Source organism: Phyllostomus hastatus, unplaced genomic scaffold, assembly GCF_019186645.2.
Source record: "Phyllostomus hastatus isolate PE091 unplaced genomic scaffold, TTU_PhHast_1.1 phas_contig_5, whole genome shotgun sequence".
NCBI classification, from domain to species: domain Eukaryota; kingdom Metazoa; phylum Chordata; class Mammalia; order Chiroptera; family Phyllostomidae; genus Phyllostomus; species Phyllostomus hastatus.
The window spans coordinates 2,068,017-2,189,912 of record NW_025333897.1 but is presented as its reverse complement, the minus strand read 5'-3'; the positions used below and the strand labels follow the sequence as shown (position 1 = coordinate 2,189,912).

Below are 121,896 nucleotides of genomic sequence, written 5' to 3'. Positions count from 1 at the left end.
GAAGTGCATTTTGTCAAAATTATCTATTATGGCTTCTGATTTTGTGTCCTATTTAAGCAATCATTGCTTATCAGGTCACAAAGATTTTCTCTTGCATTTCTTTTTTTACTAGCTGTTTTTACAGTTTTACCATTTATGTTTAGGTCTTGATCCATTTTGAGTTAATTTTTGTGTATGGTGTGAGGTAAGGGTTGAGCTTCATTTCTTACCCCCATTGACTGTCTTCCCCCATTGAATTACCTTGACAATTTTTTTTCAAAAATAAATTGACCATATATGTGTGCGTTTATTTCTGAACTCTTTTTTTCATTGACCTGTGTGCCTCTCCTCATGCCAGCGCCACATTGTTGGTTACTGGGGCTTTATTGTAAGTCTTGAAATCAGGTAGTTTAAATACTTTGTTCTTTTCAAAATTGTTTTGACTCTAGGTTTTTTTTTGTTTTAAAGATTTTATTTACTTATTTTCAGAGGGAGGAGGAGGAGGGAGAAAGAATTAAACATCCATGTGAGGAACATTGATCAGTTTCCTCTCATTCGCATCCTAGCTGGGGACTGGACTCGCAACCCAGGCACCTGCCCCGGCCAGGGAGCAAACCAGTGACCCTTCACTTTGGGGGGTGATGCCGAACCAGCTGAACTACACTGGTCAGGGCTACTTTAGGTCTCTGTAATTTTCAAGTTAGTTGTAATGTATATTTCTACAAACTTTTTATGAATGTTTCTATGGAGAAAACAAAGTATTTTCTGTGTCTTCTCTAGTCAGTTTAGAAAATGTCTGACTTCCCCGGAATTTGTTCTCCTCACATCTAAGCTGCCTGACTTGTTGGCCTGCATCGTTCCTAATATTCCCTTGTAATGTTTTACATTTTCTGTTGGCGTCATGAGTAGTGTTCATTCTTGATTTTGGGTGGTGACAGTTGTTGTGAGGAGCGGACGAGTTGCCACAATAAGGCCCTAAGGTCAGTGGTGGGTGGGGCGGGTACCTGGGTTCATTAGGCGGGAAGACCAGGGGCCAGCGCACGATGAACCCAGCAAGGAAGGAAGGAAGGAAGGGGCCGAGAGGGAGGTGCACAGAGCCGCAGACACTCATTAGACGCCCTCAGTTTATTAGGGGCTTAGAAGGGTGTCCTTTGGGGTTCTTGTCTGTGTGTTCCCAGGGGTTGTGGTCCCAGGACTAGGTCAGATCTGGACATAGGACAAGGTGACATCACCCTGGATCTCCAGAGTGTCCACTCTCTGGAAAGCCGAAAGCCGATGGGAGTAGTCAAAGAGGTGCTGGCCATTGGCGTAAACCTTGAAGCGATCCAGGCCACAGCGGATGGACAGCTGCAGGGAGAGCGGGCGTGAGGTCACAGCCAGGACAGAGGTTTTGCACGGAAAGGGGTAAGAGACCCAGCCAGACTCACATCAAAGAACTGGCCGAAACCAAAGGGGTTGTAGGAGATCTTCTTCTCCTCAGAACCCCATGAGCCGTTCAGATAGCTGTTCCGCACCACAGTGCCCTCGGTCAGACGGGGGTTAATGTGGAGAGCCAGGTCCCCTGAGGACCCCACCTTGAAGTTGACCACAAAGCTGGGGACAGAGAGGGAGATGAGGGTCAGAAGGGGCCCACACCTGGTTCCCCTAGGGAAGGGGGCGCTGGGCACTGGACTCCTGGGCCTGAGGGGGGAGATGAGCCACGAATTCCCACCTCAGTCTAGGTTCTGTACCTTGTGCTCGTGGGGGGCACATAGCCCTTTACTATGATGGTTTTTCGGGCCGTAAGCCCCCCTTGTATTCTTCCCGTAAATGGCACAGGCTGTGGAGAGAGATCATGGGGTCCCATCATCTCCCAGGTCCCCAGAAGCCAGATGCAAAGACACATTTTCAAAGAGGGGCCCATACTCATCCTGGAAAATGTCCCCAACCCCTGTCCCCTGCCCCACCCAGACCACCAACTCCTCCCTCCTCCCGCACCCCGTCCCAAACACGCTCTGCCACTCTATGTCCTGCCCCATCAGCGCTCCCCATGGACCAGGGCCCCCCAACACCCCCAGCAGTTCTGCTTCCCCACAAATGGCCCACCACAGAGCCCTAAACTACAGGGCTCCTTACCGGGTTAAACACTGGGGGTCCCTCCATGGTCTGTAAAGTGAAGAAGAAAATATATTACTCTATATTATTCGACAAATATCTATGACACATCTATGCCAAGCAGGTGTATCTCTGGGTGTTGAATTTTTACTCCTGGGGATCCAACCTCTGACCCTCCCAGTTCTCCCCACTTCCACCAGATGGCCACACAGCCCTCCCACTTACAGGCAGTTGATTCTGCGAGGGTTGGTAGCTCTGTCCAGGACCCTACACAGACGTGAAAAAGCAGGAATGGTGAGAAGGGCTGGGGTCCTTCAGCCACCCTACGACCCCCTCAGCCACAAACCTCCACCTCAAGGGTACTTACTGGATAAGCCGGAATAGTCATGGGTGTCTATGGGCACAGAGGGAGAAGGAGGTGATGAGAGGGACTCCAGACTGAGGCCTAGGATGCTGCCCTGGGGCAGGCTCCCCGCCCCACCAAGGGAACTCTGGGGTCACAGAGCGGCACTCAGACGGCTCATTAATGGAGGGGGACTCGTTGTGTTTAGGGATCTCCAGTGCATGGTGAATCTCACTCCACCCCTTAGGACAAGCCTGGTAAATTCCATTCTTGTACCTCTCCTATCCTGGCTTCCTGCTGTTCTCACCTGCCCCCACCCCAGCACTACCCCTGCACCCTGAAGCAATCCAGAAGCTGCACAATGAAGTGTCCACTCCTCCCAGGCCCACACAAAGCCCATGCTCTTCTCGGCCCCAACCACCATTTGCCCCTCTTTGCGCATGCCTAGTGTGGGGGCCAGGCGTAGTCCTCAGAACCAGCCAGGTTCTTGTCTCTCCCTTGTCTGTCTCTGGCTCCCTCAGTCTGTGTGTGCCTCCGTCTCCCTGTCTCTGTCTGTCTCTGTTGCCCTCTCTCGTCCACACCTCCTCTCAGGTGGTTCCTTCTGCCCGAAATACCCTTCCCTTCCCTAGTTAACTTTTATTTACTCTTTCTGCTTCCTCTTCTTTCCAATGTCCTCCTTTCTGCCTTGGCTTCCATTTTAAGCCAGCTACTCTGATGGCCCTTTTCTGAAGGCCTTATTGTTGATTTTTCAAAAACGCATTGATGAAACACGATGGCAAAATGGAGCTCACAGGCGGGTGACCCCCTTACAGATAAAGATATTCCCGACGTTTCCTCATGAGGGAGCAGAGGCGAGGTCGGAGCACAGGCCCTGCGGCTCAGCCACTTATGGGTCCGTGACCTGGGGCAGGTTCCCTAAGCTTCCCCGGCTCAGCTCCATGGCTGTGGAACGTAGCTGAGGGTCACAGGGTGATGTGCCGGGGGCGGGGGGGGGGGGGGGACACTTCCAGGTTGTGAGGGTGGAGCTTTCCCTGAAGGGCACGTCAGGAGTCTGAGTGTAGGCTTCTTTAAGTACACTCTTCCTCCTCCTCCTCCTCCTCCTCCTCCTCCTTCAGAAAGGCCTTCCTGAAGACTCCCCAAAGCTCTGGTGTGTCCCCCATGCTGGCCCTGACCACTGTGCCCAATGCCATCTGGTGACATACTAGACTGTCTTGGTCCTCTGGGTCCACAGCATCACCCAGCAAAGGAAACAAAGGAACGTGGGAGTGAATGAATTGAAGAAGAAAACAAGTGAGAGAGGGAGACACTACACACGTGGTTTGGTCTTGGCTGGCCTCCGATGAAGTTGATTGACTGAAGCTCCAGGTCCCCATCCACTTGCAGGTGGGTGACCATCTGTGGAGGGAGCCGGTGCCCGAACTCATAAAATGGATTTCCGTTTACCACCACCTGCAGGATGGGGTAAGGCCGAAGTCAGCAGCCATGAACTGGGGGAGGGAGACACAGGAAGCAGGGAACAGGGGTCTTGTTAACTTGGGATCAAAAGTCCTGGGGGTGAGCTGAGATAGCTTCAGTGTCAAGAACCTTGAGTCCACAGGTCAGAGGTCAAGCTGGGGTCAAAAGTCAGCTGACAGACTGGTGGATGGGAGAGAACATAGAATGTAGTCTGGGGATGGAGATCAGGAGAGAATTGAGTCTGAGTCCCACTTTGAGCGCCAAACGAGCTGGGGTGGTGGTCGATCTCTGACCTGTCTAACCTGTGTGACCTCAGGTAAATCACTTCACCTCTCTGGGACTTTGTTTCCTCCCCTGTAAATCGGGCTCACTCTGACCCAGCAAAGCCTGTTGGGGGCACTGTGCAAACCCTGTGGAGAGCCTTGCCTTGTACTCATATCTCAGTGCACAGTTCTAGTTGCAGTGCTGAGCAGTGGCCACGGGGCGAGAGCCAGCTCTGCCGGGCTGAGTGCTTCCTACTTGTTAAGCACTTCCCGCTGTGATAGCAACACGCGATTCCCTCAGCAGCTCTGTGAGGCAGGGCAAGGGATTATCCCTGTTGTTCAAGAAAGCGGAGGCCCGGGGGAGAGACTGGTCAGCTCAAGGTCACACACTGGGGAGGGGCAAAGCTCAGCCTGAGATCCCTGTCTGTCCAACCTCAGAGCATGGAGCTAATCCCCAGCGAGGAGGTTAGAAATCTGGTGCCTGTATGAGGGCAAACAAAGCCCAGGTGGGTGGCCCAGCCCAGCAGCCCCCCTCCTAGGGACGCCTTGCACGAGTCCCGTGGGACACGTGTGCATGGGGTCTGCTCAGTGTCCTTGATGGGGAGTCGGACTCGGGGATGGGTCACACTCAGAGTGGGTGTGCCAGGAGCCCTGCACAACTGTTGGAAGGTACGGACCAGGTGTGACAGCAACCCAGGGGCTTAACACACACACACACACGATACATAAGAACAGGGCAGAAGGCAACAGCACAGCACCTAGCCCACACACTTAAAAGAAACAAAGGCACAGAAAAAGGTCAGGGCTGAGGGGAGTCAGGGGAAAGGCCACCCCTGGGGTCAAGGGGACCGCGGGCACACAGGGTTTTCTGGGGCACACTCCCTGTGAAAACCAAGCATGCACAGCGAACACTTTTCTGTGTGTGGGTCGCACTTTAGTGAGACATGAAACACGTGCACCGTAGCAACAGGTCACAACGTGTGGGTCTCATTTGGACCCCAACTCAAACAAACTGCAGGAAACAGCAAACACGGCGTTTCTGAGGTGGCTGGAACACCGGCTCGACATGTGGTGACACTAAGGACACACTGTCAGTTTTCAGGTGTCCTTAGTTTTCATGACTGTGTTTATAAACACAGTTTTCATGACTGTGTTTATAAAAGCTGAAATAGCCCTGGCTGGTGTGGCTCAGTGGATTGAACACCAGCTTGTAAACCAAAGGGTCGCAGTTTGATTACCACTCAGGGCACATGCCTGGGTTGCAGGCCAGGTCTCCAGTAGGGGGCACGTGAGAGGCAACCACACATTGATGTTTCTGTCCCTTTCTTTCTCACTCCCTTCCCCTCTCTCTAAAAATTAAATAAATAATCAAACAAACACATAAATAAAATCTCTAAAAAAGGCTGAAATATTTATGGGTGAAATTGTATGATATCTGGGGTTTGCTGTGACATCCCTCAGGTGGGGAAGTGTGAGGTGAGGATGGAAGCAGGGTCGACCACGACTGGAGCTGGCCAAGGAGACGACACCTTCCCTGTGTGTGTGTGCTCAGAGTTCTCCGTGAGAAACAGCAAAGACACACATTTTGCAAGAACACAAAGAAACAGATGATATACATTAAACAGGTTAGAAGCCTCTGTGTGGTAGAGGCATGGGGATGAGAAAAAGATAAAAGAGAAATTTTTTTACAAGGTAGGGAAGGGAGGAAAAGGAAAAAGTGAGCTAGGAAGGAAAGAGGGAGGGGGGAGAGAGAAAAGAAGAAGAGAGGAGGAAGGAAAGAAGGGGGGGCGAGGGAGAAGGGAGGAGAGAGGGGAGGAGGGAGGGGGAAGAGAGAGGGCGGAGCAGGAGGAGGCCCTGGCCCGCAGCTCCTACCTTGTAGTGCTCTGCCAGGACCATGATCACCAGCTCGAAGGCGGCGCCCTTGTGGAAGGGCATGCTTCTTTTCTTCTCCTCGCTGCCCCACTTGCCGCCCTGCTGCGAGTTGAAGACCACCTTGTCCCAGCCATCAAAGCGCGGATTGAAGTGAAAGGCAATGTCGGACCCTGGGTTCTGTCCCACCACGAAGTTCACGGCAAACCTGGTGGGACATGGAGAGATGTTCCCCGGGCCCTGCCTGCCAGCCCAGCAGACCCTCCTCTGGGAAGCCCTGTCGGTCCCACCTTGTTCCATGGTTCCTGGTGGGGCGACCTTGCCACTGTTGATTCAGAACAGGAGGGGGCGGTTGCGCCCCTGAGTTTCGGGAGGCAGATTCGCTCACTCCCTTTCCTTCCTGGACTTCTCCCCAGCCCCCCTAATAGGGCTGCCACTGGGACTCCTGAGTTCACCCTCGGCCACCGTGGGCCAGGCACTGTCCTAGGAAGCCTACATCTATCAATTCAGACTTCTTGCTGCATGCCTGGACCTGTAAGTCATTCCCCACACGGAGCCAGAGGGAGCCCGTGAACATCCAGATTAGAGCACCTCCCCTCACACCAGCACCCCCAAAGTTACTCCATCCAGGCAGGCACACACCTGTCTCAGGGCCTTTGCACTGGCTACTCTTTCTGCCTAGAACGCCCTTCCCTCAGATACACCCCAGGCTCCCTCCCTCACCTGCGTCAGGTCTTCGCTGAATGTCCCCTTCCCAGGGAGGCCGTTCCCGGCCACTCTATGTAAAGGGACAATGCCACACCCTTCTCTCTCACATCCACCCATCTGCCTTCCCTCCTTAGTTGACTCCGTAGCACTTATCACCATCCGACATATTATACATTTAACTTATTTATTTTTTATCTGTCTCTTCTACTAGGATGGTAGCTCCATGAGGACAGGGTCCTTTGTCTGTGCTGTTGACCGCTCGGCCGCAGTGCCCAGGCACAAAGCAGACCCCCTCCATGATCAGAGAAACAATGGACATAGAAGCAGCAGTCCCGTGGCTTCAGTTCAGTTATTATCGCCATTTTAAGGACTTCAGCGCTTCCTTTCCAGTCCTATGTCGTTTACACACTGAGTCCCAGTCTCTGGGTGGGGAACCAAAGTGCACAGAGGGGCAGTGGCTTTCCCAGTCACACAGCCGCTGACGGAACAGCCCTGTGTTGGCTTGGCCCGTGGTTTTGTTCATGCTGCCACACCCATCGGTTCCAACCCAGCAGCCCAGTTCTGGGGCCGCCTCTTGTGGTGAGCTCCCTGACCTCCCCCCAGCCCCCAGGGCTCTCCTCCTGATCTGATCACCAAGCCCTGGACTCCCCAGGCCAGAGCGGGTCCTTGGCCCTCAGCTGTGGTGGCACAGAGCTCCTCCCCAGCCAGGGTGAGGGGAGGGAAGAAAGCCAGAAGCCCCTACTTATAGCCCCTCTCCCAGCCTAGCCTGGCCTGGGGGAGGGGGTTACCTTTTCATGCGCTCACTAGCCACTCCTTGGATGTAAACAGACATTCCCACACTGAGTCCTCCAGGGATGGGCTTGTTGTAGGGCAGAGTCTGTAGAAGGGGCCGGTGAGGGGTGTCATAGGCTTTCCACCTATTGCACCCTTTCCCCCTCAATGAGAAGAACCCCCCCCACCCCCACTGCTCCCTTAAGCAAGAAAGGAAACTGAGGAGTGAGGAGTCAGCATGGAGATGAGGAGGGCCAAGAGTTCGGTGTGGACACAAACAGCCTGAGTGACAGGGTGGGAGTGAATCACGCGCCATGGCAAGTATTGGGTCCATCAGACCCAGGGGTTGGGTGGGCACCTCTGAAGATTGGGGTGAGAGGAAATTGGATTGGAGAGGCCAGGCTGGAGCTAAGCCAGGGCCTGGGTCAATGCCTGGGCTAGTATCTCACCGGGTTGTAGGTGGGCTGGTAGCCAGGTGCAGGAACAAAGGCCATCTTGAAAGGCTGGGCTGGTGGCTCGTCCTGTGAGAAGCGCAGCAGGAGAGGGAAATGGTGACAGGTGGCAGGTGGCAGCTGGCTCTTATACCTCAGGACGAGGGAGGGGCGGGCAGGGCAGGGCTCAAAGGGTCCCTCTTCTGAGCGCCCCAGGCTCACATCTTCTCCTTGAGCACCCCCGGCCTTCCCTCTCTCGCCAGCCTCAGTGGTAACCAGTCAGAACCCAGATCATCTGGGCCAGGCCTGGGGGGACTCAGGTCAGGGACCCCTCCTCTAGACCCTTCTGCAAAGAGGAAGTGCTAGTGAACTTGGGCCCTGACAGCGCCTTATCAGAGCCCATAAAACCCTCCCTGGACCTTTGTTATCAGAGGGAGGGTGAGGTCCAGCGGGTGGGGCAGGGCAGGGCTGCAGGAGTGGCCCAGGACAGGTGCGCAATGGAAGCCAGGGAAAGCAGGGAGGGACTGGGTGCTCAGGACATTCCAGGAACTTTGAAGGGACCTAAATGGATTATGTGCCTACTACATGCCTTTCCCATGACTTTCTATTGAATACATGGTGGATTAGATCACTGATTTCTGCAGCCAGAGGTTATGGGTTTAATCCTGCCTCTGGCCCTGGCTGGTGTGCCTCACTGGACTGAGGACCAGATGTCCAGTTGGGGGTGTGGGAGAGGCAATCGATCGATGTATCTCTCACACACTGATGTTTCTCTCCCTTTCTTTCTCCCTCCTTTCCTTTGTCTCTAAAAGTAAATAAATAAATTTAAAAATGAATAAACAAGTAAATCCTGCCTCTGCTACTTCCTGGCTCTGTGATCTTAGATCAGTGCCTAAACCTCAATTTGCCCATTTGCCCTTCTGTAAAATGGGGATATTAATAGTATCAACTTCATAGGTCCTTGAAAGAAATCACTAAGTTAATAAATGCTCAGACAGGATGTGGCATATGGACGGCACTAAATTAATGCTTGGTCTCTTGGTTATTCTGAACATAAATCCAGGAGGGTGGGATTGTATGTATGTGGATGAGAAAACCCGAAGCCTGAAGAAATAAAGCAGTCCGTCTAAGACTGGGTAGCAGTGGAACCCTAGCCAGACTCCAGCACCAGATCCCCCTGTGCAGTGAGGGCCAGGCAGGGTGAACGTCGCCCTCAAGCCTCGGGCAGGCAGGGGGACCAGCTGTAGCCTCTGCTCGCTCCATCTGTGCCAGATTTTCTTTCTTTCTTTTACCTATATTTTATTGATCATGCTATTACAGTCCCATTTTTTCCTCCTTTACCCTCCCTCCACCCTGCACCCCCAACCCTCCAGCATTCCCCCCACTTAGTTCATGTCCATGGGTTGTACATATAAGTTTTTTGAGTTCTCTGTTTTCTATGCTGTTCTTAACCTCTTCCCGTCTATTTTATGCCTACCAATTATCCTTCCTATTCCCTGTACCTTTCCCCCTATTCCTCCCTTCACTTTCCCCACTGAAAACCCTCCATGTGATCTCCATTTCTCTGATTTTGTTCCTGTTCTGGTTGTTTGCTTAGGTTTTTTTTTTTTTTTAGGGTCAGTTGTTGATGGTTGTGTTTTGTTGTCATTTTATTGTTTTGATCTTCTTCAATTTCTTAGATAAGTCCCTTTAACATGTCATATAATAAGGGTTTAGTGATGATGAACTCCTTTAACCTGACCTTATCTGGGAAGCACTTTATCTGCCCTCCCATTCTAAATGATAGCTTTGTTGGAGAGAGTAATCTTGGGTGTAGGTCCTTGCTTTTCATGACTTGGAATACTTGTTTCCAGCCCCTTCTTGCCTGTAAGGTTTCTTTTGAGAAATCAGCTGAGAGTCTTATGGGAACTCCTTTGTAGGTAACTGTCTCCTTTCCTCTTGCTGCTTTTAAGATTCTCTCTTTATCTTTAATCTTGGGTAATTTAATGATGATGTGCCTTGGTGTGTTCCTCTTTGGGTCCAACTTCTTTGGGACTCTGGGCTTCCTGGACTTCCTGGAGGTCTATTTCCTTGGCCAGAATGGGGAAGTTCTCCTTTATTTGTTCAAATAAGTTTTCCATTTCTTGCTCTTGTTCTTCTCCTTCTGGCACCCCTGATCTGGACATTGGAATGTTTAAAGTTATCCCAGAGGTTTGTAAGTCTCTCTTCAATTTTTTTGAATTCTTGTTTCTTCATTCTGTTCCAGTTGGATGTTTATTTCTTCCTTTGTTCCAAACCATTGCTTTGAGTCTTGGTTTCTTTCCCTTCACTGTTGGTTCCCTGAATATTTTGCTTTATTTCACTTTGGGTATCCTTCATTTGTTCTTTCATTTTGTAACCAAGCTCAATTAGTTCTGTGAGCATATTGATTACCACAGCTTTAAATTCTCCATCAGATAGGTTGGCTATCTCCTCATCGCTTAGCTCTCTTTTTGGAGTTTTTGCTCTGTTCTTTCATTTGGGCCATTTTCTTTGTCTTGGTGCACCTGTTAGGTTGTAAGGGGGCAGGGCCTTAGGTATTCACCAGGGCAGGGGGACCCTCTTTGCTGCGTTGTGGTGCTGTCTGTGGGGGAGGGGCCAGAGAGGGAACAATGCAGCTCGACTGCTCGGCTCTAGCCCCACTTTCCAATGAACTGTGAGACTGGGAGTTTCTCCCACTGAGGCAACCCCTGCTGTAGTCCACGCTCAGCTGAGTCTCAGTTTCCTATTCAGCCAGCAGTCTGCCACCTTGCTCGGTTCTCTCCATCCACCCATCTGCCCCATCTCCCTCCTACCAGTCTGGTTGGTTTGGTCGACTGTTTCTTTAATTCTGTGGTTGTCAGAGTTCCATGCAGTTTGCTTTTCTGGCACTTATGGTTGTTTATAGATTTTAGATCAGTTGTTATCCTCCTTTGGATTGTGCAAGGAAGTGAAGGGTTTCTACCTGTGCCTCCATCTTGTTGGAACTCTGTGCCAGATTTTCTATTGGTCCTGCCCACTGCCAACCCTGAATGGTCACCACTTACATGGGTCCCATTCCCATTGGTTAAAGTTCTCTCCCCAACCCTCAGCACAACTGTGGTCCATGGACCCCCAGGCGCATCTTAGCCTCTTGGCGCCTCTCCCATCTCCAATAAGGACACCAGGTTCTTGACTTTGCTTTATTGTTCATGGGGGGAAGATACAGCCTTGGGCATGAAGAAATCAGGCTCATAAGGTTATGAACTGAGTGAGAAGGCAGCAAGATGAGCATCTTCCCTAGCCTTCCTTCTCTGTGGATGTGGAAACACAGGCAGGAGGGGGAGCAAGGCTGGTCCCCAGCCAGGGCCTGAGATGCAGGGTCTCTCAGAGCTTGGAGAAAGTGACGCTCTTCAGGTCCTTCTTCTCCACTGCGGCCTGGACAGACTTAACAATGTCCTGGGTTTGCAGCATGCTCATGTTCCAGGACGTCTAGATAAAGAGAGCAGCATGTAATGGAAAAGACAGCAAAACTGGAGTCGGACCAGTGAAAAAAGTGACATAGCAGCACACCAATCAGAGGACAAGGCCTGTAGCAGCCACTGAGCCCTGAGTGGTTGCTCTGAGATCAGAGAAGGGCTGTGATTGGTCAGATGGAGAGTCTTACCATGTAGTTGAGGCCCTCGGCCACCGAATGGTCACGGGAGTAGAGCAGGTTGATTTTTGTGCTCTGAACTGCCACAGGACTCTTGCTGGAAATCTCGGCTGCCAGGGCAAAGGCCGCCTCAAACATGACCTCCTTGTCCGGGAATACTCGGCTGTGGATGAAGGGCATCAGGAATCAGGGGTCTGAGACGGGCTTTTGCTGCTCCCTCCCATATTAGCAGTGGCCAATCATAGTAGAAAGCAGAAGCTCCCCCCACCCTCCTCTCCCGTGAAATGGACCAGTCAGGTCAGGGCAAGAGACTCCAGAATAAAGAACTAACCACTCAGAGAGAGGAAGCCACGTGGAAACCGTAAGTGAGGTTCCACGGAGACTCAGAGAACCCCACCCAGACCTGGCTGCCCCTGAGCTCTTCACCAGAACCGGCGAGGTCCTACCTGACCAGCCCACTGCCCAGGGCCTCGTCAGCCATCATCTTGCGGGCGGTGAAGGCCAGCTCATTGACCAGGCTGCAGGGGGGCAGGGCATTATCAGAAATAGCAGTCATTCCCGGTCCAGGAGATGCCTTTCGGTCCCCTCCCCGGGTTTTCCCACATACCTCTGGTTCCCGATGACTCTGGGCAGACGCTGCAGCGTTCCCACGTCAGCTGCCAAACCCACATCCACCTCCTGTAGGAGCAGTCCCATCAGGGCTCAGTCTCTGCCCCATACAGGCCCCCGTGCCACCTCGATGCCAGTGAAACTGCACTAACTAGAGGCCCCTCTCCACCCCTCCCTCAGACACGACTGCCCCACTACTCCATCTCGTTTCCACCCACACGGTTCCTTCAGGCCGGAACACAGCCCACCTACCAACCCCCCTGCCAGCTCAGTTCTTCCTGGTCAGCCACATCTACCTCCAGAGGAGAGTCCTTCTTAACCCTGTCACCTCACCCCTTACAGCACCCCTGGGCTCCATGCTGCCTCCTACCCTCTCAGGCACTGACCCCATAATGTAGCGCCCCAGCCTCGCCCACACCTTCCCTCACTCCTGACCGCGCCTGGGCAGCATGACCCACGCTTGGCTTCCTCCACAGCCAAGCGTTGTTTTTCTTCCCAAGCCTCACTTTTTAAGGGTCAATTCTTCCATGAAGCCCTCTGGGCTCACTCCAGACCTCCCCCCGCACCCCACTTCCTTACCTGGGCCATCCCTGCTCTGCCCCCACTGTGCCACTCATTGCCCAGCTCTAAGCAGGACTTGAGGAAACAGAAGCTTGGGAGGATGGCTCACCTTCACCTGGAAGAAGGCATCCTGGGCACAGTACCGGATGTCACATGCGGTGATGAGGTCCACACCTGGGGGGTAGAGGCTGGGGACACTAAACAACCTCAAGGACCCAGGTCGTGAGGTTTCCACCTTGGGACAAAATCTAACCAGCAACAGATCTGAGGCTGGAGGCCACGGGATGAGGCGAGCAACAGCAGTCAATGGGCACCCACCCAGAATGAGCTCCGGGATGAGGCAGACTCACCTCCGCCAATGCAGCCCCCGTGGATGGCGGCAATCACGGGCTTAGGGCACTAGGAGAGAACAGTTGGGGCGGGGTCAGGGCTGGTTCAGGAGAGGTGGGCAGGCGGGATGCCTCATGAGCCTCCAGAGTCACCTTCTCGATGACGCTGAAGGTCTCTTGGTATGTGGCGATGAGCTTACGGAGGTACCAGCTTGTGCGGGCCACATCGTCTCCCTGAGGCTGAAGGTCTGCAGCCATGTCCATGAGGTCGATACCTGGTGGGGAGATGTGAGGAGGCTCAGGAGCCCCCAGATGCGACCCACCATCCCATCTAGAGGCGAGAACCTGGGCTCAGCCTATTTGAACCCTCAAACCACCAGAGTGGAGAAAGCAACTCACATAGTGCTTAGCAAGGGATTGTGAAGTAAATAAAAGTTAACATTTATTGAGTCACTACTCACTTTGTCCTCAGGACAATCCTATGAGGTGGGTCCTATGACTATTTTCACTTTAGGGGGTAAACTGAGGCACAGGAAAGTTAAGTCACTTGCCTGCGTTCACAATGGCTTGTGAGCAGTGGGGCTGTGATTCCAAAGCCAGAACCAGGGGCCATTCTTTTCACCATCATGCTAGACAGTCAGGTTGTGCCTTGAGCAACTGAGTCAATGGCACCCGTGTTTCCTGAGATGCGAAAACGTGCGATGGCACAATTCTGGGGGCTTCCGCTGAGAGACAAGCCTGGAGCTGACCTTTCCCCCACTTGTTATTCTCTATGACCCCTCGTCTGGCTCCCATCATGCGTGGCCCCTAGTCTCTGTGCGCCGCCCCCCCCCGGGCTCCCACAGCCTGCTCCCCCATACACAGCCAGAGGGAACTCGCAGGCACTGCAGGGCCCTCTCTTCTTCCCTCCCATCCCACTTACTCAGAATAAAATGCAAGGTCTTTGCCAAAACACCTGAACCAGCTCTGCACAAACGTCATTTCCAACCCATTCCTTCAGGCACACAGGCCTCCAACGGTTGGTCCGACAACACAACACATTCCCTTCCCAGGGCCTCTGGCCTCCTGCTCCCGCTGCCTAGGACAGTCCTTCCTCCTGCGATGGCCCCGAGACTGACTCCATCACTCTATCCAGGCCACAGCGCAGAGGTCACCTCTGCAGGGAGGCTTGATCCGGGCACCTGGCTGAACAGCATCATCTTCGATCCCCTCCCTATCTGCCTCCTACATTGCCCCCCTGCTGTCGCATAATAATAGGCTTATTGCGTTCAGTGTCTTTCTCCCGCCTAGGGTCAGAGCTTGAGCTCCAGGAGCAGAGGAATTTTTGTCTTTTTGCCCACCACTGTCTCCCCAGTAGCTAAACAGGGCCTAGTATACAGTAGGCACTCAGTAAGTGAGCAATACAGACAACTCCTGCCCTCATGGAGCTGCCTTTCTATGCAAGAGACAAACATATATAGACGTATTTTGTCAGGTGGCGAGAAATGCTGAAAGAAGGAAAATGGAACGGAATGGAGCGTGTGTGTGCAGTGAGGATGGTATGTGTGCAGTGAGGGGTGTGTGCGTGCGAGGGGTGTGTGTGTGCACCGAAGGGTGTGTTTGTGCAGTGAGGGCTGCTGCAGTGGTAAACTGGGCAGTCAGGGACCCTCTCACCGAAAAAGTGGCACCCAAGTAAAGATGTGGAGGAGGACTCGGGGAGCTGCAGGGACATCTGGGTGAGAGGATTCCAAATGGCAGGAACAGCCAGTGCAGAGGCCCAGTGGTGGGAATGCCCCTGGTCTGTGTGAGGGCCATTGAGGAGGCCAGGGTAGCTGGGGTGGAATGAGCAAGGGGGAAGTGGGCAGAGTCAAGGTCAGAGAGGTGACAGGGCCAGCTGTGTGGGGCCTCACGGGCCAAGGAGGGGGGACGATGGTTTTTACTCTGAGACAGACAAGGGCCAATTTGAGTAGAATCATCCACTTTCTTCTTCCTGGGCTCAGTCATGCTCATCCTGTTGCCGGTCCTCTAACGACTCAGTTAACAAATGTGAAAAATCATCTCCACGTACATGCACCCCCCGACTCGCAGGCTTCACTGCCTGCACGGTTTGTTGAAATAGGTGGGACGGAGGGGCGCTGGCTCAGGGTAGAGCTGCATTTGCACAAGTTAAGTGTGTTTAAGACGGAACTCCTGTGCAACCTTGGCCAGGTCACTTCATCCTCTGGGCCTTCGGTTTCTTCTCTGTAAAACAAGGGCACCCTGGCTGGCATGGCTCAGTGGACTGCGTGCCAGCCTGTGAACCAAAAGGTCGCTGGAACAATTCCCAGTCAGGGCACATGCCTGGGTTGAGAGCCAGGTCCCTATTTTGGGGCATGTGAGAGACAATGGATTGATCTACCTTTCTCACATCGATGTTTCTCTCCTTCTCTTCTCTGAAATTTTTATTTATTTTTTTTATTTTAAAAAAGATTTTATTTATTTATTTTTAGAGAGGGGAGGGAGGGAGGGGGGAGGGAGAGAGAGATATCAATGTGCGGTTGCTGGGGGTCATGACCTGCAACCCAGGCAGGTTTGCAGCCCGCGCTCAATCCACTGAGCTACGCCAGCCAGGGCTTGAAATTTTTAAAAACAAACCAACCAAGGGTAAAGTCCTGAGAACTGACGGCCTGTAAGACTTCAAGGAGACAGAGTCCAGGAACTTCAGCAGTGTCTGGCACGGACAGCATCACGAGCCACTATTACTACAGACTCCATTTCAGCGGAGGTCGGAACCGCCTGGGTCAGCCTGAGGGCTTCTGCTGCCGCCCACTCCTTGTCTGGAGGCCCCAGTGACCCATAGGAGCCAAGCTTACTCCCAGAGGGAGACGAGCCTGGCACCTTGTGATCCCTCCTCCTACCGGTTTTCCTGGTTTACCAGCCCTACCTGGACCTGCAGACACTGGCTTTCACAATGCCTTGAAGTAAAGGGTCCCCAGCAGGGTATGAGGTATCCCCCTCCACAGTAAGAACTACTCACTGCAGAGAACTCCATCTCATTCCCTCGTGGACCTTGAAATGTTTCAGGTATTATTCGTAATCATAATGAAGTTACTCACAATCACCAACAGCTACACCACACAGGTGTTACATGCACTGACGTTTTATGCGTATATCCTCACTGAACCCTCACAGCAACCTGAGGCAGGTGCTAATGTCAACTCTCCATTCTCTTCAGATGAGGAAACCGCAACAGACAGGTGAAGGGATGTGGGCAGGAAGCACCAGTGGCAGGTGGCTGGCTGCGGGGCACGGAGCCCTTGCTTTGAATTGCGCATTAGAGACCCAATAGTCACTCAGTGGTTATCAGCAAGGATTCTGCAGCCAAGCAGTCCGAGGTAAAAAATCCCAGCTCTGCCACTTACCACCTGTAAGAACTGGCCATTTTCTCCTCTCTCTGGGTGCACATATAAAACATGGGGATGAGAACTGAGCCTGTCTCTCAGGGCTGATGAGAATTAATGTGTGCAGTGCTCACGTACCTCACAAATGCTAAGTTGAGTGTGGATTAGTTCTTTTCATTTATCTTTTTAAAAAGATTTTATTTATCTTTACATGGGAAGAGAGGGAGAAAGAGAGGGAGAGAAATATCAGTGTGTGGTTATCTCTTACACTCCCTATTGGGAACCTGGCCCACAACCCAGGCATGTGCCCTGACTGGGAATCGAACCGGCAACCCTTTGGTTCGCAGCCTGCGCTGAATCCACTGAGCCACACCAGCCAGGGCTATTTCTTTTCTTTTTAAATTAGTAGTTCCATTCTATTATAAAAAGTACTAATGAGCCCTGACCTGTGTGGCTCAGTTGGTTGGGCATCGACCTGCCAAGCAAAAGGTTGTGGTTTGATTCCCAGTCACAAAACATGCCTGGGTTGCGGGTTCAGTTCTGGTCGTGGCCCTCAGAGTCTTGCTGCTGAAAACTGGATGAGCACTGAATAAAAAGGAAAAAAAACTCACGGTCATAGACAACACTCTGGTGATTGTGGCGGGAAGGTATAAGGGGACTAAATGGTAATAAAAAAATACAATAAAAATTTAAAAAGAAAAGAAAATTAAGCAAACTTTACACACCTGTTTCAACCAGAAAATATTAGTATCTGGTACATTTAAACATTCAATAAGCAGTTGTTGTTTCATTAAAAAAAATAGCACAGGAAGAGGGAGACAGCCACAATAGCTGGGAGCTGAAAGACGCAGGCGCAGGGCCCGGAGCAGCAGCAGATGAGCCCACACTCCCTGCTCCTCAGGCGCGAGCTCCGTGAGGGCGAGAGGTCAGAATGAGGAGCCGGCTCCTGCTTCCAGGTCCCTGGCACCAGGAGGCAGGCTGGCATGGGAGTGTCCTTGACAGAGGACACAGAAAAAAAAAAAATAGATTGTTTACTGTTTGTCTTCCCCCACTGAGTTAGGAACTCCATGATGGCCCAGGGCTCTCTCAGTCCCCAGAGTCCCCAGCCCTGGGCTGGGGCCTGTGCAGAGATCTGTTGAGTGGCACTGAGGGCGTATTTGGACAAACTGCTGCTCCGGGTATTTTGTTTGGAAAACGTATCACTGTAGGGTACAGCTGTTTATTGAATGAACAGAAAAGAAAGATATGCTTGTGGTAACCACAAAGTTTTAAAGGTCTTTCAAGTTGTATAAAATGGACCAGCAGAAACCTTTTAAGTGTTCTCAGGATGCAAAGCTGAAGCTGAAACGTGACATCAAACCAGTTGCAAAAAGTGCACAGCAGCCGCCTCTCCTGACGTCAAACCTGGTACAAGGTATATAGGAAAGTGGGCTTCCAGCCAAGGTAGAGGTGGAGGTAGATACGCTTTGCTTCCTCTCACAACCAAAAGAAGGACAACAACCAATTTAAAAACAACAAAAAAAAAACAACAAAAAACAGCTAGAACTGCCAGAAAATTGAACTGTGTGGAAGTCCGACAGCCAAGGAGTTAAAGAAGAAAACATTCATCCAGACCAGTAGGATGGGTAGAAACAGGCAGCCAGGGCAAGGAGGATGCACGGCAATGTTGCAGCTGGCAGACCAGGCAGATGAGGCAGCAGCTGGCAGACCAGGTGGTCCCACATTTATGTGCAGACAAACTGGGAGGAACAACTGGGGAGTGAGACAGACCATGCAATCCAGGGTTCCAGCATGGAAAAATAAAACCTCAAAACCTCTAGTAAAAACCTGTGGGGGTTGCAGTAGTGGGAGAAACTCCCAGCCTCACAGAAGAGTCCATTGGAGGGACCCACAGGGTCCTAGAATATACCCAAACCCATCCACCCAGAATCAGCACCAGAAGGGAGAAATTCCGTTGTGGGTAGCAGGGTAAGTGAATGAATGTGGGGCAAGATCCTAGCAAGCAGCATTGTTCCCTCTTGGACCCCTTCCCCACATACAGCACCACAACTCAGAGACATGGGTTGCCCTGCCCTGGTGAATACTTAAGGCTCCACCCCTTAAATGTAACAGGGGAGCCGAGACAAAGAAATATGGCCTAAATGAAAGGACAGATCAAGATTCCAGGAAAAGAACTAAGTGACAGGAGACAGGCTACCTGACTATGGCCACAAAATAAAGGAAGAAGTGAAGGCTATAATAAAGAAAAATACACAGGGAATCAACAGTGAAGGGAAGGAAACCAGGACTCAAATCAATGGTTTGGAGCAGAAGGAAGAAATAAACATTCAACCAGAAAAGAATGATGAAACAAGAGTTCAAAAAAAAAAAATGAGGAAAGGCTTAGGAACCTCTGGGACAACTTTAAATGTTCCAACATCTGAATCACAGGGGTGCCAGAAGGAGAAGAGGAAGAACAATAAATTGAGAACTTATTTGAAAAAATAATGGAGAACTTCCCCAATCTGGCCAAGGAAATAGATATGCAAGTCCTGGAAACTCAGAGAGTCCTAAACAAGTTGGACCCAAGGAGGAACATACCAAGGCACATCATAATTAAATTACCCAAGAGCAAAGATAAGGAGAGTATCTTAAAAGCAGCAAGAGAAAAGGAGACAGTTACCTACAAAGGAGTTCCCATAAGACTGTCAGCTGATTTCTCAAAAGAAACCTTACAGGAAATAAGAGACTGGAAAGAAGTATTCCAAGTCATGAAAAGCAAGGACCTACATCCAAGATTACTCTATCCAGCAAAGCTATCATTTAGAATGGAAAGCACGGCAGCCCTGCCTGCTGTAGCTCAGTGGATTGAGCACAGGCCTGTGAACCAAAGAGTCACTGGTTTGATTCCCAGTCAGGGCACATGCCTGAGTTGCGGGCCAGCTCCCCAGTGTGGGGCATGTGAGAGGCAACCACACACTGATGTTTCTCTCCATCTCTCCTTCCTTTCCCCTCTCTCTAAAAATAAAAAAGTAAAATTTCTTACAAAAGGAATGGAAGGGCAGATAAAATGCTTCCCGGATAAGGTCAAGTTAAAGGAGTTCATCATCACCAAGCCCTTATTATATGAAATGTTACAGGGACTTATCTAAGAAAAAGAAGATCAAAACTATGAATAGTAAAATGACAAAAAACTAGTAACTATAAACAACTGAATCTAAAATACAAAAACAAACTAAGCAAACAACTAGAATAGGAACAGAATCACAGAAATGGAGATCCCATGGAGGGTTATCAGAGGGGAGGGGGATAGGGGAGAATGGGGAAAAGGTACAGGGAATAAGGAGCATAAATGGTAGGTACAAAATAGTACCATAGTAGAGGAAATGGAGAAGCCAAAGAACTTACATGTACGACCCACGGACCTGAACTAAAGGCAGGAATGCTGTTGGGAGTGGGGTGCAGCGCAGCGGGGAATAAAGGGGAGAAAAAAGAATGGGGCAACTGTAATAACATAAGCCATAACATATATTTAAAAAAAAAAGAAAAAAGCTTCAGGGCACAGTGGCTTGGGCTTGTCACATTTCATCGAACAATCTGATCATGTGTGAATTTCACAAAAGATTCATATTGTTCTGCTAGTTTGCTTTGAGGATTTGCTCATACTCCTCCCAAAATTTATCTTCAGTCTTTTAAGAAACGACCACACTATTCCAACTTGTGAAGTGTAAAGGGAGGCTGGTTCTTCCTCATCTGGGACGGACCTGGACGACTAGGTGCTGCAAGTGCTGACCTTGAGGTACAAGCTTCATTCTGATTAAGAACAACTTCCGAATGTCCCCACCTCTGATAATGACTACATTCTTGTTTTATGTTCTGAAAAATATGCTTCATTGTTGGAAGGCGCCACTTGCTGCTGGGCGGATGGGCTGTTGCAAAGTCTGTGGTGGGGTCTGCATCTGAAGCAGTGGCAGCTCAGCATCTGGGGGTCTCAGGTCCAGTGTGGGGCCAGAAATAGGGTGCAACATCACTGCTTTGGGGAACCTGGGCTTAGCAGTGCCTCCTTGAACTCCTTGGCTGCTCCACATCGCCCTGAACGCCGTGCCACTGATGGGCCAGGGATCAGGAGTGGATGTGGTGGAAACTGCAGCCCACCCTCAGGCTCCTCAGCAGAGCACCCAAGCCAAGTAGGCTGGCTCCAATCCAGCAATCTGTTTGTGACGCTTTGCTTAGGGCGTGGACCCTCTCACAGAAGACAACTATGTGCTCTGGTTGGGTAAGATACAAACTACGGGAGAGCACAGGGAACATTCTGGAGAGAGCTATCACTTAAACGAAGGTTCTGGTACCAAGTGAATTTACCTGTTTTTAAAGCTTTAGCCTGAGGCCAACCTGAAGTTGTGCTTGGAGAAGCAGACAACAGAGTCAGGGGGGACCCTAGTTGCTGAAAAGTAAGGGAGTAAAACCCAGGAAGGAGATGGCCAGAGAGGGGAGCCCCAAATTCTGTGTATAAATTCTGCCTAGATTGCTCACTGACCTATGAACCATGAATACGGCCCAAAAGATTGAAAAACTGATTCCAACTAAGCTGATAAAATAGGAATCTCAACACTCTGTTGAGTTATATAGCAGGATCCAGAGTTTCCACATGTTCCAATAACCCGATATCCAGGGTACAATGCGAACTTACTCAAAATGTAAATAAAAGAATATGAGACCCATTTTTTCAAAAGAAAAGATAATAAACAGACCGACCTAAAGGCAACCCATATGCTGGAATTAGGAGACAAGGATCTTAAAGCAGCCTTATAACTATGCTCAATGGCGCAGAGAAAAATAGGCTCGTGATAAATAAAAAGACATGAAAATTCAGCAGAGAAATGAAAAATACAACAAAAGAAGCAAATGGAAATTTGAGAACTCTAAACTACAATATCAGAAATTTAAAAAAATCCCTGGTCAGGCTTAACAGCAGAACAGAGACAACAAAGGAGCCAGTGATCTGCCCAATGGAAGCGACCCCGTCTGAGGAGCAGGCCCATGGGGCAATCAAAGACCGAACAGACATGCAACTGGAAATCAGTCCCTGTTGGCTGGATAATTGCATGAAAGTATATTATTACTGTCACACTTTTACTGCCAAAAAAAAAAAAAAAAAAAAAGACTCTCACAGGTTAAGGGCTTTAAGTTCAGATTTCAGAGTTCATGATCCTATCATGTTCTGTTGGACTATTTTCGGAATTTGAAGGTTTTAAATTTTTTTAGGCCTGGCTGGTGTGGCTCAGTGGATTGAGTGCTGGCCTGTGAACCCAAAGGTCGCTGACTCAATTCCCAATTAGGGCACCTGCCTGGGTTGCAGGCCAAGTCCCCATCTGGGGGTGTACATGTGGCAACCAATCTGTGTACACACTGATGTTTCTCTCCTCTCTCTCCCTTCCTCCCCTTCTCTCTAAAAAGAAATAAAATCTCTAATTTTTTTAATGATAAGTGGGGAGGTTAGAAGCTGCTGAAAACCCCAATTAAGAAGCATTCCTCATATTGAAACTTTTATATTTTTCTTCTAACCTGACCCCCATGGAAGTTTGGAGACTCTGGGTATTATTATCATGGCAATATGGTTGTTTGCATAAATTCATTAGGAATCAGTGCTTGTTATAACAGGACACAATTGGAAAGTGGTGTATTACCAAGACTTTGATTGGAATGTCATGTCTCAGAGAGACATGTATAGACTCTGGATGTCAACAGAAAACCTTAAGGAATTAAGATAGACTTTGGAAGCCAACATAAACCCCTTGGAAAAACATCCTGATACCTTACTTACAAGGTTCATTGCAGTCTTTCCAGGTAAGGAGTGAAGGTTGCTTTCCTGGGAGACAACAAAGAAAGAACCTCAAGACATTTGGAGGAACCTCAAGAACCTGAGGAATTCACCCAAACCAATAGGTACTGCAGGCAAATGCTGACGGCAACCATGTGGCTTAGCTTCTTAGCTCTAAGAGGCAAATTATAGTTCAATCTAGAGATTTGTTATGAAGTTCCAGCAAAGCAGACTTAAAAGAATCTGTGATCAATTACCATTCTTGTAATATTCATGCAAATAACAGGCCAAATTTATTGAAACTAGACTTACAATAAATTAGCTATCTTTGATAAAATGAGGGTGACTTTATTTATTTCTTAAAAAAGATTTCATCCATTTATTTTTAGAGAGGATAAGGGAGGGAGAAAGAGAGACAGAGAAATATGGATGTGCCGAAAAACATCGATCAGCTGCCTCTCGCATGCCCCCATCTGGGAACCTGGCCCACAACCCAGGCATGTCCCCTGACCAGGAACTGAACCAGCAACCCTTCGGTTTGTGGGATGATGTCCAACCCACTAGCCACACTAGTCAGGGCTAATAAGGGTGATTTTAGAGAAAAAAGTTGTTCCAATAAGAACTATAATACCCAACTATGGTTATTAGATTCTAGTTCTGTTCATTGTCTTTAAAAATCTTATTTTTCATGTGTGGACTGGACCCTGATATTTTTTTCTTAAAAAAAAAAAATTATTTGTTGATTTGAGAGAGAGAGAGAAACACAGATTTGTTGTTCCACTTAATTTATACATTCATTGGTTGATTCTTATATGTGTTCTGAGCAGGGATCAAACCCACAACCTTGGTATATCAGAACAATGCTCTAACCAACTGAGCTACCTGGCCAGAACCCTGAATTTTTCTAATGAAACTGTTTGGGTGCAGCCCTCTGTACCAGTGTTTTATTTTTCTCCCATCCTCTGCCTTGGAATTACTGAGAACAAAAACTTTTTTTCTGAGCCTATAATTGCAGACCTGAGCCAGACAACACAATGTAAATTTCGGATAAGTCATCACAACAGTTTATGCTTAAATGGCTTTGGTGACTGATGCTGTTTTAGCCACACAGAGAGCTTGCTTGAGCTGGTGTCAGGGCATTCATCAGGGATGTCTGGACTGTAGGCCAGGGAAATTGGTCAGACTATCACGGCCTGCCTTCATTCCAGCAAGAATGAAGCTCTGAACCTTTCATCTAGAGGTCTTCCCTACTGGCAGTCTTAAAGACTCAGAGACTGGATACAGGTATCCTGGCCTACTGTTTCTTCTACCATCTCTGTGGTTCCCGCTTATCAAATGAATACCTAGAATGCCCCCTTTAAAGCTCAGGGACCAGGAGAAAGAGGTGGGCTTGTGAGATGACAAGAGCCAGATAAGAGGGGCATAATAGCCAGGCAAATTCGACTCCATCTTATGAGCTAACCCTCCCTCGATTGAACTGAAACCTAGATGCCCTCTATTCCTCAAGATTGAGGAGTGATCAAAAGAAAAGGGGAAACTGTAACCGCATAGAAACTTCATTTATGTAATATGAGCTTTCCTCCTTTCTTTCCTTTTGATTCAAAATGGCATCACCCAGCACCCCACTCACCTCCCTGCCTCCTCCCTTGCAGGACAACTCCTTTAAGTATACTCAGGACAATGAGGTTCTCATCAGCATCAAAACAAAGTGTCCAGTCTATTGACCACAAAGACAGTTTTGGTCAAACTAGTGATAACACCTAGGCCTCAGTAGCATTTTGGCTCCAGGCCCAGAAAAACAGCCAAACGCCACTATGGCTGACATCAGGACCAGATGCACTGATCAACTACCCACTACCCTAGCATGGACTAATCAGTAGAGACCACAACATGACCATGACTTTAACTCCTCAAGTCATCATGATTAATGATTTTTCCTCTCTGTGACCCATTGCCTGGAAGCCTTCCAGGAGCCAGGTCTTTGAGCATTAGCTAACTTGTTTCCAGACATGAGCTACTTGCTACTTCCTAACACCTTTACTTTCTTAGATGCATTAAAAAAGAAAGAAAAGAAAGGAAAAACATTGCTCTATTCCCAGGGTAGGGAAGACTGGTGGGGGTGGGGTGGAGAGCACCTCATACCTGAAGTGAACATTTTTCCTGCACCAGAGATCACCACAGCCCGACAGTCAGCGTCTTGTGCTATCTTGTTGAAGCACTCCACCATCTCTCTGTGCAGGAGCAAAGAGTGAATAAGGGCTGTGTCTGGGGTGGAAATCCCCTACCCTCATGTCCAACCATCTCTCACACCCCACCCCTGACCAATCCCTCAGTCTCTGCCTCCTCCTGCAGGCAGGCCTTGGGGATCTCCCTGCCAGACCTCCAGAAGGCTTTGTTCATGGCATTCCTCTTCTCCGGCCGGTTTAGCTGTACATGCAGAATGTGTCTCTGGGCAGCTGTCACCCTAAGGGACTCATAGTTGTGGTGTGGGGCTTCACTGGGGGCTGCTCTGGAGGCCTCATCTTGTGCAGAGGAGCCCATGGGGCGAAGGCTTAGGTTGAGACCCAGGTGGGTGGGGGCTGTCAATCCTAGGGAGATGAAGGAAGGGCTTTTGATGACTCCAGATTGGAGATGCAGCACCTTCAAGAGCAAAGGGCACACATCTCCATGACACTAGATTGGGGAACACAGGACCCTAAGAAACCTCAGTTTAGGTAGATACAAAGTTGAAGATTAGGGGTGTATTATCAACGACCTCAGTCTGAGGACCACTTCAAACCCTTAATCCTGGGACTGACCCCGTATTAGGGACAGTGAGCCATTAGTGACCCAACAGTAACACACAGGCCTATAAAACTGGGAGCCATTAGCCGGGAACACATGGCTCTCTAAGTTTAAAGGACACAAACCCTGCATGGCCTGGGACAGTCCTCCCCGTCCTATAATCTCTATGACAGCACGACAGTGTTAATGGGCCCTTAGAGTTCAAGCGGTGACTCACGCCACGTCAGAAGGTCGCGAAGTCTGCTGGAAGCCGCCACCACCGCCGCCATTGCTACTGAGTTGCTGAAGTAACTCGACAAAAGGAAGCCAAAGAGGCGGGCACAAAAGCAGCCATGTTGGGTGAGGGCACCAATGCCGCAGCCAGACGTCGGTGACGCCTCTCCTCCCGCCATCTTTACTAAGGGCAACCGGAAATAGCCTTGATTAGTTGGCTAACAGGACCCTTTGGCCCAGTAGGAACCTGGCCTTAAAAAATAATTCACCGGGTGATGGGCATTCCTGCACAGAGTTCATTACAGTGCTGTTGTATAATGCTAAAATTGGAAACAGCTTAAATGTCCAAGGACATAATGGCTGAATAACTGCGGTCCTAATAATTTACTAGTGCCATGTTAACTAAAAGGAAAAAGTTATCTAGACAGTTGACCCATATCAAGGAACAGAAACATAGTTGGGCCAACATTGACTGACTGATAACTTGTTAATCTCCCACACCACCACGAGGTCCTACTTTCTTTGTACACAGAAACTTGGGGCTGGAGATGAGGAGTGAAGAGAGGATTTATGTGGATCTGAAGTCCATGTTCTTAAATTTCTTTTAAAGTCTTCTATCAAAAAAAGCCAGTTAACCCACCAGCATATGTGCCGTAAAACTGCTTAAGTATGCTCATTAGGAAGATGTTCACCGGGAAGTGAACGGATGTCTCTTGGCAAACAGGATTACAGGGAATACCCTGCCTTAATGAAACGTCCTAGGCAGGGTCTACTGGAAAACAGAACCAGTGACTGTCCATCAACAGAGAATTGTTTAGTTATCTATGCAATGGAAAACTCTTGAAACTGCTATGCAAATACCAAGATATGAAAGAGAAAGATAGAACATTTAGTATCATCAGCATAAAAGTAGGCATACAATGGAGTATGTACGTAGATCTATAGGAGACTCAAAAGTGCTAACAAATAGCAGTGCTGGAAAACAAAAAATGGGGAAATTTACTTTTTACCCCCATGATTAGCTTAAAAATAAATCACAGATTTTGAAGTTTGTGGCTGTAATGTAGACTAGTTTCTCCTTGTCTGGAGGTTCTATCTGAAAATCCCTTGTTGAAGCATATTCATCCGATGCCAGGTCTTCAGTAATGTTAATCTGAGTTTCAAAACTTCAGTGTATATTCTCCAAGTGGGTTTTCAGGAGCACATGCATGAACAAGGTGCTGTACTTTTTCTTAAAATTTCATTTTTAGAGAGAGGAGGGAGGGAGGGACACATTGAAGTATGAAACATCTATTGGTTGCCTCTTGAATGCTCCCAACTGACTATCTGGCCTGCAGGCCAGGCATGTGCCCTGAGCAGGAATTGAAAAATCAAACCAGCGACCTTTTGGTTCACAGGCCAATGCTCAATCCACTGAACCACACCAGCCAAGGCAGTACTATCCTTTTGACTTGCTCCTTTCCACAGGTTACCTCTTCCATGAGCCAAGGTCCTTAAAACAGATTCCTTCCAGGTTGTCATCTGTCACCCCACACAAGTTCCCACCTACCACAATTGGGGAGTACCTATCACACTGTAATTGTACATAGATCTTTTGACCCCGCAATCCCACTACTAGGAATGTACCTTGAAAACAATACCAGGGATGTTGGCCAAGGTATTTGTATAAAGATATACAGCAGCACAGTATATTGTTGGCAGTAGCAAAAAGGTGGAAATACCCTCTGGGACCAGGTAAATTCTGACACACCCACACAAGATAAATTTCAGGGGTAAAGATAAGGAAGTTGATCAGTATGTGGTCATAATACAGAACTGTGCAAATGTAACTCCAAACCATGCTCCTCCCACCCCGTTCCCTGGGTTTTGCACACACATCTTTTTCTGCAGTTCAACCGCAGGGGCCATTGCCCAATGTGACAAGGGAAAAACCATACCAAAAACTGATAAAGGGAATGGAAAGAAGACTCACTTTTCTTTCAGAAGTTTTATGTTCCAACCTTATAAAAAAGGTAGGTGGGGTAGTAAGTAGACAGGATTAATTTCCCTTGAAGTTTTTCCTCCTGCCAAACCATGTACTTTTATTAAGTGAGTCTCCCAACCAGATTGAACTTGCTTAGGCAGAATCCATGAAAAGTGCACCACCAAATCCCTGGAGTTTCCCTCAAGACTCCTTAGCTGCTAGCATTTTGGCTGATCCACAGCCCTGGCTAACCCTGCTTTTCTCAGGGCTGGGCCTGCAGCTGTGCCTTGGCCTGCCCGCCCTTCAGAAGAGCAAGTGGGCGGGAAGCAGACACACCCTGGAATCCCAAAGTACTGTTAATTTTCCAAACTATTTTATTGAAATGTGCCAAGAGTACATGGGCAGCACAAATATGAACAGGAAAAAATAATCACTTGTACAGTAATTTTTAAAAAGTGAAGGTTAATCTTGGGAGATATCAATTCCCTTCCCCTCCCCTTCCATCCTTCCAGCGTTTCCATTATGGTTAAGCCTCTAACCTAGCATTACAAAAAAAGAAACAAAGAAAAAAAGAAAATACAGGAACTTTTGCCAAAAAAACAAAAACAAAAACAGCAAAAAGGAAAGAAATGTTTTCCTGCTCAGATGGGACTCTTCCACGGCAACTAATTACGAGGCATGTTGAGCGGTGGAGAAACACAATTTCAAGGTGTACGGGTATGGACCATCTGCAAAGGAGAAGAAAGAGGCCTGGCTGAGCCCATCTTTGGAGGCTCCCCCACATAGTTCCCCTCGTTCACTGCCCAATGTGACTTAAAAACAAGCCAAATACACAAGACCTTTCTCCTTCCCTTCCCCCATTCCCATGGAGAATCCCATTGCTAGCTCTGTAGCTGGCCCAGGGCTAATATGGCTCCTGCCCTGGGTATTAGCTCAGCTCAGCCAACTTCTGCGACTGACACGGTAGAGCGTTACTGGCAGCTTCTGACACAGAGAATACCAACTCCCTAGAGGACAAGCCCAAGCAACTCCCAGTACACGGCCAGCTGGCCCTCCCCCATGGGGACTATCAGGCTGCTCTCCTGGTAATCAGGTCCCACTTGTCTACGTCAAGGACAATGTGGAAATCTCTGGGGCTGTATCTTGATAGCAGGAAGGACAGCTCTGGCTTGAAGGCAGCCAACCCATTAGGCCACGAGGGGGATGACTATAGGATACACAGATACTCACTTGGGTTTTTCATCTGGTAGTGGTTCAGGAAGCCCAAAGTCTCCAGGGCATCACTCTTAGACTCCCACTCCAGCAGCCCAGAGGAGCTGCGTTCACCTGACCGGAAAGCAAAGGTTTCAGGCTGACCCCAGCAGAAACCAGAGAGCTACCCATCTATAACTGAAAAATGAAGGGGAAACAGAGAAGTTTACTCACTTTTGCCTGAGAATACTTTCACAGAAGATGGTCGCTTCACTCCCAGCTCATCGCAGATCTGCAGGAAAAAAACAGATGCAGAAACACAAGAGTGCCACATGGCAGTATTCAAGCAGACTATACAGTGCATGACTGAGTGCTTAAATTTTTCTGGAGAAAGTTTTTAAGCTTCTATCACACACTAAAGTATCTCCATGACCCCCCAAACTTTCCATCTTCAGCTGCTATTTGAGTGTTGACACTAGGTAAATGTTTGATGAACTAAGTACCAGGACCAAAGTTCAACTGTGACAGTCATACTTCCTGCCCTAGCTTCTTCTGACCTCGCCCTTAACAGGCCCCTCCCTTCAGATGTTATCTAGACACCAGGAGCCTGACAAAGGGGATGTTTTGAGATTGCACTCTGACCATCACCTAATAACACCCAGACAGGGAAAATCTTTCCCAGGTAAAGTATCGACATCTTAGCTTACAAAAAATGTTAAGAGCCTGGCAAACTCCACTGGTACTAGAAGTGTGGTACTGTCCCCAGCACCGCACCCAGGGCCTGGCAGAGATCAATACGTATTTGTTCCAAGGCTAAAATGAAAGGCCCACTCAGATAGCTGTCGTGAGGGACCAATTCCACGGCACCCACCTCAAAGAAGTTCTCCTCTGTCACCTCTAGAGGGGCATTGAAGAAGTGCAATACATTGCTAGGATGCTGGATGCGGTTCTTGGCTGCCTGTTCCGGAGTGGAGAACCGATTGTTCCTTGATTCACTGAAGTCTTTGTAACTGGACGACCCGTCTTCTAGCCCATATGATTGACCAGGCATGATGGCTGGCTGCTTAGAGACACTAAGGGGAATGGAAACCTTTGTCAGGCCTAGTGGCCCCCAAATCCTCCACTGAGGTCTCACATTTCTGCCTGAGAGAAAGTGCTGTAGGCTTTAAGGGCCACTGCACCACAGCTGAGGTGAGGCCCACACCCACCACACCCCGCTACTGCCTTCATCATCATCTCTGCCTCACTGTGTTCCAAGGCTGGGTCCTGTTGTCCAGAGTGGGCCCCGTTTTCCTTCCCATTTCTCCCCAGTCCCTCACTAACACATCCTACCCCAAGGAATTTGGACACCTACCAGACTTTCAGTTTTTGCCCGAACATGAAGTTATTGTTGAGGTGGGTAATGGCCCGATCCACAGCATATCCATCAGCCATCTCCACCATGGCAGCCCCTGGCTTGCTTTTCATGAATTTCACCTTGGGGAGAGCAACCACAGTCATCACCACTGCCCAGCTTAACGGACCCATCTCCTGCCACTTCTAAGTTAGTTAGAACAATTAACTCCTTGTGTATCTTACTTGTGAATGGGCAATCAAGACAAACAGAGAAGTACGCTTGGCCCATGTCAAGTGCACAGCCCAAGGTAGACCGCAGGAGAACGTGAACCATAAGTGAGTCACTTAGCCAAGCACAAGAAAAAACAATAGGCACAGGAGGGGGGGGGGGAGAAAGAAGAAAAAAGCAAGCAGTCCCCAGTCGGTGTGGCTCAGTGGATTGAGTGCTGGCCTGTGAACCAAAGGGCCATCAGCCCGATTCACAGTCAGGACACATGCCTGGGTTGCAGGCCAGGTCCCCAGTAGGAGGCATGTGAGAGGCCACCACACATCAATGGTTCTCTCCCTGTTCTCCCCACTTTCTAAAAAACAACAAAAAAAGCTACATTCTCATGTTGTGTTAACAGACACATTTTTCTAGATACTGGGTTGTGATGTAAATATTTTATTTGGGTTATAGTAAAAACCACTGGACCCCCACCAGCCCCCGCCGCTGCCACACACACAAAAACAGTAGTGTCTGTTCTAGAAACCAGGCCATCTAGCTCGGAGCCCTGCTTCCACTAAAAGGTCCATGAACCTGGGCAAGTTTATCATATTCGGTGCCTTCATTTCCCCCACTCATTTTATTAAGGACTCTTGTGTGAAAATTAAGCCAAGTTACAACATGTAAAGCACTTTTTAGAGTGCCTAGTATAGGAAGAGCACTTAACACGCGTCAGCTACTATTTAAAAAAAAATTCTCGCCAGAGAGTATGTTCACTGATTTTAGAAAGGAAGAGAGGGAAGCAGAGAGAGACATCAACAATGAATGAAACACTGATTGACCACTTCCACATGCATCGTGACTGAATCTGCAACCTTTCAGTGTAAGGCATGATGCTCCCACTAAGCCAGCTGGCCAGAGCTGGCTTAGCTGCTACCATTATTAATGGGACAAGAAAAACTACAAACTCAAAAAGCTTCAGATGGGTTCAACAGAAGAAACCATGTGATTTGAGTGGACAGTCACCTTTACCACAAGGCAAGGCAAAAGGCCCAATGGTGCCAGAACATCTGGGGAAAACCCACAAATAATGATCTTTGTAACATATCAATTTTACAAATCTTAACATTTATCTAAGTATTTTTTTATGTGCTAGTCCTGGTTTTATAACTGAAAATTCAAAAATAAATTAACAGCCATATATGGTGAAGACTAAACAAACCCTGCCTGCAGCAGGTCACCTGATTAAGTGAGTTACTCTCTCTGGGTCTCCTTGTTGGCTACTTCCCCCTCTTTGCTGACTGGCAAGCCATGAGGTTCAAGGCTTCCCTGGGGCCTGCCAGGTTTATAAGTAAAGCAGTGGACCTACCAGAAACTCACCTTTTCCACATTGCCGTACAAGCAGAACACATTGAAGACTCTGTCACAGTTCATCTTAGATTGATCCAAGCCATAGACCATGAGCACAGGGCTGTCGGCGTGGGGGCCATACTCGGGTGGTGGGGGAGGGGGTGGGGGGTGCCCATATTGGGGGCCGTAGCGACTTGGGCCCCGGCGGTGACCCCCCACAGGTGGGCCCATCCTTCTCCCTTCGTAGTGAGGTGGGGGGGGCCCGTAGCCCTCATCATGGTAATGGCTGTGGTACCCACCATGGGGCCCTCCTGGGGGGTGGGAAGGAAAGAGAGGGAGGGCGGGTAAGAATTTGCGTGGCGGGCGGCGGGCAGGGGCACATGAGCCACGGGAGTCCACGGAGGGGAACCCTCTGCCCTCACCATATTCTGCGGGGTGATCTCCCAGGAGAGGGGGCTGCCTCTGGCGTTTGTTAGGGTTGCTGCCAGGGTCACCTATGGACAGAGAAAGCAGTTAGAGCCTAGCTTAGTAAGAGAGGTGGTTCTTTCCCTCCTGACTAAGAGGCTAAGCTCCAAGTCCCTTGGCTCCTGCAAGCCTGGTTGCAAACCCTATCTCATGAGGACTGCTGGGGTCTTCCTACTGTGGCCTGGCCCAAAGTGGGCATAAAGCCCAAGGCTGGAACCCACTTTACCTCCTCTGCCAGTACCAACTGGGCTGCTTCCCTTTCTCTATGGAGGATAAAGCAAGATTCTGGGCACTCTTGTCACCTTCCTTGGCCCTGGTGGGAAGTCCAGCTCTTGGGCCCTCTGGGGAACTTGAAGCTGCTATGGAAGGTCATAGGTTCTACGAGCTAAGAACAGTTTTCTGAAAGAACTCCCAGTGAAGGGAGAAGAGATTAAGGACAGGAAAATAATCCAGGAAGAGCAGAAAGACATCAACTGGCTCCCAAAGACCCCAGGTTCTATCTAGGAGCTCTAGATCCTACTTCCTAGGTCCCTTCTTTCTCAGTCCCAGTCCCAGTCCCCCTCCCACCCAGACACGTCCAACTCAAACAGGGACTAGAGAAAAGGACAAGCAGGGCAAAGTCAGAAATCAGTTCATGTGAGCAATCATGTACAAGGCATCAACATTCTCAGACCCCGACAATGGCGCAGATCCACCCCGACCCCAGCTGCAGTTCATAACTGCTACCATTAATTTAGCGCTCGAGTGGCAAACACTGTGCTAAGGCGCTTTACAGACATCACGGCTTCTAAAATTCCTCACAACAACCCTATGAGGTAGGTTCTATTTTAGCCCCATTTTACAGATCAGGAAACTGAGCAGTTAACTTTTAACTGAGCAATTAAGAGACATTTTAGCCCAAGGTCACAAAACAAGTTAAGTTAGTGGCTGAGCCGGGATTTGAACCCAGGTCTGGCTGGCTCCAAAACCCAGGGCTCAAGACCACTGCCCTTTCCTGCCACCCGGCCTGTGTTTCGTTTTCAACAATCAGTCATTACAAAGATGGAAAAGGGCTACTTACAGCAGAAGTACAGAGTACAATGTCCATTTGTCACAAAAAACAAATCTGTATTTTCTCTTACCATTGGACGCTTCAACAGTGAGTTAGCACAGTTCTGAAAGATGGCGTCCCATCAAACATACACTGCGACCCTGCATCACATGGTTTTACAGTCATAAATACAAGTTACAGTACACATCCGCTACAATTTTTTTTAAGAATTGTTTTTAACAGTCAATGTTTTGATTAAATCAAAAATGGCTCACAGATGTTCTGTCCTCAGAAGATATCAGAAAAGTGGAAAATAAAGGTGTATGAAGTGGGTAGTGTCCCTCCATGTTGTCATCTCCTCACATTGTGTGCTGCAGTGCGGTGCTTCTGGCTGTGTAGCGCTCCATGTTATGAAGTGTGCCAGTGGCCCCACTATGCCCGAGCTTTTGGCCTTGGGAGAGCGCCCGGTTACCCACCAGCAGGTAACTATGTACCTCTGAGCTGTTTGTCTGGTTTAGGTCTGTTTTGGTTTTTTGGTTGTGGCTTATTTGGTTTCTTATCTCCAGTTGGTGCAGATTATGTTGGCAGCTGTTGACTGCAGAAAAAATGAAAATATCAAAGCAAACAAAAAAGGCCCTCCCCAAACCAAAGGACTTAAAAAACAAAACAAAACCCATATGGCGAGGAATGGAGAGGATCCTATTGTCTTGGAGGCCCATGGAATCTACTTCAGTCTGTGAAACGGTTTCCGCAAAGAGCGCCGCTGGCTGGCTGAGAGTTCTCTGTGTTTCCTACTTCTGTGTACATTCTCGGGTTCAAGTTTGCTTGGATTTTGACCTTGTTTTTAATGTTTAATAAAAAAGCAGTGTCTGCTGCCATGTTGCGTCTCTTTCTTTGTCTCTGTCTGCCTCTGTGCTTGTAGCTGTTCCTTGGAGCGCGGTGTGGTGTTCTTGATGTAATGAGCTCAAGTCTGCAGCTGTTTCTGGGGACGTGGTGGAGGCTGCATGTTCTGTTCTCTCCAGGAAGAGCTAGTGGTTTCTACCCTGTGTGTTGGTGAGCAATGTGCAGAGGCAGAGCCGCTGAAGTATGGTTCCCGAGGGGGGTGGCGAAGCACCGCCCTCACTCCAGGTTACCTCATCAGCTCTCGTTTTTGACCCCCAGCCTCGGGGCAGCCAAAACTGAGAGGCATCAAAACCAATGCACAGCCAGCCCCTGCCACTAGCCCCTGCTGGTCTGCACATCTTCTATTTATGTTCCTTGGAGAAGAAATGGTTGGTTGCCATGTTTCTGTTAGCAGTCATGTAATGCCATTGCCCGCTCTGGTACATTCACTTGGTCACCAATTTGCCTCTGACCTCTGGAGGGAGAAGCCGGGCCCACAGCACCCACTGTGAGGGTCCTTGGGAAGCATCTAGCCCACCCCACCCCACTGCTGCCCAGCTTCAAGGACGGAGACAGGACTGGCTAGAAATGGGGTCATCTGGCCTCTCAGATCCCAGAGCCTGTGAGATGCCAGCAACCAGCCTCCTCCCTCAGCCCGTGGCCTAGTCCAGTGTATCAGACCAAGACAGACACAGAGCTGGACGGTCTTGCCGAGGCGGTACTGCTGCTTTTCAAAGGCAATCCTCCACCTCTCCCTCCCATCCAAGGCAAACCATTCTTGTCAGATTCTAGGAAGAAGGTTGTCCGTTTGGGCCCCCTGCAGGAAGTTGAGTCCCCTCTACAAGTGAGATAAGGCATATCAACCCTGTTCCAATCCAGGGTTTCACTGCTTAACAAGATCAACTTGCTGAGACTCTGATGCAAGGGCCTGGGAGCCCTTCATCACCTCCCCAAGCTGCACCCCCCTCCGTCGAACCCCCACCCCAAGCAAACCCTTTCAATAGTGGAGAGCATTCCCAGCCCAGTGAGAATGGAGTGGGCTGAAATAGGATCACAAAAGGGAAGCAAAATTCATTTGGGAGCTGCTACTGGTTTATAAGCCATTGTCACACCCAGTGCTCAATGAAGCCCTACTCCCCACCCCAATCCAAACCCCTACCTTGATTCTGTAACCTCAGCTGCAACAAGGGCCCCAAACAGCAGCTGGAACCCAAGGGCTCTCACTCACCCTCTCCCACTAAAGTGTCTTCTCCTAAGAACTGATCCAAGGCCCTCCCATGTCCACAGGGAGCCCAATGGCATTACATAACCTTGAGCCCAGGTCTATGAAGTGCACTAGTCAAGTGAAGACAAGGCGGGTGTGTTTAGAACAAAGTGGCCTGGCCATTAGGATTACCTTGTCCACTGAGGTTGGGGTTTGTGTAGTCCCAAGTATCCTGATCATTCTTGAATACATTCAAACGTGTAGGCTATAGGGACAAGAAAAAGTTTAAGATCAGCCAGGCCCCAGCTCAGCTGGCAACTGCTAAAGGGGCAGTCAATTCCCAGACCTACCTTCGCATATTCAATCTTCAGAGTGCAACAGCCGGAGTAGATATCAGCCCCATTGAGTGAGGCCTTGGCCCGCTGGGCACTTTGCACAGAGTCAAACTTAAGTAAAGTTAAGGAAAGCCCCATCACAGAACCTCTTTGGAGAGGTCTTGAAGGTGTCCCAGAAATGGAGGAAAACAAGATAGCACCCAAAGACTGTGTTACAAGCGTCTTGGGGTCTATTCACTGCCATAGCCACCAGCCACTCACATGGACATGGGCTGGAGTACTACCTGGGTGAACAACCACTAGCCAGAGTTCCTTTATGATCTGCGGTCCCACCCCACCAGCCAAAAGGTGGCAGCAGCCTCCTTGCCACCACTCCAGCAGGCCAAGCCACCTCTCTCCTGTGCCTTTACTAAGCCTGACAATCTCTACAAAATGTCAACTAGATTATGATCCTGTTCTGAAAGTCCATCAGTGGCTTCCCACTGCACACTGACCCAAGCTTCACTACTGTTATGGATGCCCTATTATCTTCTTCAAACGTCCATAGCTTTCCCCCTCCCCATGACTGCTATTCTTCAACCATCAGGTCATTTGCTTTCTCCAACACTAAGCTCCTGCCCACCTGAGGATCTTTGCAGAAACTGGTTCTTCCACCTTGAATACCAGTTCCTACCTCCTCGTGGAAATTAAATACCACCTCATCAGAGACCTTCCCAGATCCTCTTGTATCTCACAGCACACTTTACATTCTGCACTTTTATATTACACATCTATTTGTTTGTTGACGGCCCCTCCCATCAGATGTGGGCTTTATAAAGGCATCTGGCACATGGCAGGCATTCAATAGATACATGCTAATTAAAAGGATGGCACCCTGCCCAGTTGTGAGCAACCATCCCCAGGAACACCTGTTTCCTAGCAAAAGGATATTCCACCATGGCCTGGACTCCATTCTTCCGGAAAATGACAATTCTCTGGACAGGGCCACAAGGGTTACAGATAGTGTAAAGAACATCCTGTAAAGGCAAAGACAAGCAAAATGAAGGGGCACTGGCAGGTCAGTGTAGCCTGGTGGAAGGGACAGAGAAAGGGAAGAAAGGAGATCTCACAGAGAAGCCTGAAGGGATGTCTGCTGGCACGCACCGTGGTAATGGAATAGATGGGGTTCAGGATGGTAAATAGAAGCACACTGTTGACACTCCGGGAGTCATCCGAGTCTCCAGGGCGTGAGATCTTCTGGCTGGTAGAATAATTAACAAAAGCTGGGTGACCAGCAATGTAGATTTGGTTGTCGGCTGCATAGTTCACAGCGTTGCAAGCCCCCAACACATCTTCAAACTCCACCAACGCTTGTCTCTTTTTAGGCATCACCACCACATAGCTGGCAAAGAAAACACAGGTTTTAACTCTCTCAGGAGCATGGAGACAAGAACGGAAAAATGACAAGATCAGTGGGAGAACAGCCTTCAATTTCCTATGAAGTGACTCCTCCCTGGCCTTGGAACTCCTGTGTACTCATGTCATGGTTTTCTGATCTGAACTCCCCTTGTCATAAATGGCAAGACAGGCAAAAGAGGTGTAGCTCTGGCATTACCTCCTCTGGAAACTTTCTTCCTGACCCCTTTCCACATGACTCAGTCAAATGCCTTCCACAGACTCCTGAGCGTCCCCTATCACAGTGCTGATCACTCTGTGTAGGCAACTGTCTGGGAGAAGTCCAGGACAGGTTTTTTTAAATTTAAGATTTTATTTATTTTCAGAGAGGGGAAAGAAGGGAGGGAGGGAGAGGGAGAGAGAAATCAACGTGTGATTGCCTCTCACCACCGCCCCCCCACCCCTTCAACTGGGGACCTGGCCCATAAACCAGGCATGTGCCCCAACTGGGAAACAAACGTGCAACCCTTTGTTTCGCAGGCCTGTGCTCAATCCACAGCAGCCAGGGCCAGGACAGTTTTACTCACTGCCCTTTTCCCAGTACCTAGCATGCACCACATTCTCAGTAAATAATTGCTTAATATGAGAATGTTGCTTAGAAGGTACAAAGTAGATAAAGAAAGCAAAAGGCCACAGAAATTGCTGGAACTTGACAACGGTCAACCCCAAGAGCAGAGGAACCCCAGAACTTAATCAAAGGATCCTGAACCAAACTGGCCAAGCACCTGCCAACCAGAAGAAACTGGTGACACATGGGACACCAAAAAGTTGACTTCTCTGCACACCCAACCTATGGCTTCTGAGTAGAGTACCTGATGGGTCCAAACTCCTGCAAGGCCTCCACAAGGTCAGCTTCCACCACACCATCAATCAGGCCCCTGATATGGACAACTGGGGAGGCAGGGGTTTTGTGTGGGTCATCGTAGTTCTCCTGAGAAAGGAAGCAAAAACAAGATTTCTTACTGTACAAGATGGTGGCCCACTGACCCCCGTGTTATTGAGGACCCAGTCAGGTAACACAGTTGAGTGTCATCCAGGAAAGACACTCAAGTCAGACCAGGGATAGCAACTTAAGCCAACCACCTCAAAGGGATTCTAAGCCAGCAGGTGGCTCCTTGTGTAATGTCTCTTGCTGTAGCTTCTGAGAAAGGAAAAACAGAGGACTACGCAGATTGCTTATCTTACATTCCTCTCAGAACCTGCCTCTTCCCAGTGGTCAAAGAAATGCAGGAAAGGAGTGGCTTGGAAGTGGGCAGCCCTGTCAAGAAGGACCCACACAATTCTCTCTTGCAGTCTGAATCGGGCAATCTGTCTGCATCCATCCCAACTTCTTCACCCAATCACCATTAGAGCAAGCTAGGACCATCACCCAGCCAACCGTTACTGTTCCCCATCACTCATCCCCAGATCCAGACAGGATGAAAGAGCAGTCAGGTCAGTCTTGAATACTTTTAGTTTTTAATCACTTTCCCACCAAAATCTGTGTTGGGAAACACTACCTAAGCCAAACTACAGAAGAGGAGGGAGTTCTTTAAGAAAGAAGAGAAAATCCGACCCATGCCACTAAAACAAGACAGCTTCTTTCTCAGGGGAAGTATCCTCCCACTCCGAAGCCTTTGGGAATCAGGGCACAAGTTAAATTTCCCCACCTCTTGTGAACTCTGGGCCTAGACTGCTCTCTGAAAACCACCAAAGCACATAATTGTGCTTTATTTCAGAAATAAATTACACAAACAGGAGGCACACACATGCCAGATGGGTACCAGGTTCAGCGCTTTGGAGTTCTACAGCTGAGTTCTAATCCCATCCCTGCCCCTCACTAGCTATAGGACCTAAATTAATTTACCTCATATCCGAAGCCAGAAATCGTAGTACTATCCCCTATCCCATAAAAAACTGTTGAAAATGCAATTCAGGTATTTTTAAAATGTTCCTAAACCGTAGTATACATCGCAGCTAACCCCTGGAAAACCTTGCAAATGGCTGCGCGGGAGAGAACTTTCTCAACTTGGAGGAGGGAATGGGCTCCAAGCCATAAGGAACAACCGGTGGTCTTTGCAGAAGAAACTAACGAGGCTGAATGCCTTCCAAAATGACCACTCACAGGGAACAGTTTGGTTCCTCAAATCCCCTGCATCGTTAAGCCCCGGGTATTACAAGCAAAACTGTGATAACTCCAAAGCTTGGCTCAACTCCCAAACGCCTAGAAGACCTTTTACAAGCCTTTCTTCCGGTTTTCAATGCCCACAAAACAGGGGACCCAATCTTTTTTATCCTGAAATACATCGATTTCCGTCTCGATAAACCATGGCGCTATAAAAATTTAAAAGCGTTCCAACAGAATTCCTCTCTAACGCGGAAAGGCCACCGCCCACCCGTTCCCGCTCACGCGGTGCGCCCCCAACCGCCCACGAGGCCGAGGCGGGAAAAGTGCGCCTGCGCATGGGGCCAAAGGAAAAAAACGAGAAAAATCGTCCCAGTCGCAAGCGCGCCCCGCCCCCACCAGCCCGCGGCGCCTGCGCACTGCACCACCCGCAGCGCGAGCTCTCCGCTCTGAATAGCTCCCACACGCAAGCGCCTGTCCTCGAGCAAACCCCGCCGTTTGCCCAACGCCTGCCCCTCCCCCACCCCCTCAACGGCGCGAGTGCAGGGGCGCCTGCGCAGAGACCCCCGCCTCAAAGAAATATCCTCAGGGTGGGAAATTTTTCCTCACTTCTAAGCCACACCGGGACCTAGAGCCCAGGCCTCACCCCGCCGCCGCCGCCCGCCGCCCCGGCTCCTCCACCACCGCCGCCACCGCCTCCGTGCTGGTCGCCGGCGTTGTCAGTCTTGAGCCGCTTCGGGGCTCGGCCGCCCTCACTGCCGCCGCCGTAGTAGCGGCCACCGCCGCCTCCGCCGCCCGCCGCCGCCATCTTCACCATCGCTCCAGACCGCCTCCGCTGCTCCTCCGGCTGCTGCCTCTGCTCCAGCCGCCGACGCCGCTTCTCCGCCCGGGGCAGCAGCCTCCGCGACATGGCGGAGCAGAACCCGCCTCCCCCCGCCTCTCATTGGGGGAGGGACACGCCCGTCACCCGCCGTCCCCACCCGATAGGGGGAGCCACTGGTCCCGCCGCGGGGGGAGGAAGGCTCTGCATGACTTGAGCCTCTATTGGATAAAGCCCATTCCGTTTGCGAGGAGTGCCCGCCCTCGTTTGTTTGGGACACTCGTTATAGGCGAGCGCTTTCTGCCAGTCATTTTACCGACCCTGCGGCCTTAAAATAAACTCCAATTTGATAGGTCGAAGCTCTAGAACCCGGCCCTCCACGCTTCTGAAGAGCACCGCCTCCTTCCCACTTTCATTGGCTTTTTGGCTAATCCATTAAACCAAAAGCCCTTAGTCTTCCAATTACAAAGATTACCTTCCCGCGCCACTCGGCAAGAAGGCAAGGAAGCCCCTCCCTCTTGCCTCTTTCCATTGGTTACATCAGATGCCTGTCATCAGCATCTCCCACACGAGGCTGCAGGACCACTGGTGGTCTCCGATTGGGTGAAAAAGGGTGTCCAACCAGCAGGCGCTCTTTGGCTCAGTCTCGGAAATGATCGGAGACGAGAACACATGCGCGAGTATGTTTTCGGGCGCCACCGGAGGCAGGGCAACACTGAAGCAGCGAAGGCCTTTAGTATTTGAGAGTATTCACTGAATAGCGTGTGCCGCTCCAGAAGACTAGACCAGAGAGAGGGACAACTGCCAGTGCAGCTCTGTCCCCATCTGCATAGCCAATTCCTCTCCATCTTAAGCCTTCACAGTGCCAGAGGATCTTTTTAAACCGAATTTGTCCTGTTACATAGCAGGAAAACCTTTCGAACCCTGTCCAGCTCGCTGGCGTCATTTCACCACTCCACCTCTAAATTCAGCCACAGTAACTCCTTTAACTTTGCACAAGAGGGAGTCATATGCCGCGCACCTCTCTATCTTTGCCAGAGCTAAGAAATGATTCCTTCTGTCCGTGCGGTCCCAGTTAACTCTGAAAAGACTTCCTCGTCCCTACCAGCCCCGACACCCGGGTCTCCCTCCACGATAGCCCTTGATCACTGCGGCCATTGGTTTTCACGGAACAGCCATGACCTCTCTTAGGTCCTCCCAGTCCGGTGACTGTCTCTTCCCTTAGCGTGGAAGTCGTTTATGGGCTAGGGAGCGGTGGTCCTTGCCTCGGGGCTGGTCCCTGTACCAGGCACACAGTACAGTACACGACACAGTACTAGCGCTTTGCCAAAGGGAGTCGTTACGGTAGTCTAAGCGGGACTTCCTTTCTCCATAGAAAGCGCTTCCTCAGAGTCTAGGATCCAACGACGCCCACCACCGGGAACATGGGGGCAGGGCGGGCGTCTGACCCGGGATCCAGTCCTAAAGGTTCTAAGATGTTAGGAGGTTGCCTGCTGGGGGAAGTGGGGCACTGCACTTAGAAAACGATGTTAGATTTGTGGGAAATGCGAGGGATGTCCCCCAAATACGCTCCGAATCTTTCCATCCAGGTGAAAAGGATTCCCGAAATGGAGGTCCTTGTGGAAACTAAGTTTGAAATGGGGTCAGTGACACTAACAGCAAGGCCTGGTGCGCCCGCCGATTTGAGGAGATAATACATTTGGGAGTGAGCTGATGGGGACCTAAACCAGCTACCAGTGACTCTGGGAAGATCCAAAAAGGCCCGCAGAACCGAGATGAGGGGTACGCAGCGTGATTCGGGCGTCGGGATCGAGGCGGGGCTGGTCTCACACAAGGGCGGGGTCGCGAGGTACCTACGTCAGAGGAATGCGGTCGGGGGGGGAGGGGCCCCTCCCCTCCCCGCCCCCGAGCCCGGCCCGGATGCCCCTCGCGCCGGCGCGGGAGAACGGGACGCGTCGGAACCGTCCTCTGCGCGGTACTTCCCGGCCGCTGGCCTGGCCGTGCAATTCCACGGCGGGCAAACGGGCGGCTGCGGTATTTGTATCCCCGTGCTTCTGGCCTCCACCCTTCCCACCTTGCGCTCCGGCAACGACAACTGAAGGCGGGTGGCACCTCCCACCCGTCCCCCCGCACCCCTCCCCAGCCCCTCGCCCCTAACCCCTACCAGCTCGGCGGCGAGCCTGGCCGGCCGTTCGGAATCGAAAAGAGAGCAGACACTGGGAAGTTTTGGAGAGGGAGGGACGGGCCTTAAAGGGACCACGACCTTTTTTCAACCTGGAAAAAAATGGCGGGGGCGTCAGGAGGGGGCCAGACCGAGAGTTGCTCCGCGGTTGAGTGGAGGAAATAACGTACAAAAACAATGGGAATACCGTAGGGCCTCTGCGTTCTGGCTCCGCGTCCCTTTTCTCGAAGCACCCCCAACCCCTTAAGCCCCCTGCCCCTTTCCCTCAGGAAAGGCTGCGCAGCTGTCTGGAAATCATGCATCATTCCTCCTAGTCAGTCAAATGTACTGTAGGTTGAAGTAAATGCTGGGGTGCACATCGTACAAATGGGGAAATGGGCTCAAAGGACACAAGCGACTAGGCCAGAATCACTTACAGCTCGTAAGTGACATACAAGGATTTGTCTGCGGCAAAAGGCGCGAAACCAGTGTGCCGCAGTGCCTGTTATGGTTGTGGGGGCTGCAATATGCAATGGAAGTTAAGGGCACAAGCCTTGGGGCCAGAGTGCCTGCAGAGGCCACACTTAGTAGTTCTGTGGCCCTTGTAAAAGTGATTTAACCCATTGTTGGGCCTGCGTTTCCTCATCCAATAAAAGGAAGGTGATAGCACCTGCCTTGAAGGATGGTCTTGAGGAGTGTTGAGAAGTCTGGAAGCAGAGAGGAAGTCAGAAGTTTACCCCCATTTCACCAATTAGGTAAAACAGGCCCAGAGGGGGTAAAGACCAATTGAAAAATCACCACAGCTAGGCAGTTTCTGAAAGCAAGTAGATTGCCTCAACACCCCCAAGGCATAATCTGACCCTTGCAGGCCCATCTAAATCCATCCAACCCTAAATCCAACCCTTTCCACTTTCCTGGGCATGGCCCAAACGCCCAAAGGTTGTTCCTGGATTTGTACTGGCTGTTTACCTACATTACAACTCTCCCAGATATTTGCTCCTCATCTGATACACCTCCTGACCACCCCATAATTTTGGCTTCCTGCTTATCTCTCTCTTTGCTCTAATTGCCATGTGCAAATATCTATTTACTTGTTAAATCTCTCTCTCCTCACTAGAATCTGGGTTTTGGGGAGCCAGAAGTGGGTGTGTTTTAATCCTCCTAAGGACCTACCTTGGGGTCATTCAGTCTTTCAACAGGCGTTCTATTGAGTCAACACTATTCAGGGCAGGTGGTGTAAAATGGTGATCAAGATACAAAACCTTCCTCTGGGCATTACATTCTAGAGTAAGAGGTAGACAATACATAAGATAAGTAAAACATTGTATCAGCTGGTGATAACTGCTATGAAGAAAATAAAAGGGGGAAGGAGGAGGACTGTATGGGGAAGTTGGCTAAGCCCAAAAGGGTATTAGGGGAAACCTCACTGAGAAAGTGACATTTTAGCAAAAACCTGCAGGGGAGGAGAGGGGAAGTCATGTTGATACTAGGAGAAGAGGCTCCAAGCAGAGGGTAGAGCCAGTACAAAGGCCCTGAGGTGGAAGTGTGCCTGGTGTGTTCCAGGAATTGCTAGAGGCCTTTGTAGCTGGAGTAGAGTTAGTGAGGGGTATGTGGTAGGCCACGCTGTCAGAAAAATGGGGGAAGGGGTAATCTGTGAGGGGCCTCATGGGCCCTGGAAAGGGCTTAGAGGTGGAGCCACAGGAGGGTTCTGAGCAGGGGAGGGCCCTGATCTGGGTCAGGTATTCACAGGAGGCCTGTGGCTGCATGAAGTATATACGAGAAACACTGGGATGTCGGTGAGAACAGAAAGACAGTAGGCCTATTCAATGGAGCGGGCTGAAGAAGGTAGTTGGGATCAGGGTGGGTTTGTGGAGGGGTTGACATGGGCAGGTTGTGGGTTTGTTTTGAAAGTGGAACCTGCAAGGCAGGCTGTTATAGTATATTCACAAAGTTGTGCAACCATCACCACTGTCTAATTCCATAACATTTTCATCAGCCTCCCCCTCCAAGAAACTCCATACACGTTAATAGTCACCTCCCTTCAACCCCCAGCAACTACTAACCTACCTTCTGTCTCTGTGGATTTGCCTGTTCTGGTCATTTCATATAAGTGGCATCATACAATATGTGTTTGACTGGCTTTTTTTACTTAGCATTGTTTTCAAGGTTCACCCACGTGATAGGATGTGCTTCATTCCTTTTTGCAGCCAAATATTCCATGTATGGATGTACCACATTTTGTTTTCTAGTCAGCAGTTAGTAATGGTCCCTACTCCTTACTTCTCCACGATTTTTTTAGCTCCCAGCTCACTGTCTCTGATGCTGCTCCTGTCCTCATTGTTGGTAATTTCTGTGTGAAGGTAGGTGATCCTCACACCATCCCAGTCTCTTGGTTCCTAGACCTTCTTTCCTCCAGTGATATTGCTCTCCCCCGTGGTCACACTTAGACCTTGTCTCAATAACCACAGGCCCATCAGAACTTAATTTCAGGCATCTTGCCCTCTACCTATCACCTGTCTTTCTAGTTCATTCCTTTCAGAAGCTCAGCTCCAAAAATCCGTTGGCCCTACCATCTTTCCACAACCTCTAAGGCTCCTCGTTGTCACACAGATGAGAGGCCTTGACCAACCATTATAATCACACTTTACACACACTCTGCACACACCACTCTCCGTCCTATTCATCTGGTGAAACCACAATCCTTGTTAAATCTAAGGCTCTACCTGTTGCACATCTGCATCTGTGCAAGGGAATGGGGATGGAGAAAAATATTCACCCATGTTAATTGGTCTTACCTTAAGCTCATGCCCACTGACTTGGAGTAGAGCCATAATGCTGCCCAGCGAATTTGCCTATGCCCCTTATCATCTCACTCTCCCAAGTGATATATCAGACCTCGTCAAACCTCCAACAGCTCTTCCTCATCCTCACTCTCAGTCATGACCCTCTCGTTTCCTGAGAACTACAGCCACTTTCCACCTCATCTACTGTTCTCCCTCGCTTTCGCCACCCTGTCTGCCTTCCCACCAGTGACTGTTCTCATCTGCTGAGCTGCTTTTCCCCTGTGCATATTCTCATTTTTCTTTTCCCCCATTCAAGAAACTGCTCTCCTGTGGGCCAGGGGTCTCAGAGGAGAAATGTGACAAGCCCCAAAGCAGAATTAGGCCAGCTTTCTTTTTCACTCTTTTCTTTAGCCTCCCCAGGGCCCAAAGTGGAAATAGCTTCACGGTCTGTTGCACCTCAGATTGAAAACTCATATGCTCTCAGGGGCCACTGGGTAAAGCCAGCCTGTAGACGACAAGTTCTCAGTTTCATTATACAGTCGTAATGCTATTTCCCCACCATTACTGAGGTATACCTGACATAGAAGAAACCACGCATATTTCAAGAATCCAAGTTAATGAGTTTTAACTTATGAGTTTAAACCTGTGAAACCACCACCACAATTGAGATAATCACCATAAGATAATGAACGTCTTCGTTATCCCCAAGTTTCCTCCTGCCTCTTGATGAACCCTCCAGCCCTTGCCCCTCCACACACACATCCCCAGACAACCGCAGATCTGATTCCTGTCATTGTGGGTTAGTTTTTATTTTCTAGAATGAATTTATATAGCATTAACTCTTGTGTCTGGCTTTTTTCATTCAATATCATTTTTTTCAGATTCATAAATGTTGAACAAGAATTCATTCTTTTTATTTCTGGGTATTACTCCATCGCATGGAATAGTTTTAAGTCATTACAATTTGTTTACTGAGTTACCCACTGATGGATATTTGGGTTGTTTCCAGTTTTGGCAATTACAAATGAAGGTGATAGGAACATTGGTGTATAAGTCTTTGTGTGGACATTTAAAAGATTTTTTATTTATTTCTAGAGAGAGAGAAAAGGAAGGAGAAAGCGAGGGAGAGAAATATCAATATGTGAGAGAAACATAGATTGGTTGCCTTTTGCACAGGCCCCCAACCAGGGACTGGGCCCACAACCCAGTCACGTGCCCTGATCCTGATCAGGAATCAAACTGGTGACCTTTCGCTTTGCAGGACAATGCCCAACTAACTGAGCCATACTGGTCAGGGCATGAGTGGCCATTTCTTTCCTCTGGCATATACTCTTGGGAGTAGAATGCCTGGGTCCTATGGCAGGTATACATTTAATATTTGTAAGAAACTGCCTGGCTGGTGTAGCTCAGTGGATTGAGCACGAGCTGCGAACCAAAGGGTCTCAGGTTTGATTCCCAATCAGGGCACATTCCTGGGTTGCAGGCCAGGTTCCCAGTAGGGGGTGATCGAGAGGCAACCACACATTGATGTTTCTCTCCCTTTTTTTCTCCTTCTCCTCCCTTCTCTCTAAAAATGAATAAATAAAATCTTTTTAAAAATTGTGAGAAACTGCCCAGCCATTTTCCCAAATAGTTGTAACATGGTATCATTTATTTAATAATAATAATAAACTGGTTGAACATATAGGCTTTATTTTAATTCATTCATTCTTTTACTCAAAAAATATTTAGTAGGCACTTCTGAGTGCTGGGCCCTGTTTCAGGCACTGGGAAGTCAGCAGTGAACAAGACACAGAAAATTCCCACCCTTGGAAGCTAAGATCTGACTTAGATCCTCTCTGCAAGCCTGGTACGGTTTGGAGGTTGGGAGCACACATTGCTCAGGAGATAGATGCCCTGGGTCCAAATCCTGGCTCTGTCATTTCTTAGCTGTGTGTCTCTGGGCAACTCCTCTGATGTGAGTTTTACTCTGTAAAAAGGGGATGCTGGCAAGGCAATCTTTACCTACTAAGGTTGTGGCCTTGTTGGCTCACAAACTGGCTCCCATACACAGAGAGCAGGGAGAGACCTAAGAAAGAGGCAGGCCACTCCAGATTGGTAAGTGGCCGGTTTTGTAAGTAAGGGAACTTCTGGAGCTTGACTTGGGCTGCTACAAAACAGATAGATCTCCCCACCCGCATGTTAGGCCCTTAATTGTAGAGGCCTGAACGGGGCTCAGTCACCTGTACCGGCCAGACACTTTCTACAGCTCCGTTCTCTTTCAAGGCTATGTCCTTGGAACAGCTCCCACTGTGGAAACGGTGGGCAGAAGTACATTTCAAGGACAGGGGAAGGAAAGGGGAGCTTCTGATTGCCCAGGTCTAGCTCAAGGGTCAACTGGCGGTCATGTCTTCTCCATGATCTCCTCCAACAGGCAGGTGAGCCACTAAGTACTAGCTAGTGTCCCCCGGGAAGCCACAGAATAAATGGTGTTGGCCCATTTTGTTTGGGTTTTCATTTCCCTAATGATTAGTGATGTTTAGTGTCTTTTCTTGTGCCTATTAGCCATTTGTTTATCTTCTTCTTCTTTTAAAGCTTCTTTGGAGAGATATCTTTAAGTCCTTTGCACATTTTTAAATGGGTTGTTTGCTTTTTGGTTGCTGGGTTTTAGGAAATCTATGTGTATTTTAAACCTTATTCCTTATGATTTGCAAATATTTCCTCCCATTCTGTAGACTACTTTTTCATTCTGGTTATTATTTCCTTTGATGCATAGAAATTTTTAATTTTCATGTAGGCCAATTAGCAAGGGACACGGGCTTAATTTAGATATCAAAAATATAAAAACCACTCTGGCTGGTGTAGCTCAGTGGATTGAGCATGGGCTATGAATTAAAGGGTCACCAGTTTGATTCCCAGTCAGGGCATCAAACTGGGAATCAAACTGGGTTCTAGGCCAGGTCCCCAGTGGAAGGGGGGGTACCACACATTGGTACTTCTCTCCCTCTCTTTCTCCTTCCCTTCCCCTCTTTCTAAAAATAAATATATATATTTATATTTATGAATATATATATATATATTTTATTTATTTATTTTTAGAGAGGGAAGGGAGAGAGAAAGAGAGAGAGAGAGAAACATCCATGTGTGGTTGCAGGCCAAATGTGTTGAATTTAAAAAAGAGTTGATTTAAAGAAAATTATTAATGAGAATTTGAAAGATACTGGATGGGTTTCTTTAAAAATATGTTATTAGCCCTGGCTGGCATAGCTCAGTGGATTGGATGCCGGCTTGAGAACCAAAGGGCCACAGGTTCAATTCCCAGTCAGGGTACATGCCTGGGTTGTGGGCCAGGTCCCCAGTAGGGGGCACTTGAGAGGCAACCACACATTGATGTTTCTCTCCCTCTCTTTCTCCCTCCCTTCCTCTCTCTCTAAAAACAAATGAATAAAATATTTTTTAAAAATAAAATAAAATAAAAATATGTTATTACATAGGCAAGTGTTAACATCTATTTACTCATTTATCTGTTTATTCAATAAATATTTACAGAGCTCTTAAAAAATAAAGAAAAATTAAGTAGCTAAATGTACAGATGATGCACGGATATGTGGCAAGTATGGGAAAGCGAAACTCCAATGGCAGATGTTTAGGGTATCAGGTATTAGGGCTTTGGGTCACTTGGCCTCTTATTCTCCCTGGGGCTCTGGGCTTTGTGCTGTATGCCTCCTCTGGGTTTTCACTCCCATGGTGCCCCAAATTGGCCAAAGCATCTCCCAGAAGCATGCTCCTCCTTCTGGTCCTATCTCAGGGGCCCTCACAATCCCACAGTACCTAGACAGCATCCCTGAACCTCATCTTGGATGCCTCCTTCTCACCCTCTCCCCACCCCATCCTCCCCTTCCATGGCCCCAACCTGGTTCTGGCCCAGCCTCTTCCCACCCTCCTCTTTCCTGCCTCTCCATCCTGGGGATCCCCTCCAACCCTGTTGGCATGACAGAAGGGAAATCTTATTTTATTTTATTTTTTTTAAGATTTTATTTATTTATTTTTAGAGAGGGAAGGGAGGGAGAAAGAGAGAGAGAAACATCCATGTGCGGTTGCTGGGGGTCATGGCCTGCAACCCAGGCAGGTACCCTGACTGGGAATCGAACCTGTGCCACTTTGGTTCGCAGCCCACGCTCAATCCGCTGAGCTATGCCAGCCAGAGCTCTTATTTTTATTCTTAAAAATATTTTATTTAGCCCTGGCTGGCGTAGCTCAGTGGATTGAGTGAGGGCTGCGAACCAGGCATCACAGGTTCGATTCCCAGTCAGGGCACATGCCTAGGTTGCAGGACATTTATTTAAATAGGAAATGTCACCCTTGCTGGTGTGGCTCAGTAGATTGAGTGCCAGCCTACAAAGCCAAAGGTCCTTGGTTTGATTCCCAGTCAGGGCACATGGCTTGGTTGCAGGCCAGGGTCCTAGTGAGGGGTGTGTGTGGGGCAACCACACATTGATGTATCTCTCCCTCTTTCTCCCTCCATCCCCCTATCTCTAAAGACAAATAAATAAACTCTTTAAACAAACAAACAAACAAACAAACAGGAAATGTCATTTCACACCAGGAGGTAGATATCTGATAGGTGGAACTTAGGTGTTAAAAATTTTAGCCTTAGTTGACAGACTGAAGTGATTAATGCACGTGGAAAGCTGTGGTTCCAGGAACTGGGATGCATGGAGGTCCACAAGCAGTTCAACCTTTATGCTCCAGGTGGTCTGCAAGCAGATGAAGATGGTATCTGAGCCGCTGCGTTCCAGGGAGGGAACATCCATGATGCAGATAAAGAATTGGTCAGTACCCCTGGCTGGTGTGGCTCAGTGGGTTGAGTACTGGCCTGTGAAACAAAAGGTCGCTGGTTCGATTCCCAGTCAGGGCACATGCCTGGGTTCCTGGCCGGGTTCCCAGTTGGGGGTGTGCAAGAGGCAACCAGTTGATGTGTGTCTCACACATTGCTGTTTCTCTCCCTTTCCCTCTCTCTAAAAATAAATAAATAAAACCTTTAAAAAAATACTTGATCACCAGATGAAGGAATACTAGGAAAATCACCTCTTGGACTACAAATCATCCAACTAACCTTTATTCCAATGCTTTATCTATCCTTTTTTCTCTCAGTTTGAGATGAAACATTAAGACAGTTTTTGAGGGTATGTAACCTGCTGTCTTCTCAGATTGCTGACATGTGAATAAAGTGCCCATAAAGATTCAATCCTTGTCCCTGCTCATTGGTTCTGCTGGTGACAGGCAGCACCACCACAGACTTTTGTGGTTTCAACATGAAAGCAACATGCCAGGGAGGAAAGGTCAGGAGGTCTAATCTGTATGAGCACGGATGCGCCAGGGGAGGGAGGAAAGGCCACCCTGGGTGGGGAGGTCCCACCCCAGTTTTGCCCATTGCTGGGTGCCTGGGGTTGTCTACCATGGTGACGTCCCATACCTGACTTCGTTCTAACTCTGCTCATGCCTGTCTAGCTGCCTGCTATATCAGAGTCATTTTGTATGCATGTTCAATTTATGCGTTAATGATAAGTCTGTTAGGCAGAAGTTTATGAGAAGGAGGAGGGGTGGGGGGGTCCATAGTACTGGCAGAAAAAGCTCATAAATAACTTTGATTAACTGCCTCCTGTTTTTAATAGGATAACAAGCGGTGGTCTGGAACAAGATAAAAGTCTGAGTTAACAGACCTCCACCCGTACTTATGCTTAGAAGGTCAGGTCCTCCCTTGGAAGAGTGAGCACCACCTTCTCCCACCAGATTCCCTCACCCCCACCCCACAATTGTGTAAGTCCTCAGAACAAAGAGCTGGAGCACCTGCGCCTTTCTCCCCATCCAAGCTAGGCTGGTTCTCTTCCATGAGAATGTATCACTAATAAACTTTCCTTACATACTAATAGGCTTGCTGATCCGTAACACTTTACTGAATCGGCAAGAGGAACTGAGCCTCCCACAACAAACCTAAAGAGGTCATCAGAAATGTTTAAACCACTGAGCGCGGGCTGTGAACCAGAGTGTCACAGGTTCGATTCCCAGTCAGGGCACATGCCTGGGTTGCAGGCCATGGCCCTCAGCAACCGCACATTGATGTTTTTCTCTCTCTCTTTCTCCCTCCCTTCTTTCTCTAAAAATAAATAAATAAAATATTTTTTAAAAGATATGTTAATATGGATTCCTTCCCTAAAAAAAAAAGAAAGAAAGAAATGTTTAAACCAGAAAATTACCCTGCCCTCCACTCTACTCACTCAGGAAGCAAAATATGCCCCCTGTGTGTATGAGATCGGAGGCAGTAATCTAATGCCTCCTTGGTTCCTAGCTCTTACTTGGCTGAATGTGATTTGAGTGTGTTCTTCCTTTTTTAAAAATATTTTATTTATTTATTTTTAGAAAGAGGGGAAGGGAGGGAGAAAGAGAAGGAGAGAAACATCAATGTGTGGTTGCCTCTCACATGCCCCCAACTGGGGATCTGGCTCACAACCCAGGCATGTGCCCTGACTGGGAATTGAACCCGTGACCCTTTGGTTCACAGGCCTGCACTCAATCCACTGAGCTACACCAGCCAGGGTTAAATATATTTTTCATATAACATGGCCCCCAGTGTCAACTGACATAAATAGAATATAATAGACAAATAATCCCAATAATTCAGCAAGGATCAAGAAGTGCTAAAAGCATTGGGTAAAAGATTGTTGGAGAGACGTTATTCACAGGGTCTCAAAGAACTACACACAGGTGACATCCTAATGCAAAGAGGGAAAGACATCTTTATGGGGAAGAGATCTGGTACCCACTTCCTGTAATGGATTGCATTGTGTCCCCTCCTTACATTCATATGTTGAAGTCCTTAGAAGGTGACTGTATTCAGAATAGAGCCTTCAAAGAGGTAATTAAGATAGAATGATGTATTATAGAATTCTATGCTTATATAATTTTATTAACCATTGTCACCCCAATAAATTCAATTAAAAAAAGAAAAAGATAAAATGAGGTCATATTGTTACCAAACTCAAGGGGCTCACCACTGGGTGTGCTCTATTCAAAATCGACACGTGGTTGTCACAAGGTAGTTTTATTTACTTGCAACAAGTAAAGGAGATGGGGAGTTCGGGTTGAAAGCTCTGCCTCCCAGAAGGCAGGCTTAGCCATTGCTTACACACGCTATTTGGTGAACTACACATTGATTTCAGTTAGCTACACTAATGGGCTGGGGTTCCTGTCAGCTCATCCCGTTTATAGCTGGTCTGCAAACACTGTGCCACATTTACCATTTAGCAAGAATAGTATTTAGTAAGAATGGCCCAGGCCTTGAGACCCTTATCCTTGCTAACAATATGGGTGGGTCCTAGTGTAATATGTGTAGTGTCCTCATAAGAGATAGGACACAGACATGCACCGAGGGGACACCATGTGAAGACAAAAGGGAGAAGACAGCCACTGACAAGCCGAGAACAGAGGCCTCAGAATGAAATCAATCTTGCTGACATCTGCATCTCAGACTTCCAGAACTGTGAGAACACAAATTTCTTTTTATTTTTACCCAAATTTCTTTTTATCTAACCACGCAGCCTGTGGTATTCTGTTATAGCGGATCCACCAAACTAATGTGCTCCTGAACTCCACGGACCATGTTAGCATCGGACCACGGGGCCCCTGACTGGATGTCACCTGTGGGATATTCTTCCTCTGAGTGCAGGCCCAGAATCTGATTAGGAGGACACACCAGGCAAATCCAGAAAGTGAGACTGTCCACAGGACAGCCGGCCGGGGCTCCTCTGAAGGCCAATGATGGGGAAGACAAAACGGAAGAGACAAGGGGGCTGTTTCAGATTAGGTGACACCAAAGAGATGTGCCAACCAACTGCAGCATGTAAAACCCAGATTTTACTGTATTCTTCTCTTCTTAAAGATTTTATTTATTTTTGGAGAGAGGGGAAAGGAGGGAGAGAAACATCATTATGTGAGAGAAACATCAATCAACTGGCAACCTTTTGGTGTACAGGATGATGCTCCCACCAACTGAGTCACCTGGCCAGGGCCCAGATTCAATTTTAGATTAAAAAAAAAAAAAAGATGCAAGAGCTATTTTTGGAGAGACAGGTGGAGAAATAAGACTTTGGACTATATGTCAGATAATGTGACCAAAACAATGTTAAAAATACATACATACAGCCCCGGCTGGTGCAGCTCAGTGGGTTGTGCACCGGCCTGCAAGCCAGTCACTGGTCTGATTCCTAGTTAGGGCACATCTCTGGGTTGTGGGCCAGGTCCCCGGTATGGGGTGAGCAAGAGGCCAAACCACACATTGATATTTCTCTCCCTCTCTCCCTCCTTTCCCTTCTCTAAAAATAAATAAACTTTTTTTTAACATTTTATTTATTTATTTTTAGAGAGGGAAGGGAGGGAGATAGAGAGAGAGAGAAACATCAATGTGTGGTTGCTAGAGGTCATGGCCTACAACCCAGGCATGTACCCTGACTGAGAATCGAACCTGTGACACTTTGGTTCACAGCCCATGCTCAATCCACTGAGCTACGCCAGCCAGGGTAAATAAACAAACTCTTAAAAAATACATATATACAACCCAAAACTATAGAACTCGTAGAAGAAAACATGGGGAAAAGCCTTCATGACACTGAATTTGGCAATGATTCCTTGTATATGACACCAAAAGATTAGGCAACAAAAGTAAAAATAGATATTTTTGATTGAGTCAAAATCTTTTGTGCATCAAAGGAAACAATTGACAAAGTGAAAAGGTAATCTTACAGATTAGAAAAAAATATCTGTAAACTATATATCTGGTAAGAGATTAATATCCAGAATATAAAGAACTCCTACAACTTAACAACAACAAAAGAAAAAAAAACAATTTAAAAGTAGGCAAAGGACTTAAATACACATTTTTCCAAAGAAGATATGCAGAAGGCCAACAAGAATACGAAAAGATGTTCAGCATCACTAATCATTAGGGAAAGGCAAACCAAAACTACAGTGAGGTATCACCTCGCCACCATAAAGATCCCTACTATCAAAATGACAACAACAACAACAAACAAACAAACAGAAAGTAGGTGTGGGCAAGGATAACGATGTGGAAAAACTGGAACCCTTGTGCACTGCTGGTGGGAATGTAAAATGGTGCAGCTGCTATGGAAAACAGTTTAGCATTTCCTCAAAAAAAATCAAGAAACAAAAAGAAACATAAAAAACAAACAAAACCAAAAAAATAAATAAAAACAACAAAAAAAGAAACATAGAATTACTATGTGATACAGTCATTTCACTCCTCAGTATATCTCCAAAAGAAATGAAAGGTCTTAAAGAGATAGTTGCACACCCAAGTTTACTGCAGTATTACCCACAATAGCTAAGAGGTGGAAGCAACCCAAGTGTCCATTGACGGATGGGTGGATAAACAAAATGTGGTGCATGCATAGAGTGGAAATTTTTTAGTCTTTAAAAAGGTGGAAATCACCCTGGCTGGTGTGGCTCGGTGGATTGAGTACGGGCCTGAGAACTAAAGGGTTGCTGATTTGATTCCCAGTCAGGGCACATGCCTGGGTTGTGGGCCAGGTCTCTGGTTGGGGGCACGTGAGGGCAACCACACATTGATGTTTCTCTCCTTCTCTTTCTCCCTCCCTTCCCCTGTCTCTAAAAATAAATAAATAAAATCTTTAAAAAAAGATGGAAATCCTGTCATGTGCTAGTACATGAATGGACCTTGAGAACATTAAGCTGAGTGCAATACACCAGTTCACCAAGAAACAAATATGGCACGATTCCATTTACATGAGGTACCTATAGTAGTCAAAACCAGGGAACCAGAAAGTAGAAGGGTGGTTGCCAGGGGCCGCGGGAGGGGCTAATGGGAGTTGTGTTCCATAGTTACTGTTTTAGTTTTACAAGACAAAAAAGTTCCAGAGGATTGTTACGCAATCGTGTGAATACAGTTAACACTACTGAACCGTACACTTAAAAGTACTTAAGAGAGTAAATTTTACATTTTTATCACAATTTTAAAAATTAATAATACACTCACACAAACACATAATAAATAAATGCAACACAATTCTTGGTGTCCTGCTTGCCCTGGAGGTCTGCTCTTCCTTGAAGGTGGAGATGCCCCCTCAGTTCTCTCAGCGCCTGGCTGTTCCCTTAGTTCCGTCTGAACAGAAGATCACAGGCCACCGCCTTCCTTAAGCTTTTGGACTTTGAAAAACAATTGCAAAAACTCTTTCCTGGAACAATTTTTAATTGACATCTAAAATCACATGATTTTGATCATTATAAAATGTAAAATTTTAATGACAATGCATTTCTTTGTCAGATGGATTGAGAGGGATCTTTCTGAGGCAGGGCAGTAAGAAGCTAGGACAATTCCTGGGCAAGCAGAAATGGAGACACCGAGACAAGAAAATGAAACAAGGCCAAACAGTTTGAACAACTCATAGCCAGCTGGTGAACTGCAAGACCTTATCTTCCCTAACTAAGAACACTAGAGAACAGCCCTGGCTGGCATAGCTCAGTGGATTGAGTGTCAGTCTGTGAACCAAAGGCTTGCTGGTTCAATTCCCATTCGGGGCACATGCCTGGGTTGCAGGCCGGGCCCCCAGTGGGGGCTGTGCAAGAGGCACCTACACATTGATGTTTCTCTTCCTTTCTTTCTCCCTACCTTCCCCTCTGTCTAAAAATAAATAAAATCTTAAAAAAAAAAAAAAGAACACTAGAGAACAAATGGTTTCTACCTCTCCTTGCGGACTAGAGAATACATAGTTTAAACCACCCTGGTCAGGGAGATAGATGACAGAGACCCAGTTAATGCCAGTTGTGCCAACTAAACCTAAGGACAGATGAAATCAGGGGAACAAATAAATAAAAACCCCACTAAGGCCAGAGAGACCCCAGATAAAAGTGAAACAATAAAATAGACCAAAAAATAACTGCAAACTCCCCTATATGCTTATTTTGATGCATCAGCATATTAAAAATATAACTAGAGCCCTGGTTTGTGTGGGTCAGTAGATTGAGTGCCAGCCTATGAACCAAAGGGTCGCTGGTTCAATTCCTGGTCAGGGCACATGCCTGGTTGGCACATGCCCAGTAGGGGGCTCATGAGAGGTACTGATGTTTCCCTCTCTTTCTCCCTCCCTTTTCCCTCTCTCTAAAAATAAATAAATAAAATCTTTTTAAAAATGCAACTGGAAAGCTGGTGAATATTCTGTTGAAACCCTCCCCCCTAAGATTCTCACCTGCAGAGGAGAAATAAAAACCCTTACAACAAAGACTTGGGTGGGCTGGCTCTAGAGCAGTGGTCCCAAACCTTTTTGGTACTAGGGACTGGTGTCATGGAAGATGACTTTTCCATGGACTGGGGCTGGGGGTTGGGGATGGTTTCGGGATGATTCAAGTGCACTGCATTTAAGTTCACCTCCTGCTCTGTGGCTCGGTTCCTAACAGGCCCAGACCAGTACTGGTGTGCAGGCCTGAGGTTGGGGACCCCTGTCATAGAACATGCCCTGCCCTTTCCTGGGCATGAACCTTTTACTTCCTCCTAAATCTAAAGGTTTCCGTAAGACTTACAACCGAGGGAGCAGTGGGCAGCAGCAGCAGCAGCTCATTCCGAGCTTATCCGCTGATCCTGTCTCCAAAACCCCTTTTTCTCTGACTTCCCAGTGAGCTAACAGCAGCCCTGCCTTGGCTCACTCCTTTCCTATAACATCTTTAGGGAGCCAAAGCAGAGCACCGCCTAGCTTCTCTCCTGTTGCTTCTACGCTAACCCCATCCTTGTTTCACTGGTCCCAGCTTTAATAAACATACTCTCAAAATCACCTGGACTCGTGTTCGGAGCTCTTTCCTGCAAGAAGTCAAGAACCCACACACACTGACTGGCCTGAGGCAGACCTACTCCAGGCCCAGTCCTTGTCTGGTGACATTCCTGTTTTTCTATTTAATTGCTGTCTATGTAGATGAATGTCCCTTGTTACAGTGAGACTCAGTTGGATATTAATTCTACTCTTTTTTTATGTTAAGAGCTGAGAAACTGTTGCATTGCCATTGCCTGCGGTAACAAATGACTAAAAACTTGTTGCCTGAAAACGATAGAGATTTATTCTGCTACAGTTCTGAAGACGGCAAGCCTGAAAACAGTTCACCAGGCTAAATCCAGGGGTCAGTGGGGCCCCCTCCTGGCGGCTCAGAGGCTCTGAGGGAGAACTGTGCTCACCTTGTCCAGTTCCTGGTGGCTGACAGCATTCCTGGTGGCTTCAGGCTACATCACCTCAAGGCCATTGTCTTAGATTCTATGCTCTGGCTTCACGTTGCTTTTTCCTACTTGTGTCAAATCTGTCTGCCTCCTTTTTATGAGGATACACATGACTGCACAAGAGCCCCCCTGGATAATCCAGGACAATCTTCCCATTTTAAGATCCTTAATTTAACAACATGTACAGAGGCCCTTTTCCAAATAAGGTAACAATCATGGATTCTAGAGATTAGGACACGGATAGCTTTTGGGAAGCCTGTTTCAGTTTACTGCAGAAACTGTTTGTTGGATCATTCAGCAAGTATTTATTGAATACCTACTGTGTGCTAGGCATTTGTTAGGCACTGAGGATTCAGCTGTGAACCAAACAGAGATGCCTAGCCTCCTGGAGCTGACATTCTAAGGCTGCACTGTCCAAAATAGTAGCCATGAGCCCTAATACGGTCACTGAGCATTTGAAATGTGGCTGGTCTGAACTGAGGTGTGCTGAAGTATGATCTGCACAGTGGATCTTGGAGATTTGAGCACATACACACGAAAAATGGTAAATATCTCAATAATTTAAAAGTATTGATTACATGTTAAGTAATAATATTTGGGATACATTGGGCTAAATCAAATGTTATTAAAGTTAACTTCACTTGTTCCTTTTTCATTTCTTTTTAAATGTAGCTACTAGAATATTTAGAATTAACATGTGTAGCTTGCATTGTATTCCTATTGGATGGAGCTATTCTAAGGGGGGGAGACTATGGACAATTAACATAATAAATAAGCATATTATATGGTATATTAGGAGGTGATAACTTCTATGAAAAAAAAAGGTTAGGGTAAGGGAGTGTATTAGTTTTCTGGTGCTGCTGTAACAAATTACCACAAACTTCATGGCTTAAACCGCAGCCCCCCCCCCACCCCAATTTATTATCTTGCAGTTCTGATAGTCAGAAGTCCAAAATATACCTTAGGGATCTAAAATTAAAGGCTGAGTTTCTGCTGGAGATTCCAGGGGAAAACGCATTCTTTGTCTTTTTCAGCTCCTGGAGGGCGCCGGCATTCTTTGGCTCCCAGCCCTCATTCCAGCCCCTGCTCACTTCATTGTAGCTCTTCCTCTGACTCTGACCCTCCTGCCTCCCTCTTACCAGGCCCCTGTGATTACACTGGGTCCACCGGAATCCAGGATAACCTCCCCATTTTAAGATCCTTAATTTAATTGCATCTGTGAAGTCTCCTTTACCACATGAAGTAACATAGGCACAGAATCTGGGGATTAGGAAGTGGACTTGGGGGGTGGGATGCATTATTCTGCCTTCCACAGGGAAGGTCAAAGGAGAGGAATTACAGTCTTACACAGTTGTGTCTGAGAGAGCCTCACTGAGACTATGAAATCTGTCTAAAAATCTGAAAGAAGGGAGGGAGGGAGCAGTGTGGATGTTAGGGAAGGGCATTCCAAGAAGCAGGAACAGCCAATGCAAAGGCCCAGAGGTGGGCTATTCCCTTTTCCTGGGACCTCCTCCTCCTTGCTGCACCTAAATAACAGGTGCCTCTGCATCTTGCTTGAAGAACAGAGAGGTTTGAGACCCCTATTCATCATTGGTCCCTTGGCGCAGTCTCTATTCCCCAGGGTTCCTCCAAAGGCAGGTTAGCCTGAGGGGGCAGGCAGGAGCCTCGTGTCAGAAAGGCAACAGGGCCAGCCCGCCCCTCTACCCACAGTCCAACTGGCTGGTCACCTGGGATCTGGTGAGGCCCTGTCTGTGCAGCGTCCGCCTGCGGTGCCACTGGCGCAAGGAGGCACGGGCCTCAGAGCTGAGCCCCTTTGGCGCACGTCCCGCGTCGGGCTGGTAGTTGGCAATGTGGTGCAGTGCCCCAAACCACGTGGTCAGGTAGTACCCAGCTAGGGGCAAGAAGAAGAGGTTGACGCAGCTCTCCTGGCTTCCCTTGGGGCATGAAGGCCCCTTCAGTTTGCCTGCCTTTCCACCTGCTGCAGGGTCAGGCTGTTTGGGGTCCCACCCTGTCTGATCCTGACGTTCTGGGGATGGGGGCCTCACCTTCTCCCAGTAGCTCTTCCGGATCCAAGAGCTCCATAAGAAACTCCACGTCCAGCTGTGTCTCCCCAATGTTCGGACTCCAGATAAGCTCCTCGGTCAACGCTGGGAGGAAGGCGTCAGCGCCCAGGGGCTCTGTGGAAGCCGAGGGCAGGCTCTGAGATAGATGGGGGCGTGCAGGCCCCTTCCATCCGATCTCCAGTACCATGAGCTCTGGCTGCCTCTCACCTTGCTGGGCATTCAAATGCCTCTTACCTGACTCCCAGGCCTGCGAAGACGCCTCCCATAGAGCATGTCACCCTACCCCATCGATGTCCACACAGGAGCCTCCTACCTGGCTCCCGCAACCCTCAAGGCCGCTCCACATCCAGGTAGATGCAGACTCCTCCTTTACCTTTGTTCTTGCCTGAAGCCAGCCCCGCGTAGACATCACTGCACACCGCCAGCAGCAACGCCACCTTGCGGCGTGGGGCGCAAGCGGCGTGGAGGTGCGCAAGGCGCGAGTGGATGCGGCTGCGCAGGGCGGGGCCCTGTCCCTCAGGCCCCGCCCCCTGAGCTCCGGGAGGCCCAGCCCCTGCCCTCAGAGCTGTCTGTCGCCGCCGCAGTCGCCGCAGCTCTGGGGCTCGGAGCGTGCGGAGTCGTGCCCACAGGGCCGGCTTCAGAGGCGCCAGTACCACGCGGCACAAGGCCGCCTCCACTGCGGGGCCTGCGAGATGTGGAGTGGGGGAGGGAAGAGTCGCCGGGCTGCCCCACACCCACCTGCTTGCTCCACCAATCCACCCTGGCTCACTGCCACCCCTCCCTAGCTTCTGGCCGCCATAAGTGTAGACATGGGTATGAACATGTGTGGAAGAGGGGCCCTGGGTGTGAACACGCGTGTGAGAGAGGGAATCAGGGCTGTCACACCTGTGTGAGACGGAGCGGTGAACAGAATAGGGGTTACTGTGTGTGGGAAAGGGCGTGTGAGTAGAAAAGGTGTGCACAGGGATAGAGAGGAAGAACGTGTGTGTGAACACGTATGTTGGGCCAAGTGATGGCAAATGTGAACAGCGTGGGTTCAGGGAGTGGCCATAAGTCTCCTCCCAGTCCTCTTCATTACCAAGATCCTCGTCCTTCTGGGGGACCCCAGGCCCCCTTCTCTGCAAGACAGCCCTGATACTGGGGTCCTTTGCTAAGTGATCCTGGAGGTCAGTAAGGAGGTGCCGCACATCCTGAAGCAGCTCGGTGGCGGGGTCCCCGGGCCTGTGGGGGCCCCCAGCGTCTGAGGTGAGGCGTGCCTTGAGGCCTTGGAACTGTCTGGCCACGTAGCTGCTTCTGGACCTGGCCAGAGCCTGGACATGACTAGTAAGCACATCCTCAGGTTCTTCCTCTTCATCTTTGCAGTCGTCAGTCTCCTCCTCCTCCTCCTCCTCCTCCTCCTCCTCCTCCCCCAGGCTGGCCAGAGCTGGCCCAGAATGGTGTACTTCTGAGCTGAGTGGGCCTTCTACCCAAGAGACCCGATGAGGGGCAGGGTTCCTAGGGGCTGGATGTGAGGAGAGGGTTGGCTCCACAGAACAGCCGCAAAGAGCTCCCTCATCCCAGGGCCCCAGGGCCCCAGAGCCCCACCCAGCTAACCTGGATCATTTTTCTTGGCAGACTCTGGAGGTGTCTCTGGGGAAGTGTGCTCCATCCCCGGGCCTCTGTGTGTCTCCAGGTAGATCTTGCTCACCATGGACAGCACCCTCCCTGAGGTACCAAGTTGGACACTGCCAATCTGCAGAGGATCTGGTCCCCCAAGTGCCATCCTTCTGGGCCAAGTAAGCGGAAAGCTGGCCTCCCCCTCCCTTATACAACCATGCCTCACCTGCGTGTTGTTCCCCAGGCCCTAGAGCAGGAGGGGGCAAGAGCAGAGTTCTGGGCAAAACATCCCTGAGAAAAGATAAGGGGGAGCCATAATGTGGGTAAGGTGGCTTAGGAAAGGATCCCCCTTAACCCTTGTGATGGGTGAACTGTACCTGCTGGCTGATAGGAAGGCCAGGAGATGGGGCAGGTCTGGCATGCAGAGGTTAGAGGATTCCAGACACACACCTGTGGGAGGGAGCAAGGAGGGACAAGTCAGAAAATACGAGGGTGGCAGCTTCGTCTTCCCTGGGACTCTCTCTTCCAGGCCCTGAGTCCCTCCAAGCACCTTCACACAGGGAAATTTCTACTTCTTGGAGTCTGCACCTGCACCTTTTCCTGCGTCTTTACGCTTGCATCCCACCAATGCCACCAAGTATCTATTCATTAGACAAGTATTTGTCGAGCACTTTTTCATTCCCAGGTACTGGGGATCCAGTTGTGAAAAGGCAGACACAATCACTGCCTTCCTGTAGCTTACCTTTTTAGTGGGGGGGAGACAGAAAATAAATGAGTAGAAAAATAAAGATAAATCTATTGTATTATGTGCTCTGAACAAAGCAGAGTGATTAAAAATGGCCAGGGCTATCTTCACTGTGGTGGTCAGGAAGGCTACAGTTCCACAGAGGGCTGAAGGATGGAGGCCAAACCATTCATTCAAGGAAGAGCATTAATTCAGATGGGGTGAATGAATGCAAAGGTGCTGAGGCTGGGATTCATCTAGTGTGCTCAAGGAAGAGAGGACAGAGTGGTGTGGCTGGGGTGGAGTAAATGAGGGGCAGCAGATGGACAGGTGGGCAGGCTGGCTACTGAAACACCTTATAAACCATGACAACGAGTTTACATTTTTATTTAAGGATATTGCATATCCTTTGCAGGGTTTAAGGCAGAAATGTGTAACATCTGATTGATTGAAAATACCACTCTGGCTGCTAGGCTCAAAATGGATCGCAGGAAGGAAAGGGTGGGCACAGGGGTACCGGAGAGGAGCCTGCTGAACTTGTCTGGGGAAGGGCTGATGTTGGCTCAGAATAGGGCTATGGAGGCGGAAAGGATTGGGAAGATCTGAGAGATGTTTTGGAAGTAAAGTCAACAGCTTTTGATGCTAAATTTGCTGTTGACTGGAAACCTGGGGGGTAGGCTCCTCACCTCCAGGAAGCTTCTGGATCTGGTAAGTGTTGACTTCCCCTGGTGAAGGTCCTGTCCTCAGCACCAGGACCTGGCTGGGGTCATGTCCTGTGACCAGGAAACTCTGGGGGTGGAGACAAAGGTCAGCACAAAGAGGATTTGTGCAGATGTGTTATTTTTGCCTGCCTAGCATCCATTTCCCTTATTTAGGGCTGCATGCTGCGAATTTCCTTTAGAGAAGGTACCCCTCCTTCTCAGTCCACTTTTGGGTAGGACTGACCTCCCGTAAGTCCTCAGAGTGGGTCCAGGACTTGACCTAGCCAGTAGGATGACAGTGCTGACCACTGTGATTGGTTCAGAGATGGGCATGTGACCCAAACAGCCAACGGAAATCTTCCATAAGACTTTTGCTAGAGCACTTTGGGAAGAGGCCTCTTTTTGCAATGGGGTTACTAACTTGGTGAGATGTGGTGCTGAGCTGGGGACAGCTATCTCTGCCACCACTGGGAGAGAGCTCCCCCAAGGAGGGAGCTACAGTAGACCCATTAGTTGTGTTATCCAAATCCACCCCGTCTTCCTTGCAGCTTTGTTCAGCAGAGCCATCAAAGATGAATAGTCAGTGCTTCCCCTCTCTGGCTGTATAACTCCTAGGTAAGCTTTAAAAAATATTGCTACTGGGCGCCATCCATATATTCTGAATCAAACGGAAGGATATTGCTTTTGCTGGTAAATGAAGTAGATGTGCTCTGGCTGGTGTGGCTCAGTGGATTGAGTGCTGGCCTGCAAAATGAAAGGTCACAGGTTTGATTCCCATCAGGGCACATGCCTGGGTTGGGGGCCATGGCCCCAGTTGGGGGCATGTGAGAGGCAGCCGATGGATGTTTCTCTTGCACATCGATGTTTCTTTCCCACTCTTTCTCCCTCCCTCCTTCCTTTCTAAAAATAAGTAAATAAATAAATTTTAAAAATCTTAAAAAAAAAACAGATGCAACTGGAGCTTCTTTTTTTCCTCTTCTTCTGCCTGGAACACACGCGTGTGCGTGGACCTGGGGCAGCCACTGGGCAACCAGGAGGGAGTCCAGGAGAACTGCGGCACCGCTGCCCTCGACACCACCCAAGCTGCCGAACCAGAGTCCGCAGCCACCTTTCTGGTCATGTTGGAAAGATAAATGCCTACTTTTTAAAACAACTGTAGAATGAGTGCTTGTTACTTACAGCCCCAAACATTCAGAATTCCCCAGTTTCAAGCAAAGCCAAGAAATAGGATGAAGAGAAATGTGTAAGTTGTCTGATTCGCAGGATCCAGGCATTCCTGAAATCACTTCTGGGTTATTCAGTCATTTGAATCAGTAAGTGGCCTTTTCGGTTTGGCCTGTTTGTGTTGTGTATGTTGCTAGCAACTGGCAGAGTCCTGACTGATCCAGGGTGTCATAGGAGGGTTCGAGAGGGTCCCCGCCTGTGAGTACTCACCCCCGGTGGCCACAGCTCCAGAAGGGCTTCTGCACCCTGGGTGTCCAGCTCTGGGATCTGCCACACCCCCCTCGTCCTCTGCAGCCGAAGAAGTGGCTCTGGGGCCCCGAGGACCCCTAAGCAGGCCTCGCCTGCTCCATTCTCCAGTCTGGGATGTGCAGGGGCCAGGAGACCAGGGGTCAGAAAGGGGCAGTTGGACACTGAGGTGGGGCCCAGAGGTCAGGAAGGGGTAGCCCAGGGGCAAAGGGTAAGAGATGGGGTTCAGTGTCCTGTGGGGGGGGCAGCACTGGGTGGAAGGGATTTCCGAACCCGGGGCAGACCCCAGCCCAGGAGCCCTTACCTTTCCCCATAGGTGGGGCCTGCCAAGGCCTGGTCCTCTGGCTGGGCCATCGTCAGGATTCGGGAGGCCAGCAAGCCATGGCCTGGCCTCTGGCAGGGGGAAGGTAAGGCTCAAGGTTGCTCCAGTTCAGGAGTAAAGTTCAAAACATTTACAACCAAGGTGACAAAGACCCCGACCAATCAGAATGGACCCAAGGCCCCTTGCTGTGCCAGGAGTGAATTCTTTCATCACTGGATGGTGGGGTGCTCTGGGGATCCCAGGAGGGAGGTCAGTGTGTCTTGGGATGAGGGGAGAGGAGAGGACTCAAAATGACAAGTATTTACCAAGCGGTAGGGCAGTATTTTAGGTTTTAACATCCAGAGCAGCCGTGTGGATGCGGGCGTGCTGAGTAACAAGCCTACCCATAACCCAGTGCCTGTAAAAGGGCTCCACCCACAGTAGGTTCCATAAATGAGACAAATGTTACCCCACATCCCCTCTCCTCCTCCCTTCCCAGACCACGAAGGGGCCCTCAAATATTTCCCCTCAACATTTTTTTAGTGCAAATTTCAAACATTCAGAAAAATGGGAAGAATTTTACAGGGAACATCCACATACTCGCTACATACATTCTACCGTTATTTTTCTGTGCTTTCTCACACAGCCATCTCTCTCTAGCCATCTGTCCGTCAGACCTCAGCTCTTAACCAGGTACAGAGTTCTAGAGTGGGTCACCGTTTGAGGCGGGCATTTTTTAATGTTTCTCCTGTAGCCCTCCCAGGAGTAGGGGGCTTAGGTCCATGTGTCCATGCATCCCACAAATATTTATTGAGTATAGGCCCAGAATTAGGTGCTCTGGATGCAGAATGGGCCCTGCTCTCAGGGGCATCCATTCTTCTTGGGGTGGACAGAAAATAGGGATAATAAACAGCTAAGCAAATCAACCAGCCCATTGACCAGACGCCCAGAGTGTTAGGAAGAGAGGACCAAAGCAGGCACTCTGTCCAGCGAGGGGCAGGTGGCGGCGGGGGTTGGGGGCGGGGAGGCAGATGCTCACCTGGGTCCCATGAGAGGGCAGGAGGAGGTGGGTGGTGCTGGGCAGGGCAGGCTGGGGAGCCGCCTAATACCAAAGGAGGCAACTGCGGGTAACAACGCCAGCTGCTCGGTCCCTGGGGGCCCTACCTGTTCTCGGAGGCCGAAGGAGCAGGAAGTGAAAGTGTTCCTCTCAGAGAGGAAGCTGGGTTCCAGGGGGGAAGAGGCGGGGCTGGGGGTATCTGACATCGACCTTCCTCCCTGTTTCTGGCGGCTCAGGCCTCAGGTGGCAGGGCTTTGGAGGAAGAGACCCTGGCAGACTCGGAGTCCAGAGCCCAGAGCCCAGAGCCCAGAGCCCTCAGGCTCCCACCGCCCTGGAGTCCCCTCGTGGGACCCCTTGCTGTTTCTCACGAGAGCATCTAGGTGCCCTGGTTTCCTCAGTGGCCCGAGATCTCCCCCACTCCCTCCGGCTGCTTCCTGGTGCGCCCACAGAAAGGAACAGCAAAGCCAGACAGCTGACTGTTAGTTTTTGTTTTTAATTTGTCTCCAATAAGCAACATCATCTGCCCATCCACACATGGAGGTGGGTCCTGTGTGCAGGTGGCCCAGCACCCACTTTGGGAGTTGGAGGCCGAGAAGGGGGAGGTCCAACCCCCACCACTGGATGAATTATATTTGGAGCCCTGCCCCCGAGGGTAGGTTAGATTTTGTCTGCTTGGCCACAGACCCCTGGGAGCAGTAGTATGGGGTCCTGGTGACCTGTCCTGGGATGGTTAGAAATTTGGAGGCCCCCTAGCCCCCTGGGAGCAGTTAGAGATTAGGGGAGGTTGATCCTCACCCCTGGGGGAGGTTAGAGGCTCCGGGCTGTTAGACAAGGCTGCCCAGGCCTCAGCCCCGAGGAGATGTTAGAGATCTGGCAGGGTTGGGGGTTGGGGGGCTGGGACCCACTTTTGGGAGAGAGTGGTTATGAGATTGAGGGAATGCTCTGAGCTCCCCAGATAAGAGCTTCAAGTTAGGGAGGGCCACGGCTGGTTGGGGCTCAGCTGTCCCACAGGAGCTGAGTGTCCTGCCTAGGAGACAGCCGTCACTGGGGTTTCTCCCCCTCCGTGGTCCTGGCCTCTTCCTTGGTAGGAGGTGGGGACTTGCTGGGAGAAGCTGAAGTGGTGGGGTTGGCGCGCCCCGACCCTGATTGAGCATCTATGCTGGCGTGCTCCTTCCGGACAAGGTCCTCCAGCTCCTTCTGTAGGGGACAGTATTTCTGGCGGTCAGAGGTCGCCATGACGCATGAAGTCAGAGGACCCATGAGGCAGGGGCCCAGGGGCTGGGTTTGGGGTGGGCTGGGGTGGCCGGGGCTCCTCACCTTCCATCCGAGGAGGTCGGCGAGAGCCAGGCAGCCCTGGTCACAGTCACCCAGCCAGGCCACATCCCTGCGGGGGAGTGAGCATCAGATCTCCCAGGCTTGCCCCAGGACCCTGCCAGCTCTGCCCTGTCTGTGTGACTTCATGCCCGTCCTCCCACCTTGGACCTGTCCCTTGTAGGTCCCGCCCCTCACAGCAGACCCAGGCCTCACCTGTAGGCCTTCTTGGAGTCGAAGTCCATGCCTCCTCCGAGGCCCATCATCATTCCCAGGAAGGGGTCAGTCTGCAGCGAAGGGGAGTGTGGGGGGAGCCAAGAACAGACCCTTGAGCCAGGTGGCCTGGGTTTGTATCCCAGCTCTGTGACTTTGCTCAAGTGACCTGGCATCTCTGAATTTCAGTTTCCTTACGAGTGGAGGGGGATGATCATCGAACCACTCCTAGGGTTGTACTGTCAGTAAGTTAATGCAGGAAAAACGCTTACAGGAGTGTCTGGTGTGAGGTATGTTTTTGCCTGTTTGAGGAAACATCGTTCCCCAGGAAGGAGCCCAAAACTGGCAACTCTGATGTCACTGCCCAAGGCGCTGGCTCCAGCTCACCCGGACCTTTCAGTCCCAGGAAGTGCAACATCCCCGTTTTGGCTTCAGTGGCTTTGGGTTGGGGTTTTGTCACTTGCTCAGAAGGCTCCCCGACGCCCCAGAGAACTATGGACTTTTAGTCGGGGCAGCCTGGAACTCGATCCCTCCAGATCCTGGAATCCCTCGTCCTGAGCCCCAGGGGTCTGAACTACTGGGTTCCCTACAGACTCCCAGATGCAGGAAGGGAAGAATTTGGGGTGGGCGGTGGTGCACGAATAAAAGCTGACTCACCTGGCCAGTTTTTTCCTTGTTGATGAGCAGGCGCGGGGTAGAGAGGGGTGCCCTGGGGGGATGGCAAACTGAGTGCTGAGGACCTACTCTGGTTCCCGAGCCCCCCCCCCAACCTCGTAGTACCCCAGCATCCCCCCAGCCCTGACCCCCAACCTACTTGCCGATGAGGGATGCAAAGGGCTGCACCTGCAGGCTGGTGCCCATGATGATGAGCAGGTCCACCTTCCGGAAGTCCTGTGGAGGGGCAGTGCCGTGAGGGCTCCGGGACTGGGTGGTCTGGGCAGCCGTCCTCACCCCCACCTCACCGTCCCCATCCCCACCTCACCGCAAGCTCCAGTGACCCTGGGCAGGGCCCAGGCTGCTCCCACACGGGCTGAGCACAGCGTGGTAGTGGAGATACTTACTGACTGAATGCAGGAGAAGAAACGAGCTGGGAGGTTCTCACCGAAGAACACGATGTCTGAGGTGGAGACAGATGGACACACCACACAGGACAGAAAGAGACAGTGAGTGGGGGAGGCAGAGAAAGGGAAGGAGGTGAGAACAGGCAGGAGCAGGAGGCAGACCTTGGAGCTGCGTGGGAGTGCAGAGCAGCAGGGACAGGCCAGAGAACAGAAGCCTCTCCCCGGAGAGAGGGGGACCAGGAGAGAGGGGGACCAGGAGCTGGGCGGATGGTGAGTGTGGTCTTCTTGGGAAGGATTAGTGCGGGGGAGGGCGGGCTCCCAGTCCACATCTCCCTGGGTTGCCCCAGGCCCCAAGGCTCACCGGGCTTCACCACACTCTGACACTTCTCACACTTGGGAGTCGCCTCCGAGAAGATCTTCTCTGGGCGTGGAGAAGAAGGAGAGAAGGCGGTGAGAGGCTCTCAGTGAGAGAGCCTGCCAGCCACCTCCCTCCTGCGCCTTCCTTCACTCTCCACACAACCACACCTTAGTCACCGGGGAGCCTCCTGGGGTATCTGACCTGCTCAGAAAGGACCTCTCCTCAGGAAACTGTCCCTTCCCCCACCCCCATGCCTCAGGAGTGCAGGGGTGGCCCCCAGCACCAGGCTTAGCTACTGAATGGAAGAATAAACAAATAAGCAGACACTTGCTCCTAATAGGGGCCACTGGATGCCCTACCCCCAACCTGGGGAATGGGAGCGAAGCTTGCCTGCGGGTCTCTGAGGGCAGCTCTGCTTCCTCCAGGGTCAGAGAGGCCTGGTGGGTGCAGGCCGGTGGCAAAACAAGAGGAAAGAGTATGCAGATGGTCCTGTGTGTGCAGCTGCTTTCCCACCCTTGGGTTCCGTGACTGGCCCCCCACCGCACACACACCGTCCTCGTGACAATCATGCTCTTTATTGCTTATTGATTAAAGAACTTGAAAAGTATTGTCACTTGCAACCCACAGAATCCTAGCTTGCTCATTCAACTATTTATTCATTTCTTCAACGAATATTTAGAGCACTGTTTTAATATCTGTCATTTGCTTTAAAACATTTCTGCACCGACATTATGCCCTTTTGCGGGTGCTGCCCGTGAACATAATGGGGCGATGTTAACTGTACAGGACCCCAGCTGTCCGTGGCTCCCCGTTCAGGCCTCCTCACCCCAGGGCCAGCCAGCTGGTGTTTTTGTCCAGAAGGCCACGCTCCAGAGGCCCTGCTATGAGGGCTGTCCTTATTTCCCACGGACACCAGAGGCTTTGTGAAGTCAGCATAAAGAATGCCAGAAATGGGTTTCCAGGGTGAAATAAGTGACTTCTTAATCAGCACAATGGATGCCAGAAATAGTCTCTTGCTGGCATTCAAGAAATGTGGATTGGCTGGTTTTCCCCCCTTTGAACACTCTGCCCTGACATGAACAGACACTGGGACTTCAGCAAGCCCTGCCGTCTGGCCCGTGGGGCGGCCCGGCCTTCGGCCCTCCCCAGGCCTGCGTCTGGCTTCACGCTCCACCGATTCTGTTCCCCCGAAACCCCTCGGCTGAATCCTGCGCTGCTCGTGCACATGCTGTCCAATACAGTCATCACAGTAGATAATGGCTTTTTACATTTAAGTTAATAAAACCTAAAATTCAGTTCCTTGGTCCCACTAGCCATGTTTCAAGAGCTCAGCTGTCACAAGTAGCAAGTGGCTGCCGTATTGGACAATGTCAATATGGAAGGTTTCCCTTATCTCAGAAAGTTCTACTGGACAGTTCTGTTCTTTTTAGAACTTTAGTCCCGCCCTGGCTGGTATGGCTCAAAGGACTGGGTGTCGGCCTGTGAACTGAAGCGACGCCAGTTCAATTCCCAGTCAGGGCACCTGCCTGGCTTGTGGGCCAGGTCCCCAGTAGGGGGTATGTGAGAGGCAACTGATCTATGTATCTCTCACACAGCAATGTTTCTCTTCCTCTCCTTCTTCCTCCCTTCCCCTCTCTCTAAAAATAAATAAATAAAAATTTTAAAAATTAAAAAAAGTACTTAGTTCCATTTTTCTTGATGAGCATCTCATGTACAATAGGGTCAGAGCCCCTCAAAGGACAGATGGCAAGGGTTTCATGACCTCATCGAACAGGCTGTGTGACCACTTGGTACCCCCTCTGCTAACTCATGTCTCTGTGTGTGACTGAACTGGATCTGGAGCGCGCATCCGTCCTACGGTGGCTGTGAGGTGGTGTTGGGAGCGATGGATCTCACTGTCACCTCAAATCTTTGGAGGCTGCCATTACCGAGACACACAGCTGTGCAGGACAGAACAAGTGCCCACTGGATAGAGGCCCTGTCCCTGGCGCTGAGAGGTGGACAGTGGGCGGGAGGCCCGCCCTCGTGGATGACCTCCAGCCCCTCACCTTTCATCCAGCTGAGCGGATACTCCTGCTGGCAGAGGGGGCTGACGCAGTGCGACGTGTGGAAGGTGCCGTGGGCCTCCACCAGGTCCTCGGGCTCCAGGCCTGCCACGCGCTCCAGGGTGTCTATGTTCTGGAAGGAGAGATGGAGGGAAGAGGGTTGGGAGTGAACCACACTCCCCCGGGGCAGGAGGAGGAGCAGGGAGTTGTCACCAAGAGAAACCAGTGGGACAAGGAGCAGGGAAGAGAAGGCAGGCAAGAGGCAAAGTGTGCCTGAAAATTTCTGTTTATTCTGATGGTGCCACTAAAAGGGTAAAAGTCACGGATGCTTCCAGGCAGGGGCCCAAACTACAATGTACATGGGCCAGGCTCATGGCCACCACCCAGCCCATAGGGTGTTTTTCTGCAAATTCAGGCCACTGTTCTTCTAATTTACAGATTATTTGTTTTGTCAGAACCACATACTTTAGTGGCACCAACGAGACAACCAGAAATCCGTTGAAATGATGTAGAAATGTACACTGTTTCCACCATAACTGGAGCCCCTCGCTCCAGATGTGGTGTCCTGGCGCAGTACCCAAGCTACACGGCCGTATGTGGCAGCTCTGGCCCAGCATTAAAGGAAATTAAAAACTCAGGGGTTACTATTTGGTTTTAATCACACTGTTTTCCTATTTTGCAGTGAGGTTTCTGACTATGGTCTGGTTCATAGATAGCATCCTAACCTGCATTCCTTTAAGACAGAGATACTCTCCTTTTTGACCAAACAAGAACATCCCCTTCCACAGAGACATCTGTGCTCTCTCACTTCTCTCTAAACACGCAGCCCCTCTGGAGCAGCTTTTGTTTGCCCACCAGGCAGGTGCAGACGGAGGACACTGGCAGATTAACAGGGATGGCCCATCACATGCCGCCCGTAGCTGAACTGACCAGGTTCCTGGAGACTCCATGAGCAACTGGAAGGCTCCCTTTCAAGGGCAAATGGCCCCAACGGCCCTGTCTGCTCCCTACCTGCCGCCAGCCCTTCTCTACTAGAAACCCTAGTTTTGCCTGTGACTTGATTCAGCCTACTCCTAACTCCCTTGCTTAAGCCGTGTGCCTGCAAATAATTCAAGAGCACGAAGAACTGCCTAAATGACCCTGATATTCTCTGATGCCACACGTAATCAAGAAGCCACACACAAAAACAAAGAATGAGGCCAACCTATATGTACTGGTATGAAATGATCTCACCAAGGTGTTAAAAGGCATGAGAGCACAAAAGGGGTGTGTACAGGACGTGAAGAAACATATTTGAATTTGTGTATCTGCCTGCCTAAGTGTAGCGTATCTTCAGAGGAAACTCCTGAAGGAGTGAGCAGCAGTAGCCTGCGGGGGCGCGGGGCAGTCCGGCCCAGGCAAGTTCTGTACGGAAGCACAGGCACTGAACGCCAGGTGACACACAGCCACTGCCCCTCGGCCGGAGCCGGGCAGGAAGTGGCTGTGGAGGGGAGGTGGGCCCCGGGCAAGGGTGGGCCACTCCCGGAGTGGGAGGTGGCTACTCAACTCCGGCCCCTGTTCTCCCTGGGACAGCCACCCAGGGTGCAGCTCCTCCCGGTTTTCAGGAGGAGACTGAAGTCTGGATTTTCACCTGAAATCTCCTGATTTTTAAACCTTAGTTCCCTTTTTGTTTCAAAACATCATGTCCGTGGTTGACACATCGCCAATGGCAGCTTTTAAAAAGCATGAAGAGAATGGATGTTTCTTGTTCACATCGATGTTTCCTTCCTCTTTCTCCCTCCCTTCTCTTCTCTCTAAAATTAAATAGATAAAATCTTTTAAAAAAATGCCTTGACTGGTGTGGCTCAGTTGGTTGGGTGTCGTGCCACAAAGCAAAGGGTCGCTGGTTTGATTCCCTGTCAGGGCATATACCCAAGTTGCAGGTTTGGTGCCCAGTTGGGGTGCACAAGAGAGGCAACTGATTGCTGTTTCTCCCTCACGTTGATGTTTCTCTCCCTTGCTTTCTCCCTCCCTTCCCTTCTCTCTAAAATGAAATAAAATCTTAAAAAAAATTTTTTTCAAAAGCATGAAGCTGCTACGTGGGTGTGGATATGGAAGAGTCCTCCCAGCAAGGGGTCAGGTGAGAGGAAGCCAGCCCAGGGAGCACTGGGGGGAGACTGTGCTCCCCAACACATGGCATTGGTTTGGCTCAAATACACACTTACAATAATTTTCTATTTTACAAGTGTGGCTGTTGCCCTGGCTGGTGTGACTCAGTGGATTGAGTGCTGGCCTGCAAACCGAAAGGTTGATGGTTTGCTTCCCAGTCAGGGCACACACCTGGGTTGTGGACCAGGTCCCCAGGTGGGGGAGCGAGAAAGGCAACTGATTCAATGTTTCTCTCCCTCTCTTTCTCCCTCCCCTCCCCTCTCTCTAAAAAGAAATAAATAAAATCTTTAAAAAAATTAGTCAAAAGTGTGGCTGTCTGTGCCTTACCAAAAGGCAATCTGAGGTTGGAGGGCAATGAATTCGTGGACAAAGAATTTCCTTCCTTTAGCTGCCCAGTTAAAAGATTTTCACGATAAGTGTAAGAGAAATAAAGAGAGGCAAATAAACTGGTCATAAAGAAAGTACAAATGCCACGTATATGTAACAGAACATTTGGCTGTGGCAATCATAGTGACCTAAAGGAGCAGGACAACTGTTCTCACATTTGAGTGGACACATGTGCCCGAGATAAAAATAGCTCGAGATGTGCTTCAGGATTGCTGCATCACCACGATTCAGAAAGCAGTGAGGACAACATGTTCCAGAAAACTGGGTCAGTGACTCAAACAGTGGCTGAGATCAAAGAAGAGGGTGTTACATTTGAAAAAAATGGTTTCGTGAAATATGAGAGAGGAAAGATTGTTTCCACCTTTATCTATTTTAGGGGGTATGCCATTTGGAGTATTATGTGTAAATTTCATGCATTAAATGTTGCAGTTGGTGGGGAGAGTGCCTGACAGTGCACTTAGACCCCAGAAGGCATTCATGTCGGCTCTCTTGTAAAACAAGCGGGCAGTCAGTGTGCTGTTAGGGTCGAGGGCAGGGGTCTTGGCCCTGGCAGAGCTGGGAAGTGACCCACTGAGCAGCCCTGATGGGCCTCTTTGTCTTGGGCCTGGGCTCCTCATGCTGAACCCCTGTGAACTCAGCCCGTCCCCTGAGTTGAAACATTGTCTATGCGCTGCCCCTGAGGCACAAGTCTAGTACTCCGGTGTCCAACCATCTGTCCACATCTCCACGTGGACGTCTCAACTCCCATAGGTCTTAGAGCCCTCCTCTGCCCCCGCCCCTCCAACCTCCCACCATCTCAGTAAAAAGCGGCAGGTGCTCAGGCTAAGAGCTGTCCAGCTGTCCTGACTCCTCGCTCTCATGAATCATTTCAGATCTAATTCGTCAGCAAGGCCTATTGGTTCCCATTTCAAAATGGGTTCCTAACTCACCCCTTCTCCCTCCACGGTCCGCATCCTGGCCCAGCCTCCATCCTCTCCTGCATGGACCATCACAGCAGCCTCCTCCCTGGGCTCTGCAGCCCCTCCCCCCCGTGCCCACAGTCTAGCCCCTACAGGCAGCCAGCAGGACTCCTGGTCTCGTCCTTGCCCTGCTCAGAGCCCCTCCGTGGTACCATCTCACGCACGGTAATGGACAAAGCCATGGCCCACGAGGCCCCATGTGGTCTACCCCTGTCACCTTCCTGACCTTGTCTTCGCCATTCTCTCCTGCCACTGTCCTCAAGCTTACTTGATCCAGCTTCTTGAACATGCCAAATACAGTCTCCCTCAGGACATTTGCACCAGCAGTTCCCTATGCCTGGGATGCACTCCCTCAAGATAATCCTCTGGTCCCCTCCTCCCCTCCTTCAGGTCTTTGTTCAATTGTCCCCTTCTCCATGCTGCCTTCCTGATACCTGGTTGATGACAACACTCCAGCCCCCACCATACACATAGAGTTTTAGATTCCCCTTTCCTGCTTAATCCTGCTCCACAGAACTCTCACCATCTGCCACCCTAGATAAGCTACTTATTCATCTTGTCCACCATCTTGTCCCACATGAGAGTGTCAGCTTCGGGAGGGCAGGGGCGCCTGCTCTGTTTGCTGCCTGCAGGGCCTGGCACTGGGTTGACCATCAGTAAACATTGGTGCCGGAAGTGGACAAACAGGGATGCTGGCAGGGCCAAGGTGAGGAGCCCATGAAATCACGCATGGAGGGCACTTGGCTTTAGGTGAGCTGTTAGTGTCACATCTGAGCCGCCTCCTGCGGATACAGCCGACCCTCTGGGAAGAAAGGTCAGGTTTATCCTGAGCCTGGGCTCCTCCTCAAAGGTGACTGTGCCCCTCCCCATCACAGCTTCTAGGCAGGAGCACCTGCCCCATTTGCCAAATCGGGACCTACAAAGAATTCATCTTCCCCCTGGTGGCAGCTTCTGAGGCTGAAGGCTGCAAAGGGCCAGGTCGGAAAGGAAAAATTCGAGTGAGTGTTTCCCCTGGCGGGCGAGGCTCAGTGGACCGAGTGCTGGCCTGCGAACTCAGAGGTCATCAGGTTGATTCCCAGTCAGAGAAACTGACTGATGTTTCTCTCCCTCCCTTCCCCTCTCCCTAAGAATGAATAAAAACAAGATCTTTTAAAAATGAATAGAATACCTCTTTATATTCATTTGTTCCCTATTTTATAATTTTGGGTTCTGAGGTATAATTTATAGCATGCATGACAGAATTTCAATACATAATCATAAAACAAAGGTAGAGGCACAAACATGTTTTACTGTCAGGGGTGCGATGTCCCAGAATTCTTCCTGACTAGTCCAGGAGCCAAAAAGGTACGCTGCCCTCACCTGCATGCCCCAGGGTGAGGCATCTGGCTCAGCGCCTGACATGGCACCTATGAGGCCTTTGTGCAAATTACAGAAAGATGTCCCTTCCATAAGACACTATGTCACCAGTTAGGGTGCTGTCACAGTGTATGGATTTTGTTAGATTGGGTCACGCTGGTATCATCTGCTGGAAAACCCTAACATGTATGAAATCTATGGTGTACATGGTGACCACCCCCTCAGACTCGAGGTCCTTTCTCAGTGCACAGGGGACGGCCCTGAGAGGACTTCCCGGTCATGTCACCACAGACCTGAGAGCGTGAAGCTTTTCTGGCCTCTGCTTTATGGAAGGGCAAACTGAGGCCGAGAAGGGAAACAACTCACTGCAGGTCACGTGACAAAGAAGCAGCGGCCTGAGCTCTGGGCCCTGAGGCACCAGGTCATCTGCAGCCCACCCTCTTCCTCCTGGACAGATGCCCACCGCCCGCCTACCTGAGTGTAGCAGCGCACGAGCAGCCCTTTCTCCTTCAACAGGCGGATGAAGTAGTGACACAGGGTCGGCTGGAGGGGAGCAACCAGAACAATGCTGACAGTAACAGAGAAGATCCCGGTTTACCTCAGGGTATCGCCACATGGGCCTGGTGAGGTGGAGCCCATCATCACCCCCCTGGCGTGGTGGGGAAACTGCAGCCCAGGGAGGCTGACTGTCTTGCCAAAGTCACACAGCTGCCAAGCTGTACAGCTGGGATTTGTACAAAAGCAGCCTGGCTCCAGAGTCTGGGCTTTTACACGTCCTGTTAACTCATTTAAGCCTCACAGCAACCCTCTTCAGATGATATCAGTAGCTTCATTTTATAGGTGGGGAAACTGAGGCTCAGGATCAAAAGAGCAGGAAAGAACAGATTAGGAGTTGGACCCAGGCAGCCTGGGCCCAGAGCCCATGAGTCTCTTGACCACATGATGCTTGTCCAAGTGGTCTTCCCCAGGCCCCGTGTCTGCCACCCTTTTCTGTTGCCCTCGGCTGAAAAATGAGCTCACCTTGAATTGCCCAGGATACAGCTCCTTGGCGAGAGCAAAAAAGGGCTCTGGATGTTTCTGTGGGAGAGACAGCAAAGGGCAGGTGGGCACCCAGATGCCCCTGGTGAGAGGAGAGCAGAGGACCCCATCCCCCGACCCCATTGCTGCAGCCCTTCCTCCCTGCACCTCCCTTACGTACCTTGAAGTAGCCAATCTCAAAGATGGCCTCCGGGTAGGGAAGATGGTACTTCTGCAGGTTGGCATAGAGGCCCGAGGATGGGGAGCGGAAGTCAGGGATGCCCGCGGCTAGGGGAAGAGGGGCAGGGGGCAATCCATCAGGGACTTGGGCCCCATCTATTCCACAGTGACCCTCCCAAGTGAGGTCCCAGACATGGCTCCCCTAGCTCCTGGAAAGGGCTCCCCAAACCAGGGTGTGGCTACTGGGGGAGGGGCGCTTACATGTGGAGATTCCAGCTCCCACCAAACAGATGACCCTGCGACCTGAAAGAGAGTATATGCATCATGTGACCTGGTTTGCTCAGTCCCAAAATACCACCACCCATCAGAGCCCGACACTGTTCACTCAGTGCCAGGTGGGGGGTGTTAAAACCCCCATTTTACAGATGAGGAAACCAAGGCTCAGAGAGGGGAAGCAGTCACACAGTTGAAAGAGCCAGGATGAGGACAAAGAATCTGCTGTTTGAAATTATACCAACTTTGTCAAGAAAAGGCCCCTAACTTGGAGAGAAATTTCTGTCCCTAACCAGAGCTAGAGAAAAACACGAGATCTTAATGAGGAGGCTGGGGTGGAGGTTCCCCTAGAAAAGCTACAGGTTATTGTAAAATTCTCTGGCAGCACTTCCTCTTTTGGACACCATCCTGAATGACCATCTATTTCTAGCTCATCATACACATTCCTTTCCTCCGCAATCAAACACACATCAGCCACCCAAAGTCTGGCAACTTCCAGGTGAAGACCAAAGACTTGCCACCCTCGGCCCAGACCTAGTGAACAGGACAGTGGGTGGGGCTTCAGATCCTGGCTCTCCTGCTCACCAGCAGGGCGTCTTGGTCGCCTCAGTCAGATCAGCGGTCTGACCTCAGCTGCCTGCTCTATTAATTAAATGAGCATGCAGCAATGACCTTGCAGAGCTGTTGAATGAATGTATTCATGTAAAGCTTCAGTCTGTGCCCAGGCTGAGCAAACGCTACACGGTTGACCCCTGATCAATGTGAGGGCTTCCTAGAGAGGACGCCACCCCCACCCTGGCGGCTGAAAATCCGTGTATAACTTTTGACTGCTCCAAAACTTAACGATGAATTCCTTACTGCTGATGGAATCTTTACCTATAACTTAAAGAGTAATTGATACATAACTATGCTATATGCATTACATGCTATATTCTTTCAATGAAGTAAGCTAGAGGAAATAAAACCATCACAAAGATCATAAGGAAGAGGAAATACATTCACAGCATTTATTGAAAAAACCTTCCTATAAGGGGGCCCGTGCAGTTCAAACCCGCGTCATTCAAGGGTCAGCTGTGTGTGTGGTTGCTGCTGTTCTTTGAGTCGATTGTACTAAGCTTCTTGAGACTCAAAATTTGTGTACCGATAAGCAGTTTATTCCCTCATTTTCACCAGCTTTCAGAAGAGAGGACAGGAAGGGCTGGCAGGGGTTGAATCATCTCCCCACAGCCAGGCTGCCCCTTCAGCTGCTGGCTGGCAGACGGCCCTGCGGCGCAGTGCCCCAGCATCTGCCCATCAGCTGATGGACAGCTGCAGGCGAGGCCCTGGGAGCCAGGCGCCTTTGGGGTGTCCTGTCCAACGGAGGACAGCAGGAGTGACAAAGGCTGACGCCTGCCATAGCCTCAACCCTCAGCTTCCATTTCAGGGACGCCAGCAGACAGGGCCTGGCTGGACCCAGCTGGGGGCTCCGGGGGAGGGGGCGTGTGTCTGGATTCAGGGGCCTCAGGCTGCCTCTAACTGGCTGTGTGACCCTGCACCAATTCACTGCCTCTCTGTGCCATAGTTACTGTGCCTCAGCTTCCTCCTCTGTAATCATCTCATAGATACAATGTGGAGGAGGCCTGTCAAGTGCTTGGCCCAGTGCTTGGCAAGTGGTGAGCGCTCGATTAACTGTTATTATTTATTATTATCCCTTCAGAGGCCCTCTCATGAGTTAATTATCCTAAAATCCAGGTGCAGGAGGACGGAAGAAACAAAAGCTTTGTAGCCACTGCCTGCGTCCTCTGGGGCCCACCCAAGCCAGAAGCTGGCTGCAGACAGCTGCCCAGCCTGCCCAGGAGGGGGAGGCCCAGGGTGGTGGGCCTGGCTCCCAGAGGAGGGAGCCGGCAGCAGCTGGAGGACAGGGAAACTGGAGAAGACGTCCTCAACAAAGGGCTGTTCAGGACCCTCAAAGGGTTGATTGTTGTGGCTGAGGACTGCCTAGGGCTTGGTTTCTCAAACTCTGGTGACCTCAACTCACAGTAAGAAACAGACACCACATGGTGACCCAGTAAAGAGGCACCTACACGCAACACCTGAAAGAAGCTTCCTGTAATAATAATCATAGGGAACACTGACACAGCTCTTGCTATGTTCCAGTCCTGTCCCAGGCATTTACATATTTATTGTTTTAACCCCCAGTAACTATGAGGTAAACGCTATTATGATTCCATCAAATAGGATTGGCCAGTCAGAGCATAGTCATTCAGCGGTGCAGATGTAACCCCAGGTCTGGCCAATCAGAGACCATTGTGGTTGGTTTGGGGTGAGAACATAACCCACCCTGGGCCAACCGAAGCCAATGTCTGCTTCTTTGCTTGAACGACTGGGTAGCTCTCTTCAGTTGGAGCTGCGAGGCCGGTGGAATTGCATTTGGACCTGCCAGGAGCTACCTTTACCCCGACACAAAGCAGCACCTGAGATGGTTAAGACTTTTGACAACATTTTGGCCCCAGGCTTCAAGGTGGATTTTAGTTAAGGGGTCAACAGACTCCTTTTTTTGGGTGGGGGGTATAAACCAGTTTGATTTGGGTTTCTTGTTACTGGCAGACAGAAGGTATGAATGGTTTAAGTGGCTGGGGCTGAGAAGGGGGGAATGGAGCAGCGCAGGGACAGGGGGACTTACAGCGCTCACTCAGCATGTAGCGGGCCACCCCTTCCAGGGTGAGGCTGTCCAGCAGACGCTCTTTCTGGCTGCCCAGGCCCAGTGTCTGGGAGAAGAGATTCCGCAGGAAGTCCACTGGTCGAAGAGAGACAGTAGTAGCATTCAGCCAAGGTGCACGGAGGCCCAGAGCCGCCCTGCCCCAGCCCAGGGTTCTTCTGCCTTCCCACAGCTCAGCCTCCATGCCTGACCCAGCCAGCAGCCTTCCAGAGTTGGCACTGTACCCATTATTACATACCCGAATGTCACCCCTGATGGAGCCACCCCTCCCCTCCCCCCATAGAACCAGGCTTTTAAGGAAGATACTCACTCTCTGCTTCTCCACCAGCTGCTCCTTCCTCAGAGTCTGAATCTGAGTCCTGGAAGGGGTGGGGGTGGGGTAGCCAGGCCCAAGAAGTGGGGTTAGGGGGTGGGGGGTGGGTGACACCCTGGTTTGGGAAAAAGGTCTGGCTGGGAGGTGGGCCCAAGGAAGTGAGGGGTAGTGGAGGGATAGCTCTGGGGGCCAGTGTGGGGGCTCTGGGACAGGGCACCTGCAGTGGGACCTGGCCTGCCACTCCCAAGGAAATAATCTCACATAAGTGACTCTGCTCCTCTGAGTCTCAGGGCCCGTCATCTTGGAGATGGAGCTCAAGGGCCCCCCACTAAGGGGCTACAGTGAGAGGAAATGAGTTAACATAAGCGAGGTGCTCAGACAGCACCCAGAAGGGTAAGTGCACAGGAAGCGCTGGCTCTTGTTATTTCATGTGCCAAGTCCACTTCCTTGCCTTGCATCCCCATTCCCCCTGTAGCCTGTGCCATCCTCACCAGAGTCACTCCGTAATGATGGGATAATGCCAGTGAAGACACTTCAGCCTTCACCTTGTGGCCGGCAGCCCGCCTGGTGGAAGAAGCCTCGGATACCACCTCTCCAACCCCTCCATCTCACTGACTCCCCCTCTTGGCCAGGCTCCCAAATTGCAGGTCTTGGGACTTGTCCTGGGTGCTCCCTGCTTTTTCTCTCCACCTTCTCTGGGGCAGCTGCCTCTTCGAAGCCAATGGCCTCGGCCCAGTCACTGATGATGCCATCTCTCTGATCCAAGGTTCCCGTGGCCTCCTGGATGCCTCCCTCTAAGAGCCCCAGGTCCTCACTCCCACTGTGTGCCCACTTAGCCTCAGCATCGCCCTCAAACCTGCTCCTCCCCTTGGATGCCATCTCAGTGTGGCCTCCAACTCGCAGTCTGCCAAATGCCTCCAGCCTCCCTCCCCTGACCTCCTGCCATAATGTGTCCCCTCCTCAGTGTTTCCCCTGGTCCAGCTTGTCCTCTCCCCTCAGGGATTCTGTCCCAGCCTCCTATGCAGGCTCCCAGCCTTGGTCTCTACCTCTGATCCACCCCACTACCCTCTGTGTGAGGGCCTGTCCCCTCCACCTCACAGTCTCTTCTCTTCAGTGTCTCCACTCTAATCATCTCATCATGAGCATCTACAGGGTTCACCATGATGCCAGCTCCAGGAGGCCGGGTTTTTTCACCACAGGATGTCCTGCACCGAGAATAGGGCCTGGCACCCGGCAGTGCTCCAGAACTACCCAGCACTGAATGGATGGATACCTGTGTGTTAGGCCAGGGCTGAGCCCTACAATGGCTCTGATAAAAACAATTCTTATCAACTCACTCTCCTGCTTAAAGCCCCTCTGACAACCCCTCTCCCCCGTTGCTCATTATCTGGTTCCAAGTCTTTTTGAATAGGAACCTCTCTTCCAAACAAATTTACTGGTACATTTTTATTGCATTTTAGATTATCTAAGCTTTGCAAAAAGTCTGACTTTCAGATAAGGTATAACTTGGGGTGCTTGCCTTATAATTTCACCCCCTTCCCCTGAGATAACCACTATTAACTGTACAATGGTCATTTCCCCAGATTTTTTTCTCTGAATATAAAACATTATATTCCCAGAAATGGGTCATACCGTAACATAATGCTGCACTTTGCATATTCTGCAGAACAAGATACTATAGACCCACCTCATTCTTTTAACCAGCTACACTGCGTTGCATTCATTGTAAGGAGGCCCACAGTTCACTTAACTGTCTACTGACAGCCACTTGGGCTGCTTCCAGTTTTGCCCCATTATGGACAATGCTGCAATTTACGCCTTCGAATCTCTCTTTGGGACTGAGGATCCTTTATAACATTAAACCTTTTTCTCTGACAGTGGCCCTGTTTTGGGAGCCAGGCGAGGGAGAAGCCTTGGCCTGACAAGGAACTCTTGTACCCTCTACTGTGCACCTGGGAGGTGCTTTACTCACAGCCTCTGCACCGCCTGCACCTGAACAGTGACATCACTGCAGGGTGGGCAGCATGCCTTCAGCTGCAGACAAGCTCTGTGGAAGGACTCAGGGGCCCTGCCCAGCAGGTGGGAGCAACTTGGCCTAAGTGGGAGCTGGAGTTGCTCACAGGGCCTTCAGGCCTCCCTGAGGCAGCCTGTCTACCTCTCCCTGAAGCTTCTGAAAGGCACTGTGCTGTGCGCTGTGGGTTGCAAACCAATCTCTGGTATTCTGAGTGACAGAGGACAGGATACTTAACAACTCTGCCTCAAGTTCCTCATCTGTAAAATGGCCACAATAGGCCTTGACCCCCCCAGGAATGCTGGGAAGATGAAATGAGGTGATGCCCATAAAGCACTAAGCAGAATACCCGGCTGAAGTAAGTACTCAATAATACCAGCCATGTATACAGTTGGTTGATCACCCCCAGTCACTAAACCTAACTCTTCCATTCTCTCAGGCCTGGGTACTAGCTGTACCCTCTGTGTGAAATACCACTTTTCAACTTGCCTGAGAAAATTCCAAGTCATTCTTCATGTACTACAAACGTGTCTACCTCAATCTGACTCCTAGACTAGCCTGTGGATTCCTCCAGGAGGGACTGGCTGGAATCTCTGTGACCCCACAAAATTTCTTCTGGGCTCCCACAATGCCCTGAGCTACTTTCACAATCACTTTTATATGTAAGATCATTTTCTAGTCACTTGTCCATGAGATCTGTGAGTTCAGGGACCAAGCTGGATGCCTGTCCCAGGAACAGCATAAATGAAGTTCAGAAGAGACTGAGGTGGGGGGGGGGTAAGAAGGGCAAGGAGAGAGGAAAGCTCAGTAGGGCAGGCCTCGGCTTGAGGCTGCCCACCCTTCTTTGATTCACCACTCCCCAGGAGGCTGAACTGGGCGGTGGGGCGAGGGAGTGGGGCTGTGTGCTGAGGGCCCTGGGATGACTCTCCCTATTGTCACCTCCCCCCGGGGGAGTGGGGTGTGGGAACAAGTCCATTTCTCTCCTTCCCTCCACCCTTCCCCCATCTCACCTGAGCCTCCTGCACCTTCCCTGCCTGGGTCTCCAGAGGGTCAGAGGCTGGGGGAGGAGGGGGAGCAGATGTGGTTACAGTGGGGGGAATGGTTAAGGGGTTATCAAGGGCTTCAAAGCAGGGGGATGGAGGCAGGAAGACCCACCAACCTAGTTATACTGGGGTACGGGGTGGTGGTAAAAATGGAGAAGAGGGAGGGAAGGGCTGGGGAAAAGCAGAGTGGAGGGTGCTGGGAGGAGAGGTGGTTAGTGAGGGACAAAGGGGTGGAGACGAAGGTTTAGGACAGGGAGGAGAAAGTAAAGGATACAGGGCATGGAGGAAACCTTAGGAGGAGTTAGGACGACATATAGTGTGTGAGTGTATGTGCGGGGAGGGCTTGGTTTACAAGGTGTAAGTTTAGAAAGGAAGAGAGAAGGTAAGAGATATTCGGACTGAAAGTGGGTGTGGGGGACGAGGTGCGATGGGGGGGTATGTTCAGGAGACGTACAGGAACTAGAGGGAAGAGATAGGAAGGGGCACCAGGGGTGTTCTAGCATCCTACAGTTCCCCGAAACAACCAGGTACCCTTGGCAACCGGGGCCACAGCAACTTAAGCCCTTAGCAACGAGGGTCCCTGGCAACCAAGGCTAGAGAAACACGCCATCATTAGTAACTTGGGAGACATGTCAAATGGCCCCTTAAAACCTCGCGACCCAGAAACCCACCAGCCTAACAATATGGATCACTTAGTAACAGACCCCCGAACCACACTTCTCCTACATGCAACCTCAATCTCCTGACCCACCACACCCACCCTCGGGCCCCGGGGCCTGCAGCAGTCAGCCAGGCCCCGGCGCGGCCCGGCCCGACTTTCCCACAGAGGACCCCGACTCACCGTCCGGTTCGGCCATGGGCACGGGGCGGGAGCCCTTGGGGCTGTCACCGACTGCTCTGTCCCGTGACAGCACCGGAAACAGTAGGGGCAGAGATGGGGCAGAGATAGGGCAGAGAACTACTACTCCCAGCAGCCCGAGCGGCGCATACAGGCTTTCACTCAACCTGCGGCGTACGCCCATCCTAAGCAAGGAAAAACAGGCAAGGCCCAGACTACGAGTCCCAAAGTGCCCCGCGCTGGTAGCCATGCTAATAAAGGGCGCCCGGAAAATGTGGGAAAGGGTAGAGAGCTGTAGTCCATATGAAGAATCTGATTGGTCATGGTGTACTACGGGGGCGAAACGTGAGCGATTTAACCTACTCTGATTGGATGGATTAGGGGGGCGTGTTGGGGAATTTCCCGCAAGGCGGAAGCTCCAGAGCTTCAGGTACAGCCCAGCGAAAGGCGGGCGGGCGGCCGTTCAGGGCCCCCTGAGGCTTCAGGGGCCATGGCTGGGGTCGCTTGCTTGGGGAAAGCTGTGGATGCCGACGAATGGTGCGACAGTGGCCTGGGCTCTCTGGGTCCAGATGCAGCGGCTCCTGGAGGACCGGGACTGGGCTCGGAACTGGATCCGGGGCTGTCTTGGGCTCACCTTGTCTTCAGCTACGTCACTGAGGATGGGGACACGTGAGTGAAAGAAACTTAGGCTGCCAAACTGGGCCCTAGGATACTATATCTGATTTCCTGTTAGTCTCTGATCCCGGTTTCCCAATCTGTCACTCCTTAATCTGATGCTTGACTTCCTGACCTGACTTTTTCTTTTTTGAAGATTTTATTTATTTATTTTTTAGAGAGAGGGAAAGGGAGGGAGAAAGGGGAGAAAAAGGGGGAGAGAAATAAGGGAGAGAAATATCAATGTGTGGTTGCCCCGTACTGGGGACCTGGCCAGCAAGCAACCCAGCATGTGCCCTAGGCTGGGAACTGAACCGGTGATCCTTTTGTTCGCAGGCCGACGCTTAATCCACTGAGCCACACCAGCCAGGGCTCTGAACCTTTAATAAAACCAATTTCCTACCCGACTTTGATCCTCATCTAATAATTTCTGACCTCCCTTCTTGTTCTCAGAGTTCCACATACTCTTCCATTGATCTTAAAACTCGATTTGACCTTCCTGACCCCAGTCCTAAGATTTTTATTAAAGCTGCAGCTCACACAGGCACCTCCTGACCTCTGACCTCCAAAAATATGTATGGTCTTTGATCTTTCGCTCCTGATTTATGAGCATTAGACCTTGATTTCCAAAATTGACACTTGGACTTTGGCTCTAAGGCCCCACCTTCTGAGCACTGATCTTCACATCCCACATTCAAAGAGAAAATTTGTAAGCTCCATGATAGCAGGGATTCATCTGTTAAGCAAGCAAATGTTTATCAAACACTACCACGTTTTAGCCGCTGTCTTAGGTGCTGGTGATAAGGCAGTGAAGAAAACAGAAAAAACTTAAGACCGTTGGAGTATACATTTGAGGGAGGAGGGTATATAGGCAGAAAGACAGGAAGGGAGGAAGGGATTGAAAAAAGAAAGGAAGAAAAAAAAAGGAAAGAAAGACACAAAATAAGACAGAGAAATGGCAAAAATAAAAAAGACAGAAAAATGTTGTGCCAGAGGGTACTTCTTTGGAGAAAAATCAAGAAGGAAAATGAGACAAGTAGATTATTCGGGGAGAGCATTCTGGGTAGGAGGGTGGAAAGAGCAACCTTGGAAAGGCCCAAGTGAGGGACGGCACCTGGGGTTTTTGTGTGCTGTGCTTTCTGCTGTATCCCCAGTGACTGCACAGGGCCTGGCCCGTAGGTGGCACTCAATAAACATTGGTCTCAAAGAACCAAATTGGTTTCGTTAATTTTTCTCTCTCTTTTTTTGGCTATTTTATTGATCTGTGTTGTGATTTTCATTATTTCCTTTCTTCTGCTTACTTTGGGCTTAATTTGTTTTTCTTTTTCCGGTATTTGAGGTAGAAAGTGAGGTCATGGAGACCTTCCTTCTCTGTTACAGGTATTGGGTGCTATAAATTTCCTCAAGCACAGCTTCAGAGGTATCTCACAAATTCTGATATGTTCTGTTTTGACTTTTATTTAATTCACTATACTTTATCATTTCTCTTTTGATATCTTCTTTGGTTGGTGGATTATTTAGAAGTATGCTATGTAGTCTCCAGACATTTGGAAGACTTTCCAGATGCCTTTCTTTTATTGATTTTTAATTTGGTTCCATTGTGGACTGAGAACATACTTTGTATGATTAGAATCCTTTTAAACTTATGAAGACTTGTTGTATGGTCCAGAATACTGTGTGCGCTTGAGAAGAATATGTATTCTGCTGTTGTTGGGTACAGTGTTCCATTCCACTATGTCCTTGCTGATGATTTCTGTCTACTTGTCCTGTCCATTGTTGAGTGATGTATGGAAATCTCCAATAAGAATTGTGGATTTGTCTATTTCTCCTTGTAGTTCTATCAGATTTTGCTTTGTGTAATTGGACACTCTGTTATTAGGGACACAGATGTTTATAATTATGTCTCTTGCTTCATTGATCTCTTTCTCATCATGAAATAACCTTTATCCTTGGTGATATTCCTTGCTCTGAGATCTACTCTGATATTAAAATACTCGAGTCCTGCTTTCTCTTGGCTGACTAGTGTGAGCGTGACACACTGCTTTCCACCCTTTTATTTTTAACCTATTTTAAAATATTTATATTTAAAGAGTTCTTTATAGGCAGCATATATTTGGGTTTTGCTTTTTTAGTCACTGCGACGTCTGCTTTGTAATTAGAGTGTTTAGACCATTTACATTTAATTATTGATGTGGTTATGTTTATTATATTGCTGTTGGTTTTATACTTATCTCTTCTTTGTTTCTCGGCTCCTCTTTATCTTCCTTCTTTTGGAGCTAGTACATTTTGTTCCATTGTATTTCTTTGTTGGCTTATTAGCTTTAACTCTTTGTTTTTTTTTTATTTTAGTGGCTGCTCTGAAAGATGGGGCTGGCAGATTCTGGACTCCAGGAAGAATCCAGCCAGCCAGCTGCTTTTGTGTGGCAGTGAGCTAAGAATGGGTTTTACATTTTTAAATAGATAAAAAAAAAATAAAAAGAACAATATTTTGTCATCAGTGAAAATCATATGAAATTCCAATTTCAGGCTCTATAAATCAAGTTCTGTGGGAATACAGCCCCACGCATCCCTTTCTGTATTGCCACTGGCTGCTTTGGCTTCACCACAGCAGAGCAGAGTAGGTAAAAGAGACCACGTGGCCCCCAAAGCCTGAAATATTTATCTGGCCCTTTATAGAAAATGTTTGTGGATCCCTGCTTGAGAGCTTTTAGTATACAGACTTGACCTTGGAGTGATAGGATGCCAGTTCCCGAGGAGTGAAAGAACCTTAGGCAGTGTATTTCCATTCGGCCCCTCCTGGCCTTTATGCTGTTGTGCTCGTACAGTTTACTTCCACAGGTGTTATAAACCCCACCATCCATTGTTATTATTTTTGCTTAGTCAGTCAATTATATTAAAAAATTATCTTAGAAAGAGGTTTACATAATAAAAGAACTTATCCGTTGATCCCCAGCATTACTGTTTTCAGCATTCCTTAGCCTTTGTATAGATCCATTTTCCTTTTCCTTGCAGCTTCCTCTGACATTTCTTGTGGTGTGGGTTGGCTGGGGATGAGTTCGTTCAGCTTTTGTGTATCTGAAAACAGCTGTATTTTGTATTAATTTTTGAAAGCTATTTTTCCTGGATCAAAGAATTCTGGTTGGACAGTTACTGTCTTTGAGCACATTGAAGGTGTTGCTCCATTGTGGGTTTCTTGCATTGTTCCCTACGTGAAATCTGCTGTCATTCTTATTTCTAGTCCTCTATATTTAATGTATCTTTTCTCTGGCTCCTTTCAAGATTTTGGTCTAATCATTGGTTTTGAGCAGATTTTTTAATGATGGATCTTGGTGTAGTTTACTTCATTTTTCTTGTTCTTGGCAGTCACTCACTTTCTTGACTCTGTGAATGTAGAGTTTTCAGCAAGTTTGGAGATACTAAATCTGTCTCCCCCATTAGGGACATTGTCCCACAGCTCACTGATGTTCCATTTTTTTTTTTAAAGATTTTATTTATTTCTTTTTAGAGTAAAGGGAAGGGAGGGAGAAAGAGAGGGGGAGAAACATTGATGTGTGGTTGCCTCTCAAGCGCCTTCTACTGGGGACCTGGCCTGAAGCCCAGGCACGTGCCCTGACTGGGAATTGAACTGGCAACCCTTTGGTTCACAGGCCTGTGCTCACTCCACTGAGCCACACCAGCCAGGGCCATTTTTTAATATGCTCTTTGTGTTTCCTTCTGGAACGTTTCTGTTGTGAAGTCTTCCAATATGTGAGTCTCCCTTCTGCAGTGTGTAATTTGCTGTTAATCCCATCCAGTTTGTTTTTCATCGGATGCTGTAGTTTTTATCTCTAGTTCTATTTGAGTCTTTTTCTTTCTTTTTAAAATTAAAATTTTTTTGTTTTTATCCTCATCTGAGAATGTTTTATTGATTTTATCTTATTTTTAATGATATTTTATTGATTATGCTATTACAGTTGTCCTGATTTTTCCCACTTTGCCCCCCTCCACCCAGCATCACCCACTCTCTCAGGTAGTCCCCCCACCATTGTTCATGTCCATGGGTCTCGTATAAGTTCTTTGGCTACTCCATTTCCCATACTGTAATGTACTTCACATCCCCATGGCTATTCTGTACCTACCTATTTGTACTTCTTAATCCCCTCACTTCTTCACCCATTTCCCCAAATCCCCCTCCGTTTTAGAAACCACCAAAATGCTTCTGTATCAATAATTCTCTCTGTTCTTCTTGTTTGCTAAGTTTATTTTTTAGATTCAGTTGTTGATAGGTATGTATTTTTTGCCATCTTATTGGTCATAGTTTTGATCTTTTTCTTAAATAAATCCTTTTAACATTTCATGTAATAATGGTTTGGTGATGATGAACTCCTTTAGTGTTTTCTAGTCTGGGAAACACTTTATTTATCTTTTGATTGTAAATGATATCTTTGCTGAGCAGAGTAATGTTGGCTGTAAGTCCCTGCTTTTCATGACTTTGAATATTTCTTGCCAGTCCCTTCTAGCCTGTGCTTTCTTTTGAGAAATCAGCTGACAGTTTTATGGGAGTTCTGCTGTACATAACTAACTGCTTTTCTCTTGCTGCTTTTAAGATTCTCTCTTTATCTTTAACCTTTGGCATTTTAATTATGATGTGTCTTGGAGTGAGCCTCTTTGCATCCATCTCGTTTGGGACATTGTATGCTTCCTGGACTTGCATGTCTATTTCCTTCACCAACTTAGGGAAGTTTTCTTTCATTCCTTCTTCAAATAGGTGACTAATTTCTTGCTCTTTCCCTTCTCCTTCTGGCCTCCCTATGATGCGAATGTTGGACCTCTTGAAGCTGTCCCAGAGCCTGCTTACACTATTCTCATTTTGGGGGGTATCTTTTTCTTCTTGTTCTGTTTGGTGGTTTTTTGCTTCTGTATGTTCCAAATCATTGATTTGATTCTGGGCTTCATTCACTCTACTATTGATTCCCTGTAAATTGTTTTTTATTTTAATTAGTGTATCCTTCATTTCTGACTGGGTCTTTTTTATGCTGTTGAGGTCCTCACTAAATTCCTTGAGCATCCTTATAACCACTGTTTTGAGCTCTGCATCTGATAGATTGCTTATCTCCATTTTGTTTAGTTCTTGTTCTGGAGTTTTGATCTGTTCTTTCATTTGTTCTTCCACGTTTCTCTCCTCATTTTGGCAGCCTCCAGGTATTTGTTTCCATGTATTAGGTAAAGCTGCTATGACTCCCTGTCTTGGTAGTGTGTCCTGGTATAATAGATGTCCTGTAGGATCCAGTGACACAGCCTCTCCATCACCCAAGGTAGGTACTTGAGGTGCACCATTTGTGTGGGCTGAGTATACTTTCCTCCTGTAGTTGAACCTTGATTACTGTTGGCAGGGCAATGAGAGGGATTTACCCGGGCCAGTCAGCTGCGAGGGTTGGCTGTGACCACTGAGCACAAACCTTTACTCTCCATGGATAAGCAGCTGTGCAGGGCAGGGTCGTGGTGTTCTGACGTTGTCTGAGGTTGTTTACTACAACTACAGCTGTAGGGCGCGCAGGCCCTGGGGTTTCCCGGGTGGTGCAGGAGAAGGTCAGCCCCTGCTATGTTTTGCCTGGGGCCACCCTGCATGAGCTGTAAAACAATCTGAGATGGCTGCTACTTGGGCTGGGCTTGGAGATTCCCAGGTGAAGCCAAGCTGTGAATTTAGGCTGTTTGCTACTAGCGCTGGGCCTAGGGCCCCTTAGCAAGAAGTATGGGGGGTTAAGGACTCACTGAAGTTGGCTGTTGCTTGTTTGAAAGGATTTAAGAAGTTGTGAAGTATGATCCAAGACTAGCCATTCATATAGAAAAGCACCTTGGGGTGGGAGTGGTCTGTAAGTTTGGTGGGACAAAGTCTCTGGGGATCCCCAGGGCAGGGCAAACAGTGTTAGCCAGGTTGATGGAGTCTCAGATATGGCACCTGGCTGCCAGCTGTCTGGCTTTGTAGAGGGAGGGTTCAGAAAAGGGACAATGGCCTCTGCCCACCTTTCTGTCTGGCAGAAGGATCTCCCCCACCTCTCGCTTTGATGCCAGACTCTTCACTTTCTCCCTGTATGCCATGGTGCCTTTCAGGCTGCTACCCCAGTGCTGGTGCTCAGAAGGAGTGAGTCTGATTAAATCTGTGTGTGGTGTCTTTAAGAAGAACTGCTTGGGACTCCAGAAGTTTCTTCTACCTACTCAGTCCCCACTGGTTTTTGCAGCGAGAAATTATAGGGGCTTATCTTCTTGGCATTGGAATTCTGGGCTGAGGGGCATGGTGTGGGGCTGGGACTCCTCGCTCCCAAGATATTCCTCCTGAATTTTTATCCACCACACGTGGATGTGGGACCAGCCCATTCCACATCTGCACCCCTCGTACCAGTCTGGATGGCTGTGGTTTCTTTAATTCCGCAGTTGTCAGACTTCCATTCAACTTGATTTCTGATGGTTCTAAGTGATGATTGTTCTATATGTTAGTTGTAATTTTGATGTGGTTGTGCGAGGAGATGAGCCGTGTTTACCTATGTGCCATGTTGACTGGAAGTGTTTTTATTCATTTTAGAAAGGGAAAAAGGGAGTAGGAGGGGAGAGAGAGAGAGAGAGAAAGAGAGAGAGAGAGAAACATTGGTCTGTTATCTTCTTTGCATTCTTCAGCCAGGGATCAAACCCACAACCTTTGGTGCACAGGATGACACTCCAACCAACTGAGCCACCCGGCAAAGGCTGGAGTCTTTTTCTTTTATCATCCATGTCTTAACTTTTGGAATGTGCGAGATAGAGTTAATGAACTGTTTTAATATTCTTGTTTGCTAATTCTAACATCCGGATCACTTCTAGGTCAACTTCAGTCAATCGATAATTCTGATTACGGATCATGTACTCCTGCCTCTTTGCATGCCTGATCATCTTTGATTCAATGTCAGACATTGTGGAATTTACCTTGTTAGGCTGGTTAGTTTGTGTTCCTGTAAATATTCTGGAGTATTGTTCTGGGTTTCAGCTAAATAACTTGTAAGTAGTTTGATTTTGCTTTTATGACTTGTTAAGTGCATCCTGAACAGTGTTCCCTCTAGTGCTCATTGTTCCCCACTACTGAGGTAAGACTTTCTGGACTGTTCTACTCAGTGTCCTGTGAAGGATGGGGTTTTCCTAGTCTGGCTGGTGGGGACAGCTGCCATTCCCAGTCTCAGGTGAGCAATGGGCGTGTTTCTCTGGTGCTTTTGGATGATACTTCCCCACACCTGGGTAGTTTCCTCACACCCAGGCCCTGATCAGTATCCTCCTAAATACAGGAGAGGCCCCTCTGCAGACGTCCGGGTCTCTCTCTGTACATCCCTCCTTTCGGGTTCTCTATCCTCTGACCTTGGCTACCTGGCTCCCTCCAAACTCAGCTCCATCTCCTCACCCAGAGCCTCCCTGCACTGTGGCATGGAAACTCTCAAAACAGTAAGCTGTGGTAGTTAGTTGAAGGGTTCACCTTGTTTATTTCCTGTCTCTCCCTATCATTCATTACATGACGTCTAATATCTTGAAAACTGTTGTTTCATACAAAAAAAGAAAGAAAGGGCCCTGGCTGGCATAGCTCAGTGGATTGAGTGTGGACTGAGAACGAAAGGGTCATAGGTTCGATTCCCAGTCAGGGCACATGCCTGAGTTGCGGGCCAGGTCCCCAGTGGGGGCCACACGAGAGGCAACCACACATTGATGTTTCTCTCTCTCTTTCCCTCCCTTCCCGTCTCTAAAAATAAATAAAATCTTAAAAAAAAAAAGAAAGAAGCTGTTTTTTGTATACTATGTTTTGTTTGATTTGTTGGCTGATTCAGATAGGAGGGAAATCTGGTCCATGTTTGAGGGGAGGTAGAAGTCCTACTTAATAAACATTGATTAAACACATTTTCTGAGTTAACTCTTACCTGACCCTCTGAGATTCCTGACAGCTGGTTCCAGAGTTGCGGTCACAATGGCTAGCACACAGTGGGTGCTCTGTGTGTACTGAATGAGTAAATGTGAGAGTACTTGACCTCTGTCTTCTGATGCCTGTCCTTGTTCTCAGGGCCCTGCACTTGGCTGTGATTCATCAGCATGAGCCCTTCCTGGATTTCCTCCTGGGCTATGTGGCTGGCACTGAGTACCTGGACCTGCAGAATGACCTGGGCCAGGTGAGCCACTGGAGGACAGTGCAAAGCTTGGGGCCAGGATTCTCAGTGCGACTCCTAACCTCTGCACTCTGCTCCTGCAGACAGCCCTGCACCTGGCAGCCATCCTGGGGGAGGCATCCACAGTGGAGAAGTTGTACATGGCAGGCTCCGGATTGCACGTGGCAGAGCGTGGGGGCCATACAGCTCTGCACCTGGCCTGCCGTGTGGGGGCACACGCCTGTGCTCGAGTGCTGCTCCAGCCCCGCCCCCAGCGCCCCAGGGAAGCCCCCAGCACCTACCTCACTCAGGGCCTGGACCACAGCCCTGACACCAGCCGCACCTCTGTTGCCTCATACCCCGAATCCGACTTGGAGAAGGAAAAGGATAAGAATGAGGACTGGAAGCTGCAGCTGGAGGCTGAAAACTACCACGGTGAGCGTTCACAGTCACTGAGAAGGGCCAGGTGACAGCACCCGGCTCTGGGCTCAGCTCTCCTGACTCAACATCCAGTGCCCTGGGAAATAAGACTGAGGCTTCAGGGACCCAGGCATTGGGACCAAAGAGGCCTGCTGAGGACCCAGATTATTGAGAATTGGCCACATGGGACCCAGGACCCCCACCTGAAGCCTCCAGGTCACTTGTAACCCACAGGGCAGAGCTACTAGGCCAAATCCAGGTGTTGGGCCCAGTCTCCATAGCCGGAAGGCACAACTCACCCTGGACACCCCCCTACCCTCAGCCATGGGTCCTAGCCCACCCAGGATGATGGAACTGTAGGCCCAGGCCCTCTGAAATTCTGGCAGCCCAGGTTCCCAGAGATTGACACTGGAGTTCAGGGACAGCCATCTGCAGCCAGTCCTCATGGGATGAAAGACTGTCTACCCAGGGCCCTGGTGCCTGGGTCTCAGCTCTCCCATCTGCAAGTCCAGCCACCTGGGACCAGGCCCCTTCACAAGGAGCCTGAGGTCATTTAATACCCAGTCTGTGTTTAGGGCCTACCCCAGGCCTCCAAACTTACAGGCCCTTCAACCACTCAGGACCCAGGAATTTGGGTTCCAGGTTCTTTGTGAAGTAAGACCAGAGACTCACGGCTCCTGGCCCCAAGATCCAGGCCTTCCGTCTATAGCCACAGGCTTTTCAGTCGTTGGGCCCCAGACACTGCACAGCCAAGGCACTGGCACCGCCAGCCACTGTCAGTCCACTGAGACTTAGGCATTTACAGTGCAGGTGGCTCTGTGACATACCCAGCAATTCAGGAGCCAGACCCTAAGCTTGGTCACCCTCAGGCCACAAAGCCCTCTCCCAGGATCATGGCGTTGGGTACCCAGGCCCCTCACCCTCCTCATCTGACATCAGTCGCTCTGTCCCCAGGCCACACCCCACTCCATGTGGCCATCATCCACAAAGATGCAGAGATGGTCCGACTGCTCCGGGAGGCCGGAGCTGACCTCAACAAACCGGTGAGCCTCCCCAGGGAGAAGGGTGGCAGGATGGGGCTGTCCCCAGGGTGGGACAGGGCTTCCTATGACCTCTCTGCTCTACCCCACAGGAGCCCACCTGCGGCCGGAGCCCCCTGCACTTGGCAGTGGAGGCCCAAGCAGCCGATGTGCTGGAGCTTCTTTTGAAGGCAGGCGCTGACCCTGCTGCCCGCATGTATGGTGGCCGCACCCCACTGGGCAGCGCCATGCTCCGGCCCAACCCCATCCTCGCCCGCCTCCTGCGTGCGCACGGTGCCCCTGAACCTGAGGATGAGGATGACAAGCCTGGCCCCTGCAGCAGCAGTAGTGACAGCGACAGCAGGGATGAGGCCGTGAGTCAGGAGGAGAGGCTGGGCAGCCCAGCGGGGGGGCTCAGGGTAGACGGTCAGGTGGAATGTCCTCAGTAGGGGAAATCAGGCAACACGCTGAGGCAGCTTGGGCTGCTGTGATTAGAGAACTCAGGCCAGCAGTGCCCAGTGAGCCGGACAGTGGGGGGGCGGTTGTGGGGGGTGGCAAGGACTCGGGTTGTGGTTGTTGAGAAGTTAAAGCAATGGCAGAGGGCAGCTCAGGCAGAGGGAGAGAAAAGACCTCGGCTGTGGTGACCGATGAGTAGGCAGCAGTGAGCAAGTAGCAGCATGGGCAGTGCTCAGGCTGTGGGAAGATGACCTTGGGCAGCAGTGATTTGGACCCTGGCAGTAGTAGGGAAAGACCTTGGCCAGCGGTGAGGATGTTTCCTTGGAGAACCCAGGCCGCTACTTTGGGCAGGGGGTGATGTTGGATGGAGGGACTGAGGAATTTGGGTAAAGGCAGAGGGAAGGGGCAGGGGAGGGAGACCTCAGTGGCTGTGGCCACTAAAGGACTGGAGAAGCAGCCGGGCTAGAGCCCCAGCGGTAGCCGTGGGAGAACCCAGCCAGCCTTGAAGTTGGTGGGTGGAGGACCAGGAGCTGGGAAGTTGAACTACAAGCAGGGAAACTTGGGTTTCAGGACAAGACCCATTTTTTTGGGTGAGTGGGAGAAATTGGGCAGCGGGCAAGGTGGCAACCACCTGAGCCCTTCTGTTTGGCCTGCTCTGCCTGCAGGATGAATATGACGACATCGTGGTCCACAGCGGCCGGACCGCAAATCGGATACCTCCTACCCAAGCCTCCAAACCTCTCCCTGACGACCCTGTCTGACTCAGTTGTTAATAGAATTTCCCATGTAATAAAATCCCAGTTCTGACAACCAGAGACTAGATTGACTGTTGCCTTCCCAGTCTTCCAGTTTACTCCTGGGCCCCACCCGTCCCAAATCGAGTGCTACACAGTAAGCCCTGGTGGTTTGCTTTGTGCTTTATTCACTCAGAAGGGTGGGAGTGGGTTTCGTGGGGGGCGGAGTGTCTCCTGAGTCGGTCTGAGCCAGCCCTTCTCTCCAGCGCAGACTCGGCCCCTCAGGCCTGGCTCCAAGGCACACCCCCCTCACACCCCTGCAGGTTGGGAGTGGAGCGGGCACCTGGTGAGGTGGGGGCTTTGGGGGTCAACAGTCCTAAGCCACGGGGTGTGTCAGGAAGGAGGGCACAAGGTCAGGGGTCAGCCTTCCCGCCAGAGCTCTTGCCTCAGCACCTCTGCAGCTTTCTTCAGCTCCTCTCTCACATGCTCCAGCCGCTCTGCGTCCTGCTCCTGGTGGGATCAGAAATGGGGTGGTCAGTGCCCGCCAGAGGCAGGTCTCCTCCGTGGTCACCTGTGAATGGGGGCCATGTCAGCTTGCATAGTGGCAGCCAGCAGTGGTCATCATGGGCTGTGATAGTGACCACAGTGGTTGCCATAGTCCCAGAAGAGTAATGTTGGCCAGCGTGACCAGTGGTGAGGCCTACGGTGACCGCCACAGCCAACAGCAGCAGACATAGGACCAGCAGAGGTGCCAACTGGGATGCCATAACCCATTTGGGAGCGGATGGCCATTTCGGTTACGGCCGCCAATCATGGAGACACCCTGCTTTCTACAGTAGTGCCCATGTACAGTGCAGTGAACCAGGCACAGCATCAGCCTATTCGTGTGGCCAATTTGGTTGTTGGGGACTAGCAATGGTGGCTAATCGAGACACTTCTGTGCACTAATGACGGCCGTCCAGGTTGCTATAATGAGAGTGGAAACCATCTTGGTCTGGTAGTGGCCCTGCTTGGATGTTCCTGTCTAGTCCTGGTCACTGTGACCCTTTCATGGTGGGCCTTACTATTTATGGTCCAACACTGGCTGGTAGCTGTGTGGCAGGAGCCCCACTGACGGGTCTACCCCGCTCCCCACTGCCTCCTCTGCTCACCTCCCTCACCGCAGCCTCTGCCTTCTCCTGCTTGGGCTCAGTTTCCGGCAGGCGGTGGTGGTGGTGCAGCAGGTCCTCGTGCCTCTCTCTTCCCCTGCCCTCTGCCCCCTTCCACAGGCTGTGGCCCCCGCCCAGCACCTGCATGCCCTTCTCAGCCTCGAACTGGGCTGCCTCCTCGTCACTGGCCTGCTCTGCCACCCGCTTCTGGGGGCCACCTCCATCCTCTAGCTGCTGCTTCCACAGGCCCTCAAAGGTCTCCGAGGGCACCCTCTTCTTTTCCCCCTCCTCCTCTTCACGGTCTTCCTCCTGGCGGAGCTGGCTGTGGAGCTGCTTGCGGATTGCCTGTTCCTGCACTTCAGACTTGTGGATCTTCTCCGCTGCCTCCTCCTCTTCCTCATCCCTCACCTCCTGGCTGGACCTCATCTTCCCAGTCTCCCGCTTCTTGAAATCTCCAACCAGCAGGCCTTTTTCCTCAGTGGATACACAGCTGTAGGGTCCTGTCTCACACATCTCTGGTGGAAAGAGAAAGGATGCTCTTCATATGGCCAGTTGGGAAACATCTGGAGTTCTGGGGCCCACCCAGAGCCCCACCGGGGGACCACCCAGAACTGGGAGAGGAGGGTCAGGTGCTGAGGACATTGCCCCACTCCCGGACCACTGTAGGGGAGTCCCCAGGGTGGGCTGGGGCCAGGCTGGACATGCTGGGAGAAGAGAGGACACGAGGACTTGGCGGTGACTGGTGTCACCCCCACCAGCCCAAAATGGAGCCCAAGCAGGAGGAGAGGGAAGAGGCTTTGGAGAGGGAGGTGAGTGGAGGAGGCCAGGAATGGTTGGGGATAAGAGGACACCCTCCAGGCAGCCTGGAACAATGCCAGGTGGGGTGGGAGCTCCCAGAGGAACTGGAGCCTGGGCCCTCCTTACCTTTGTGGAGGAGAGTTGTGCAAGGGCCTCGCTGGGCCTGACCCAGGGTCAGCACTTCTGTGACCACCTCTGCCAGACAGCGGGTCAGCTAAGGGTGAAGGGTCAGAGGGGAACCTGAGGTTAGGGCAGGTGGGGGTAAGGAGAGCAGCTACAGAGGAGATGACCGTGGGGGAGGCTGGGCAGGAATGGTCAGGGCCCCTGGGGTGTGAGCCAGGGCAGGGGGTCCACACTCCTTACCTCCTCCTTGGAAGGCCTCGGTGCCAATGGAGCAGCGGAGGCTGTGGAGGAAGGAGGTGGGAACGGGGCTCAAGACCCCGGCACTGTCCCCGATGCTGATCCAAGCGCCAAGGGCGTCCTGGTACCCACAGTCTTCTCCCCAGTTCACCTGCCAGGTGCACTGTCCCCACGGGAAACTCGGCCCATGAAGTCCGTCATCCGACCCCGTGGGGGGCACTGTCCCAGCCCCCCCCACCCGAGTCCCTGCTCCCAGACCACCACCGAGGTGCCCCCTCCCCGGTTTCTGGCACTCACACGCCCCCAGCAGCAGCACCAGCAGCGGGGACAGCGGCAGCACCTGCAGCACCGAGCGCCCACAGTGCAGCGGCATGGTGAGGCTTCCCAACCAGGGACCTGGTGCTATGAAGAACCGGGTGGCAGGTCCTTATAACCCGCGCCCCTGGCCTCCGTGAGGGAGGAAGTGACGTCACTGCCGCCCCCTCCCTGCCCGAGGCTGGACAACAGCTGCGGGGCGCCCGACCTGCCCGAGACCCTCAATTATTCATGGGGACCCACGCCCTGCGCCCGCTCCCCTCCTGCTTTTTGGCGCCTCAGCATCAGGATGGGAGGGTGCGCGGGGGGGGCGGGGGAGGGGCGAGATGGAAGTAGGTTTCCCCAGAGAAACGACTGACAAGCTTAAGCCGTCGCTGGGAGGCAGGGCTGGGTTCAAATCCAGCAGCGGCCACTTACTGACCGACCTCACGCAACCCCTACCCTTCCTTGGCCCGTTTCCTCATCTGGAAAGCGGGCCTCAAACCTGTTTCCTGAGGTTGTGGCTGGGCTCCTCCTGACTCGCAGCTCCACAGCTGCCAGCCCTGCAGTCCCGGGACAATTGCTTCACCTCTCTGAGACCTGTTTCTCCATTTATAAAATAGGGCTGGTGACAACTTACTCTGTGGCTGAGGCTTGATGGTGAGGATTAAATAAATGAACGTGTGTATACGCTGACAGGCAGTTCTGGGTGTGGGGAACTGCTCAGGTTGTAGCACCTTCAGTGCTGTAATTTTTGTTGAGCACCTACTACGTGCCTGACCCTCTTGTAGACCCAGAGGCTGCTGCAGTGAAGGCACAGACATTTGAAAACGGGATGGCAGAGGACACTCAAATAATCACACGGTATGTAAGGAGGGAGGAAGGGAGGGACTGTGGGGTTACATGTGTGTGAGTGCTTCACTGGGTGCTGGGGGTTTTCCTTTGTGGCCAGGAAGCTCAGGGTAGTCCTCTCTGAGGTGACACTTGGGCAGAGACTTGAGTGATGAAAACGGAGCAACCACACAAGATCTAGGGTCGTTCTAGTTTTGAACGACCACAGTGTGACAGAGAGAGGGAGGGTGGAAGAGAAAGGCGGGGAGCAGATCATGTGGGACCTTGTGGGCCACGGTGACAACTCTGTCCTTTCCTGAGTGACTGGAACCACAGGAGGGCTTTGGGCAGGAGGGGCATGGCCTGATGCTGGTGTCCCAGGGTCCTTCGGGCTGTGTGGGACAAGGAGCAGGGAGACAGCACAGGCTGCGTGACTCTCCAAGTGGGAGACAGTGGTGGACAGGACCATGGAGGAGCCAGGGATGAGAGACAGGGGGCGGGATCTGGGAGTATTTCGAAGGTGGAGCCGTGCAGATCGAGTGGATGTGAATGTAAGTGGAGTGAGGATGTCCTGCAGGGCTGTGGCCAGAGGAGCTGGGAAAACGGCTCCATGCACTGCAGGGCACGCCTGGGTGAAGAGCAAGTTTTGGTTTCACTGTTTGTACTGCCTACTGGCCCCCGGCCTGAAGCTGGAAACCAAGGGGATGAGGGTGAAATAGGTAAGCATGAGATGCCACTGTCCTAAAGTAAGGGGAGAGACCTCGGCATCCTCTCAGCTCCCCTGGCGGCCCCCAAGCTACTGTCCAGGTGCCCTGGAAGTTGCTGGACACTTCCAGCAACGGCCCTTTGATGACTGAGCACTTCTGAGCAATTGCCCAGTACCCCCCGCAAGCTGGCCAGGACTATCTCCTTTGCTCACAGATTCACAAAGGCTGTTGTTCTGACCATTTATTGGGGACCATCTGTTAAGCACTGAGGTGGGGAGGGGAGAAGGAAGGAAGCTTGGAGGCCTCTCTCCTTCCCCCACCCCTACAGCCTTCAGGTCTCCGGATGTTCTGTTTCCAAGTACAGGCTGGGACCCCCAGTGACAACAGGGTCACTGACTGATTCTGCGGAAATAGGGAAGGGGGGAGGTGGACCCTGGAGTCCACAGGCCTAGGCGTGGAGCTGGTGTGAGGCACACAGATGTCAGGATGGTCCCAGGACAACAGGTCCCAGGGACCCGGGGTCCCCTGAGGTCCAAGAAGCAGCAATAACCCTGGTGGCTGATGAGTCCTCAGCTCAAGACAGGCTGTCCCGGGAGCCTGGGCTTCTGGCGCTGGTTGGGCCCGATGTACTGGAGAGGCACGTGGGTGGGGGCTGTGATCCTATCAGTGCCGAGGTAGGGCTGGAGGGCAGGTGGCACGAGGACTGAGCCGTCCTGGGGACAGAGCAGACCTCAGGCCACTGCCGCTGCATGAGCCCTCTGCCCTCTGTCCCTCTGGGCGCAATCCTTCGGCCCCTCACCTTTTGCTGATTGCTCTCCAGGAGGGCGATGAGCAGGCGGGGGACAGCACAGGCGGTGGCATTCACCTGGGAGAGGGCCACGCTCAGACAGGGGCCCGCCAGGCCTCCCAGGGAGGGGCTGAGGCCGTGTGGGAAGTGGTGTGGGTGTGGGGAGGTGCAGGCACTCACCGTGTGGGCAAACTGCAGCTCCCCAGCCTCCGTCTGGAACATGATGTGGAGGCGGCGGCTCTGGAAGTCCGTGCAGTTGGAAGCACTGGTGACCTGGACAAAGGGGTGGGGTTGGGCTGAGGGCATCAGCTGTGGGGGGTGATGTCATCCACCTTCCACCCTGTGTCCCCACCGGAGCCGGGGCTCACCTCGCCAAAGCGACCCCGGCCTGGCATCCAGGCCTCAATGTCGAACTTGCGGTAGGCAGGAAGGCCTAGTTCTTGGGTGGGCATGTCCAGGACCCTGCAGCCATGGAGAAAGACAAGGCGAGGTTCAGGGTGAGGAGAGAAAAAATGGAAACGATGGAAGAGAAGGTAGCCAAAAAAGTGGGCAATGGAAGTAACAAAAAAGATAGTGGCAGAGGGGACACCTCCTTGAGGCAGGGGCTGGTGATGGAGAAGCAGATACAGGAGGAGGGACAGGAAGGAGCTGATGGGAGAGGAGGCCAGGGAGGAGAAAAGGCACGTGGCCATATCTCCAGGCTGTTCACCACAGCCAGTCACACTGTAATAACAGCACCCCCAATTTTTGTAGTGGGTCATGCAGAAAGATGTTTGCATTTCTGTGTCTTTTGAAAGCTACATGTGACTGGTGGTGAGAGGGGAAGTAGGCATCCAACACTCAGGGGCGTGTCCCCTTCTCATGGGGCCAGGAGGAGCCGGCAGGGACCACGCATGGGAGGCAGCACCCTAGGGATGGGGAGCAACAGGGAGGAAGGGGCCTGGGTCTCGACCCTGTGCTGCTTAAGCTGTGGTTACAACCCCATAACCCTAATGAAGACTTCAGAGGTTGACAGGCAGAGAGCCTATATACAATGGTAATACAGGGAAAAGAAGGTGGGGGAGAAGTGGGGAGGACTTTCAAAATGGAGAAGCATCAGCCCAGCATCTACCTCCTCGCCCCCCTCACCCTCCACCGCAGCCGCCCCCTCCGCACCGGAAGTGCAAGCCCAGCTCTGTCAAGATCTCCATCTGTAAGGACAGAAACTCCTCCAGCAGCTGTGAGCTCTGTTCCAGTCCTGGGCCTGTCACCCCAAACATCTCCACCTGGGGCAGAGCAGGGGCACAGGAGTCAGGAGACCCTGGGCTGTGGGGGTGACCCCCCCAAAGCGCCTGCTATGCCAACCTTGGTGAAGTGGTGCACTCGGTACAGCCCCCACGGCTCCTTCCCTGTGTCGGTCTCTGCCCGGTAGCAGGTACTGGAACAAACCATTCTGGGGGGGGGGAGCAGGGGAGGTCAGGGAAGGGAGAGGGAATGTCACAGGTGGGGACAAGGTCTACAGGAGCTGGGCATCACCTGATGGGCAGGTCCCTGAAGGCCACGGAATGGTCCATGAAGTAGCCTGGAAGGAGAGAGGGACAGAATGGATCAGCCAGGGCTGCCTTCCAACCATAGGCAACTTCTGAGAGGATCAGAAAAGGTGTCCCCTCTGGCAGATGCAACCTCCCGTCGGGGCGCAGTCGACGGCCTGACGTCTGCACCTGTCCGGCCCTGGGGTTGCTGAGGTGTCCTGGGCAGGCGGCTGCCCCGCTCAGGATGCTCCAAGTCGTCCCCCTATAATCCCTCCTGCTCTGAGGGCCCTGGAGGTGGACTCACTGCCCCTGGCCCCAGGCAGGTGCTCACCTGCAAGCCCCACCTCTGCTGTCCCGGCCAGGTTGAGGTCTTCAAAGCGGGAGGGGTCGATGTTGTAAATTTGGGACGGGTTGGCATTTGGGGTCATCCCGCAGCCTTCCTGAGGAGGAGGCCAAGCCACAGAGGTCGGGACAGGTAACCATGGCATCCTCCATCTTTGCGGTCACAACCCCTACTTGTCCCCTAGGAGCATCTGGAATGACCCTGGCCTCCCAGTTCCGTCCTAACCCCTTGAGCCAGCCTCAGGACTCTTTCCTCGGGGGGCAGACTAGTCTCCCTGCCCAGGCCCCCCAGAACGGGGCCCGGCACACAGCTTAGCATAGAGAACAGAGTCCTCACTCACAAACACAGCTCCTCGGAGAAGGTCTGGCACCGTCATGGGGGTGAAGCCCTGTGTGGGGGAAGGGAAGGGGTGAGAAGCGCAGGCAGGACCCCCGCTGGACCCCGAGCTCAGGCTTGAAGAAGGGACATTGCAGATGGGCCAACGGTGCCCCCTGCCACTCCAAAGTCCACTCCACTCCAGAGGAAGTTGAGGAAGACCCAAGCAGTGGGCTTGGAGCTGGCCCTGGGGTCCCTGTCACTGGGACCCTCTTCTGGTGCTTGACGGCTTCCACACTCAAATCATCCCACACGGGGCAGCCAGAAGTATAGTTTGATCATGTTCTTTGCCTGCTCAATTTAAATGAAGCCTCCCAGGGCTCCCCAGGGAGCATTTAAGGCCCTCACCACGGCCAATGCCTCATGCACTCAGCGCCTGCCGGCCCCTCTGGTTTCAGAGCACGTGGTTCCCCAGCACTCCTTTTCCGTGGTGGGCAGGCCGTGAGTGCATGGTTACAAGGATGGCTCTGCCTCGCGCCTACACCTAAGCCTTAAGGCCTTGGGCGACTTACTCCAGGCCTCAATTTCTCCATCTCTACAGTGGGGGTAACACTAGCCCCCACCTCATGAAGTTGCCATAAAAATGAAATGTGTCAATGATACATACAAAGTTCTGAAAACAGGAACTAGAACAGAGGTCACACCCCTCCTCAACGTTTTGAGCCTTCTGAGGTCAGCTTCAACACCTCCCCCTCTGGGTAGCCCTCCCATCCTGGACCATACCCGGTGGATGAGCTTGTTGAGTGTGAAGTTGACCAGGCCGTGTTGCAGGAGGGCTCCAGCCCCGCGCAGGTAATAGGAACGGTGGCCAGACACGTGGGACAGGCGCCTGGGAGACAGATGGGCACACAGGCATGGGTGTGTGGGTTAGGGCTGGCGGGGAGAGGGGGCCCACACACCCTGGGGCAGAGGCCCAGCTGCCAAATGGGAGACCGGGCATCAAACATTCATGCAGGGTGTGGCCTTGGTGGTTCAACATCCCGTGCTGGGGCAGGGGGAGGCAGAGCCGGCAGCCAGCTGTTGGGGTGGAAAAGGCTGGGCAGAAGGGGCTGGGGCGGGGGCTCACTTCTGACGGATGATGTCGAGTTTCTCGGCAATTTCCAGGTGGCCCCGGGGTTGGAAGGAGAAAGCTGGATGTGGATGAAAAGCAAGGGGGTGAGAAGGGGTGGGGGGACTGGGACAGAGAAAATGAAGATTAGAGAGAGAAAGCAAGAAGGAAAGGCAGCAAGACAGAGGGAGAGAAAAGAAGAGAGAGGAACACAGACCTGGAAAAGAGACAGAGAGAGGAAGGAAGAGAAGAGAGAGAGGGAAAGAGAAGGAGGCAGAGACAGAAAAGGAGAGGAAGGGAGACAGGGAAGAAGGGAACCCTGGGTGGAAAGGAGAGAGAATCAGAGAGAAAGGGAGACACACAGAGCCAGGGAGGAAAAGCACATGAGAGAGGGGGCCCAGGACAGAGCCATCAGCCGGCCAGACACACGCCTGGGCACACACAGAGACAGCAGGGTGAGAGGGCCCGAGGGGGTGAGGGGACAGAGAATGAAAACAGAACCTCCCCAGACACACTGGCTGGAGCCGGCGAGGCAGTGAGCTGGAGCCACCTCCGCCGTGCCTGGGGCTCTACAGGTGCAAGTGCAGTCCCAGACCCTAGCAGCCCTGCCCCCGCCTAGGGTCCCTAGGTCTGAGTGTGACCCACCTGGTTTGTCCCCAATCACATGCAGCACTCGGGCCCGGCTCTCGTCCCCGACGGGCTGTAGAGAGACAGAGGGCATCACCGGGAAGGTGACACTAGGCAAGCCCCTGGCTGCCTGCTGCCCAGCACCGGGCTTACCACGTCTGGGTGGGTCTGGTTGGGCAGCCTCAGTGCCCGCAAGTAGAACTGCTCCTCAAGCAGGGCCTTCTTGGGGTACAGGAGCACAAGTTGCTTCCGGATCTCCCGACCATGTGCCCGCAGACTCTGGTATTGGGGGTTCTGAGGGTGGGGCAAGCAGGGTTACCCCAGGATAGGGTGGGGGAGATCCTCAAACAGCCTGACTGGGATCCTGGCTGGCAGATCCTCATGGTAGACATTCGTTGCCTCCTCTTTTGGCCCAATATCCTTAATTTCCTTTAGAAAACCTCCCTTTTCCCCTCCCCTTCACATGGCATGTCCATGGGGACGTGACTCAGGCCTGGATTACTGGAACACTCCATTGCCTTGGCCACAGTGATTGGCTCAAATAGAGGCACATGACACAAGCCAAACTCATGCGAATAGGCCCAGGACTATGGCTGGAGCTGTCAGGGAAGCAGTTTTCTCTGCGCCCAACTGCCTCTTTCCACCAAAGGGAGAATGCTGGTCTGGGAATAAGAGGGAAGCAGAACCAAATATGAAGGCAGGACCTGGATCCAGCTGTACCTGAAGATTACATTTTAGTTTCATGAATTGATAGTGCCTGGTTTTCTTTTTTCCTTAATCCTGTTTGAGTTGCCACATACAATGGAGGAATCATGACCGTCACTGTCACACACAATGGGGGAATCATGACTGATATGATGCCTGCTGTCCAGCCCCCACCAGAGACAGGACAGCACCTCCCCTGGTACCTGCTGTGCTTGATTACTGTCCTGGTTCACCTGGTAGAAGAGAGAGAGACAGGGAGATTAGGTGGATGAAGTTGGAGGTAGGGAGGAGGGAGGGTGAAAGGTCAAACAGGGCCAAGGGATCTGCATTCCTTGCTTTGCTAATGCCTGGCTGGGTCCCTCCTGGCCTGTGCCTCAGTTTCTGTCAGTAAAGCTGGGAGGAGGCAAAATAACATAATAGAAATCACTGCTGCAGCCCTTTTTTGAGTGCTGCTTCACGCCTGGCTCCATACAGAGGGCCTTTGCACGGTCCTATTTCTTCACAGTGTACTCCATGAGGCTGGCACCAACATGACCTCATCTTGTGGATGAGAAAACTGAGGCTAGGAAAGGCAGTCTGTGAGCGTGTATGTAGAGGTCTGCAACCAAGGGCCTTCGACACTCTGAGCCTCTGTGAGCCTGAGCCGCAGAGGAAATCAGACAGACCTGGTCTGCATGCTGGGTGCTGACCAGCTGGGTGCCCTGGGCAACTCTCCGCCCCTCTCCGAGCCTCGGTATCCCCACTGTGAAACAGGGTGCCCAGCAGGCCGGTGCGCGGCTTCCCTGAGACAACGTGCCAGCACTCACTGACCACTCACTGAAGTCCACTGTGTGTTTGTTTGTTTTTTAATCCTCATCTGAGGACAGTTTTCATTGTTTATAGAGAGAGGGAGGGAGGGGGGAAAGGAGAGAGAGAAACATCTATGGGAGAAACATCGATTGGTTGCCTCTGGTATGTGTTAGGACCAGGATTGAACTTGCAACCTAGGTATGTGCCCTGACTGGGAATCAGTCCTGCAAACTTTTGGTGCACGGGATGACACTCCCACCAGCCAAGCCACTTGGCCAGGGCTCAACTGTGTTGTTTTTGTCGTCTGCCCCCTGTGCTGCACATGGCCCAGGGCCTGGCTCGCCCGCAGCAGGTCCCTGGGAGATGCAGTCAGTGTTGTGAGAGGCCTTCCAGCAGAGCGGTGAAAAGCAGCCCCAGTGAAAAGCAGCCCCAATGCCGGGACGCAAATCCTGCTGCCCCCATTTCCTGGCTGAATCTCAGGCACGTTTTAACTCCTTGGGGCCTCAGCCTGAATTGGGTTTGCACTGTAACTGTCTCAGAGTTGTGAGAATCAAGAGTAAGGAAAGCACCTAGAACAGTGCCTGGCACACAGTGATTGGTATACAGACATCTGCTATTATCTTTGTGACTGTCTTTCAGCCCTCCACGGTAGATGCTGTTGGCTGTCTCTGCAAACTTGCCTGCCCTCCTTCCTCCTTTCCCACAGGCCCCAAACTCAGTTTGCCCACCTAGACAGTCTGGAGTGCAGGAAATGTGGGCAGAGCTGAGGTTGCCTCTTGCTGCCGACAGGTGTGGGGGTGGGGTCTGGGCCTATGAGAATGAGGGTGCTCTGCTGGAGGCTCCAGGGAAGGTCTCCCTGCTCTTGAAAATGGCACTCAAGCCAGAGAAGTGCCATCTCCTGCCTCTGGCAGAGTCACTAGAAGAGACACTGTACTACTACTACTACTACTACTACTACTACTACTACTACTACTACGGCAGCCACCTTGGAACTGTGAGAGGGGAAACTGAGTTCAAATCACCACAGCGAAGTCACGGGTAGAGACAGAGGGAAAGGAACTGGGTTGGGGATGCTGGAGGAGCTGCTAATTTATCCACCCCAGTGTCCTGGACAGCATGTAATGTGAGGTAATCAATGTCCACTTCCTCCTTCAAGTTCCTTCCATTGGGTTTCTCATGACAGCAGCTGGAGGTGCCCTGGCCAGGTGGCTCAGTTGGATGGACTGTCATCCTATACATCCAAGGGGTTCGTGTTTGATCCCTGGTTAGGGCACATACGGGAGGCAACCAATTGATGTTTCTCACAGCAATGTTTCTTGCCTCCCCCCATTTCCTCTTTCTCTAAATTCAGTAACATATCCTTGAATGAGGATTAAAAAAGAAAAAGAAAAAGCAGCCAGAGGCATCCTGGCCCCACCCCCCAGCCACCTGGGACCCCCATTCTCACCAGCAGGGCCCGCACTGCCTCAGCCACGGCCCCCTTCTCATCCTCCAGACTCTGGATCTGCTCCTGCAGCTGCCTCAGCTCCTGCCACGTCGAGATCTGGGGGTGGACACAGCAGGGAAAGCTGTGAAGTGGCCCCATCCTTTGCCCCTTCTGGCTGGAGCCTCACTGCACTGGCCACCAGGACCACCGGTGGGCTGAGGCAGAGACCCTCACTGCTCACGGTAGCCATTCTTCCTTGCTTCTCTTCAGTACTAGGATTTCCTGATGCTTCTTTTTGGATTGGATGATGGACCCTAAGGGTAGCTGAACGTGACAACATCCTAAGGGACACAGCAAGAAGATGAAAGGATCTGGGCACTGAGGGATGTGGAGCTGAGGCCCCCGGAGCACTCAACTCTTGACTCCCATGTCAGAGCAAAAGAGCCTCTATCTGAGGGGCTGCCACAGCCGCTAACCCTGCACTCCCCAACACGGGTGAGGAGGGGTGAGAGAGGCGGGCACCCCAGCTATCATTTCCTGGGTGCACATATTGACATGGAGGCTGTCTGGGAGCCCAGGTCCCTGGGCAAATCCCTTTGTCCTTTCTGGTTGCAGTGACCCTTAGACAAAATGGTACAGACGCTGTCTTAGTGCCCCGGGACTGGGAATCTGAAGGGGAAAGCAGACCCCAGGGTGGGCTGCTACTCACTTGGTGGCTCCTCCTGGAAGATCCCTGGACATTTCATGCTCACCATGTGCAAAGTGACTCTGAGGAAAGCATTTCCCTCAAATCTGCTCCTCCTCCTTGAGGACAGCCCCACCAACTCCTGTCCCCCACCTCAAAGCCCTGGGCCTCCTCCTGGATGTCAACCCAGCCCTGAGCCCAGGTAAATGTCCTGTCCTTTCTGCCTGTGAATATCCATCAAATCTGTCCTCCCGCCCAGCCTTCAGGCTCAGCCCCTCCAATCTGGTCAGAGTTCTTCCACAATTCCTCTCTTGCCTGAAAGCAGCCACAGCTCCACAAACTCTAGGAGCAAATCACGTGCCACATCCCTCTTCACACTTCATGGCCCAAAAAAGTGTCTTTTAAGCTTTGGAATGTGATCCATTACTGGGTTATAACATTCATTTAGGATCTCTAAATCTGCACTTTAAAACACTGGTAAATGTACATTGAATTTACCGATTTTGTCATTTTTAAGCATACAGTTCAGTGGCACAAAGTACATTCATGCTGTTGTGCTATCTTGACCCCTATCCATCTACAGAACTTGCTCATCTTCCCCACCTGAAACTGTACCTTAAACACCAACTTCCATTCTCCCCTCCCCCAGCCCCTGGCAACCAGCATTCTTCTGTCTCTATGAAGCTGATTATGCTAAGTGGAATCATATAGTATGTCTTTTTATAAGTGGGTTTTTCCACTTAGCACAATGTCCTCAAGGTTCATCCATGACATAGCATATGGCAGGACTTCCTTTTTAAGGCTTAGTACTCCAGTTTTGTGTGTGTGTGTCCCATTTTGCTTATACATTCATCTGTCAATGGACACTCAGGTTATTTTCACATACTGGCCACAAGCATTGGTGTACAAATATCTGTTCAAGGACCTGCTTTCAGTTCTTTGGGGCATATACCCAGAAGTGGAACTGCTGGGTCATATGGTAACTCTACGTGTAGTTTTGGGAGGAACTGCCAGACTGTTTCCCAAAGTGGACACAACATTTTACATTCCCACCAACAATGCAGAGGGTTCCAATTTCTCTACACCCTTGCCCAGACTTGTTATTTCCTGCTTTCTTGACAACAGCCATCCTAAAGGGTGTCTGAGCTAGCACTTTTAAAATTAAATATAATAAAACACAAGAATGCATCACACATAGTAAGAACAAGAATTGTCGATAAAACTTTGGTTTTGTCTTTGGGTGTGTGTCCTGGATCAGGATGTGCGATGTTTCTTACTCTCGGCCACAAAGTTTGGAAGACAGAGTAAAGGCGGTGACACTCTAAATTACCTGCCTGTATGCTTTGGTGGCAGTGCTGGTCCCTCTACCTGGGACACTCTTCTCCTCTGTTCCCCTGGCTAACATCACTCACCCCACAAATGTTTGCCCAATGCCACCTCCTCTGAGAAGCCCTCCCAGTACTGTGTCCTTTACTCTGTCATCACAGCACTTACCAAAGATTAATTTTATGTTTTTAATTGTATGTTAAATCTCTCTTTCACTAGACTGTGAACTCAGATTGCCCTACTCACAAGTAAGCATAGTGGAATAGTCAAGACTGTTTCTGGAGCCAAACGACATTGTTCAAATTCCCACCTGTCACTCACAAGCATCATGATTTGGGTAAGTTACCGTATTTTTCGGACCATAAGAAGCACCCAGGTTTTAGAGGAAAATAGGAAAAAAATTTTGAAGCAAAAAATGTGGTAAAATATTTAATAACATAAGTAACACAATATTTCACCAATGTAAGTGTAAACAGAAGTCAACAGCAGCAGCATTAACAACCATTATTCCTCCCAAATGGCGGCAGCACGGGGGGGGGGGCGCGGAGGCGGGGAGTGAGTCTTATAGTCCGAAAAATACGGATAATTATCTTTTCTGAGACTTAGCTTCTCCTCTGATAAAATGGGGGAAATAATGGCACCTACTTCCCAGTGTTCTTGCAAAACTTAAATGAGATTCATATGTACAAAGCACTTAGAACAGGATGGTAGGCAAATCCAAGAGAGGGCTGCAAGGATTTGGGGTCCCCACCATTCCTCACCTAGAAGTATGGTGATCCTGGTTCCAGTTCCCCAAAAGATAGCATTATAGAAGTCCTGTGTATTTTATTACTCACCACCTATTCTCAACACCAGGAACATAGGTGCTCCTTACATATTGGTTTATTCATTAAATAACCCTATTTAACTGCCTACTATGCGTGGGGGCAGATGCAGGACCTTTCACTCTCTAAAGGCAAGAACCACTCCCACTCTCCCACTCCGTCAGATTCACACCCCGGTTTCCCTCCTCCCCCCGCCTTTGCATTTGTTCCTAGGATAAGCCTGGCGTGAAGTCGAAGCACAGGAGACGTGGGCACAAAGATCCTAGCGCAGAGTAGATACCCAGCTCGCTTTATGGAACAAGCGCATAATGGGTAGTAGTTTGGAGAACAGGGACTTTGCACTCCGGGGACAACTAGTACATTCATGAGGGCCAAGCACAATACTGGTTACTTTTGGGAGGGAACTAAAATTCCTGCAAGGAGACCGCTCGCAACTGGAGAGCGTCTCGCACGCCCAGTTTTCCGTAAAGCGAACAGCCAATAGGCAAAGAGCTTCGGCCCCACGCCAGCTCCGCCCAAGCAAGCTCACTCACGATCGCCTGCAGGTCTTCTGGCCGCAGCTCCCCCTTGCGGTGTTCTAGGGTGCGCGCGACTTCTTCCGGGCATGCGCAGAGCCGCTCCATGTCCAGCTGAGGGAGTGCACTATAGCCATCGCGCGCGTGCTCATACAGGAGGTTCCGTACTCGTCTCTCGGTTGTGAAACTCCTCCTTGGGCTGTGGTTGCACACACAACCTCTCCGGGGCCGGATCCCTCGGCAGGCCACAAAAGACCACAAACGCAGTGCTGTGGAGGCAGCCATCTTGGCAGGAGAACGAGCAGACACACACCCTTCGTCCCGTCCACTCCGCATTTAGACCAATTGCAAAGCAGTGTCCTGCTCCGGATGAGCCACTCAGACCCTGGAATAGGTGAGCCCTACCATATCCGAGAAAAGTGTACCGAGATTGACTTTGTCGTTGCCCAATAGCAGTCTGTGCTACGCCTGTCGTTGTACGTGAGGCAGAACCAGCCAATCCCAGCCGGGCTAACCCCCGGAAGTGGCAAGAAGCTGGATTCAGCGTGTCTGCGGGCCTTACTAGGGTTGGTGAGGTCGAAAGGATTCTGGAATATCTGTAAACCTCTCCAGTTCTCTCAGTTTCTCTTTACTTTAGTATGCAGGCGTGGGCGGTGGGGTCCCCAAGAGCCTTCCGAGAGGAAGGCGTCACAGGACATTACTTAAATTTAACCAGAAGGTCCTGAGAGCGGGAAGGGGAGAATTTGGGTCCTTGTCCAACTACGGCCACTTTCCCCTACTCCTTTCTGAGTCTGTTATCCACTAATACAGGAACGCTGCAGGTGCGGAATGTCTTGGTCCCACCTTCTCCGTGGCCTCAACACGTCCTTAAGTTATGGTAAGTGGGAGTCTTGAGCTGCAGAGACGAGGCTGGATGACGCTTATCTCCTCTGGGACGTGAGTGCCTCTGCCGCAGACCTGAGGGAATCAAGGGTTTTAAATCAAGGATGGTTGCACGGTGGGTTTTGGTGGAGCTCTGGGTGCAAAAGCAAGATATGAGAAGTGGTTGCATTGAGGGCTACTTTGCATCGGGTGAGTACCAGGAGTTTGGTTCAATTACTTATTTCTTTAGTAACTGCTCTACTTACTAAATACCACCGTGGTAGTAGAGACATCCAAGCAAAGCGTTTAACGCATTCATTCAGCTGATATTTTTCAAGAGCTTTGTATGTGCCAGGCACTGAATGGGACACTTTGTTTATGAACTTACTCCTACAAACATTGAACTACTTTTAATGGGCCATGCCCTTTGTGAGGTATTTCATTCACTTATTTACTATGCAAACCTTTATTAAGCACTTTCTGTTTGACATTCACCAAGGATCACAAGGCTGAGCACGATAGGCCTGCACTCTGCCTGGGGAATCTGGGTTAGCTTAACATGCAGGTTTAATGGTAGCTTCTCACACATGGTGCTCAGGAGGGAGACTTGATTATGGAGGACACTGAGGGGTGAAGAGTCTTGCTGAAGGGCACACCACTAGGAAGAGACTGCTAGGAATGGCTCATCCTCTTTGAGGATTCTGCTGTATGAGACAAAGATGTGGAAATGGAGAGTAGGGCCAGGACCTACCCTGTATATAGAGGGGACTTTGGATATGAAAGGGCATCCAGCCCTGGCGGGTGTGGCTTAGTGGGTTGAGCACCGGTCTGCAAACCAAAAGGTTACAGGTTCGATTCCCAGTCAGGGCACATAGCTGGGTGTGGCCCAGGTTCCCCAGTTGGGTACATGCAAGAAGCAGTCAGTCAATATATCTCTCACACATTGATGTTTCTTTCCCTCTCTTTCTCCCTTCCCCTCTCTCTAAAAGTAAACGAATAAAATCTTGAAAAGAAAGGGCATCCATGCCAGTGACAGGAAAGGATGGACCTCAAATTGGACTGGGAACTTTTTTTTTAAAGATTTTTATTTATTTATTTTTAGAGAGAGGAGAGAGAGAGAGAGAGAGAGAAACAATAATGTGCAGTTGCTGGGGGTCATGGCCTTCAACCCAGGCATGTACCCTGACTGGGAATCGAACCTGCGACATAGTGGTTCACAGCCTGTGCTCAATCCACTGAGCTATGCCAGCCAGGGGACTGGGAACTCTTAAGAGTGCTTGATCCAGGGCTGTCTCGGTCACCACCGTGCCTCCATTACTGGGTCCAAGACACAGTAGGTGAGATATGAATGTTGGCCAGAATCCAGCTATCTTAGAGTCTTTTTGCATTCTACATTCTATCCATGAGCAGATCCTGTGGGTCTGCCTTGGAAATATATTCCCTCCCCTACCTGCCTTTCCTCTTCCTACAGTGCAGTCACACTGCTGTCCTTTCTGTTGCTGTGTTTGGGGACACAGGCTGCAGCTGGGTGAACGAGGGGATGAGTGGGGAGATGAGGTGAAGGAAATACTGGGGCCAGACCGTGTGGGGCCTTGTGGAAGGACTTTGATTCTTACCCTGAGTGAGATGGCCCCACAGGAGGCACTGGGAAGGGAAAGGATGTGATCTGACCTAGGTGTGCTCAGCGTCCCTCTGGCTGCATGATGGAACAGATAGTAGGAGTCAGAAGACCCAGGAGGAGAAGGACACAGAAGAAGAGGGTGGACAGGACCCTAGTGGGTGCAGTGGAGACAGCACAAGTTAGTGTAGGTGTGATGCACAGAACAGTAGGCGAACATTGTGAGCTCATTTGCTTTTATTATCTTTAAACAGCATTAAAATTAATACTTCCCTTGCAGAATGAAATGAGTTAATTCATGCAAAATGCTGAAAATAGAACCTTAACACGTGGTAGTTGCTCGATAAATGTTAGTTGTTATTACTGTTATCTGTATGTATCCGGAGATATAAATAGGGATCTTATAAAGTGCTTGGAACGGTGCCTAGAACACCAGAATTGGATCACTAATACTGTTATCTGTTCCCTGGGATAATAACCACCACCACCCCCCCCGCCCTCCTGGTTGTGTCTCTCCAGGTATAGCCCTGGTCCCCCAGCTCTGGGCCATCCGCCCCATGGCCACTCTGAACCAGATGCACCGCCGGGGCCCTCCAAAGTGGCCACCTACAAAACTGGGTCCCACAGAAGGCCGGCCACAGCTGAAGGGTGTAGTTCTGCGCACATTCATTCGTAAACCCAAAAAGCCCAACTCGGCCAACCGCAAGTGCTGCCGCGTGCGCCTCAGCACAGGCCGGGAGGCTGTCTGCTTCATCCCGGGAGAGGGCCACACCCTACAGGAGCATCACATCGTGCTGGTGCAGGGCGGCCGGACCCAAGACCTTCCTGGCGTCAAGCTCAAGGTTGTGCGTGGCAAGTATGACTGTGGCCATGTGCAGAAGAAGAAGTGACCACCAGGCGCGTGGTTGTGCCGGGATTCATGCAGAATAAGAACCTTTGTCTCTGGGTTCCTACAATATCTTTGGGAAGCTAGGCCAGCTCTAGAAGCAGCCTGTCCTGGTTCAAATCCTGGCTTTGCCTCTTTCATTTCCCTTTTCCATCAGGACTACCAATAATAGCCCATGGAGGTCCTGGGTGTGAATTAGAAAAAGGTGCCCCTCTGCCAACACCCTGGGTGTCCACATATAGAGTGTTGGTCAGGAGGCTGCATCTGCTGGGCCAGTACACTGTACTGCCACCTCATGGGAAGGGCTTGCAATAAATACACAGACCCTGTGGTTGTGATGTGTACCACTTGCCGCGTTCACCCTCTCTGTGGTCTTGGCAGCTAACATGTCCTCCGGGCCTCTGCTCTGTCCTCTACCCACAGCATCTCCTTTGATGGGTTTGGTGGATAGTAGACACTCTGTACACAGCACATGCTGATGGGGACTCAGTTTTAAGTTTTGGCATCTGGTAGCAGAACTGAGACCCAGTTCTCCCTGCTGGCCCTGGGACCTGGGCAAGGGGAGCCCCACCCCCATGCTTCCTCCTGAAAGTGGCAGTAACTGTAATGGTGGCAATGAAGGGGCATCAAGAAAGGACTGAATGGGGGTTGCCGCTGCCTACATGGGAACTTCTTGAGAATTCTGTTATTCTCAGAGTCCTGGGTTCAAATTCTGCCTCTGCCTCCTAGTTATTCTGTGACTTTGGGTTTGTTTGTTACCCCCTCTGGGCCTGTTTGACCCCTCAGAAAACAGTCCTGAAAGTAATCCTACCCTTACCCGATCTTATGCTTGGCCATGTTAGATTTTAAGATTAGATGTGCTTAAAATCTAACTTTTTATATCTTTTTTAAAGGTTTTATTTATTTTTTGAGGGGAAGAGAGTGAGAAAGAAACATTGATTGGTAGCCTCTTGTATGCGGCCTTGGAATTTGTATGTAAATGGGACCTGGGGGGGAGGGGCGGCGGCGGTGGCCTTACAGGAGACAAGCTGCCCGTGAGGCAGAGGCTGCAGGTGTGGGTGGATGGCACTGTATAGCCCTGGCCTCCGATTCTGCAAGAAAGTGCCAGTCTGGCAAAGAGGGGAGGCACTGATGGGCTGGTGCTGGAGGAAGTCGCAGGAGCCTCAGAACTGAATCTGAGACCCCCAAACAACAAAGGGTTCCCTCCAGGTCAGGCTTTTCTGACTGGCTTCTGTTCCCTGCCAGCAATCAGCTTAACTCAAACATGCCAATGAGGGTCCTGTCCCAGGGTGGTAGTGGTTTCCCCTCATTAGCAATACAGTTTTGGCCTTTGTTTTCTGACTCAGTCTACCAAGTCTACCAGCTGACACCCACGTGTGAGGAAACAGTTTGCAGGCAAAGTAAAAATCTCGGTTAAAAATTGAACCCCCGGCTCGGGAAGCTGTGAACAGCCTGGTGAACAGCATGTGGGGTACCATGCTAAAGCAGCAAGTGGGGTTTGCTGGAAGCTGGCTGGGAACAAGCCACATGGGCCCCCAGCCATTCCTGAGCAACCTCTGGCTCCCGGCTGCAAAGCTGCCAGTGATTGGCAATGATGCCTGGGAGGTGGTAGTAGGTCCTGGAAGGCCTGATCAGGCTGGTGGGCTAGGACAGGCAGGTCCTGGAGGGGGTCACAAGGGCACTGTAGTGCCCCACCCAGGAGTGTGTGTCTCTCCCATAGTAAGAAGATGGGTATTGGATGCCCTTGCCAAAGTCGGTGAAAACGTGGGAGACCTGCATGGGGAAGGAAAATGAGAGTGAGGACCTGTGGGCTCCTCTTCCTCCAACTGGACTGACACTCCCCAAAATCAAGTAGGTGCTAGGCTCTGCCTTAGGTGCTGGGGATACAGCAGTGAGGAAAGCACTGCAGAGATCCTGGCCCGGCGGAGCTGACCATCCAGTAGGGGACCTGGACACGGCAGGGGTGGGAGTGGGGCAGAGGGGATTCTGCAGGAGGGTGAGGCTGTGAAGTGAGTAAGCAAAGGCCCACTGAGGTGACATTTGAGCAGACACACCCTGAAGGAAGGGAGAGAGCCACTTGAGGATCTGGAGGAAGGGTGTTCCAGACAGGAGCACCAGTGCAAAGGCCCTGAGGTGGGAGTGACGAGCCCAGTGAGGAGAGAAGTAGGGAATGAGGTCAGGTAGGGACTCAGCAGATGGTGTGGGGCTGTTGGGCCACAGGAAGGCTTTGGCTTCTTTATCTCACAATTTTTTATTGACCTAAAATTCACCCAACATAAAATGAACTATTTTAAACTGTACAATTCAATGTTTTTTTAGTAGATTCACAATGTTATGCCACCATCACCACTATCTAATTCTGGAATGTTCCATCACCCCATTAAAAAAAAAACCAACCCTCATATCCATTAGCCATTACTTCCAATTCCTCCCCCCCGCCCCCAGGCCCTGGCAACTACTAATCTATCTGCTTTCTGTCTCTAAGGCTTTGCTTATTCTGGACATTTCATAGAAATGCAGTCCTACAATATGTGGCCTTTGTGCCTGCCCTCTTTGATTTAATGTACTGTTTGCAAGGTCCATCCATGTTGTAGTGTGGATCTGTACTTCATTTCCTCCTGTAGCAGGATGAGAGGACTTTGGCTCTTACCCTGGGATGTAGCCACGGTAGGGCCACAAGCAGGGGAGACTGGTGATCCGGCTCCCTTTATAATGGGATCTTTCTGGATGTTGAGTCTGTTGGGTGGTGAAGCCCTGCACACTTTAGTGTGACTTTGGGTAGTCATGTCACCTCTTGTGCCTCTGTTTCCTCCTCTAGAATGGAGATAGAGCCAGGTGCTCAATAAATTTATGTTGAACAACTAGGCTGTTGTACTGATGAAATGAAAGGGAGAACTCTTGGAACAGGGCCTGGGATGTAATGAGGACTCAAGGATTGTTGGCTCTTACTATTAGAGGTGTCCAGTGGTGGGATGAGCTGAGAAGGGAGTCTGAGCGGAGCGAGAGGTTAGGTGTGCCTGGACTCACCTGTTGGCAGCCTCTTTGTCCACTGAAGGGCTGGGTTGGGTGAGGCGGAGAATTGACCACTTCATTTTCACGCACATCCAGAAGGTGGACCTGGAGCCAGTAGATGCAGCCATAGTTCTCTTGGGTGCCCCACCTGCCAGGTAGTGGTGAGCCTTGATGCCCCCACCACACCCCCCACCTGTGGGTTGGGAAGAGGGAGGCTGGGGGCTGAGCCTCCCAGCACTTTGATCAGGCTAGGGCTGCACACACCTACACATTATATCAGCCTGGGATTCTGGGGGGAAGAGGCTGGTGGTCCATGGATGGGGTCAGAGCCTGGGGGAGGAACCTGGGCTCTCCTGGGGTGGATTCCAGAGACTGAATCAGGTGTGTGTGTGTGTGGGGGGGGTGGTGAGTATGGTGCTCTGAGAGAAACCATGGCCTGGGGGATGGGACGAGGAGCCCCAGTATTTCGGGAGAGGAGCCTGAGGGAGTAGGACTCTGGGTGCTGTGGGAAGGAGTCAGAACCCCAGGGCAGAAGTTGGATTTTCTGTGGAGAGCGACAGCTGGAGGGAAGAGGAGTCTGAGTGTTTTGTGAAGAACCTAAGTGCCCTAAGAGGAGGGGCTCCTCATAGGCCTGCAGGCTCTGAAGCCGGCCAGTGCCTCTGGCCCAACTCAGTTTTCAGGGCACAATGCTGCCAACCTTTCTGAGGCCTTGGCATCCACAAGCCCTTAGGGTCAGGGCAGAGCTGCAGGTGATGGTGGTGAAGTGGGTGAGGGAGATACCTTGTTTCAGACTGAGCTGAGCCGGTCAGTGGCCCCTGTGCCAACAGCAAACCCTGGGTGTGCTGGGAAGAGGGTGGGGAGGAATGCAGAGTAGGGGCTCTGGGCTCACTGCGGCATCACTTCTCCTTTCAGCCTCACTATGAGGGGGGGCACAAGAACAGTGGCCAGCCCATGGCATTGATGGGGGCATGAAATGAGTCCCTTTTGCAGAACTGCTGCCACCACCATTGGTTAGGGAGCAGGTTGCCATTCTTCACTCACCTGTCGGCCACACAGATCTCGACCTGGGCACTGTCCAGCAGCTCCTGACACACCCCTTCCATCACCAGGTCCACAGCTGCCTCTTGAAGCACCATCTGGGAGGGGGAGAGGGTGTGCAGGCGGTGGGTAGTATGTGGAGCAGACAGTCACAGCCTGGAAGTCATCTCCTCTTAGAAGCTCCTTGACAACCATGTCAAAGCAGCCGGAGGGGTCTGCTCTGTAGACAAGATGGGTGATGGACTGGGCATCCCCACTGGCTGCTCACATCCCTCTATCATTTTCCACCCTGTCCTGGACTCCGGGATGCAGGCCTGCCTCTGATATTGGTGGGGACCAGGACATGAGTACAAATGGAGGCCCACACTGAGCAGGGAGTTCCGGGGCCTCCTAAAGTGTGGGGGGCTCAAGGTCTGAGGATGTGTTGCCTGTATGGACTAGTCCTTACCCTTTCCTTCCTGTTGGGTCAGCCCAATGAAGCTCCAACAGAAGACGGAAGTGAGAGAAGAGAGTAAAATAGGGGTATTTAACCTCCCGGCTCCCTCCCAAGGGATCACCTGGGACTCCTGTGTCTGTCAACGGAAAGGCACAGCTCCACACGGCCCTCTCCTCACAGCCTTCTCTGACCTATGTTTCAGTAACTGCTTCCTGCCCTTACCCCTGTCAGGCCTAGGGGTGGCAATGACCTTTCCCCCCATTGTTACTAGCCCCAGGGTCATGCGGTATCCCTTGTGGTCTGCCTACAGCTTTGTAAATAGCCCCTCTCCCAGCATTTGAATATACAGAAATAGTGTGGTACTGGAGAAAGAACTGTGAAGGTGCCCAGTGGAACAGAACATGGTGCTCAGGGATAGACCGAGATAGAACTTCAAAAATGATAGAGGCAACACTGGCATTCCATGAGGGAGGGATGGCTTCTTAGTAGATGGTGTTGGGAAAATGGGCCCCATGTATGGGGGGTGGGGAGGACTAGGTCCTTAGTAACAACACATTCAAAGGTGGATTAAAGATCTAAATGTGAAAGATAAAGTTAGGAATTTACCAGAAGAGAGTATGAGAATATTGTGAGAATCTAAGATAGGAAAGGATTTTTTAAAGTTTCAGCCCTGGCTGGTGTGGTTCAGTGGTTTCAGCGCCAGGGCCTGCAAACCACGAGGTCGCCAGTTTGATTCCTGGTCAGGGTACGTGCCTGGGTTGTGGGCCCGTCCACTGTTGGGATGTGTGTGGGAGGCAACCCATTGACGTTTCTCTCCCTCCCTTCCCCTCTCTCTAAAATAAATTCTTTTTTAAATTAATTAATTAATTAATTAATTTATTTATTTTTAGAGAGGGAAGGGAGGGAGGGGGAGAGAGAGAGAGAGAGAGAGAGAGAGAGGGAGAGAGAGAGAGAGAGAAACATCAATGTGTGGTTGCTGGGGGTTATGGCCTGCAACCCAGGCATGTACCCTGGCTGGGAATCGACCTGGGACACTTTGGTTCCCAGCCCCGCGCTCAATCCACTGAGCTATGCCATCCAGGGCTTAAAATAAATTCTTTAAAAATTTTTCACAAACAAATTCTAAAGCAAAAAAAGGAGAGATGGATTTGATCGTATGAAAATAACAACAAAGAACACCATGGACAGAGTTAATACAGAAATTTTTCCAACTTCCAGGATGGACAAGGGACAGACAGCTAGAATATATGAGAAATTCTTCTTGTATAACAACAAGAATAAGACATCAGCCCTAATAGAAAATATGAACAGGCAATTTATAAAAAAGGGAATCTGAGAAGCTAACAAGCATATGAAGAGATGTTTAATTACTACTAAATAAAAAACATGTAAATTAAAATTAAAACAGCAATGAGATATTACTTCACCCCTAATACACTGGCAAGTACTAGGAGGCTGGGTAATGCCATGTGAGAATGGTTGACCATGGGGGCAGGAGACAAGGAAATGGGTCTGAGGCATGAGGATAAAGAAAAATCAACCAACCAATCAGAAGTTCTGGAGCCAGATAACCTGGGTTCAAATCCCAGCTCCACCACTGACCAGATGTTGTAACCCTTTGTGCTTTATAATGTGGAGATAACAATAGTATCTATGTCACAGGGTTGTTGCCAGGATTAAGAGTTATATGTAAAGCATCAGAGAATAAGTACTTTGTTTGTTGTGTTCTTGTTATTTTACTGTTCATGTGTTTAATGCCTCCTCCCACCCTACATCTAAAATGCAAGTGAAAACAGCAGGTTCCTGATTTTTCTGAATTTTCCTTGTATCTTGACCTACAAAACACTGCCTGGTATACGGCAAGCCCTCAACAAACATTTGTTGAATGAATAAATGAGGGGAAGGTGAAGGTGGGTGAGGGTGAGGATGAGGACAGTGGTGTAGGGTCCGCCACCCTCCTTTAAGCCCCCGCCCCAGGGATCAAGGGCCACTCACTAAAAAGAAGTCACAAAACAGGTCTGGGAAGGAGCCCCCAGCACCACTGTTAGGTCCTTTTCCACAGCTCAGCCATCCCCACGTTTCACCTCCCAGCCTCTGAAGCCCTCTGTGTGATACAATGGGGTTGAAGACAAGAGACTCACCTGCTAGATGGCCCAGCAGAGTCCACCACCACCCAACTAGCTCTCGCCCACCAAGTTCCTCCCTCCTGCTTCCACTCTGGCCCCGCCTCCCAACAGTTGGCAATCCTGGTTCCACCCCACAATCGCTTCACTCAGCTTCTCCTCAGGTCCACTCCAGCTCCCTACCACACAGTCATCTTCCTTCTGCCGCTTAACTACTCGGCTTGTCCCCTGGCCCCGCCCCAGGCCCACTTCAAGGAGCTCCTCCTGCACTGGCCCCGCCCACCTGCTTCCAAGGAGGCCTCTGGTCTCTGCAAGCTCCGCCCCCACCAACACCCAATCGGCTTCTTCTCAGCCCTCCCCTGGCTCCACCCCCTTTAGCCACCTTGATGGAGTCTACAGTCCCAGCACTAGTGGTTCCTGACACTGCCCGGTCCCCTGGTTCCTTCAGTTCTGTCTCGCCCATCCACTTCGTCTCCTTCTATGGCTCATAGCCTAGCCTTGCCCACCCAGTTTCCCAAAGGCCTCTACTTCAGCCACGCCCCCTGACTCCTTACCCGGGCCCCGCCCCTGTTTTCTTAGCCGGGCCACGCCCACTCACTCAGCCTCCAGCGTTTCCCCACCTTATTTATCCCTTTAGTCTACCCGGCCCCGCCCACCGTTCTTTGGCCAGGTCCTCCACTCGCACGCATGCTCTCCGCAGGAGTTAAAAATGAGGTTGCTGCCCAGAGGCGCTCACAAGCAGTAGCACGTCAGGGCGCAGAGTGGAAACTCTTTCTCGTCCTTGCTATTGGGTGGGCAGCGCTGGGCCACCGAATAGAGTGCACGGCCTTCCGCGTGGCGGTCGTGAGCCAGCTGCAGCAGCCACACTGTGGGCCCATCCACTACGTCGCACCACGTGGCACACTGAGCGGCAGCAGGTCACCAATGCGCATGGCGGCATGTAGCTCGGCACCTGCACCAGCAGTTCTGGGGGCAGTGCGACCAAGGCTATGGGCTTGTCCACTGGCAGCCACCACCACGCAAGGGCCGGCGACCATCTTCAGTGGCTGGAATCCTGCAGGTGGAAAGGGGTTGGAGGGTCAGGGCAGTGCGCCGCCCTCTAGTTCTCCCAGAATGCGGGGCTCTTGCAGCTTGATCGTTACCCCACCAGCTTTAATGGACAGGGGCACTGCCACGGCCACGAAAACCGTGTACCTAGGCTGGGGAGCGTGATTTTTCCCTCTTGGGCAAAAGACCGCTGGCCAGACCTACTTCACCAGGATTGTTAACCATGGCTTCCATCTCTGGTCAGTGCACTAGTATGTATGTGCACTTTATATATATGTGACCATAAGCACACTGTAGACAGACGAGAAAACCACCAGGAGGAAACCATTTCCACCCCATTGTGCTCAACCTGTCCCAAGTCCTCGAGCCTTTGGAACTTATGAATTACCTCAACCTCTTCACTGAACATTCTTGTCACCTTCTTGTTCTAACCAGAACCCAGCTCCCCCGTGGCCCTTCCCAGTGGGTACATCTCCTTGCTCCTTGGTGCTGCTTCCAGACAACTCTGCATCCTTTCCTAAAGTCCCAGCTATGAATCTTGTCATCAAAGTAGATGGTACCCACCTTGTGAACCACCTGCTAGCCCAGATCACTATTGCTCACTCCTCCATTATTTTAGCTTCAAGCTCACTGTCACTTCCCCTACTCCCATCATCATTCTTAGTGATTTCCGTATCCAGGTAGGTGATCCTTCCTTCTGCCACCCCCGCCTCTGTTTCCTGCCCTTCCCTGCTCTCAGCCCCTCCCTCTTCCCATGGTTGCTCTGAGACCTTGTCTCAATCACAGCCTCTTCAGAATTTCAGTCTCAGGCATCTCTCTCCCACCCATCACCTCCTGTCTTTCCAGTTCTCTCCCTCCAGTGTCCCAAATTCCCACAACCCTTCCAAACCACTGTGATCTCCCATCCTAGGTGCTTACCTCTTTTTCACTTTCCCTTACTCCTCAGGCCCTCATTTCTTCCTAATCATTTACATTCACTGATTAATCACTGAAAATACAAGGTCTGTCCAGAAGGTATCCAGCCATGTACTATGAAAAAGAGACATTTATTGAAGAAGATACAAGACACAAGAAACCCTGTACATAGGACAATGATGCCTCAGTCCCCTTCAAAGTAGGCACCTTGGGACCTCACACAGTTCTCCCAGTCACCATCAGCTGTCCCGTCATATTTTCCTGAATCTCATCAATGGTCTGAAATCTCTTCCCTTTCAAAGGTGATTTTAGTTTTGGGAAAAGCCGTAAGTTGCAGGGTACCAAATCTGGGATGTAGTGGGGCTGAGTCACCTGGGTGATTTGATGTTTCACCAAAGAACTCTGCACTAGACGTGATGCATGAGTGGGCATGTTGTCGTGATGAAGCTGCCAATCACCATTTGTTCATAGCTGTGGCCTTCTGAATCATCTGAATAGTTTCCACAGGGGAATGTTCAAGCTTAATGCAAAATGATGCAGAGTCATTGTTCTACCAGGGGTGTCCAACATTTTGGTATCTCTGGGCCA

The 121,896-nt window shown here is 50.6% G+C and overlaps 10 protein-coding genes, 1 long non-coding RNA gene and 1 pseudogene across 25 annotated transcripts; 3 read left to right on the top strand and 9 right to left on the bottom strand.

The window, feature by feature from the left end:
- Nucleotides 1-1,089: 1,089 nt before the first annotated feature.
- LGALS4 (galectin 4) lies at nucleotides 1,090-8,092 on the bottom strand. 2 transcript variants are annotated; one of them, XM_045846567.1, is made up of 10 exons: nucleotides 7,932-8,092; nucleotides 7,500-7,588; nucleotides 6,007-6,211; nucleotides 3,731-3,865; nucleotides 2,441-2,467; nucleotides 2,299-2,340; nucleotides 2,095-2,124; nucleotides 1,710-1,798; nucleotides 1,407-1,572; nucleotides 1,090-1,326 (listed from the first exon to the last, which is right to left on the bottom strand). In XM_045846567.1, the coding sequence occupies exons 1-10, from the start codon at nucleotides 7,974-7,976 to the stop codon at nucleotides 1,180-1,182; spliced, it is 975 nt and encodes a 324-aa protein (XP_045702523.1). In that variant the 5' UTR covers nucleotides 7,977-8,092; the 3' UTR covers nucleotides 1,090-1,179. The 2 variants fall into 2 exon arrangements, with proteins under 2 accessions (XP_045702523.1, XP_045702524.1); XM_045846568.1 differs by lacking the exon at nucleotides 2,441-2,467.
- Nucleotides 8,093-11,078: 2,986 nt separating this feature from the next.
- Nucleotides 11,079-25,359, bottom strand: ECH1 (enoyl-CoA hydratase 1). Its single transcript, XM_045846751.1, has 10 exons — nucleotides 25,204-25,359; nucleotides 24,583-24,790; nucleotides 24,345-24,433; nucleotides 13,197-13,318; nucleotides 13,065-13,113; nucleotides 12,824-12,888; nucleotides 12,152-12,222; nucleotides 11,991-12,062; nucleotides 11,557-11,707; nucleotides 11,079-11,381 (listed from the first exon to the last, which is right to left on the bottom strand). The coding sequence occupies exons 1-10, from the start codon at nucleotides 25,253-25,255 to the stop codon at nucleotides 11,277-11,279; spliced, it is 984 nt and encodes a 327-aa protein (XP_045702707.1). The 5' UTR covers nucleotides 25,256-25,359; the 3' UTR covers nucleotides 11,079-11,276.
- Nucleotides 19,967-22,214, bottom strand: LOC123823889 (annotated as a pseudogene).
- Nucleotides 25,360-27,513: 2,154 nt separating the features above from the next.
- Nucleotides 27,514-41,717, bottom strand: HNRNPL (heterogeneous nuclear ribonucleoprotein L). 3 transcript variants are annotated; one of them, XM_045846732.1, is made up of 13 exons: nucleotides 39,344-39,646; nucleotides 37,406-37,524; nucleotides 36,303-36,540; nucleotides 36,090-36,175; nucleotides 35,175-35,271; nucleotides 35,017-35,089; nucleotides 31,666-31,737; nucleotides 31,274-31,554; nucleotides 29,708-29,829; nucleotides 29,225-29,426; nucleotides 28,588-28,645; nucleotides 28,393-28,488; nucleotides 27,514-27,890 (listed from the first exon to the last, which is right to left on the bottom strand). In XM_045846732.1, exons 1-13 carry the CDS (start codon nucleotides 39,605-39,607, stop codon nucleotides 27,832-27,834), a joined length of 1,767 nt encoding a protein of 588 aa, XP_045702688.1. In that variant the 5' UTR covers nucleotides 39,608-39,646; the 3' UTR covers nucleotides 27,514-27,831. The 3 variants fall into 3 exon arrangements, with proteins under 3 accessions (XP_045702688.1, XP_045702689.1, XP_045702687.1); XM_045846733.1 differs by lacking the exon at nucleotides 39,344-39,646 and adding an exon at nucleotides 41,682-41,717 and having other exon boundaries at nucleotides 31,274-31,737; XM_045846731.1 differs by having other exon boundaries at nucleotides 31,274-31,737; nucleotides 39,344-39,647.
- A 14,841-nt stretch (nucleotides 41,718-56,558) lies between these two features.
- Nucleotides 56,559-64,767, bottom strand: RINL (Ras and Rab interactor like). Of its 3 annotated transcripts, XM_045846963.1 has the most exons (12): nucleotides 64,630-64,767; nucleotides 63,594-63,682; nucleotides 63,254-63,401; nucleotides 61,805-61,907; nucleotides 60,772-60,844; nucleotides 60,621-60,685; nucleotides 60,392-60,502; nucleotides 59,877-60,299; nucleotides 59,172-59,483; nucleotides 58,781-58,912; nucleotides 58,463-58,626; nucleotides 56,559-58,379 (listed from the first exon to the last, which is right to left on the bottom strand). In XM_045846963.1, the coding sequence occupies exons 2-12, from the start codon at nucleotides 63,641-63,643 to the stop codon at nucleotides 58,323-58,325; spliced, it is 1,638 nt and encodes a 545-aa protein (XP_045702919.1). In that variant the 5' UTR covers nucleotides 63,644-63,682; nucleotides 64,630-64,767; the 3' UTR covers nucleotides 56,559-58,322. The 3 variants fall into 3 exon arrangements, with proteins under 3 accessions (XP_045702919.1, XP_045702917.1, XP_045702918.1); XM_045846961.1 differs by having other exon boundaries at nucleotides 59,172-60,299; XM_045846962.1 differs by lacking the exons at nucleotides 56,559-58,379; nucleotides 58,463-58,626 and having other exon boundaries at nucleotides 58,777-58,912; nucleotides 59,112-60,299.
- LOC123823905 lies at nucleotides 59,994-61,062 on the top strand. The gene is made up of 3 exons (XR_006786612.1): nucleotides 59,994-60,121; nucleotides 60,471-60,573; nucleotides 60,924-61,062. It is a non-coding gene; the product is annotated as an uncharacterized LOC123823905 (long non-coding RNA).
- A 353-nt stretch (nucleotides 64,768-65,120) lies between the features above and the next one.
- SIRT2 (sirtuin 2) lies at nucleotides 65,121-83,023 on the bottom strand. 4 transcript variants are annotated; one of them, XM_045846866.1, is made up of 16 exons: nucleotides 82,862-83,017; nucleotides 81,988-82,034; nucleotides 78,964-79,012; nucleotides 78,618-78,731; nucleotides 75,944-75,985; nucleotides 75,684-75,790; nucleotides 75,506-75,562; nucleotides 74,960-75,028; nucleotides 69,639-69,768; nucleotides 67,594-67,653; nucleotides 67,233-67,288; nucleotides 66,986-67,062; nucleotides 66,829-66,880; nucleotides 66,175-66,245; nucleotides 65,965-66,031; nucleotides 65,121-65,844 (listed from the first exon to the last, which is right to left on the bottom strand). In XM_045846866.1, exons 1-16 carry the CDS (start codon nucleotides 82,875-82,877, stop codon nucleotides 65,689-65,691), a joined length of 1,170 nt encoding a protein of 389 aa, XP_045702822.1. In that variant the 5' UTR covers nucleotides 82,878-83,017; the 3' UTR covers nucleotides 65,121-65,688. The 4 variants fall into 4 exon arrangements, 3 of the variants coding, with proteins under 3 accessions (XP_045702822.1, XP_045702824.1, XP_045702823.1); XM_045846868.1 differs by lacking the exon at nucleotides 81,988-82,034 and adding an exon at nucleotides 79,458-79,530 and having other exon boundaries at nucleotides 82,862-83,014; XM_045846867.1 differs by lacking the exon at nucleotides 81,988-82,034 and having other exon boundaries at nucleotides 82,862-83,014.
- A 247-nt stretch (nucleotides 83,024-83,270) lies between these two features.
- Nucleotides 83,271-94,349, top strand: NFKBIB (NFKB inhibitor beta). The gene is made up of 6 exons (XM_045846825.1): nucleotides 83,271-83,527; nucleotides 91,563-91,668; nucleotides 91,749-92,079; nucleotides 93,019-93,107; nucleotides 93,197-93,457; nucleotides 94,205-94,349. Exons 1-6 carry the CDS (start codon nucleotides 83,349-83,351, stop codon nucleotides 94,298-94,300), a joined length of 1,062 nt encoding a protein of 353 aa, XP_045702781.1. The 5' UTR covers nucleotides 83,271-83,348; the 3' UTR covers nucleotides 94,301-94,349.
- Nucleotides 94,350-94,460: 111 nt separating this feature from the next.
- On the bottom strand, nucleotides 94,461-97,119 carry CCER2 (coiled-coil glutamate rich protein 2). The gene is made up of 5 exons (XM_045846906.1): nucleotides 96,877-97,119; nucleotides 96,583-96,623; nucleotides 96,346-96,433; nucleotides 95,425-95,936; nucleotides 94,461-94,783 (listed from the first exon to the last, which is right to left on the bottom strand). Exons 1-5 carry the CDS (start codon nucleotides 96,950-96,952, stop codon nucleotides 94,694-94,696), a joined length of 807 nt encoding a protein of 268 aa, XP_045702862.1. The 5' UTR covers nucleotides 96,953-97,119; the 3' UTR covers nucleotides 94,461-94,693.
- Nucleotides 97,120-98,639: 1,520 nt separating this feature from the next.
- Nucleotides 98,640-109,736, bottom strand: SARS2 (seryl-tRNA synthetase 2, mitochondrial). Its single transcript, XM_045846678.1, has 16 exons — nucleotides 109,391-109,736; nucleotides 106,044-106,139; nucleotides 104,011-104,040; nucleotides 103,256-103,396; nucleotides 103,121-103,175; nucleotides 102,494-102,557; nucleotides 102,151-102,256; nucleotides 101,393-101,440; nucleotides 101,041-101,149; nucleotides 100,714-100,759; nucleotides 100,543-100,630; nucleotides 100,354-100,463; nucleotides 99,567-99,660; nucleotides 99,379-99,471; nucleotides 99,211-99,276; nucleotides 98,640-99,124 (listed from the first exon to the last, which is right to left on the bottom strand). Exons 1-16 carry the CDS (start codon nucleotides 109,706-109,708, stop codon nucleotides 98,981-98,983), a joined length of 1,608 nt encoding a protein of 535 aa, XP_045702634.1. The 5' UTR covers nucleotides 109,709-109,736; the 3' UTR covers nucleotides 98,640-98,980.
- Nucleotides 109,737-109,747: 11 nt separating this feature from the next.
- MRPS12 (mitochondrial ribosomal protein S12) lies at nucleotides 109,748-113,084 on the top strand. 4 transcript variants are annotated; one of them, XM_045846682.1, is made up of 3 exons: nucleotides 109,748-109,766; nucleotides 110,183-110,249; nucleotides 112,371-113,084. In XM_045846682.1, exons 2-3 carry the CDS (start codon nucleotides 110,201-110,203, stop codon nucleotides 112,739-112,741), a joined length of 420 nt encoding a protein of 139 aa, XP_045702638.1. In that variant the 5' UTR covers nucleotides 109,748-109,766; nucleotides 110,183-110,200; the 3' UTR covers nucleotides 112,742-113,084. The 4 variants fall into 4 exon arrangements, with proteins under 4 accessions (XP_045702638.1, XP_045702636.1, XP_045702635.1 ...); XM_045846680.1 differs by lacking the exon at nucleotides 109,748-109,766 and adding an exon at nucleotides 109,884-109,938; XM_045846679.1 differs by lacking the exon at nucleotides 109,748-109,766 and adding an exon at nucleotides 109,892-109,970.
- Nucleotides 112,787-119,922, bottom strand: FBXO17 (F-box protein 17). Of its 4 annotated transcripts, none has more exons than XR_006786581.1 (4): nucleotides 119,365-119,922; nucleotides 116,791-117,007; nucleotides 115,765-115,854; nucleotides 112,787-114,510 (listed from the first exon to the last, which is right to left on the bottom strand). XR_006786581.1 is itself a non-coding variant. In XM_045846684.1 (4 exons), exons 2-4 carry the CDS (start codon nucleotides 116,883-116,885, stop codon nucleotides 114,382-114,384), a joined length of 357 nt encoding a protein of 118 aa, XP_045702640.1. In that variant the 5' UTR covers nucleotides 116,886-117,007; nucleotides 119,365-119,922; the 3' UTR covers nucleotides 112,787-114,381. The 4 variants fall into 4 exon arrangements, 2 of the variants coding, with proteins under 2 accessions (XP_045702640.1, XP_045702639.1); XR_006786580.1 differs by having other exon boundaries at nucleotides 116,791-116,885; XM_045846684.1 differs by having other exon boundaries at nucleotides 115,765-115,897.
- Between the last annotated feature and the right edge of the window lie 1,974 nt (nucleotides 119,923-121,896).

Excerpts from the sequence above, each read along its gene's own strand:
- SIRT2 (XM_045846866.1), bottom strand. Across the intron at positions 75,791-75,943 it reads GGGAGCTGGAATCTCCACAT|CCGCGGGCATCCCTGACTTC; the intron begins GTAAGCGCCCCT and ends CTCTTCCCCTAG. Across the intron at positions 75,563-75,683 it reads TTGAGATTGGCTACTTCAAG|AAACATCCAGAGCCCTTTTT; the intron begins GTACGTAAGGGA and ends TCTCTCCCACAG.
- LGALS4 (XM_045846567.1), bottom strand. The coding sequence starts at position 7,976 with ATGGCCTTTGTTCCTGCACCTGGCTACCAGCCCACCTACAACCCG. Across the intron at positions 7,589-7,931 it reads ACCAGCCCACCTACAACCCG|ACTCTGCCCTACAACAAGCC; the intron begins GTGAGATACTAG and ends CCCCTTCTACAG. Across the intron at positions 1,327-1,406 it reads GTTTCGGCCAGTTCTTTGAT|CTGTCCATCCGCTGTGGCCT; the intron begins GTGAGTCTGGCT and ends CTCTCCCTGCAG.
- HNRNPL (XM_045846731.1), bottom strand. The coding sequence starts at position 39,607 with ATGTCGCGGAGGCTGCTGCCCCGGGCGGAGAAGCGGCGTCGGCGGCTG. Across the intron at positions 37,525-39,343 it reads CGGCGGGCGGCGGCGGCGGG|GAGAACTACGATGACCCACA; the intron begins GTGAGGCCTGGG and ends TTCCTTTCTCAG. Across the intron at positions 35,272-36,089 it reads GGAGTCCAGGCCATGGTGGA|GTTTGACTCTGTGCAAAGTG; the intron begins ATATCCTTTTGC and ends AACTTTACTTAA.
- SARS2 (XM_045846678.1), bottom strand. The coding sequence starts at position 109,708 with ATGCGGAGTGGACGGGACGAAGGGTGTGTGTCTGCTCGTTCTCCTGCC. Across the intron at positions 103,397-104,010 it reads ACAGTAATCAAGCACAGCAG|AACCCCCAATACCAGAGTCT; the intron begins GTACCAGGGGAG and ends CCCCACCCTCAG. Across the intron at positions 100,760-101,040 it reads AGCAGAGGTGGGGCTTGCAG|GCTACTTCATGGACCATTCC; the intron begins GTGAGCACCTGC and ends CTCTCCTTCCAG.
- CCER2 (XM_045846906.1), bottom strand. The coding sequence starts at position 96,952 with ATGCCGCTGCACTGTGGGCGCTCGGTGCTGCAGGTGCTGCCGCTGTCC. Across the intron at positions 95,937-96,345 it reads CACAACTCTCCTCCACAAAG|AGATGTGTGAGACAGGACCC; the intron begins GTAAGGAGGGCC and ends TCTTTCCACCAG. Across the intron at positions 94,784-95,424 it reads CAGAGGCTGCGGTGAGGGAG|GAGCAGGACGCAGAGCGGCT; the intron begins GTGAGCAGAGGA and ends TGATCCCACCAG.
- RINL (XM_045846961.1), bottom strand. The coding sequence starts at position 63,643 with ATGGCCCAGCCAGAGGACCAGGCCTTGGCAGGCCCCACCTATGGGGAA. Across the intron at positions 60,300-60,391 it reads TGCCAAGAAAAATGATCCAG|CCCCTAGGAACCCTGCCCCT; the intron begins GTTAGCTGGGTG and ends CCTCACATCCAG. Across the intron at positions 58,380-58,462 it reads AGGGCCTCACCAGATCCCAG|GCTAACCTGCCTTTGGAGGA; the intron begins GTGACCAGCCAG and ends CTGCCCCCTCAG.
- NFKBIB (XM_045846825.1), top strand. The coding sequence starts at position 83,349 with ATGGCTGGGGTCGCTTGCTTGGGGAAAGCTGTGGATGCCGACGAATGG. Across the intron at positions 93,108-93,196 it reads GAGCTGACCTCAACAAACCG|GAGCCCACCTGCGGCCGGAG; the intron begins GTGAGCCTCCCC and ends TCTACCCCACAG. Across the intron at positions 93,458-94,204 it reads GCGACAGCAGGGATGAGGCC|GATGAATATGACGACATCGT; the intron begins GTGAGTCAGGAG and ends CTCTGCCTGCAG.
- MRPS12 (XM_045846682.1), top strand. The coding sequence starts at position 110,201 with ATGTCTTGGTCCCACCTTCTCCGTGGCCTCAACACGTCCTTAAGTTAT. Across the intron at positions 110,250-112,370 it reads CAACACGTCCTTAAGTTATG|GTATAGCCCTGGTCCCCCAG; the intron begins GTAAGTGGGAGT and ends GTGTCTCTCCAG.
- ECH1 (XM_045846751.1), bottom strand. The coding sequence starts at position 25,255 with ATGGCGGCGGTGGTGGCGGCTTCCAGCAGACTTCGCGACCTTCTGACG. Across the intron at positions 13,114-13,196 it reads CCTTCAGCGTCATCGAGAAG|TGCCCTAAGCCCGTGATTGC; the intron begins GTGACTCTGGAG and ends GTTCTCTCCTAG. Across the intron at positions 11,708-11,990 it reads CTGGGCAGTGGGCTGGTCAG|CCGAGTATTCCCGGACAAGG; the intron begins GTAGGACCTCGC and ends CTTCATCCACAG.
- FBXO17 (XM_045846684.1), bottom strand. The coding sequence starts at position 116,885 with ATGGTGCTTCAAGAGGCAGCTGTGGACCTGGTGATGGAAGGGGTGTGT. Across the intron at positions 115,898-116,790 it reads GAGATCTGTGTGGCCGACAG|GTGGGGCACCCAAGAGAACT; the intron begins GTGAGTGAAGAA and ends ACTACCTGGCAG. Across the intron at positions 114,511-115,764 it reads GACAAAGAGGCTGCCAACAG|GTCTCCCACGTTTTCACCGA; the intron begins GTGAGTCCAGGC and ends TTCCCCATGCAG.